At 35.2% G+C, this 139,016-nt stretch overlaps 18 protein-coding genes and 1 non-coding gene across 26 annotated transcripts in view; 9 read left to right on the top strand and 10 right to left on the bottom strand.

Moving 5' to 3' along the window:
- BGAL1 (beta galactosidase 1) overlaps window positions 1-1,196 on the top strand; it is a 6,483-nt gene extending 5,287 nt beyond the window's left edge. The window contains exons 17-19 of the mRNA XM_023671736.2: window positions 43-248; window positions 344-680; window positions 758-1,196. Coding sequence (XP_023527504.2) covers window positions 43-248; window positions 344-680; window positions 758-868 — 654 coding nt within the window. The 3' untranslated portion in view covers window positions 869-1,196. The remainder of the gene's footprint in view (window positions 1-42; window positions 249-343; window positions 681-757) is intronic.
- Window positions 1,197-4,324: 3,128 nt separating this feature from the next.
- LOC111789749 (protein HOTHEAD) lies at window positions 4,325-8,375 on the top strand. Its single transcript, XM_023670430.2, has 6 exons — window positions 4,325-4,526; window positions 4,599-4,980; window positions 5,942-6,252; window positions 6,623-7,008; window positions 7,326-7,894; window positions 8,009-8,375. The coding sequence occupies exons 1-6, from the start codon at window positions 4,430-4,432 to the stop codon at window positions 8,061-8,063; spliced, it is 1,800 nt and encodes a 599-aa protein (XP_023526198.2). The 5' UTR covers window positions 4,325-4,429; the 3' UTR covers window positions 8,064-8,375.
- A 2,207-nt stretch (window positions 8,376-10,582) lies between these two features.
- On the top strand, window positions 10,583-11,706 carry LOC111790854 (NDR1/HIN1-like protein 13). The gene has a single exon (XM_023671956.2). It carries the CDS (start codon window positions 10,655-10,657, stop codon window positions 11,426-11,428), a length of 774 nt encoding a protein of 257 aa, XP_023527724.2. The 5' UTR covers window positions 10,583-10,654; the 3' UTR covers window positions 11,429-11,706.
- Window positions 11,707-16,879: 5,173 nt separating this feature from the next.
- IDD11 (indeterminate(ID)-domain 11) lies at window positions 16,880-19,747 on the bottom strand. 2 transcript variants are annotated; one of them, XM_023670631.2, is made up of 4 exons: window positions 19,608-19,747; window positions 19,124-19,276; window positions 18,638-19,037; window positions 16,880-17,896 (listed from the first exon to the last, which is right to left on the bottom strand). In XM_023670631.2, the coding sequence occupies exons 2-4, from the start codon at window positions 19,272-19,274 to the stop codon at window positions 17,116-17,118; spliced, it is 1,332 nt and encodes a 443-aa protein (XP_023526399.2). In that variant the 5' UTR covers window positions 19,275-19,276; window positions 19,608-19,747; the 3' UTR covers window positions 16,880-17,115. The 2 variants fall into 2 exon arrangements, with proteins under 2 accessions (XP_023526399.2, XP_023526398.2); XM_023670630.2 differs by lacking the exon at window positions 19,608-19,747 and having other exon boundaries at window positions 19,124-19,586.
- Window positions 19,748-28,748: 9,001 nt separating this feature from the next.
- LOC111789766 (Metallo-hydrolase/oxidoreductase superfamily protein) lies at window positions 28,749-33,543 on the bottom strand. Its single transcript, XM_023670449.2, has 12 exons — window positions 33,344-33,543; window positions 32,803-32,927; window positions 31,935-32,047; window positions 31,730-31,771; window positions 31,121-31,176; window positions 30,853-30,929; window positions 30,288-30,407; window positions 29,707-29,783; window positions 29,541-29,604; window positions 29,405-29,455; window positions 29,265-29,313; window positions 28,749-29,142 (listed from the first exon to the last, which is right to left on the bottom strand). The coding sequence occupies exons 1-12, from the start codon at window positions 33,495-33,497 to the stop codon at window positions 29,024-29,026; spliced, it is 1,047 nt and encodes a 348-aa protein (XP_023526217.1). The 5' UTR covers window positions 33,498-33,543; the 3' UTR covers window positions 28,749-29,023.
- Window positions 33,544-35,010: 1,467 nt separating this feature from the next.
- LOC111789681 (glyoxylate/succinic semialdehyde reductase 2, chloroplastic) lies at window positions 35,011-43,321 on the bottom strand. The gene is made up of 12 exons (XM_087122731.1): window positions 43,113-43,321; window positions 41,519-41,591; window positions 41,166-41,231; window positions 37,685-37,760; window positions 36,931-36,986; window positions 36,612-36,696; window positions 36,422-36,482; window positions 36,088-36,140; window positions 35,922-35,992; window positions 35,753-35,825; window positions 35,532-35,636; window positions 35,011-35,454 (listed from the first exon to the last, which is right to left on the bottom strand). Exons 1-12 carry the CDS (start codon window positions 43,156-43,158, stop codon window positions 35,290-35,292), a joined length of 930 nt encoding a protein of 309 aa, XP_086978857.1. The 5' UTR covers window positions 43,159-43,321; the 3' UTR covers window positions 35,011-35,289.
- A 422-nt stretch (window positions 43,322-43,743) lies between these two features.
- LOC111789972 (SMAD/FHA domain-containing protein) lies at window positions 43,744-47,396 on the bottom strand. 5 transcript variants are annotated; one of them, XR_002814431.2, is made up of 4 exons: window positions 46,864-47,396; window positions 45,909-46,435; window positions 44,241-44,305; window positions 43,747-44,162 (listed from the first exon to the last, which is right to left on the bottom strand). XR_002814431.2 is itself a non-coding variant. In XM_023670715.2 (2 exons), the coding sequence occupies exons 1-2, from the start codon at window positions 47,273-47,275 to the stop codon at window positions 45,978-45,980; spliced, it is 870 nt and encodes a 289-aa protein (XP_023526483.2). In that variant the 5' UTR covers window positions 47,276-47,396; the 3' UTR covers window positions 45,747-45,977. The 5 variants fall into 5 exon arrangements, 1 of the variants encoding a protein (XP_023526483.2); XR_015420232.1 differs by having other exon boundaries at window positions 43,744-44,305; XR_015420233.1 differs by lacking the exons at window positions 43,747-44,162; window positions 44,241-44,305 and adding an exon at window positions 44,312-45,425.
- Window positions 47,397-50,988: 3,592 nt separating this feature from the next.
- Window positions 50,989-55,208, top strand: LOC111791874 (uncharacterized). Its single transcript, XM_023673376.2, has 10 exons — window positions 50,989-51,592; window positions 51,809-51,903; window positions 52,228-52,295; window positions 52,387-52,430; window positions 52,564-52,641; window positions 52,732-52,885; window positions 53,674-53,820; window positions 53,997-54,107; window positions 54,302-54,367; window positions 54,745-55,208. The coding sequence occupies exons 1-10, from the start codon at window positions 51,297-51,299 to the stop codon at window positions 54,841-54,843; spliced, it is 1,158 nt and encodes a 385-aa protein (XP_023529144.2). The 5' UTR covers window positions 50,989-51,296; the 3' UTR covers window positions 54,844-55,208.
- A 1,555-nt stretch (window positions 55,209-56,763) lies between these two features.
- LOC111789757 (aminopeptidase M1) lies at window positions 56,764-63,554 on the top strand. Its single transcript, XM_023670437.2, has 19 exons — window positions 56,764-57,137; window positions 57,221-57,366; window positions 57,667-57,769; window positions 58,819-59,005; window positions 59,093-59,186; window positions 59,422-59,575; window positions 59,753-59,857; window positions 59,948-60,064; window positions 60,256-60,369; window positions 60,586-60,768; window positions 60,852-61,143; window positions 61,245-61,366; window positions 61,459-61,556; window positions 61,660-61,837; window positions 61,914-62,028; window positions 62,125-62,192; window positions 62,284-62,361; window positions 62,874-62,948; window positions 63,073-63,554. The coding sequence occupies exons 1-19, from the start codon at window positions 56,892-56,894 to the stop codon at window positions 63,247-63,249; spliced, it is 2,652 nt and encodes an 883-aa protein (XP_023526205.2). The 5' UTR covers window positions 56,764-56,891; the 3' UTR covers window positions 63,250-63,554.
- A 649-nt stretch (window positions 63,555-64,203) lies between these two features.
- Window positions 64,204-65,809, bottom strand: LOC111791412 (uncharacterized). 2 transcript variants are annotated; one of them, XM_087122747.1, is made up of 2 exons: window positions 65,680-65,809; window positions 64,208-65,576 (listed from the first exon to the last, which is right to left on the bottom strand). In XM_087122747.1, exon 2 carries the CDS (start codon window positions 65,399-65,401, stop codon window positions 64,412-64,414), a length of 990 nt encoding a protein of 329 aa, XP_086978873.1. In that variant the 5' UTR covers window positions 65,402-65,576; window positions 65,680-65,809; the 3' UTR covers window positions 64,208-64,411. The 2 variants fall into 2 exon arrangements, with proteins under 2 accessions (XP_023528506.2, XP_086978873.1); XM_023672738.2 differs by having other exon boundaries at window positions 64,204-65,752.
- Window positions 65,810-67,831: 2,022 nt separating this feature from the next.
- On the bottom strand, window positions 67,832-70,782 carry LOC111790944 (protein phosphatase 2C 50). The gene is made up of 4 exons (XM_023672076.2): window positions 69,164-70,782; window positions 68,670-69,020; window positions 68,478-68,583; window positions 67,832-68,398 (listed from the first exon to the last, which is right to left on the bottom strand). Exons 1-4 carry the CDS (start codon window positions 69,920-69,922, stop codon window positions 68,058-68,060), a joined length of 1,557 nt encoding a protein of 518 aa, XP_023527844.2. The 5' UTR covers window positions 69,923-70,782; the 3' UTR covers window positions 67,832-68,057.
- Window positions 70,783-71,795: 1,013 nt separating this feature from the next.
- On the bottom strand, window positions 71,796-79,821 carry LOC111790842 (dihydrolipoyllysine-residue acetyltransferase component 3 of pyruvate dehydrogenase complex, mitochondrial). Of its 2 annotated transcripts, none has more exons than XM_023671934.2 (19): window positions 79,587-79,821; window positions 78,641-78,728; window positions 78,274-78,350; window positions 78,021-78,094; window positions 77,825-77,868; window positions 75,422-75,477; window positions 75,272-75,346; window positions 75,075-75,167; window positions 74,631-74,879; window positions 74,469-74,541; window positions 74,188-74,285; window positions 73,722-73,807; window positions 73,567-73,642; window positions 73,120-73,187; window positions 72,971-73,037; window positions 72,791-72,886; window positions 72,608-72,710; window positions 72,416-72,511; window positions 71,796-72,309 (listed from the first exon to the last, which is right to left on the bottom strand). In XM_023671934.2, exons 1-19 carry the CDS (start codon window positions 79,623-79,625, stop codon window positions 72,239-72,241), a joined length of 1,629 nt encoding a protein of 542 aa, XP_023527702.2. In that variant the 5' UTR covers window positions 79,626-79,821; the 3' UTR covers window positions 71,796-72,238. The 2 variants fall into 2 exon arrangements, with proteins under 2 accessions (XP_023527702.2, XP_023527703.2); XM_023671935.2 differs by having other exon boundaries at window positions 77,825-77,865.
- A 2,661-nt stretch (window positions 79,822-82,482) lies between these two features.
- LOC111791871 (telomere repeat-binding factor 4) lies at window positions 82,483-86,660 on the top strand. The gene is made up of 6 exons (XM_023673373.2): window positions 82,483-82,799; window positions 83,519-83,715; window positions 84,626-84,710; window positions 84,829-84,912; window positions 86,108-86,396; window positions 86,485-86,660. Exons 1-6 carry the CDS (start codon window positions 82,650-82,652, stop codon window positions 86,514-86,516), a joined length of 837 nt encoding a protein of 278 aa, XP_023529141.1. The 5' UTR covers window positions 82,483-82,649; the 3' UTR covers window positions 86,517-86,660.
- A 1,280-nt stretch (window positions 86,661-87,940) lies between these two features.
- On the top strand, window positions 87,941-92,654 carry LOC111790922 (eukaryotic initiation factor 4A-8). The gene is made up of 5 exons (XM_023672051.2): window positions 87,941-88,083; window positions 90,193-90,262; window positions 90,426-90,532; window positions 90,697-91,127; window positions 91,785-92,654. The coding sequence occupies exons 2-5, from the start codon at window positions 90,195-90,197 to the stop codon at window positions 92,418-92,420; spliced, it is 1,242 nt and encodes a 413-aa protein (XP_023527819.1). The 5' UTR covers window positions 87,941-88,083; window positions 90,193-90,194; the 3' UTR covers window positions 92,421-92,654.
- Window positions 89,528-89,636, top strand: LOC111791926 (small nucleolar RNA snoR98). Its single transcript, XR_002814714.1, has one exon. It is a non-coding gene; the product is annotated as a small nucleolar RNA snoR98 (small nucleolar RNA).
- Window positions 92,655-92,969: 315 nt separating the features above from the next.
- On the bottom strand, window positions 92,970-98,038 carry LOC111791184 (casein kinase 1-like protein 2). The gene is made up of 14 exons (XM_023672431.2): window positions 97,601-98,038; window positions 97,465-97,505; window positions 96,309-96,378; window positions 96,074-96,222; window positions 95,887-95,982; window positions 95,728-95,798; window positions 94,799-94,860; window positions 94,587-94,650; window positions 94,429-94,513; window positions 94,199-94,325; window positions 94,036-94,118; window positions 93,882-93,945; window positions 93,646-93,794; window positions 92,970-93,566 (listed from the first exon to the last, which is right to left on the bottom strand). Exons 1-14 carry the CDS (start codon window positions 97,674-97,676, stop codon window positions 93,285-93,287), a joined length of 1,419 nt encoding a protein of 472 aa, XP_023528199.1. The 5' UTR covers window positions 97,677-98,038; the 3' UTR covers window positions 92,970-93,284.
- Window positions 98,039-100,401: 2,363 nt separating this feature from the next.
- Window positions 100,402-103,301, bottom strand: LOC111790019 (EPIDERMAL PATTERNING FACTOR-like protein 6). The gene is made up of 3 exons (XM_087122045.1): window positions 103,130-103,301; window positions 101,140-102,272; window positions 100,402-100,976 (listed from the first exon to the last, which is right to left on the bottom strand). Exons 2-3 carry the CDS (start codon window positions 101,246-101,248, stop codon window positions 100,732-100,734), a joined length of 354 nt encoding a protein of 117 aa, XP_086978171.1. The 5' UTR covers window positions 101,249-102,272; window positions 103,130-103,301; the 3' UTR covers window positions 100,402-100,731.
- Window positions 103,302-113,254: 9,953 nt separating this feature from the next.
- LOC147793283 (uncharacterized) lies at window positions 113,255-114,243 on the bottom strand. Its single transcript, XM_087122193.1, has 2 exons — window positions 113,941-114,243; window positions 113,255-113,683 (listed from the first exon to the last, which is right to left on the bottom strand). Exons 1-2 carry the CDS (start codon window positions 114,241-114,243, stop codon window positions 113,255-113,257), a joined length of 732 nt encoding a protein of 243 aa, XP_086978319.1.
- A 9,438-nt stretch (window positions 114,244-123,681) lies between these two features.
- On the top strand, window positions 123,682-125,339 carry LOC111789875 (transcription factor MYB26-like). The gene is made up of 3 exons (XM_023670588.2): window positions 123,682-123,914; window positions 124,042-124,171; window positions 124,362-125,339. Exons 1-3 carry the CDS (start codon window positions 123,782-123,784, stop codon window positions 125,137-125,139), a joined length of 1,041 nt encoding a protein of 346 aa, XP_023526356.2. The 5' UTR covers window positions 123,682-123,781; the 3' UTR covers window positions 125,140-125,339.
- Window positions 125,340-139,016: the final 13,677 nt, after the last annotated feature.

Here is a 139,016-nt window from a genome sequence, read left to right as displayed (position 1 = left end):
GAACATTCTGTCGCTTACGTATCTCGACGTGTTTTTATTCAGACAACGTTCAACGCTCCTGCTGGAAATTCGCCATTGGCGTTGGATATGAGTAGCATGAGTAAAGGACAGATATGGTTAAACGGTCAAAGCCTTGGACGCTACTGGCCAGCTTACAAGGCATCTGGCTCGTGTGGTTACTGTGATTATACCGGTACATACAATGAGAAGAAATGCTCGAGTAACTGTGGTGAGGCGTCTCAGAAATGGTAAGCAACAAAGTCGAAAACGAACTCAAAAACTCTATATCTGCAGTTCGTTAAACATCGATAAACTAACCGCTCTTTGATCATCGTTTAATTAGGTATCACGTCCCTCGTTCTTGGTTAAACCCGACAGGGAACCTGTTGGTTGTGTTTGAAGAATGGGGCGGAGACCCGAACGGGATACGTCTAGTCAGAAGGGATGTAGATAGTGTATGTGTTGATATCAATGAGTGGCAACCAACACTAGTAAACTGGCAGCTGCAAGCCTCAGGTAAAGTCAACAAGCCCTTAAGGCCTAAAGCTCATCTGTCCTGTGGTCCAGGCCAAAAGATTTCGTCGGTCAAGTTCGCCAGCTTCGGAACACCGGAAGGCGAATGTGGAAGTTTCCGGGAAGGAAGCTGCCACGCTCATCATTCGTATGATGTTTTCCAAAGGGTAAGTAACGTTTTATCTTTTGTATAAACAATGTCGTCTTGTCTACCGATCATATCTAATGTTCGTTGTTCTTGCAGACCTGCGTAGGACAGAACATGTGCACGGTAACAGTAGCACCAGAGATGTTTGGAGGAGATCCATGTCCGAACGTGATGAAGAAACTGTCGGTCGAAGTCGTATGCAGCTGATGGATACATGGAATTGTATACACCAAAAGATAGTGATTCATTTTGGGCGTTCTCCATTGGTGAAGTTGTACAAAATACACGACAGCTGATGGAAGATTGGGAATTTATGTGTAAATAGTTAGGTGATTTTGATTGGTATTCCCACCAATCACACCATATTATTATAGAAAAAAATGGAAGCACATTGAGGTTTTAAGTATTGAATCCATGTGCTTCTGTTCTTTATGTTCTTGAAACAAATGGAAGCCTCTGGCTTCTATTCATGTGTACTCTTATCATTTTATACAAACAATCCATGGCTTCTCTATTAAAACTTTTGTTTATGATAGTATTGAGATTCTCGATGTCGTATCGGTCGAGTTAATTGTTATCATTTTATAAAAAAAAAAGGATGGATCAATCCCGAATACACTTTATTTTTATTAAAAAAAATTTAAAAATTATTATCGTTCATAAATACTTTTAAAAGTTTAAGGATATTTTTGAAACATAATATCTTTCAATCTCAAATGAACACTAAGGTAAAAAAAAATTGTTTTTTTAGCGGAATTAATAATCAAAAGATATTTCAATTTTTTCTTTTAAAAATATTATTTTCCTCAAAATTGATTCTAGTGTGGGCTTACGGCCCAACATAAAACTAACTGTTTCCTCTGGGCCTGTCTTTTGGGCTTGCTAAAAACCGTTTTTTTATTTAAATTTTAATAATAAATAAATATAAATCAATAATAAGTATAGTTTTTTAACTTAAAAAAATAAATAAATAAGTATAATTTTTTGAATTACTTTGTAAGAACAAAAATAATAAAAGAACTTTATTTTTGAGAATATAATTCAATTATTTTAAAATTGTTGTCTATTTAGATTATGAAATTTAAAAATTATTTGATAGATCTCTACAATTTTTTTTTTTTTAAAATTAATTGCTCTATTATATATAATTTAAATGTTATTTTCAATGAAAGCTTAAATTTTCAATTTTGTGTTTGAAAAATCCATAAATTTTAAAATATTTGAAAGTTTAGAGACTAAATTTATAATTTTAAAAGTTTATAGATAAAATAGTCACCGATCTCGAAAGTCAGATACCAAATTTATAAATTAACTTTGAAACGTTGTCGATTCAAATCACTACCTCCCATCCACCCGTTTGATTATAACGCTTATTTTCTTTTTGAAAGCCAACAAATTTCAATCAAATTCAAGAATTAATGAAAAACTATATGGTTATTTGTAATTATAGTGAAGGAAGTGTGTTATTTGTGTCATAATGATTGTAATAAATGTTGGAAAATAAGGTAAAATGAAGAACTTAAAATTGGAAATTAAGCATTGCAAATTAGAGACAAGAATTCAGAAGGGGCAGACCAAGATTTAATGCAAAGCTCACCTTTGTGGAAGAGGGTAGGTATGTTGAATTTACTCATTTTTGGCTCTTTTTTGCTTCTCTTATATTAAATGCATATGGCTGGTTGGTGTGTGCATATGCTACTTACACTTATTATTGATTTCGTAGAGTTCTCGTGCTTTTTTTGCACGTAAAATTCGAGTTTCAAGCTAACCCGAACATAATTTGAGTGGCTATGTATTCGTGTCTGTCTCCATAAATAATCGTTTGAATTTTCTTCTCTCTTAATAATGTATCGACGTCAATATTATTTACAAACCGCGTAAGAAATATTGTAAATGTGAGTGGTTGTTTAGGGACAAAATATAACTCGACTTTTAGGTTGGTTTGTTTTTGTCATAATTTCCTTCATTCTATACTTTATTCAAACAAATTTTTAGGAGATCACCTAAAATTGTTCAGTAAAACAAGTTTAACCATGAAATTCCTATGATTGAGCCACAAAAAAATAGTGTACTTTGTTAGTATAAATAGTAATTTTAAAATTTTTTAAACATTTTTTAATTTCTTTATCCTTGGGATCACTCTGTTCCGAATGTGGTGTTGGTTCATTCATGTACATCTTGTTCACTCGAGTGTCACATAAATCATCAAAAATTTGAATGAACTTATATAAACGGACATACATTAGTGAGAAAAAAAAGAGAGACATCAAGAAAGGGAAAAATGGCATTAATGAGAAACAATAATGCTCATAACAAACGACTCCTAAAATAATGATATACATTATGAATTGATTGCGTAGAGTGAATGGATTTACACAAAGAATTATTGAAATAATTTGATATGATCCGATTTTGCTTTGGTTGGTAGCAACAACACCAATTATGTAGCTATGATCGAGTACTTAAATGGTGAAATTTCTCTATTTATAATCAAATAAATTACAAGGATATGAAAAGAATAATAGATCGAAGATACCTAGGTCGTAATGAAACTAGATATTTGTCTCTAATAAAAGATCAAATATAATATTTTTAGTAAACTATAATACAATACTAAATATGATATCCAGAGCTGGATTTGGGGTACAGAAAAAATGAAAGGGATTTGGGTTGTGATTTGAGTTTGTGAAGTAAATGGTGATAACCATACATGTCAGGTTCCTTTATTGACATGTTTACCAACCTGTAATTCTTAAATGGTGCCCAACAAGGTTGCCAATATTCAGGACACTTCAAACTTATAACCCTTTTCCGCTGTCGATGTAATAGGTGTGGTCTCGAACTTCCCACGTCCAAAACCCTACTTTCTGCTACCTCCAGTAAGGTTCTGGGCCGTGTCTTAGTGAGTTCTAGGGTGCATGATAGAAGCTTCTAGAATCAAAATTTGATTAAGGGTTAGTTTTGATTTTTGGTAAAGAACAGATTCTTGATTAAACGAATATGCAAAAGACCTAGTGTTGTAACAAGAAGCGATGCGACTATTTGAATGATGACCAATAATCTATAAATGTGTTATGTGAGATCCCACATCTGTTGGAAATGGAAAAGAAACATTCCTTATAAGAGTGTAGAAACCTCTTCCTAACAGATATGTTCTAAAACTATGAGGCCGACAACGATACGTAATGGACCAAAGTGGACATCTGTTGGTAATAAGACTTGAGCTGTTACAAATGGTATTAGAGCCAGACATTGAGCGATGTGCCAGCAAAATACTGGCCCTCCAAAGGAGTGGATTGTGAGATTCCACATCGGTTGAAGAGGTGAACGAAGCATTCCTTATTAGAGTGTAGAAACCTCTGCCCAACAGACGCGTTTTAAAATCGTGAGATCACTGACAATACGTAACAGACTAAAATGAACAATATCTACTAGTATTCTAGCACATTCACATGCTAACAAAATTGTCTTGAAAAATACATGAAGCATTTAGGGAAAATACCAAAAAGGTAAAAATAAAATTTAAAAAAAAAAAAAAAACAATAATCGAATGGCTGATGTGGTTGATCAGACGGTGAGGATCTGAGTAGTCATAATCCAGCGTGGCAATCTTTTTTGCCACAAAAATTCCACTTTATATATATATATATACACACATGGGTGATCTAAGGCAAGAGCAAGGCCAACCAGAGGCAGCCACATATAGTGCTTTAAAGGGAGCCCTAAACTTTGGCTTTCTGCAAAAACAAAGAAAACTTCCATCCTCCAATGGCTGTTGTTGGTGCACAGAAACTCCATACTACCATTCCCTTTCTCCTTCTCTCTCTCTTTCTCCTCCTCCTCCTCCTTTCTCCTTCCTCTCAAGGTAAAAACATCTATTTTTTTTTTCTTTCCGAGTTTTGAAACGGATTACCAAGATCACATTTTGAATTTGTAGGGGCAAAATCGTACTCGGAATTCCGATACCCATTTATCAAACGAGCGAGCTCGTTCTCGTCATTGTCGTCATCGACATATTCATCGAGGCACGGGGAGAGCGTTTATGACTATATAATTGTAGGGGGAGGCACAGCCGGGTGTCCCTTGGCAGCCACATTGTCCAAGAAATTCAATGTGCTATTGCTAGAAAGAGGGGGAGTCCCTTTTGCCAATTCAAATGTGTCATTTTTGAGCAACTTTCATATAACTTTAGCTGACATTTCACCCACTTCTGCTTCCCAAGCCTTCATTTCTACTGATGGAGTTCTCAATGCTCGAGCTAGGGTTTTGGGCGGTGGCACTTGCATTAACGCTGGTTTCTATACGAGAGCAAGCTCAAGGTACGCTCTTCAAAACCCGTGTCAGAGTTACCTTATTTAATTTAAACGTTTTTTTAAGATCAACAGTCACTGAAGTGGAAGATTGAAAAACTCTAAATATCTTGTTCGAAAGCATTTATATTAACGTTTATTACTCGGTTTTTAGACCCACCATGGTTACATACTTACTGAACATAAACAAAGAAGTATACAAAGATTTTTCTTTTGTTATCATTTAATAGGGTTAGTTTTTTCCCATAAAGATGGAATGGGGCAAGTGAAAGATTTGAGATATTAATGATGATTAGAGTACAAATAGAGAGTTAATTGGAATTAAGAGAAGATTATTATTGTTATTTAGTGACGTATAGACAAAATAAATGTTGTACTATGATGTCCCATATTGGTTGGGGAGGAGAACAAATCACCCTTTATAAGGTGTGGAAACCTTCCCATAGAAGACTCATTTTAAAGCCTCGAGCGTAAGCACAAAAGGAAAAGCCCAAAGAGAACAATATCTGCTAGCGGTGGATCTAGGACGTTACATGTACCTATTCACATTGTAAAACCGAACAAATGTATTAAGTCTAAAAAATGTACAAATAATAGTGACGATAATGTCACACATTAATAGTAATGACATATAGAGTACATTAAATTCAAAACATTTAAGATTCCATCTTCCCATTTTTAATGTATTAATTAAACGACAGTGTATCTCTCTCCTATTTAATATTTTCTCAAAGTGAGTTAGGTGAACCATTTTGACCTAAATAGATTTCTCTATTATTATTATTTATTCAAATCTCTTCCTTTTATTTATGACGTAATAATCTAAAATATAAATTGTTTTTATTTTTTTTTATTTTTAATGGGCCAGAAGCCCAATCCAGTTGTTAAAGGCCCAACGCTGAGCCCAATAGAAGCCGAATGAGCCCATCCCAACCTGACAATCTCATAAACTTTTATGGTTTGGTTTCAGGTTCATAGAGAAAGTGGGTTGGGACGCGAAGCTTGTGAATGAATCATACCCGTGGATCGAGAACCAGATTGTTCACCGCCCCAAGCTCACGCCATGGCAGAGAGCTTTCAGAGACAGTCTTTTGGATGTTGGCGTCTCGCCTTTCAATGGCTTCACCTATGATCATCTCTATGGCACCAAATTTGGCGGCACCATCTTCGACCGTTTCGGCCGCCGTCACACTGCCGCCGAACTTTTGGCCACTGCTGACCCCCACAAGCTTACTGTCTTGGTTTATGCCACTGTCCTCAATATTGTGTTTGATACTACAGGTATGTTGAGCCGCATTGCACACGAACTGTTTGTCAAAATGCCTGGGAATCCTCTGTTTGATATATTAAGTGTTTGTGGACTCGTTTGCTTTTTAATTAGAAGCTTTGGCCCACAATTTTATATCTATTTAACTCCTACTTGGTTGTGCTAATTGAGTTCTTTGTTCATATACTTCTGATGATAGCTTCTGGTTTGCCATATATTAACAATAGGAACCTTGATCTATATAATTCTGTCTTTCCATGTAGTCTTGGTTAAATTCCAAAAGAAAATGAAGAGTATTGTGTGGCGTTGAAAAGAAACTATGTTTGAAATAGTGAACAAAATAACTTCAAAAGTGAAGTGAATCTGTGTAAATGATTTGTGCAGGAAAGCAACCAAAGGCAGTGGGACTGATCTTTAAGGATGAAAATGGGAATAGACATGAAGCAGTTCTAAGAAACAGGCGGCAGAGTGAGGTTATCTTATCTTCTGGAGCACTTGGGTCACCTCAAATGTTGCTGCTGAGTGGAATTGGGCCAAGAGCAGATCTTGAAAAGTTGAACATATCAGTGGTGCTTGACAATGAGTTTGTTGGGAAAGGCATGGCTGATAATCCTATGAACACTGTTTTTGTTCCCACCAACAGACCCATCAAGAAATCACTTATACAGACTGTTGGGATTACTAAGTTTGGTGTTTACATTGAATCTAGCAGTGGCTTTGGCCAGTCTTCGGATAGCATTCGATGCAACCACGGGATGATGTCGGCTGAAGTAAGCTACCTTTCTTATATTCCTGATTTCATCATTTTATTTTCTAGTCATAGAACCAATCATTCATATATTGACATCTTAATTATCTACAAGTGTTAACAGCCATGATTTGTTACATGTTTCGAAGAACAGAATGCCAAAAGCATAAGGAACTCAGAAAAATAAATGAAATTATTGCAATCTTTTCGAACCGTGTTCTGGGAGACACATGAAACAAGCTATTTAAGTCATGAAATCAATGATATATTGATTACTTAATGAGAAGTTAGTAACTATTCTAGTGGTTTTAGGATGATTTGAATTTGTTATGTAACCAGATTGGGCAACTATCCACCATTCCTCCAAAGCAAAGAACCTGGGAAGCCGCCCAAGCTTACATCAAAACGAAGCGCGATTTACCTCAAGAGGCATTCTGGGGTGGTTTCATTCTCGAAAAGATTGCCGATCCCTTATCGACAGGGCAACTTACCTTGGCTAACACCAATGTTGATGACAACCCAACTGTGACCTTCAACTACTTCAACCATCCATATGATCTTCACCGGTGCGTTGATGGCATTCGCATGGCAGCAAAAGTTGTGCAGTCAAAACACTTCACAGATTTCACAAAAAACACTAGGGAAACCATTGAGAAGTTACTTAATGCGACTGTGAAGGCCAATGTCAATCTCATTCCAAAGCATACCAATGACACCAAGTCTTTAGAGCAGTTTTGCAGAGACACTGTGATCTCAATTTGGCATTACCATGGAGGGTGCCATGTAGGCAAGGTAGTGAGCCCTGATTACAAGGTCCTCGGCGTTTCCCGTCTCCGTGTTGTTGATGGATCAACCTTTAGCGAATCTCCTGGAACCAATCCTCAAGCCACTGTCATGATGATGGGAAGGTAAGGGTAAAAATCAGTTCATTTGCTCATTAGAAATTTAGACTAGAATTCTAAGCAACAAAGTTAGGCATACACATCAAGGATCATGAAATAGTAACTTTACTTATACTGCAGGTACATGGGACTGAAGATTTTGAAGGATAGACTGGGACAGGGAGCTGATCTATAGGCGGCATGTCTGCACTCCGGTATGGCAGATATCGCAATAGGCGTGTGTCGAGTTTCTATTGTGAAAATGTAATTATGTCATCTCATCTTCCTATCTATCTAAGTAGTTAAAATTGTAGGATCTTGGCTTGCTTGGTTTGGGCAATGCGTACAAGGTTTTATCCCATATAAACTTCTAAGCATTCCAAGCCAGCTTCTAGATATGTCATCATTTTTGTTTCATCTTTGAAATCTGATATCTATTAGGACATGCATATTTGGACAATTTTACAACCATTTATATTAGTAGGGTACTATTTTGATCTGAAGAGAATTGTGGATATAGAAAGACTAAGTGATTTTAGAACAAAAAGTCATTCCAGTGAAGACAATCTAAACAGACAAATGCCACACAGAACAAAACCTTGTACAGCCTCTTACAGCTTTCCATGCCTATTTTGCTTACATATGTAAACAATATCTTGTCCAGGTTAGGATTATTGACATCCAAATAGGCCACTTGTTCTTGTCTTTTCAAGGTACCATCTTGCCAAATTTGGCATTATTTTGGTTTGTGCACGCGAAGGCTAGCAAATCTACGAGTCCCAACGAAAAGAATAAAGAGTTTAGAACTCTTAGAAGTAAACCCATAGTGAGCGCTTACTTAAAATTTAGTATGATCGAGGTTTCTTAGCGACTAAATGTAGTGGGTGTTAGAAATTACGAACCTTCACAATTGTATGATATTGTTCAGTGTTAGAAATTACGAACCTTCATAATTGTATGATATTGTTCATTTTGAACGTAAACTCTCGTGACTTTGCTTTTAGTTGCACCAAAAGGTCTTGATCCAATGAAGATGTGCTTATAAACCAATGATTAACCTCTTAACTAGAACAGTAGGGCCAAAGAGTTATCTCTTCTCCCTACCTAAGGTTATATATGCTAAAGCCGTTGTTATCTTTCTCTTGCTTGCTTATATAACGTCTCTTTCTAAAATCTCTCTCTCTCCTCGTTTTCTAAAACCTTATTTTAAAACCGAAGCTAGAGGCTCGATCATACGTCGCTTGGCCGTAGGCGACGCAAGAATAAATTGGCTTAGCTCACTTGTCGTTGGAAAGTGAGTGCCGCACAATCGCTAGTCCGCTGCCTTCGAATGTGCGATTGTGTCAAAGTGTGCATATCCTTTTCTTTTTGAATTGTAGCTAGCAACAATATATTCCAAGTTTATTTTTATTACCATTTTTGAAAATTTTATAATATAATTTATCTTACAGGCTGTACACATCCGTTGAATATTCAAAAAACTCTTGACTTCGGAAAATAAATACAAAAAATATCTTTAATTTAATTGGTTTAGATCTGCAACCATTGGTAGGTATGAATATGTAACTGAAATTCTGAATTTAAGAATATCAAATTTTAATTTTTTAAAAACAAACAAACTCCAATGAATTATTTGACCAATTAAAATAATAATAATAAATAATATTTTTTTAATCTAAAATAATTTATTAATAAATGATGGGTTGGTATATGAATGAAAACAATATGATTAATTTTAATTTATATATATAATTGTGCATTTGGTGTGAAAATCAAAAGGGTAAATCTGGAAATTGAGTTTCAAAGTGTGGCACGTGTCTCGCACGCTCCGGTTAATTAGGGACTGAGATGGTGAGGTGGAGCCATCTATGTTTGGTTGACTTTCACTCTCTACGCGTTTCCTTTCCTTTAATCCAACTCCCAATCTCTCAAATATTTCAATTTTCTTTTCAAAAAATAACCTTATACTATAAATAATTCAAATTACCTAAATGACCCTATCACTTACATAATTTTAAAATTTTCAATTTAGTTTCATAAATTTTAATTTGGTAGGTGCATATCCTCCAATAATCATCCAGTCGTTTTAAGAAACATTTTTTCTTAAAGAAAATTATATAGAAATTTTAGAAAAAAAACATATATATAGTTTTATTTTAAAATTGTTACTAATAATTATAAAAATTATTAGATAATAGCATTATAATTTCAAACCATTTCAAGAAAAAAAAAATCTTCAATTTTAAATTACATTTTTCAATTTCATATAAAACTTAATGCTATTTATTTATTTATTTATTTATTTTAATATTTCAATTTATATTAAACGTTTATACTATATCTTATAATAAAATATTCTACTACATTCAAATATTAAAAGTCAATAGTTATATATATAATATTTAAACATGTACAAATTAACTAAATATGGAGATAAAATATTATTGAATTTAAATCTCATATTATTTTACATTTTTAATTAATTTGAAAGTTTAATGACATAAAAAAAAACCTTGATATTAATTAAAAAGATGGAAAAAATACAGAAAATAAATAAATAAATGGCACAAATGAAACCCAATTAATATGTAAAATTAATTAATTTGTTTTAAGCAGAAATTTGATATTAATTTTTTATTTATCATATTCTCTCTTTTTTTTTTCTCTCTCTCTCTAAAATTGGTTGAAAAGGGCAGAAGACGTCTTTTTAAAAACCCTTCTTTAAAATCCCATTTTGATTTCACTGAAATAAATCCATCATCTCCCAAATTCCCTTCTCCATCCCCAATGACGGACAGAGTCCACCCTAACGCCGCCGCCGCTGCCGCTGCCACTAACGGCGCTCCGGCGGCCAAGACCGCTCCATTTCCAGCCACCAAGTCCCAACTCTACGGCGCTAGCCGTCCTGCTTACCGTCCTCAGCCATACCACCGCCGACGCCGCAGCCGCAGTTGCTGCTGCTCTGTCTGCCTCTGGTTATCCCTAATTCTCATCCTCCTAATCTTCCTCCTCGCCGTTGCCTCCGCCGTCGTTTACCTAATCTACCGCCCTCAGAGGCCGTCCTTCTCCGTCTCCGCTGTGAAACTCTCCCATTTCAACATCACTTCCTCTTCACTCCTCAATTCGAAGTTCGATCTCAACGTCTCCGCCAGAAACCCTAACAAAAAACTCGTGTTCACTTACAATCCGGTCTCGATTTCAATATTCTCCAACGAAATCGATGTCGGCGACGGAGTAATTCCTGGATTTGTGCACAATACGAAGAACACCACTCTGTTGAAGACGTCGATTATCAGCAACCGCCAACAACTCGATAGCTCGTCGGTGAGTACCTTGAAGAGTAGTATGAAGAGCAAGAAAGGCTTGCCGTTACAAATTCAACTCGATACAAAGGTGAAATTAAAGATGGGAGCACTTAAGAGCCCTAAAATCGGAATCAGAGTTTCTTGCGACGGAATCTCGGTAACCGTTCCCACTGGTAAATCTCCGGCCACCGCCTCAACTTCCGGCGCAAAATGTAAGGTCGATCTTAGACTCAAGATCTGGAAATGGACCATCTAAAAACAGAAGAGATGAAAATTTGAAGAACACGAAGAACACAGAAGAAGAAGAAGAAAAAAAAGGTCTCCGGTTTTATTTTATTATCATTACTTTTTTTTTCTTTTGTATTTTTCATTTCCCGAAATTTAATTTTCGCGTTCTCTGATTACATACTTTTTTCGTAACTTTTTTTTTTTTGCTTTTTGTTAAAAAAAATTAGAATATTTTGTAAATGGAATTAAGTCTAATGATTGAGTTGTTTTTTTTATTATCAATAATTATATATATAATTTCAAATATTTTGATTGGAGGCAATTTTAGGACATGTAATTAAAATAATTAATCAAGAAAATAATTATTCTTTGTTGTAAACGTGTGTAAGCTTACCTGTTTTATTTATTTTTTAATTTAAATTACCAATATTACCCTTCCAACCTAGGATAATACTACGATGATTCAAATTTCGATTCAGGTCATTGATATATTACTAGTGCTTCTTAAACAATTTTTTTTAGTATTATTTTGATAATTTGACGATTAATTTGAATAATTTATGAAAACGAGCTAGAGAGAGAAAATTGTAGAGAGAGAGAGAGGGGATTAAGAGGAGGGAAATAGAGTGGACTTAGGTTTCAAAAGGAGAGGTTGAAAGGTCATAATCTAAATTTTGTTGTGTAATGGAATATAATTAAATCAAGAAATTTTGTTATGTATTGAGCTGAGCTGTATGCATAATTTTATTATTATTATTATTATTATTATTATTACTATTAATATGGAATATAACAAAAATACTTTTTAAATATATTATTATTATTCCCTCTATAAACAATTGTGTCGGTGGACTCCCTTTTATTTACTTTTCTTTTTCTTTCTTTTATTGTAATTATTTTCCTTCGTTTTCCCTTTTTGCAATTTCGTCCCTCTCCCACTTTAAATTATACAACAGCCCCCCTACTCCAAAATTATACTACTTGTTGCCCCCATTTTTAGTTGAATCCGACCCGTAACCAACTTTGATTGAGTTTCTAATGCCGTGTATATTAAGATCTGTCGATTCGAATTTTTTGATGTCTACTACACGACCGACCTAAAATAGGGTTACAATCCAATCCAACCAAACTTTTAAGATTATATAAAGATTAAGAATATTTGATTTTGTTACTCGTAAATGTTTGATATTTGAGTTTCATGAAATTTTTAGTTATTACTGTCACTTGTGTGGATAAGTATGATTTTTTTTAAAAAAATAATTTTAAAAAAAGAATCGGACAACCAAATTCAACCTGAAAATGGAGTGGTGGGTTGGATTATGAGGTTTATTTGAGTTGCTTGTGTTACTTATTCAACTGACTCTAAATTTTGAGTTAGTCTAAAAAAAACTTCTCAAATTCAACCCAATTCGACCCGTGTAATTAGGAGTTGCATTCCATCTACTTTAACAACTAAATCCACGTGGACCTAGACACAAAATAAAAAATAAAATATAAATGTGAAAAATTAAGTGTTAAATTTGTAATTTAACGAAATGTGTTTTATGTACTTTCATTTTAATAATGTGGGTCAACAGTATATTTAATAATTATGGGATAAAATTTGGGAATTAGTGTCGAATAATATAATAACCCAACAATTTATTAAGATTATATTAAATAATCATTCATGGTTATACATGAAATAAAATTGAAACTAAAGCCAGGGGCTATTTTTGTAATTCTACCATTAAATTCTAACAAATTATTTTTAATTTCTTTTAAAAAAAATTATATTTTAAATTTTAGAAATAAAAATAATTTCCATTGTATAAAAAAAAGAATGTGGCACATGTGGTATCTGTAACATCCAACATGCTTGCATCATTAGCATTGTTGATTGGATCACATGTATCGGATCTCTCTTTTTATTATTTTCTATATAAAATATATATATATATCTCTAAAAGAGAAGAAAAATCTTCAACTTTCATATAATATAATGTATTAATCATAATATAAATTGAAATTATACAAAATTATCTGATACTTAGAATATGTTTTAACTTTATGTGGAACATAGGAAAATATGCATGCACTCGTGACAGGTTCACTACGAGAAAATTAACAGACAAATGCCCTAATAATTTCCACTACGTACAGTTATAAATTAAAAGCTAGTTCTCTAACTATTCAAACCTCGACAATTGAGTTAGGTTTACGATTAGGGGCGAGTTGACAAATCTATTCATTCTCATATAACCGTATAAAATCACATGCATGAATAAAGTTCAACCAACTTTTAAGGTATTATTATAGACCTTTGCTATTCGTGACAGATTCACTCAAAAGGGAATTAACTGAAAAACTGCATAATAATTCCTATAGAGTACGGTCAAAATGATATGCAATGATTCAACAAGTCGACACACGCAAAAATTCATGATGAATTTATAAAGGGAGCTTAAATATTTCGTAGTCCATTCTAGATCGAATTGCATATGGTCCTCATCTTTTTCCGTTCTTCTTTCTCCACCTCCTTTCTCGTTCTTCCTTTTCCCTTTCCTCTCCTTCCCGGGTAGGCTTCTCTTCGGTGTCGATTTTTCAAAAAATCAGATACGAGGAAGAGGATAGCCGCTTGAATTTGATACACACCCAATTAGAGACATATCATAAGGCATTCATCACTTACTTTACTCAGTTTGGATGGCAGCTTTCAAGGTTATGAGTTGATATCAAATTCAAACACCAAACTGAGATTTGATATCATTTCATGGCGTCCAGAATGTGCAATCTGAGAGAACCTGAAACGAATTGTGCTCATCCAAAGTTTACAAAGTGGGCCTAAACATGTAGGCTGGCCCATCTAAACTCGCATCAAATTCATGGGCCTTAATGTCAATTGGCCCAATTATAAAAATGATTTAGGGTTTGTTGGAAATTATTTTTCAAGTGCTTAAAATCTTTTTTTTTTTTTTTTTTGAGAGCTAAAAAAAATGATTTTAAACACTCGAAAAATAATTGATTGAATATGGTAAATACTCGGCTGCTTTATCGATACGAAACATCGATAATGTAATGAATACGAAAGTGAAGAAACAAAATGATGATCATGTTTACCATTTTGTAAAGTATTTTTTAGTAAGTTTGTACTAAAATCTTCCAAAAGCCATAATTAAAGGTCAAAGCTTTTAGAGAAAGTCAAAAGAAAAAGGGAGAAGTTAAGAATATGATGATTGAAAATAGGGAAAAAAAAAATGATAGAAATTTTAATGATTTATGGACTCCTCTCTTGAGTGCAAAAGTTCCCATAAATGTTTTCATACTAAAAAGATGGATAAGCCTAGTATTCGAGCTCGAGCTAGGGTTTAGACATGTGAAAATCTCTCCTTAACAGACGCGTTTTAAAACCTTGAGACTGATGACGATACGTAACGAGTCAAAGTGGATATTATGTGTTAGAGGTGGGCTTTGACTGTTATAAATGCTATCAGAGTCAAACGAGGATGTTGTGTCTCTAAGGGTGGTGGATTGTGAAATCCCACATCCGTGTGGAAACCTTTGTTGGGACTCCAAGGGGGTGAATTGTGAGATCCCACATCAGGAGAGGGAACGAAACATTACTTATAAGGGTGTAGAAACTTCTCTACAAGAGCTCCAAACAATGCTCACCGCTAGCAAATATTGTCTTGTTTGGGTTTTTCTTTTCGGGCTTCCTTTCAAGGTTTTTAAAACACGTCAGCTAAGGAGAGGTTTTCATACCCTTATAAAAAGTGTTTCGTTCTCCTCCCCAACCGATGTGAGATCTCACATTCTCCCTAACATATGCATTTTAAAATCGTGAGAATGTTACAATATAAGCGAAGAAAAACAAAAAAAAATATAATGAATAAAACGTTCCTCAAAACAACAAGATATTGTTATTTACTTGTAAATCCATGATCTTCACCTTAATTAGCAAACGCTCGAGAAGAACGAAGTGTAAATGACACTCAAATTTGGGAAGTGTGCATACATAATGTGAGGCCCTCACTGTTGTGTCAGCTACTCACAGTATATCCCCACACTCTCACATGGACCAAACAAACACACACCAAAAAGGGACAAATAAATAAATAAATAAAAGTCAGAACATTATGGTAAGTGGCAAACATTTATAACAGAGAATGGTATGTTTGTCTATTCTCATCTTCATCATTTTCTTCAAAACCCAAACCTTTACTGTCTCTTTTCAAACTTTTTATCACTTCGGAACTGGGAAAACATTGAGGGCCCTTTATTCTTCCTCGTTCTTCGTTCATCGTTCATCGTTCATCGTTCAATTATTAATTCAAACGATCCGTCTGTAACTAGTAACTGATGTTTTATCTAAGTAGATCATATTTCTTATGTTTACATGTCATTTCTCTCTAATTAATATTGATTTTTACTGTAACATCAACTTAAACATTTGGGTCGATTGATTATTTAGTATTACCGACTGAATTAAAGTCGAATTAATGTATGATTGAGTGTTGTTTGGTGAACCCTTTTGGAAAAGTGGTTCCTTCACTCCCCACTATATAATACCATTCATTTTTTAAAATTGACCCACTAATTAATTCTTATAATATAATTATTTTACCATAAAGTTTCCTCCAATATATAGGATCCACTTTTTCTTATCATACCCTAATTATCACATTCTTGCATGGCTCTTAATGCTTATCCTTTTATATTTTTTTACATAAATTATTAAAAAAATATCAACTTTTATATTTTTACCGTCAGTCCTACGTTTCAAAAATACTCATAAACATTTAAAAGATACTTATAAACTTTCAAAAGTAACATTAAAAAGTTTGGAGATAATCTATGAGATATCGATAGACGGTTTGAGTCCATTTTCGATGTATAGAGAGACGGTAAGTTGGGATTGGTTCCCATTTGCAGCCACATAAGGTATGAAACAGCATCTCTCTGTTTTGGCTTTTTGGTTAGCCAAAAAGAAGCCTTAACTTATACCCTTCTTTGCCCATCAAGATTCTTTTCATTCATTCAAGAATCCTATGCTTTCATTGTCTCTCCCCTTTATAACTTTATACCTTATCATTTCATATACTAACTATTTTTTTTTCTTCTATTTATTAATCTTTAAACTAGTGGAGTCGGAAAGATTTTAGGTAGTTTATCAGAATTAAAGTCGGTATACCTCAACGATAATTGACATGTATTATCTCTTTTAAGGTCAGAAGTTCATATCCTCTCAGTCCTCCTTCATACTAAAACGTACCAAAATTGATAATTGATCGCTAAGAAATAACAAAAATTGCATACACTTTGCCTAGGGTTTCTCATCTTCCAAAAGGGTTTTTCTTTAACAATGCATACGAAATTAAGAAATCCCAAATATGGGTTTAACTTTAGTTTCGTTTATAATGACATAAGTTTATAGCTAGTAGATATTTTCTTCTTTCGGGCTTTCTCTCAAGGTTTTTAAAACACGTATGCTAGAGAGAGGTTTCTACACCCTTATAAATGGTGTTTCATTCTTCGGGATCTTGAATCCACTAAGAATTATACATTGAAATATGTATATAAACATAAATATAAAAGCATATAGAATATTATGATCCAAAAATTACTAATTCAACAAGTGGTGGTCCTTCACCCTTGTAGCAAAAAAAAAAAAAAAAAAAAAAAAAAAACAAGAATAATTCAAAATTATATTTCATATATAATCTAAAGACAAGTGAGCTAACCTTGCCAGCCAGGTTGGTTATGAAATTGAGTTCGAGGAGTTTGAGGAGCGCCGCCATTGATGCAGTTACTATAACCAACAGCCGCAATATTATTCAAAAACTCAGTGTGAGAAATAGCTCTAAGCCCCAAGAAATCTCTTGTACTCAGCCCTTCATCACTTCTGCCTTTAAAAATCTCATCTTTCTCAAAACCCCCTCCAAATCTCTCTAATTCAAAACAAGCCCCTTCAAAATCATTATAATTATTGGATTTGTTCGTGTGGAGTGGCAGAGCATGAGAAACCCCTACACCTTCACTGCCAGCCATCAAGATCTGATGATGATTGTCACGTGAGGAGGAGGAGGAGGACATGTTACCATTGTTGTTACTATTGCTCATTGTAGCTCCCATTTGAGCTGCTTTTTGAAGAAGTGCTGTGGCTGACATGTGTGGAGAAGGGGAAGAGCTTGGAATTAGATGAAGAGGATTATGAGGGTTCATAATTTGATCATTGTTGATCATGATGAGGCTTTGATGATCTTGTAATGGTGATGATCTTGAGCTGGGACAGCCTAACCATGGGGGAATAGTGAAATTGTTGGTGGTTGGGATTTGTTGGTGCTCTTTTTTGAGAGAGAATGAGTTGATATCTAAGGGATTTTGGAAGTTTAAGTGAGAGATTGATGAAGAAATGGGAAGGTTTTGATTGTTATTTGGGTTTGATGTAGTAATGGCTCTTGCACTTTCCTCTGCCAATGCATCACAAAAAGCTCTGTGGGTGATGAAACTATCCCTCCTGTTCATAAAAAGACCAAGCACACACATGAATATGGTATCAAGCACATATGAATTTGGTATCAAGCACATATGAGTATGGTATCAAGCACATATGAATGTGGTATCAAGCACATAAGAATACCATATGAGTTTGTATCAAGCACATATGAGTGTGGCATCAAGCACATATGAGTATGGTATCAAGCACATATGAGTATGGTATCAAGCACATATGAATGTGGTATCAAGCACATATGAATGTGGTATCAAGCACATATGAATGTGGTATCAAGCACATATGAATATGATATCAATACATTAATAGGTTTTCACACATATCTAAACATAGTAGTTCATCCCATATCAAGCCTAACCTATAAATTTAACCTTTTTGGCCTTACATTTGTATTAGATCAATAATGCTTCATTCATATCGATAAGAATGCTCTTAAATCATTAGGTTAGAGGTCTTTTTAGGAGAACTCAGTTTGAGTTTGTAATTTAACTTATAAATTAAATTTTTTGACCTCAGATTTGCATTAGATAAATAATATTTCATTCATGTCGATAAAAACACTCTTAAATCATTAAATTTGAGGTATTTTTACTAGAACTCGAGCATGAAGAAGGTTGAAGCTTTTTGGGTTCAGATTTGTATTAGATCAATAATATCTCATTCATATCGATAATAACGCACTTAAATCATTAGATTAGATGCATTTTTACGAGAACTCGAGCCTGAATGTGAGTATTTTTGTACCTTGAGAAAAGGGTTCCACAATCACATCTGTACTCTCTAGTGCCACAAGTCTTGGAATGAGCTTTCCAATCCGATTGAACAGCGTACCTCTTAGAACACTTATCACATTTCCATTTCTTCTCGCCATGCTTTCTACAAAAGTGCTTCTTGATTCCTGTCAAGTCCCCAAGAGCCCTCAATGGATCATGATGAACACAGCTTGTTTCTGGACACACATAAACTTTCTTCCTTATAACCTCTTTGTTAGCTCTTTGCTTCAATTTCCATGGCAGATTGTGCCCTCTTTTGTGAAGCTGAAGATTCTGATCTCTCTGAAACCCCTTGCTGCAGATCTCGCATACGAATCGATTTGTCGCCATCAGCGTCTTCGGCGATAAAGCTACCACTTCGGCATCTGGGTCTGTCACCAAATTCAACCAAATTAATTGTTAGATCCATAAATGAAAGAATCAAGGACACAATTAACATAAACAAAAACAAACAAACCTGGATTTCCGGGGAGGTTTCTCTTCTTTTTTGGTGGTGGGGCTGAAAAATACTGGCCGGAATAGTTGGCCGGAAGGTGATCGGAATGGTTGCCGGAGCAGGCACTGGGTTCACCAGAAGCTGAAGTTAAATTGGACATAGTGTCCTCCATAGCTGGTTGTTCAAACAACAAACTTTTTATTATGTAGAAAACAAATTAGAATTGGAAGACGGGGGATCGATCCGAAGAAACGAGCAAAAAAGTCGCCTTTTTTGATCGTTTGTGCTTAATTTGAAGCTTGGGATGAATTTGGCAGTGACCCAAGAGACAATTTTGAAGCTTTTTTTTTTAAGAAAATGTTGATAATATCAATGAAAAATATGAACAAACAAAAACAAAACCCAGAAAGAGGAGAGAGAGAGAGAGAGAGAGAGGAGAGAGAGAAATTGATAGTTTAAAGGACAATAGAGAAAAACAGAAAGAAGCAAAGGAAATGAAGCCTACGGCTGGCTGGCGAAACCCTTGTTCATGTTCCACTTTCTGTCGTCTCCTCTCTTCTTCTTCTTCTTCTTTTTTGGTTGGAAAAAGTTTTAAAATTTTGTTCTCTCGTACCGAGTGTTGGTAGTGAGTCGGGTCGAAGTTGTCTAATTTATGAAATGATCATGAGTTTATAAGTAAGAAATACATCTCTGTTCCTAATGAAGCATGTTGAAAAAACTCAAAACAAAATCATGATAGCTTATCATACTATTGTAGAGATCCGTAATTTCTAACACGTCTATGTTCAAAGTGGACAATATCGTACCATCGTGGAGGTCGGACACACTTCAACTATCCGATACCCTTTTCTTTATTCTTTCTAAAAATGAAAACTTTGGTCTTTCTCTCTCTCTAAAAAAGTGGGTAACTATTGCAAAAGGCTGTCATGGTAAAAAGAGAGTATCATTTTGTATATACCTTAGAGAGAGAGAGAGAGAGAGAGAATTTCATTTGTTTATTATTAATTGTTGTCTCTTTATTATTAGATCCATCATGGGAAATGAGTAAGATCCTTACCCCAACTTTCTCCCCAATTACTGTGCCATCATTCATCCATTCATTATACATCAAAAGCTTTCTTACCGTTTTAACCTCAAACTCATTTTTAACTTTTAATCTAATAATCCAAAATTTTGAAATTAGAAAACAAAAGGTTGCTTAAACCTAAGAACTGGGGTTAGGGATCCCACATGAACGGTTCAAAATCAGTCAGAGAATGTATTTTTTACGACTCCAGAACAACATTTTGGCTTGGGTCTGATATACTCGGTTCGTTCTTTCCTAGTTTCAATTTTTTGGAACATTAGTATGACTACCTTTTAGTTAGTTTAAATTAGTAGGACTAAGTTTAAATTATTTTATGCAAAAGCAAGTGAGTCAATTTCCAGTGTATAATTCTAATTTATGATGGTTGGAGTTCTTATACAGAATTTACTTTTAGAGAGCAACGTTAAGCTAGCATCAAGGAGTCATAGTAGCTTCAGCCTAAGTCAACTAAGTAAGTGGCCTTACTATCGGCTCGGTCAGAAAACTTGTTTTATGTATGACGACATGTGCCTAATGACCATTGCACGTGTCATTTATGATTTATGTTATATGATGATGTCATGATGTTATATGATGACGCGATGACGTTAGATGATGAAGTGATGATGTTATATGATGACGTGATGACGTTAGATGATAATGTGACGATGTTATATGATGATGTGATGAATAAATCTAGTATACAAAGTAAAGACAATTTACAAGTAAGAATGTGGTTAGTCCTTTTGTAGCTAAAAACAAGATTTTTTCGAGTAGAATGAGAATCTCGATAACCTAAACAATAATGCTTTAAAGACTGATTGCAGCATCTATAGTCGTACAGTTAGTCGTTCACGGTGTTACTTTGTTATTTATTTAATAATAATTATAAGTCCATTTTATATTTTCCAATTAAAGTGAAAGGGATAATTCTATAAATAATGGAATTACCGATTACTCACTTTTAATATAGTACTTCTCTACACGTTTCTCCGCATAAACTTACTATGTTGACTCATTAATATACCTCATCGACCAATGTACTAGTGCACGCTCACGATGTAAAAAACCAACAAAAATGAAAGAAACGCGAATAATATTGTGGTGTACGCGCCCATACATAACATGTTGAAGAAGTAACCTATGATCATATGACACACACTATGTGTCACGGTCATGCTTGTCCAGGGCATGTTGCCCATGGCCGCATGCCCATGACAAGCCAAACCCTTGTCATGTCTTTTCATTCTAGTGTTTTTCCTTTTGTAATTCTAGAGCGTATGACACCTCGAGAAAATCATGTCTAGGCCTGCCATAACTAAAATGGCCCAGAATGTACTATAGGGGATATACTAGTCGTCAACTTCTCCCTACCCAAGGTTATATATGCTAAGTCGTTGTTATCTTTCTCTTGCTTGCTTATATAACGTCTCTTTCTAAAATCTCTCTTTCTAAAATCTCTCTCTCTCCTCGTTTTCTAAAACCTTCTTTTAAAACCGAGGCTAGAGGCTCGACCGTTCGTCGCTTGGCCGTAGGCGACGCAAGAACAAATTGGCTTAACTCACTTGTCGCTGGAAAGTGAGTGTCGCACAATCGCTAGTCCGCTGCCTTCGAAAGTGCGATTGTGTCGAGTGGTATCAGAGCTTTGTTAGATCCGTAACGTCATACAGACCGAGATCATGTCGACGACAAAGTCGACACCCAAAGCACAAGCCGACCGGCTTACGCTAATAGAGGAGGAAATGCTGTTCCTCAAAGAAGTCCCTGACACCCTCCGTTTCCTGGAAACACGGGTGACCGAACTGAGTGAGAAAGTCGTCCAAGTCGACGCAATGGGCAACCGCCTGGACGGGTTGCCAATCGCAGAACTATTGTTTCGAGTGACCTCGCTCGAAGAAAGAGTTGCTCCTACGAGCAGCCCAAAACCGTCTGATAGTCTGGATAGCTCTGTCGCACACAAAGAGGGACGTGGCGAAGAGTTCGACGTACTACAAAACACAATGATGAGTTTGTTCAATGGATTGGCTGATGAATTCAGAACAACAGTCGACGACCTCCAAGAAAGGATGGCCGCCATGAGCACTCGAATTAAAGTTACCATGAAAGCCGTGGAAGGTGTCACGGCTGGACAAACTAATGCAGGATCCAATAAACTAAGGTTCCCAGACCCTAGAGCCTTCAAAGGGAATCGGGATGCCAAAGAGTTGGAGAACTTCATCTTTGACGTCGAACAGTACTTCAAAGCCACAACGGCTTGTACCGACGACAAGAAGGTGACTGTAGCTGCGATGTATCTCGTAGACGACGCCAAACTGTGGTGGCGTACGAAGGTGCAAGACATCGAGGATGGATTGTGCACCATCGACTCATGGGAGGACCTCAAGAGAGAGTTGAGGGAACAATTCCTCCCCGAAAACGCAGGACACATAGCAATGGAGAAAATAGTAGCCCTGAAACACACTGGAAACATACGGGACTACGTCAGACAGTTCTCAACCCTGATGCTGGATATCAGGGGCATAGCAGAGAAGGACAAGGTGTTCTTCTTTATAAATGGTCTACAGCCGTGGGCCAAAACAAAGATACATGAGAACAGGGTCCAAACCCTAGCTGCCGCAATGGCCTGCGCCGAGAAGAGCGACACCAGCCCCAAACAATGGGGGCAAACCATACAGACCACCAGGCCATCGAAATGGAAGCCCCAACAGATCGAATGGATGGACGGATAGACCTCCTCAGAACAATCAAGCGGGGACATCTCGAGGGCCTTACCACCAAAAGAACCACCCGACGACGCCTTTGCAATGCATACTGTGTAAAGGTCCCCACAAGGTATCCTACTGTCCTCATCATGCCTCTCTCACTGCACTCCAAGTGTCCATTCAAGAGAGCAATGAGGCAAGGGTCGAGACTTTGCTAGACAAGAAGGAAGATCACGACAACCCCCGAATGGGCGCACTCAAATTCTTGTCAGCCCTCTAACGGAAAGTCGAACCGAAGGAGATAATAGAGAAAGGGCTCATGTTCGTAGATGCCACAATAAACTCTCGACTGAGCAAGAGCACTCTGATAGACTCTGGAGCAACCCACAACTTCATTGCTGATCAAGAAGCCAGAAGATTGGGACTCACCATAGGAAAAGACCCGGGGAAAATGAAAGCTGTCAACTCCGAGGCCTTGCCTATTGTGGGAGTTTCCAAAGAAGTCCCCTTCAAAATAGGGGATTGGACTGGAGAGCTAGACCTTGTCGTGGTTCGCATGGACGACTTCGACGTGGTACTTGGGATGGAGTTCCTCCTAGAACACAAGGTCATCCCAATGCCATTGGCAAAATGCTTGGTGATCACCGACCGTAACCCCACAGTAATACCTGCAAGCATCAAGCAACCAGGTAATCTTCGAATGATCTCGGCCATACAGCTGAAAAGGGGACTCGCACAAGAGGAACCTACATTCATGGTCATACCACTGATAGAAGAGGCAACCACCGAAGAGACTGTCCCAGAGGAAATCAAGGAAGTACTAGACAGCTATACCGACATAATGCCAGAGAGTCTACCACAAACACTACCACCTCGTCGAGGCATTGACCACGAAATCGAACTCCTCCCCGGGGTTAAGCCGCCAGCGAAGAACGCATACCGGATGGCTCCGCCCGAGCTAGCCGAATTGAGGAAACAACTAGACGAGTTGCTGAAGGCGGGATTCATTCGCCCGGCAAAGGCCCCTTATGGAGCCCCCGTACTGTTCCAGAAGAAGAAGGATGGGACGTTGCGTCTGTGCATAGACTATAGAGCCTTAAACAAGGTGACAGTACGCAACAAATATCCTCTGCCGATAATATCCGACTTGTTCGACCAACTTCACGGGGCCAAGTACTTCACGAAGTTGGACTTACGATCAGGATATTATCAAGTACGTATTGCCGAAGGGGACGAACCCAAGACGACGTGCATAACAAGATATGGGGCCTTCGAATTCCTAGTAATGCCCTTTGGCTTGACAAACGCCCCAGCTACGTTCTGCACGTTGATGAACCAAGTTTTCTACGAATACCTGGATCAGTTCGTCATAGTATACCTCGACGACATTGTTGTTTACAGCACAACCCTCGAGGAACACAAAGTGCACTTGAAGCTAGTGTTTGACAAGCTCCAGCAGAACCAGCTGTATGTGAAGAAGGAGAAATGTGCATTCGCACAAACATGCATCAACTTCCTTGGACATGTCGTCAGATGTGGACAAATCAGTATGGATAGCGACAAGATAAAAGCTATCCAAGAATGGAAGGTTCCTACTTCCGTATCTGAGTTGAGGTCCTTCTTAGGACTAGCCAACTACTATAGGCGGTTCGTCGAAGGATTTTCACTACGAGCCGCCCCATTGACAGAGCTGTTGAAGAAAGACCACCCTTGGTCGTGGTCGAATGATTGTCAAATGGCCTTTGAAAATCTGAAAACAACCATGACGAGGGGTCCTGTCCTCGGGTTGGTTGACGTCACAAAGCCATTTGAAGTAGAAACCGATGCTTCCGACTTTGCTCTCGGTGGGGTCCTTATTCAAGAAGGCCACCCCATCGCTTACGAAAGTCGAAAGCTCAACGATGCCGAACGAAGATACACTGTCTCCGAGAAAGAAATGCTGGCTGTAGTCCATTGCCTTCGAGTCTGGAGACAGTATCTCTTAGGATCACAGTTCGTAGTGAAGACGGATAACAGCGCCACTTGCCACTTCTTTGATCAACCAAAATTAACAGCAAAACAAGCCCGGTGGCAGGAGTCGTTGGCTGAATTCGACTTCAAGTTCGAACACAAAGCAGGAAAGAGTAATCAAGCAGCCGACGCGCTGAGTCGGAAGGGCGAACATGCGGCCCTGTGCATGTTAGCCCATATTCACTCAAGTAAGATCGATGGATCGATGCGCGACATCATCAAAGAACATTTACACAAAGACCCATCGGCCAAAGCTGTTGTCGAACTAGCTAAGGCTGGAAAGACACGGCAGTTTTGGGTTGAGGGGGACCTCCTGATAACCAAAGGAAACAGATTGTACGTCCCCAGAACGGGGGAACTGAGGAAGAAGCTCATCCAAGAATGTCATGATACCTTATGGGCCGGACACCCGGGGTGGCAAAGAACATACGCCCTAATAAAGAAGGGGTACTTCTGGCCAAACATGCGAGACGACATCATGCAATACACCAAGACGTGCCTCATCTGCCAACAGGATAAGGTCGAGAAAGCCAAAGTCTCTGGACTCTTGGAACCTCTACCTGTGCCAACAAGACCATGGGAAAGTGTATCTCTAGACTTCATAACACACCTCCCAAAAGTCGGGGAATAGGACGCCATCTTGGTTATTGTAGACCGGTTCTCAAAATATGCGACATTCATCCCCACTCCCAAATTATGCTCGGCGGAACTCACAGCCCAACTGTTTTTCAAACACGTTGTAAAGTTATGGGGCATTCCGTCGAGCATCATCAGTGATAGGGATGCCAGATTCATTGGGACATTCTGGACTGAGTTATTCGCTTTCTTGGGAACAACCTTAAACATCTCCTCGAGTTATCACCCTCAAACCGATGGACAGACAGAACGGTTCAACTGCTTGCTCGAAGAATACTTACGTCACTTCGTCGACGCTCGCCAAAAGAACTGGATACAATTGTTAGATGTCGCCCAATTTTGCTTCAATTGTCAAACAAGCTCGTCTACAGGGAAGAGTCCCTTCGAAATTGTAAGTGGACGACAACCGGCCTTACCCCACATTATTGATCATCCTTATGCAGGAAAAAAACCTCAAGCTCACAACTTTACAAGAGAATGGAAGCAGACGACAGATATAGCCCGGGCATATTTAGAGAAAGCTTCCAAGCATATGAAGAAATGGGCGGACAAGAAGCGTCGCCCCCTTCATTTCCGTGCAGGAGATCAAGTCCTTATCAAGCTGAGACCAGAACAGATCAGATTTCGTAGCCGAAAGAACCAGAGACTAGTTCGTAAATATGAAGGCCCGGTTGAAGTCCTTAAAAAGATTGGGGCTACCTCCTACCGAGTTGCACTACCCGCATGGATGAAAATCCACCCCGTCATTCATGTGAGCAACTTGAAGCCCTATCACCCTGATCTAGACGACGACCAACGAAATGCAACCACAAGACCAAACATCGATCTGAAGCAAAAAGAAATGAAGGAAGTGGAAGAAATCCTAGCCGACAGGGTTAGGAAGATAGGAAGACCTGTACGGACGATTCGTGAGTTCCTCGTCAAATGGAAGAATCTCCCTACAGAGGAAACAAGTTGGGAACGCGCCGAAGATCTGAACTCCGCCGCCACCCACATCGCAAGGTATGAAAGTAGTCGGTTGACAGGGACGTCAACCAATTAGGTGGGGGAGGATGTCACGGTCATGCTTGTCCAGGGCATGTTGCCCATGGCCGCATGCCCATGACAAGCCAAACCCTTGTCATGTCTTTTCATTCTAGTGTTTTTCCTTTTGTAATTCTAGAGCGTATGACACCTCAAGAAAATCATGTCTAGGCCTGCCAGAACTAAAATGGCCCAGAATGTACTATAGGGGATATGACTAGTCGTCAACTTCTCCCTACCCAAGGTTATATATGCTAAGTCGTTGTTATCTTTCTCTTGCTTGCTTATATAACGTCTCTTTCTAAAATCTCTCTTTCTAAAATCTCTCTCTCTCCTCGTTTTCTAAAACCTTCTTTTAGAACCGAGGCTAGAGGCTCGACCGTTCGTCGCTTGGCCGTAGGCGACGCAAGAACAAATTGGCTTAACTCACTTGTCGCTGGAAAGTGAGTGCCGCACAATCGCTAGTCCGCTGCCTTCGAAAGTGCGATTGTGTCACTATGCACGAGGTTCCACGTTAAAAATCATGGTTCAATGATATGATGAACCATAATATCTTCATCGTGATATATATTCCTTTGAAACATACGTATATATTCATGGTGTTTTGCTCATGCATATCATACACAATACATTTGTTGTCTCACGAGACAAACACTAATTTTAATAATTTGAGTAGCGACCGAAACGGACAAACGTAGTTACTTATTTCAAGTTGAAATAGTTTTATGGTCTTAATTATGTTAGAACCAATTTCGAGATAGTCCAAAACGAATAAACCAGTCAACCCAGCCAATCGAAACCAACCCAAACCAAGGAAGCCGATCAAAGTTTTTATTTTATTTTTTCGATTTGTCAATAACAAGGAAGTCTTCTCTATTCTTTATAGGCCAACTGTCTAAGAATTTTCTTTTAAAATACAAAAATTTAAATACATTATGTAATTAAAGATTATAATAATGATTATACTTATGATTATTTTTAATTACACAGAATATAATAATTTAGGTTTAAATGTGAGGGGTAAGGTTTTATTGTTAATTTCTTCTCATATTATTATTATTATTATTATTTCAAGAAATTTCAACCTAAGTTGCTATAAATATAATGTCATGTAATGGAGAATGGAGGTGACGCTTATTTTAATAGTAAAAAAGAAAGGAAGTAGATTGGGCTGTCATGTAATCCAGCATCACCACACGTGAGCATAATATTCCTGTGAATCACAGCCTAATAAAGTTCACGAGCGAGGGTCCCACCCCAACACAATAATTGACCAAAACGTAGGCCCCACAAAAACAGTCCAAAAATCTAAAATAAAAAAATAACAATAAAATTGACATTAAATGAAAATTCTAAATTTACCGCCCTTACCCTTTGAACTATTAATTAATAAAATTTAATACACATTAAATAATAATGTATATGGAACATTTAAGCTTTAATTAAAGATCTTGTGTGACCAAATTATTTAATTTTGAAGAGAAATTGAATTAAGATGAAGATTAATAGATTAATAGAAAGTTCAAAGTTTATTATAAAATTATTGGCACCTACCCTCAATTACTTAATAACTAAAAATAATAAAAGTATATTTTTCGGCTACCTACTCACCATTTATCTATTAATAGAAAATAATTTATATGATCGGATTGTCACGATGTCAAAGGAGGAGGTCCCAAATCCCAATAAGTTCATGAAAAAAAAAAACACCAGCTATTACTTAGATCTATTTTTCAAACCACACCGATATATCGGTAGATAACTAAGAGAGTCATTTCATTTACGGCAAGTCTGTGTGGTTACGGGGGCGGGCACGAACGGTCTGGTGTTCGAGCCAATTGGTCAAACGACAACGACTGAACTTAATAGATTAATATTAGCTGCCTACCTTGAAGAAAATGGGATAATAGAAAGACCGGGAAGCGTACTTTGTTGGAAAGCCCCTTTGATTAAAGAGAGTGTCGTACTGCTCGCCACTCCCTAGTTTAGCTAGCTTAGCAGCTCAAGGGATCCACGTCTCTTCTTGAGATTAGAAGTTCAAATCTCCACCTTTACATCCATGAGACGTGATTCCTCAAGCAAATGGTTTTTTTGGTCAACAAAGTACCAAACATCACTATATGGAGTCATTTTAACGAAAACATATAGACAAAAGTGATTTTGGCACTCTGAAACATGTCCTTATCGTTACGAAAATCGAATCCGACTCTTGTAACCAAACACCAAAAGTTATGAGCCTCAGAAGAGTGAACAAAAGTCATACAAAATTCACCCCAACCAAAGTAATGGTGTTAATATAATGAAAATTACAGAAGAGAAGGGCTAGAAAACCATAAGAAAGTCAGAACAAAGAGGAGGTCATGGGTTTAGAGAATCCTGTATTTGTATGTTATATAGATGAATATCATTTTATTGATATGGTTAAAATTAGTGAAACAATGAATGGGGCAAAATGCAAAATGTAATAAAATGTTAAGATGAAGGTCAGAGGGTTACTGATATTCGAAGCCCATCGTAGCTTAGTTGAGCATCAACACCTTCACTCTCCTTCAGCTTCAACAGATATCCATTTACTTCATCATGATCCATTAAATGCATCATACCTTCATATCAAATAGTTTCAGTTAAGTTCAAACCAGAGACTCTAAATCAACAAAGATAAAAGATTTACAGCAATGAATTCAATCGATAAAAGGAGTAGAATCAAGTAGAATGCAGTTTATACCAGTGAATAAAGTTCTCTTGGGTTGTATTTTCCTTACTTCCTCTAAAGCCTGAAAGAAAAAGAAGAACAACAACAAACTTTGATTCTCTTTCTTTTAGTTTATTATGCTTAGGAAACATAGAATGAATGTGAAGAATTACTCTTGGAAGCCCGAAGTGGGTGGAAGAAGATCGATCGGGGCGTAACGCATCCTGAAAGTGAACCGAATCATAACTATTATTCTCTTCTAGCTTTATGTTTGTTTCTAATGGAAGAAAGAGAGAAAGAGATAGGTACCATTATGAGAATTTCACAATCTTTCAAAAGTGGGTAAGTTTCTTCAGGTATTTCACTAACATCACTGCCCAGAAAAGCAGAAAAGCAGACAAGTATTTGTTAATCCTAAGCTGATTAATGCTTCTGAGATAATTTTGTGATGGAGAAGCCTATTTTCCTTACTTACCTAATGTAACAAACATTCCCAAATCGAAAACCCAACGAACGATAGCCACGACCATGCCAAACTGGTAATGGTGTAACCTGAAACGAGAGAACGAAAATGAGTAAATAGCTATCAGAATGACTTGAGAGTTGCATTTCAGGTCAATAATCATGACTTTCAAAGCTTCGCCAGTTCTCATAACTTAACTTCTGTTCCGTACTGTAATGAACTAATTGAGAAAGTTTAAACAATCCTAAATACAGCTCTAGGACTTGGGAAATCGTACAACATCATAGACCTGTATGCTTTTTTATGAAGATTAAAACAAAACCATAATCATTTTTTCAGATGAACAATCCTACATACAGCTCTAGGATTTGGGAAATCATCCCAAATCAGAAACCTGTGCGGTTTTACTGCCAGGTTCATTAGAAGTGAAATGAAAAACAAAAGATTAATCAGGAATTAAACGAAAATGTTCTGAGGAATTTTCTGCTTTCATTAATTGAACGTTGCATGCAAACAAAGCTGGTGATAAAATTCAATTCCATTAAAGAATTTGGAGGCTTAAAAACAAATCCCTTCAAAATTACAATTCCTACCTTCAAACCGCTGACTACAAAAGGCTCCTCAGGTATGATATTGAACTGCAAGTCTGAAACTGCAGCACCAGGTGCGATCACACTTGTGTCTACCAAATAATAGTGAGTCTTCTTCATCACCTAAAGTAATTCCACTATATATAATTTATCAAATAAAAAAGGGTTAAATTATAATAAATACCCATGAACTTTGCCATTGTTTCAAAAATGTCCTTGTTCTTTCAATAGTTAAACTATTACTCTTGAACTTTCATGAACGTTTCCAAACTAATTTTGGAGTATAAATCCATTAAGGTGGAAATTGGGACATGTGGAGGCGACCGAAAATGGTGTGGCCTTTCAAATTTTCATTCTAGGTCACGTCACATCGTTTTAATTCTCAATTTCTGTAGATATTCTAAAGAATTTCTACTCCAATGGTAGTTTGAAATGTTTATGAAAAATCAAGTGTAATATTGCAACTTTTGAAAGAACAAAAGTATTTTTAAAACAAAGGGCAAAGTTGGAATATTATATAATTTAGCCTTACAAAAAAAAAATTGGAATTAAACTATAAAATTTAAACCTCAAAATCACGTTGAGCCACATAAATTGGAATGGAAGGCTGGACATTGTTTGTCCAATCGCGAAGATCGTCTAGACCTGATAGTAAAAAGGCAAAAAAAAAAAAAAAAAAAAAAAAAAAAAAAAGAAAGAAAGAGCAAGAAACAATGGTCAATGATTAGTTTGAAGTTTATATAGAAATGAAGGAATGAAGTAAAAGAATGTACTCTAGAATTGCAACTTTTATTATAATCTAAAATAAGATTAGATTGCAAGGTGATGCTTGAGACCTCCAATTGCATCAGCATGAGAATGAGTAATAATAACCGCATCAATTGTTCTTATCCTGGCAGAAATGCAACAAGTTTTATGATGAGACAAAAATCATACTAAAACGAGAATGGCATATGATCGTGTTAGAAAGCAACACTATGTCATACTCAACAATATAAACAGGACAACAACTTGAAATGTAGCGTAATTGATTACTGCATTGAAACTATTGAAACAGAATCTGAAATGGCACGCGAAAGAAGGTTTCCTGCCTGGTACCTTCTGCTCGAACGCCCCAAGTGAAAGGAAATGGAATCCTCATTTGGCATATATAGACCACTTCACTTTCCATGTTATAACAGAGGAACGATAAATTTGAACTCATGGACTTACAAGATATATGAGTTTACAGATTGCCCTTTCAAAAATTACAAATAAACATAAAACTAAATTAACTTGGGTTATAACGCTCTTAGCAATAGAAGTGCATCTAGACCCACCTAATCTAGTTTCGTTAACCAAGCATTACGAGCAACCAAGTAGCTACCTAAGTTTACTCTATAGAAAAGGTTGAACTTAAGCAAAAATAATAACAATAATAAATAATTAAATAACCAATTACTGACCCGAATGTTGGAAACCATTGGAGAGCGCTGTGGTAGAAAAACCTGCACGAAAAGTATAGAATTGTCACAACAGCCACCATCCAAATATTGCAACAGCAGATAAACTTTTAACCTAGTTCCCATGATTATAGAAAAAGAATCAGAAAGGCACTAACGTACAGAATAAAGGCTAAGAAATAAAACCATAAGGTAATAATGTACTAACTTCCCAACGTCAATAAGAATGTTACGAGTTCCAGAAGGTCCAGCATATCGAACTAGGATACCAGTATTAAGCCTCCTGTTTTTATTGCCCGGTTCTGCAGCTTTGAAGCATACCTAAAATAAATAAATAAGAAAATCATAAAATGCTGTTAAGGGTTGTTTAGATCATGAGTTAGGCTAATAACTTGAAGTTAAGAAGTCAAGTCTATTGTGACATCCCACATCGTTTGGAGAGTGGAACAAACATTCCTTATAAGGGTGTGGAAACCTCTCCCTAACAGACGCGTTTTAAAACCTTGAAGGGAAAACTCAAAGAGGACAATATTTACTAGTGGTGGATTTGGGCTGTTACAAATGGTATTAGAGCCAGACATCGGGCGGTGTTCCAGGAAGGATGCTGGGCTCCCAAGGGGGGTGGATTGTGAGATCCCACTTTGGTTGGAGAGGGGAATGAAACATTCATTATAAAGGTGTGGAAACTTCTCCCTAACAGACGCATTTTAAAACCTTGAGGGGAAGCCTAGAAGAGAAAACCCAAAGAGGACAACATCTACTAGCGGTGGGTTTAGGATGCACATAGATTTGTTGATGCTACAGTCTACATATACTCACATTACATAAACCTGTACTTATGAAAAGCAACTTTAATACTGTACACCGACTTAAAAAATCATAAACCTATAAACTGAACACAAAGGTCACAGACCCACATTTCTGTAACCTACAATACCTTCCCACTTAAGTCCACGACTAGTAGGTGCCATTAGTTTCATTCTTACGATCGTCTCATTCGGAAGGACTTTAAGCCACTATTAAACAATTGACAATAACCAGCAAGTTCACTTAAGCTCAGAAATTGAATAACCTACCGGACATTTCTTTACAGGATCAGTCAGGCAGCTGACTCGTGGGATTCCTTCGCTGGTACCCGAACCTGTAAATATAATCTCTGATTCATTGGCAGATAACGGCTGTCCAATGTCGCCACCAGAAACTGTAGATACAAAGAAAGAATTACCACACATAATACGCAAACCCACTAATTTCAATTCCACATCAGGCCTAATTTCAATTCTCGCAGTTGATCAACAAAATAGAGTAGGATAGAGTAATCAGGAAAATCTCGTACAATTTTCCTCTTGAAAACTCAGAAACCGATTGTGCCGTACAAGATGAAACTAGAGCAATGTGAAGTAGAAAAGAATCGCAAGTACAGTGAGCCATGCAAAATCCCCCATCCCCAGCTTGACAACTCATGAAATACGAAACAATTGAAGTGGAAAGTAAATAAACTGTCGACACAAACAGCAGAGATAGTGAAGAAAATCGAATCGAAATAGAAAGAGGGCGTAGAGATCATATAGCAGAATCGAATATCCATCAAAGCAAACAGTGAGAAATGTAGCTCACCGGATTGAAGGCGAGGTCGGGCGATTTGTCGAAACGCAGAAAATCCTCTTCTGGTAATCGAAAATGAGGAGATTGGAAGATGAACTCGGGTTGTGAGAGCGGCCAGACAGGCCATAGAAGTGGGTGGAAGAGTCGTACCCACAAACAAAACCATGGGAAAGAGTTCGATTACCAAATCCTTGTAAACGCGGTTTGATTTTGATGGAAATAATGAAAAAGGCACTTTTTTCTGATTTAATCCAAAAGTGCTTCTTCTAATTAATATATAAATAATATTAATATATTGGTTTAAAATATATATTTATAAATAAAAATATGTCACCTCTTTTATTTTATTTCATGCTCAAATTATTTTCATTTTATTTCAATTTTTTATTTTATTTGAAACCGAATAATAAATTTATTATTTGATTACTATGATACAAAAGAATGATATAGAATTAAGGTGGACTATAAGCGATCCAAAGCAAGTTTATCATATTATAGAGCTTGCATATACCAAATCTCCGACCTAGAAGCTCAAAATTTTGCACGTCTAATATCAAATAAGAGGTTGTTTGATGTGATATGTGTTTATTAGAATTGTATTCCATCGGTAAATTAGAATTTGTAATAAATAATATATTATTTATTTACGAGAAAATTACACTTTTGGTGTTAACATTAACATTTTGAATATAGTAATATTTTGGTTCTTACTCTCAATTTAAGTTTTTAATAGGAAACTTATGTGACACCTTTTTCTCTCTCCTCTCTTTTCTCGTCTCTCATTCTTCTCTATCATCATCACTATTGCACGAGGTCTCTTTTATCGACACTCTTTTTTTTTATTATTATTATAGTTTAATATAAGTCCTTTCACTATATATATAATATATATAGTTGTGTCTATGAATAAAATTATTACAAGTAAATCAATTAAGAGTATTATAATTATAAGTTACAAACCTGTTTTATTCCTATAATTATTTCTTATATCTTGAGTAGCACTAATTATCTAATAAATAATTTGCTTATCAATTATAAACTAAGCCTATCTCGAATTAGTAAAAAAGGGGTTCATTGTTCAAATCCAGACAACTATAATCCTATACTAACAAATGACTAGTACTTAAAAGACAACTATTCATTTATTTAATCTTATCTGAAAAATTGAGTGAATTTCATTTGACTTTATGTTATCAATCTCCCTATTTGGTCAAGTCCCCAAAATGAAAAATTGAGTGAATTTCATTTGACTTTATGTTATCAATCTCCCTATTTGGTCAAGTCCCCAAAATGGATAAGTTTATTGAATCGACTATAAAAGCCACAAATCAAAGGTCAAGCGTTCAGAAGTTTATTACCCACATAAGATTAAGATCGAATTATCGTATTAATTAATGAATTTATGAACGAAGATAAAATATCGCGAACGATTTGGATCAAATCATTTATAACATTATAAAGTGAAATGTATCAATAGTATTACCAATACAAGACATCCAACCTTACTCATATACTTCATATTTTTTAGACTATTTTTTTTTTAACATAATCTTCCATATGGTTCAATAATTATCATTAAAAAATTAAATAATTAATTACAAAATTTTACAACAAAAACGAAAATTGTTCGCTCAGAGTTGCAATGACATCTATTTCCATCTTTTGAATTATCATGTGGATTCCAAGGGGAATGAACGATTGGTATTATTAGATTATCTAATTTTGATCCAATCTAACAACATTCCAAAGTTATGAAATAGCACGTGAACCGATTAAGGTAATGTTCTAACTATCTGCTTTACCAGAAATGAACACAACAGCACGCAGAGGTACAAAATTCAAGAGGGAAGTGCTTCCTATTGATATTGCAAATGACCTATAATCCAATATTATTCAAGCTAAACGGCGTGCAACTGTTTCTAATGAGGAGTGAAATGTTGAGAATTTGATTACTCGGTTCATGAATGCTGCTGCATCTTTGATTTCAATGATTCAATGACGGCTGAGAAATCCTGATCACCAAGTCCATGAGATTTCGCTACCTTGTATACCTCATTTGCAGCTGCAGCAATAGGGGTGGGTTGCGAAACGGATTCCGCTAAACCCAGAGCAAGCCTCAAGTCCTGCCAACAGTTGGCCAAGTGAGAATGAAGTTATATACACAAGACTTGTATAGAGTTGCTAGAACTAAAACAATTACCTTCTGTTGATGCTTTAAAGGAAAGGCAGTGGGATAAAGGGATTGAATCATTGATGGCCCCTTGAGTGAATACATTGGTGCACTAATGGCACCCTGTGAAACAACCTGTAATGACGCCAAAAATTTACACTTCAATCTGGGCCAGAATAATTATTCGACTTTTTTCGCAGGCTTAAGCATTGAGAATAAACTATAACACAATTTTGTTCTGGGGGGAATACCTGTACAAGGATGCTTGGGTCAAGTCCTACTTTTTCACTTAGAAGCAATCCTTCGGAGAATGAGGCCATCATGCTACAAATATTTAGAAAATAATTACCAAATTATTGTCAAGATACTAACTCGCAGCAATGCCAAATAGAAATTAGAAGATAAAATATGGGACAGAACCTTCCCATGATCATGTTGACGACAAGCTTCATTGCAGCTCCATTTCCGACTTCCCCAAGATAAAATTTTGACTATATGAAAATAAAATGTACAAACGGAAGAATGAAAGAAAGAAGCAGCAATTTTCACCAAATCAGTAAGTCAAGTAACTTGAATTTCTTACTACCTTGCCCATGATGTCCAGAAGCGGAGCAACTCTTTCATACAGAGCTTTGTCACCTGAAGATGGAACCACTACATTATTATTCTAGTCTTCTTACAGTAGATGAATGAGATACATAGGAGACGGCACAGAAAGAAAGCAGTAGGATAAATGTAATTGATGAATCTACTCTATACAGCTCAACGTTGGAATTTCGATGATAATGCAATAGTCTCCTCGGCACTCGCTACAAACTACTGCAATCTCTTGTATGAAGTTTACGATGTGAATAGAATTTTTCTATAATGAATATGACTCGTGATAATATGTTAATCCCTTTATGATGTAAGTTACTGACCTGCAGTAAGAAATATAAGTTGTCCGTCTTCCGCAGGCTTTTTGGAGCCGGAAACTGGAGCCTAGAAAAAAGTTGCAATTAGTACGTTCAAATGTCAATGATTACAGTATGAACACCGGCAAGCAGTCCTGGAATGCTCATTCTAATTGGTAACTGCTCGTAGTACGCTTGGTTATAAATATTATCCTACCTCCAGAAATAGAGCTCCCGTATCCTTTATACGTGCACTAACCAAATTAGAAGTAGCAGCATCAACTGTTGATACATCCACATACCTGCCAATGGCAATAGGATGCGATAAAATGTCTACACGATGATAAAATAAATCGAAGGACTTCGTGGAAGCATTCAAATGAAGAATTGAAAACTCAACGGAAGTCGGCAGGCTGGAGAAAGATTTAATGAAAAAAACACTGCAATTTGCTTCCGCACTAGATAACAGATGCAAAATTTAGTAAGACAAAGTGAAAAGATGATATTCTAATGTGAAAATGAAAGTACAGTTATACCCTTTTCCTGGGCTCAATCCACTCACAGCTCCATTTTCTCCCACAGCAACATCCAACTGAAAATGGTAGAACAAGTTGTTAAACCTTATTTTTATTTTTTTTTTATTATTATTATAAAAATCGAGCTTTCACCAAGAGAAAATAAAAGAATACAGCGGGCATACAAAAAAACCAACCCAAAAGAAGTCAAGCTAAAGAAGAAGGCTCCGATCAAGCAAGATCAAACCTAACGGATAATCACAAAAGCCCTTGAACATCCACGCCCAAAAGGACGTATACAACATGATTGCTCCCACCTCTAAACACCCTATTATTCCTCTCTCCCCCAAAACTCCAAAATAAGGCACAAATGCCAACCATTTACGAAAAAAACGATCCTTCTTGTTCAAGGGCGGATGAAGCAACAACTCCTCAATCATAGAACTCAAGGTCGAACCACACTGATGCCGAATGCTTGAAAGAAACACTACCAGACAGCCAAAGAATTATTGACTGAAACTGAGATCCTAAACAAGGAGAGGAAATACATCGAGATTCCTGTTAGAATGGGCGGAATCAAAGTAAACTTTCCTCCTTTGAAAAAAAAGTTAAAGACTGAAATAAGCTTCTTAAATTTCTTGAGTTCAACATGGGGTGTAGGATTTCAACTTCATTTGGATGGGAATTCACCCTTTTTCTAAATTTAATACCATCTATGAATTTATTTCCTATCAAGAAAAGAACAAAAAAAAAAAAACAAAAAAAAAATACTCACTGCACTTTCAGGGTCAGCAAGCATGGCAAATGTGACATCACAAGATGCTGCCACCTTCTGAGGAGAAGGCTGATATCTGCATCAGCGGACTTGTTCAATTATAATTGAAGCATCGGAGTAAAATACCAGAATCAAATGAAACTCAAAAGAATCTAGATTTCTAGCACATAATTACGTCAATCAAAATGATTGATTGAAAATAACAATAAAAATAAAAGGAAAAGAAAGGAGTTTCTTAGAGGACTAAGAGTGTAAGAACAGCCACTGTTTTACAGTAACAATTGTATGGGAGAACAATGCAGCACATCAAGGACAAATAACAATTGAAATGCAATTCATTAAAATATCCCATTAATGGACATGACGTATATGGAGTGATTTTTAAATTTGAAGAAAAGCCAACACAGAAGTAATTATGTCAATCTAGTCATTGCCTATCTAGCTGCTATTCAGAACTTCCTCGGACCATTCCTTTATGAACTATCTACTCTAACACTCTCAACGAACCCAGATTCTAAAACGTTTTAGAATGGACTAGACAGTTAACACAAATCGCAATGAATATTCTAGAACATTCAATGTTAATGGATGAGAGATTTTACCTATACATGTTGTTCCAAAGTGACAACAAAATAAAGTTGTAGTTAATGAACTCAATTGCAATATATGCTTCATTAAAGTGGAGTTTCAATTAATCTGGGATATATTATAAATTTTAGGCCGGTCAATTAGGATATTAATTCTTAGATTTAGGGAGCTTTCATTATATTTTTCAATTTTACAATATTGTTTTCAACGTTGTGTAGTTGAGAATAGAGTAGTCTGTAACAGCCAATAGCTAGCATATTCACTCAACAAAGCTTCTTCAAACGGCTTTCCTCTTTTCATCTTCTTGTTTTCTCTGATAGGTTCCCCATATTACAAGTAGCTCTAAAAAATCCTAAAGGAGAAAGTCTCCTCTTCATCTACACAATCTTCTCATGATCCAATTTCAACAACACAAGTCAATTGCCTTTGTAGGTCACTCATTTCCAGAAACAAACATGTTTTAAGTTATAATTAGCTAATAGTCATTATGGTATTGACGACGAGAATTACAATCTTACAATTGACCTTAGGTTATTCTAGGGTTTATTTTCAAGGCTATAAATATTCATTCATGTTATTGCTTTAGAATTCATATTTGTTGTCATGATCTTTCAATAAAATTGAGTCTTCTAAACCGGAAGGTCGTGAGAAACTTACTTTACCTATCTTATATTTAGATTTGCATACTAGGTTCATTCAAATAGTCTTAATAAAGCTATCTTAGTCTTAATAAAGCTATCTTAGGGAGTGATTTGAATCTTAAGTTTAGAAACAAGTTTGCTCTATTTTTGCTTTCCCTCTTACCTGAGATGAAATTGTCTTATAGCATTTATGATCTAGGGTTGGCAAAACTATAAGGATTCTTAAATTCAATTGGTTAGCGTTTCTCATCAAATAAGCCATATTTTTAAAGATAAGTTTAGTTCACATATGGGAAGGAAATCATAAAGTTTGTTTCCTTGGGTGTTTCTGCGCGGGCTCATTATCTAGATACTTTTGTAATTAATTTTTCCTGTTTAATTATAGCAAATTTGAGAACGATTTTATAACACTTCAAGGGTACCAACCAATTGACCGATAGTTTCTAGTTTCAAAGGGATCTGATAGTCTCCCCTTTTCTGTGTTTCACTGGATACTTTGAAACAGTTTCGTTTCCTATTAAAACACATTATTCGAGAACTCATTTCAAATGCATGTCTATTTTTAGTTTAGTATTTCGAAAACTGCTAATCTCTATGGAACAATCAGAGCAATACGGAACGACAGGCATTGTTACTATTTCTCTCATTCATGGAATGTTATGGGTAAATGTAATTTTGTAACTAGGAAAATGTCGGTCTCTTGGAACAAGTAAATATGAGCCGATTATTTCTCCAACATGGTTTACACGAGTTCCAGAAATGAACTTATCTATGAACTTCAAGTTCTTTGTCTCCTTTAAATACAAATCATAGAATATTTTTGGAGATAGGACTTCCAAAAGAGAATAACTTATGAAGCTATGTAATTTAAGACTCGGACAAAATCTGTGGATGGAGGTAAAGAAATGATTTTTAAGATAAGTTGAAACTATCCACATATCTTTTTCTGAAGCTAATTGACCTATTTTTTCAAATTAGTATGATATATTACACTTTTCATTATTAAAACAACAAAAATAAAATTATTTTCGTTTTTATCTATTCCTTCTATTATTCATTAATGGAATCTATTTCTCCTTTTAAAAAATCATTCTCATTTTTATCTGGATTGTGATAAGCTTTTAAAATCTAAGAAATACATAAATAAATAAAACGTAAGTAAAGAAAAAATATATATATTTCCTACTAAAGTAAGTTTTATTAGTTAAAATATCAACAACCACTTACTACGGTTAAATTTGTTAAAATATTAGCAACCATATCATAATATATTTTTGAAAAAGAAATTTAAAAAAAAAAAAAAAAAAAAAAAAGATAAAGATAAACGAAACCTATAATTCTTCAATAAATAGAAAAAGAAGGGAATATTTAGATGGTGGGTTCTCCTCTTCCATTGAGGGCAAAAGAGTTTGGTCGGTTGGAGGACCATTCACAAAACTAACCTACCCATACTCAGATCATATCATGTATTCCGAGGATAAAATTTCTCTGGTCAATTTTCCCGCATAAATCCTAGTGATAAAAAGTACAAAAAAGGAATCCAAATGTTCGTGTCTAGCCGAACTACTACTTGCTATCCAAATCTTCTCAAGGTTATATGAATCACTTGTTCCTTTAAAGTATTCCAATAAAGCTTGGTGGATCGTTTTAGATGTTTCAAAATGAATTCTATGTTTTCTTTCTCAGTTGGAGAAAGTCTTCTGTTTTATCTTTGAGGAGTTTGCTTGAAAAGAAAGCAAGCGTTCTAGTTGAATACCATTACATACTTGTCCTTTTAGAATATTTAATGAGAAATGCAATAGAAGCATATATCCGGTTTGCTGTTTAGATCCTTGCGAGCTTTAGAACTAGAATTCACTTTTGCTTCTCTTTGGAGTTCTAAATAGTTTTCTTTTTAATTATTCTCACACTATCAGAGCTACTGGTACTTTCTTTTCATAATTTCTTTTAGGGGTCTTGGATATCCCATTCACTTCAATGAAATATATGCTTCCTTTCCTTGTTTGCCAGACACAAATACTTTACGAGATTGAGAAATTAATTCTCTGAGTTTCTACCCCCAATTCTCCTTTTCCTTCCCTCTCAAATCCTATTTTCCCAAGCACTAAATAAAATTCTTATCACTGCCCTGTGCTCCAAGAATGTCTAACCACATCACAGATGTATTTTGGAAATCAATTCCTCAAAATACCTCAAATGGTATGCAATTTGTTGGCATAATGGTATTAGGTATGCAGATATCAAGAACTTACTTTGCACCCAAGTTGATAAGAGGATCACATTTGCTCTTGGTCCTATTCCAGACGGTCACATCATATCTACAACAAGCAAAAAGAGACAACATATTAAAAAGATGTATGGGTAGATGATAGCAAGAGAAAACTAACTCAAGTAAATAAAGCATGTGCTATCGGTTTTCTTCAACTCGATTACTCAAAGTTCTTGAGGGAGAAATTCTATAATTTTTAAAACAAAAAAAGGACATGACATTGCGATTATAACTAAATCAACCTATACTATGGAAACGCTTGTTAGTTAATGATACAGATCTAGAAGGGGGATCGAGAGGGGAAAACAAAGGAAAAGGCATCTTCACTAGTCATACCCAGATTTTACAAGATTCTCTGCCATTGGTGAACCCATGATTCCCAGACCTAGGAAACCAACGCGCAGCTTTTCTGCATATACAACAGGTGAGAGAGGTCTGTTAAGTTTGCTAGGTAGTGAATTTTCCAGGAAACAAGAACAAAAACATCTAATGGGAAGACCAGAGCGAAAGTGTGAAACTATAAATCATGCCTCCAAAATTAAGATATCATTGAACTGCTATAATCTTGTTGCGTTCTGGTTTTCAGCGGAAAACAAATCATTTTCATCGTTTTAGTAAAATTTAATTGAATTGCTATGTCCACTCAGCCCAGACTTCTCCAGGACTTCTATAGCTTTATTTGCAAATTGTTTGATACAAATATGAAGATTTGAACATAACTGAAGGTACGTTGAAGCTTTGAAAGAAAATCCCACAAAAAGGATTCAACTAAAAGCTGAAACTCATCTCTCAAAAGTGCAGGGGAAAGGCGTATTCAAATAGTCACGCTCGTCAAAGCATTAGCCTTAAAATCTATCTATTTCGTTAATCGTCAAAGCATTTTTCAAGAATGATCACGAACATGCTTTCACCAAACTTCCAATTTCACCTTCCACAATCTACCGCTCTTATCCTCGTTATTATGCAAACTAAATCCAAAATCAAGCAATTGCAGTTTCCACTTCATAATTATCTCCGGCTATGAGATTTGCTTTGAGCGCACAGTTCAAAGATTGGCACGACGACAGAGACATAGATAAGAACTCCAACTCTGCCATTCACTGCTTAATTTTCAAGGAAAACACGTGAACTATTAATGCTTCCTAATTTGGATGGATTTATTCATAACAAATCTCAACTGATATTAAAGCTGAAAAATGATCTAAGATCGCAACGTAAATGCAGTTCCGCTTAACAGCTACATGTAAGCCGAACTAGCAACAAAAACCTCCAATTACATAATGCGTTTGTTGGTACAGAAAGTAGAAAATTGGCACAACAAGAGAAACGTAGATAAGAACTTCAACAGCTGCCGATCACTACTATATTTCGAAGGACAGAAACGAGAACCATTCCATCGACTCTATCAAACGAGAAAAAAAAAATACACATCAACTCTCAACTAGTATCACAGCTCTACTAAGGCAGAAAAATGATCCTAATTATCTCTACTGCATACTTAACTCAAAATCGCAACTACAAGTAAGAAAATACAGTTCTGACTAACATCAACTACACGTAAACCGAACTAACTACAAGAACTTCCAATAACATTATGTATTTTTTGGTAGAGAATATTAGAAAGATTGGCACAACCAAAGAAACATTGATAAGAACTCCAACAGCTGCCGATCACTATTATATTCCCTAGGCCAAAACGAGAACTATCAACTCTATCTAACAAGGACAAATTTATTCACATTAATTCCCAACCACTATCACAGCTCTACCAAAGCAAAAATCCGATCATAATCATCTCCAACACCGCACACTCAACTCAACAACAAGTAAGAAAATGCAGCTCCAAACTACGTATAATCCGAGCTAACCACAAAAACATCCGATCACATTCTAAAAATTTTCTGGAACAAAATGCAGGTGCAAAAATTACCGGCCGCCGCAGTCGCATCCGGAAGAGAAGAGCCAAGATTTGACATATTGGAGTTCCTGTCTTTTCGCTATGCTACAAGACGAAGATTGTAGGTGACAGAACCGCGCGACTGCGATCAGCGATGCTTCAAACTGTGATTCAGATATTTCCGTGTTGAGGAAATGGACAACTTCACTGACAGAAGGCTGTGAAAAGAGCGCATTTAATTGGCGAGGGAAGCCAGTTGCTGTCATTAAAGGAACTGAGGCGACGTCGTTTAGTGGTTTGGGTTCCTGTTTCTGCGGAGTTCAAACTTTCCGAAGAGACCAACAAAAACCGACGCCCGCGATTGTGACACGTTGCATCCTCGGCTCCACCAATGTACTCTCGTTTGCAACGAAACCAGAGAATGTTGGACCGCCATTGGGCTTTGAAATACGTAGGTACCTTATTTATTTATTGCTTTTTTATATTTAAAAAAAATGTGAAATAACGTTAAAGGTATTTTTAATTTTTTTTTTGTTTTTTTTTTTACTTTTTGTGGTATTATTGAATTTTTTGTAAATTCAATCATTTTTTAAAATAAAATGGAAAGTTCCTAGTATTTTTAATAATTCTATTCAATCTTCAACAACATTAATAGCATGTTAATGTGGAATAATATTAGAAAAATGCTGGCTAATTTGGTATATGACATCGTTCAAGGTGGTAGGCAAAGGAGTCGGAGCGAACAAGCCATGAGATTTGGCTATCTTGTCACAATCGCACTTTTTTTTTTTTTTTAAGCAAACTAGCGATTGTGTGGTACTCATTGTGTCACCTACAACCAAATTACGTATGCTCAAGCTTCTGGCCCTGTTTTGAGAAGAAAATTTTAGAAAACAGGGCAGAGATCGTCAAACGGTCATAAAAGCAATACAACAAGAAAGTAAATAAATGATTTGACATGGCATGGACATACGGCCATAGACAACATGCCCTAGACAAGCATGACTGTGACAAACAGCAACAGCAATAGAAGCGGATTGAGAAATAGATTCTGGCAAAGCCAAAGCAAGCAAGCCTTAGATCCTGCCACAGAAGCCCTGTCTTTAGACAACAACAAAGATTTAATATGAGGTTTTATGTAACAAGAACAAGATTACTAACCTTCTGCTGATGTTTCAAGCTGGGGAAGGCAGTGGGGTGGTGATGATGGCACCCTGAGAAGCTACCTATAATTTCACAATGATCTTTCACGCCCATGATAAGGCCAAAACTTACAGCGCAAGTGATTCACAAGAAGTTGAGCAGTAAAAAGGAATAGAATCATTCTAGTGAAGTTCTGAGAATTTGAATAGCTTTGGACATGGAATGGGATAAAATGTACGTGCTTGGTAATATACCTCCACGAATGATTCAAAGCAGTCAAAAAAGCTTGTCATTCAGAATCTCTAAACAAAAGGCAGTGACTCAATTCAACTCGAGATGATTCTAACTATGATTCAATCAGAAATAGTGAAAAAAGGAATTTTCATGATTCGAAAGACGAAATAATTGCCTAAAGCCTAAAGGTCTATGCCTCAGATGAATTCAAATATGAAATTATGGAAGGCAAACAAGCTATACAAATCATTCTAAACAAACTACAAGATACTACCTGCAACATGGAATTAAGGGTTTTCAATCTCTAAAATGTGCTAGGTTAGATCTCAACAATATTATTAGTTCATGCCTTGTGAACTAATGACCAATATTGAATCTTTTACGTATAAGAATAACTTTTGAGGGTAGTAGTAGCTTAAAATAATCCCGTAGTCGAAGCAAGAGCTTCGATGGCATTAATACAAATGTCAATATAGTGTCTTGGGCTACCATGTTCAGGAAAATGATGATGATTGACTGTAACAGCCCAAACCCACCGCTAGTAGATATTGTCTGCTTTGACCCGTTACGTATCGCCGTCATTTTCACAGTTTTAAAACGCGTCTGCAAGGGAGAGGTTTCCACACTCTCATAAGGAATGGCTTTGTTCCCCTCTCTAACCGATGAATTCACCCCTTTTGGGGCCCAACGTCTTCGCTGGTACACCGCCTGGTGTCTAGCTCTAATACCATTTATAATAGCCCAAGCCCACCACTAACAGATATTGTCCCCTTTAGCCTGTTATGTATCGTCGTCAGCCTCACAGATTTAAAACGCATCTTGCTAGAGAGAGGTTTTCAAATCCTTATAAGGAATGCTTCGTTCCCCTAATGGCACCTGACAAAACTACAGGTATTGCAGGCTCATGCATAAGAGTGATGCAGAGTAAGAGTGATGCAGACTTTCCCTCCATTTCCTAAAGAACTAATGCTAAGAAAGAAATACAAACAACAGTAAGAGACACTATATAAAGGGGAAAACAACAGGACTTCAGATAAATGAGTTTAGGGTTTGGGAATGAAGCCTATAAAGGAGATGAGATGCAATGAGGCTACCACATTAATAACTATCGGATGAATTTGTATACGCCTAATAACTATTAGATATAATTCGAGGTACGTTAATGGTTTCTCTCGCATTCTTCCAACCGTGCAAAACTATCTGTCACAATATGGTGGCCTCCTCGATAACAAGGAGGCCTTCCAATTGTTCGACATAAAAAACAATCCAATCCACCACTGGAAAAGAAACTGAAAATGATTTTCAACCTACAATTTGAAATACGACATAAAATTGATCATTCTTCTATATTTCACAAGATTATGAGGCTAAAAGGGAAGTACAATACAGAGACAAACTTCTATATTTCACAAGATTATGAGGCTAAAAGGGAAGTACAATACAGAGACAAACCTCTCTAGGACAAGCCTATGTTAGCAGCAGCCTGACCAAAGCCATTAGCTTCATCGATCGTCATCAATATCAATCGTCCTCCTCGTCATCCGAAAATTCTTCTTTGTCTTCATCTTCATCCATCAATTCCTCATTATCTACTTCATCATCTACAATAAAACCTCCTAAAGTTTCATCATCTTCATCTTCTTCAACATAGTCTTTACTAGATTTAGCAGCCTTCTTTTGATCCTTGTGAGTTTTATTGCTGTCTTTTGACCTTGTGGAGTATTTGGGTCTTTGAAACTTCTTTGTTTTTGTAATCATTCCCACAGCATCTTCATTCTCATCTGTCCAATCTTCATCGTCATTGTTTGCTCCTTTTTTCCTCTTTCCCCTTACTCTGCTCTTCTGTTTCCTTCCATAATCTTCGTCGTCGTCACTGTCTTTTCTCGGCTCATCCAAAAACCAGTCCCACTTTTTTGCATCACGAATCACTCGATTGCCATAGCATTCGAACTCGTGTCCTTTGGCAAGGAAACCAAATTCTGACACGAAGAACAGTAAGAAAAATCATTGTCATCGATTTAAAATTGGGAACTTCTAAAACAATTCTATCTGTTTTCTTTATAGAATCGCCTATTCTTACTTGTCATCAAAATCCTAAGCGTAATTTGCTAACAATGAGGAAAACTTATGATTTTCATTACTTCCCTGATAGATTTTTGGGAGCAAACTTTGACAGCATTCAAATTCGTGCCACATAACAAAACAAAACAAATTCTGAGAAGGAAACAGTAAGAACAATCAGTATCATCGGTTCACAAATTGGAAATTCTATACAATTTTATCGTTTGTAATTTACTTTCGTTGTCAAAATCCTACGCGAAATTCGCTAACAATCTGGAAATTTGATGATTTCGGTTACTTTCCTCTAAATTATATCGGGAAAATTATATAGGTTTTGGGAGCAAACCTTTGACAGGATCAATGCCAGAAACATCGATATCCTCCGAATCAGAAGAACGCGAACAAATTTTCTCCCCTTCTTCGAATTCACCGATTTTGTTTAATTCGAACCACATCAGTTCCTGCCCGCCCATGCAGAACGATTCGCCAGGCACCATCTCGCCCTTTTCCGAACATCTAAATGTTCTGATTTCGCCATTTTTTCCACTCCGAACCCAAATAGGATTCTTTCCGATAACCTCGAAGGAAACCCTAGGCTCCATGGGAACTCCATTACTGTTCTCTGAGGTTTTAGCTTCGATTAAAATGTGACGACGAGAAACTGTTCGATCTTTGCAAGCAAAACCTGAGCCTCTTCCGAAAATCGTCACTGGCTCTCGTAGAACTAACTTTGAACCCTCTTCGCCAGCTATCTCCATTGATTCAACGCCACTTCGAAGACTTCGGAAGCTGAAATTTCGGTAATATTCTGTTTTTCGGCACCGCCGTTGCCGAGCGATGACTTCGGTTCGAAGCTTCTATTCTTTCCCGACGTGTAGCCCACCGAGCGCTTGGACGACATGTCGTTTGAAAGCTGTGCATCAAAATTTTGATGGAAAAAATAATAATAAAAAAATATATATATAATTTTTACCGACTGCACAATTATCATATTACACTTACAATCCCATTTAACCTTAAATTTAATCAAGTATCGTAATAATTTCACACATAATACAAACTTAGTGATGACATTTAATCAAACATTGTAATTATTATATGAAAACATAATTAAAAAAATAAGGTTCGAACATGTCTGAGGTACATTCATGGTTTATCCTGACATGAATTACTCATGAGATGCACATTCATGGTATATCACAGTGTTTCGTGAGGAAGTGCATGCTTCAGTGGGGTTCATACAAATATAATAACGTAATTAATAACATGTAAATAAGGTCATAGAGTACATGTTATTCACGATTCAAACAACTTCATCTAACCAATCTAGCTCGTAGGCATTTCAACATTAAGTTCACGTACAGTTTCAGGTTCAACTTAATGCACATAAGATGTTTTGGTCGAACGTTCCTACTTTTAACTTCATGCGATTCAATTTTATGATACTTCATCCATTCTAAACTCGTTTATCGCCTATCCATTTAGCCCACATTGATTAATCTTCCTAAAAACAATCATAAACAATACTAAATATTATTAACGGTCTAAAGTTTAGTCATAATAACTTTTTTTTTTTTTTTTTGCTTTAATTATGTAAATGATTCTAGTAGACGGAAGCTACAAAAAAAAAAAAAAAAAACTTTGTGTTAGGAAAACCGAAGTCGACCAAATTTTTTTTTGTTAGTCATGACATTCACTCATTTCAACAATATTAAGTTGCGTGCCAATTTATGTGAAAATTTAAGATTAATTAATGCACAAATTATTTACGATATATTTTATCATTAAAATTTTAATTCTAATTTTAAAATTGGTCGGGAGCTCTTTTACCTTAAAAAATACGGGAGCTCTTTTACCTTAAAAAATAATATAATTATCTCGTTCATTTTTTTAAGCTTTACTCACATGAGTAACAAATTAATTTTTTAGCTTATATATATAAAAAAGTGAAATAATAAAATTTGGAAAATGGATGGTCCATGTTGGGCTTGAGTTGTAACGAAGAAATGGACAACAGCTTGATCTAAACATAAAGTTGATTTTGACTAAATTTTTGGAGAACAAATAATTTTGATTTCAAGCTTTCAAACCTTTTTTTAAAGGTGGTACTCATGTTTGGTGTTGTTTGACGTTATATTTTAATTAACACCAAATCATTTTTTAATATGATATTATATTTGTGGTTTTTATTTCAATTAAAATTTTAATATGATATTTAATTAAATTTAAACTCTGTCTTAATTAATGTATTGTTTCCGATCACTTTAATTACTGTATTGATGATTTTTGTTTATTTTAGTCGTAATTCAATAACTCAAGGTTGCTTGTTAACTTATACCCTACAATTAGATTGAGTTAATATATATATATATATATATATATATATATATATTCGATTTGGGTTGGGTTGGTTAAATGTTTTGAAAACCAAAAATTCAATTTGGCCTGTGAGTTACATTTTTTGGTCGAGTCAACCTAACTAATAAAAAAATAATGTTACAACCCAACCTATCTCTACCATACTTAAAAAAAAAAAATTAAAATGTATTTTATGTAATTTTAGTTATTTAATAATATGATTGCTGATAAGTATAATTTTTTTAAAAAAAAAAAAAAAAACTCAATAACCGGACCTAACCTAACTAAGAGATAGAGGGTTTAATTGAGTTGAGTTGTGAACTCTATTCGAATTGTTCGAGTTGTTGGATAATGAAAGTCTCACGGCTAATTTAGAGAATGGTCATGAGTTTATAATCAAAGAATAGTCTCTCCATTAGTACGAGGCATTTGGGGAAGCACAAATCAAAGCTATGAGAGTTTAGGTTGAAAATGGACAATATCATACAATTGTGGAGAATCGTATTCATCTAACACGGGTCACTAACCTGAAATTTTAGATCGACCCAAAACGTGATTTACTTGTTTGATGTGTTTTTAAATTGAATTTTAATTTTACGTTTTGGACAATAATTTCGAAAGAAGTCCACAAACATTTGGAGGTCAGCTTTTCATGTAAGAAAGTTTAGAAAATTTGACTCTTTTTAATCCCTCTTTATCTTCTATGAATTTAGGTTTAAAAAATAATTATTTAATGTCATAGACCCTATACTATAGTTTTTTGAATACGCAATTGAAGAAATATCGTTGCTTGCTTCTGCAGCGCCATAAATGTTGTAAAGCGATGCAATGCATTAAATTTTGCGAAGAGAATCGGATTTGAAACGTACCGTATCTGACTCTGACTTGGCTTTGTCTGGGGACTCACTACACCATCTTAATTGCACGTTTGTTTGGATCCGGGGAGGTAAGTGTCAACGGAACGGGATAAGTGTATCCCCATTCCCTGTCCGGGCCAAGAATCCCACGTGTAACCCATAAACATAAACAGCTCCACCACGTCAGCATAAGGAATCCACTAAGCAAGCCAACTCATTCATACAATTTCTCTCTCCTCCCCCTTTTTTGAATTTATCATCCTCTTTTGCGTCCAAAAAACCGCCAAAGCTTACAAATTTCAGCGGATGATTAATCTCTTAATTGCCCTTAGTCTCATTTATTTATTTATTTTTTAATTAAACCTCTGATTAATAAAAAAAAAAAAAAAACAATAACCAATAAATTAAATCTAAAAAGATTTTATAAGTTACTGACATTAAATGGAAGATTAAACTTTTGACTCAATAAAAATAACTGGTAGTACCTTAATGAAAAATGATAATAGGACCTAAATTTTTGTTTTAATCCTTGTAATTAAATTTATTGAATAATATGTACAAAAATAAAGAACGGGTATCATTATAAAAGTGACCAAACAAATAAATAACTATTCGTTTTAGTTTTTTTATAATTTTTTTTTAATTTTATATCATGTTAAGGTAGAAATTATAAATAATAACCTTAGGGTTGAAACTGTAATTTATTTACTTAAATTTGTGGATAATTTTAATAATACCTTTGAGTTTAAATTAATTTATATCTAATTATCCTCAAAGATGGAAAACAAGGTACACAAATTAAAATTATTTTAATGAATGTCCATCTAGGTGACGTCATATATATACATAATTGTAAGGGTAATAATGTAAACAAATTTTATATATCAACATAAATGTTATCCATAATTGTGAAGTTGAGCAAATAATTAATAATAATAATAATAATAATACTAAATATAAATAAATAAATAACAAATAAAATTGAGCATAATATACATAATTGTAAGGGTAATAATGTAAACAAATTGTATACATCAACATAAATGTTATCTATAATTGTGAAGTCGAGCAAATAATTAATAATAATAATACTACTAAATATAAATAAATAAATAAATAACAAATAAAATTGACCATATAATTTAAATATAATTCAAAGCTAGATTTTTATTTTATTTTAGCTAATTAAAAAAAAAAACATTTATTATTATTATTATTATTATTTGTTTCCATTATATTACTGTTGTTTCTTCTTCACCATTTTAGATGACATGACGCCACAAAAACCAAACCAGTAAACTTTCCCTCCGTCTCTCGCTACGAATGTAACGGCGTTTGAACCGGACCACCAATCTATCCTCCCTTCTCACCGATTTCACCGTTTTCATTTTCTTCAGCGCTTTATTCTTGCTCTTCCCTTTACTTCTTCTTCTCCTCATTTCCCTCTCATTTTAGGGTTCTGATCTCTGATTCCTTGCAGACAAGCTTCTTCTTCGTCTTCTTCAATCCTTCCCAATCACCATTTCCCCTTATCCTCTTTCTTTTCCCTTCTGAATCTAACTCTATGGCTTCCTCTACTTCTGTCAAGAAGAACTTCATGCCTCCGGGCCTTGTTTCCAATCTTGAAGATGTTCTTCGCAAGAAGGGTGCTGGTGAACGAGGCGAAGAATCTAAGGATGTTAGTGCATCGGTTGAGCCGTCCTCTTCTACTTCTGATGCCAATCTTGAGGATTCTGGAACTCGGAAGCCGATTGTTCTTGTTACTAACAGCGAAGGAATCGAATCTCCCGGCCTTACTTACCTCGTTGAAGGCCTTGTTCGCGAAGGTTCATATAACGTCTATGTCTGCGCTCCGCAATCGTGAGTTTATGTTTTCTCTTTTTTATCCATCTTTTACTGGATTGGATTTTTCTTTTCTGCTTCTTGTGCTCTATTTCAATTTTGTTGCTTGTTATGGAGATTACCATAATGTGTTCTCTATTGCTTTCATCTGTATGTGTGATTCCTCTACTTGGTATCTTCGTCATTGAATATTGATCACTTGTGATTTATATGGTTCGCGAATTTGCGCTGCAGGGACAAATCAGTTTCGAGTCATTCTGTGACTCTTCGAGAAACTGTTGCCGTGAGTTCTGCTGAAATTAACGGTGCCACAGCCTATGAAGTTTCGGGTTTGACTGCTGCTGCGCTTGTCCTTCTGTATTATCTTTTCAACTGTCTTAACCCGTCATGAATACAATCTATTTTGATTAAATTTGGGGTTGTATATTCTCTGATTTCTCCTGTTTGAGTATCAAATTTCCTCCGATCTTTTATTGGTTTAAATTACTTTGTTGTCATAGCTTAATTTACCAGCCAGAGTTTTGATGTTCATTGCGTAACTAGTCTATTTAAAACTTGTTTTCTGTCTGGCTATTGGTTGTACACAAACATGAATCCTTGCCTGCAGGCTGCAAAATTTCAATGCCTAATTACGCTAGGTAACTCTTCCTCAGGAACGCCTGTAGATTGTGTCTCATTAGCAATGTCTGGAGCTCTTTTTTCCTGGTCGAAGCCTCTTCTGGTTAGCATTTATAAATTGTAGCTGTGGGTTTTCTAGATCTAATTTAATTTCCAGTAACATGTCATGAGGATATATTTGGTTTACATTTCAGGTCATTAGTGGAATTAACCGGGGATCGAGCTGTGGTCATCACATGTAAGTTCTGTTTGTTACATGAAGTTGTCAGTGTAGACCGTAATGTTTGTCCTCACTATAATTATCATTTCGTCCTTTATGAATATGATCTGATCCTTTATCCATTGCTAAATTGATTGTTTAAATCTGCCAGGTTTTACTCAGGCCTCGTTGCTGGAGCAAGGGAGGCATTGATTTGTGGTGTCCCATCCATATCAATATCTCTGAATTGGTCAGTTGATTTTCTATTTTCCATATCGAGCTTCACTGATGCTTAGTTATTATCCTTAAGGTAGTTTTTCCTTTAATTATTTCACTTCAGGAAGAAGGATCAAAGCCAAGAAAGTGACTTCAAGGATGCTGCGTCGGTCTGTTTGCCTTTGATAAATGCAGCTATGAGCGATATAGAAAAGGGAAATTTTCCTAAAAGCTGTTCTCTCAACATTGAAATACCTACTTCACCTCTGACGAACAAGGTTTTGCACTTTCTTTTTGCCTTTAAAATTTAAAATTATTCTAATTAACTTGGTGGATAAATGTATTCCAAACATGGTTGTGATTACGAACTTGGGGTGTTATTTCATCTGAATTTTGCTTCTGCCTGAACTTGAATGATTCTCCTTGATTATCTCTAAAATAAGTGATGAATGATCTTTGGAATGCCTAGTGGAGTGTTTTAATCAAAATCAACTATAACTATAACTTGAAGGAAACCTATTCCTTTGTATTATATAGGGAGAATTAACTGAGAATCTGGTAGAACTAGCTTGTTTTCTAGTTAGTAGATAAAGAGTATTTTACTTCCGTTCAAGTTCCTGAATGACGATAGTTGGCATTAGGTTCTAAGTTACCTGCAATTTGTTCTACTTTGTATTAACGCCTGCAATGTTGTTCCTCTTTTACTAGTTTATTATATTTTTCTCAGTATGGTCCTCACCTATTTTAACAGCTTGAAAAGATTATGGCTAATTGGTCACTGCTTCAGTATAGTCAAAATTACAGTTTTAGTCACATGATCCTTTGTATTATCCCAGGGATATCGGTTCTAGAAACATTTTGCCTAATCTTTTCCTTTTCGCCATTTATAATTGTTTTTATTTCTAAAATACTTATGCAGCTTCTGGTTAAAACAAGTAATCTATCTTTTTCTTTTCTTTTTTTCCCTTCAAGAAAAGCAGAGAGTTTGTTTTGCTATCTTTGATTCTCTGTCTCAGGATGTAATTTCCTGCTACTCTTGGTCATAATAGTTGACATTTTTTGACAGGGATTTAAATCAACAAAGCAAAGTCTGTGGAGATCTACTTTAAATTGGCAGGCTGTTACGGCCAACAGGCCTGCAGGACATTATATGTCTAATCAGCAAAGTATTGGTCTTCAGCTTGCACAACTTGGTCGAGATGCTTCTGCTGCTGTAAGTAGCTTGAAATTATGATGCTTCTTCACATTTATGTATTCTTAATTAGTGGAGTTATTGATCTTGTACCATCTTGTCATCTTGTCTTAATAATTTATATTTTGTAAAGGAAGGATCTTTCTGCACTCTGTCTGTTTTTGTTGTTTAGAGTAATAAATTTTATTTTTCATTAGGGAGCAGCTCGCCGTTTGACCACACAACGGCAGAATATAGTGGAAATTGAATCAACTGGAGCAGTGGGAAAATCTGATTCTGGGCGGGTGAAGAAGTTCTTCAGAATGGAGGTATTCACTATAAAATGAAACTTTGGATTCTGCTTGAAGAATGCTTTTAACTTATAGAATTGTGTCCACCTGTTGAAATCAGGTGGATAGGGTCGAAAAAAAAACTCTGGTTGTGCTAGACTCTCTCAGCGACATGATCAAGTGTTGTAATATCATGAGGAATCACTTTTTTATTTTTTATTTTTTACGTGCAGTTTCAGGATAAGGAGCATGATATCAAGGACGATGATCTGGATTTTAGAGCCCTTGAAAATGGATTTGTAAGTTGAATAACCTTCAAACTCAATTCTAGTAATCAATTTACCTTGCCATATTTCTATAGTGCTTAACTATTCCCAAGAGTACCCTTGCACTTGTACGTGGGCCTGAGCCAAAAAGGAACTCTATTTGCTTTAAGTGGATCAGTTATGTAACAACGTGACAACTGACAAAGGAATCGATAACCATCTTGAATTATCTATTTTGTTTTCTTTTTCTTCCCAGTACAACAACCCTTTTTTCTTGTCCTAACGATTTAAAGACATGAATAGAATAAGTTTCTGTTTGATCTTTTTGCCCCCCTCAGAATGCTTTTTCCTTCACTTTTCTTTAGTTTTTCTTTCATATTCTGATAAAACAAATTTCCTTGGATAAACAGGTTGCAGTAACCCCCTTTTCCCTCACCCCCAACATTGATTTGGACGTCCAAACAGCTGCCTCTGATTGGATCACCACTGCACTTCATCAGGCGCAATAAGTCGAGTCTCATTTCGGCGGCAATGATTTGTGTACATCTAGAGTTCGGCTCACTACCCTACATTTTTTTGTTTGTTTGGTTTTGCCTCTTCTTTTGTGGGTTTCGCATTCTGTCAATTGTTTTGCCAATTTAACAAGCTCATTCTGATTACGGCTTTCATTCTCCATTGATATTCCCTGCCCTATCTTTCCCAATATATATATTAGTTTTGGTAGTTTCCTATTGATTCATGTAGTGGTGTAGTAAAAGTGCCACTTGCTTCCTGCTTGCAATCTGTTTGGCATGTTTTATGAAATGCCAGTTTGTAAACTGCAAGTGAAAACTGATGGTCAAGTTTGCAATGGATTGGTTCTGTTTCATCTTAATCTCCTACATCTTGTTCTGCAGTTTCTGAGAATCTCCTTTTCCCCTTTCCTTTTATTGCCTTTACTCCTTTCTCTGCTGTGGCTTGACCTTTACTTCAAACCAGAGAATAATTTGTATGAATCGTTCTTCTCATTCCTCTCTTTTCAATGTTGATGTAAATTTATCCGTGCTTTCGACTAAGTAGGAAGGAATTTACAGGTATTATTGTTGAGGATTTTTGGGAGTGAGTCACACGATAGTTAATTTAGTGGAAGATCATGAATTTATAAGTGAGGAATACTATCTCCATTGACAATTTAGTGGAAGATCATGAATTTACAAGTGAGGAATACTATCTCCATTGACATAAGGTTTCTGGGAAAGCTCAAAGCAAAGCTACGAGACTTTTTGCTCAAAGTAGACAATATCATATCATTATGGAGATCGGTGATTCCTAACCAAAATGTGAATCTAGAGACATTTAACGAAGTGGCTACAATTATTTTTAGAAGTAGTTGAGGAATTACATGAGTTTAATTGATTTTTTTAACATTAGGGTGTAAATTATTATTAAATGGGTGGGCGGCATGTCTTTGATTTTTTTTTTAACATTTATAATTTTTTTTATTTAGTAAAATTTGAGATTTTTTTATGATGTCTATTTTACTTCTTGAACTTAGAAAAAAAAAAAAGAAAAAAAAAAAAGAAGTCTATTATATAGTTTAGGTTGATTGTTGTAAATACAATGTTGCTATGTTAATATATTGGAATTTAGGAAGAAAAATCAATTTTAACTTGCATCAATTTTAACCTAAACTTTCAATTCCATCAAATTACATGTCTTACTATTTCAAACTTTTAAGTATTAAATTATAGAGTAAAATAACAATAAAGTTAAACTTGAAAAAAAATTATTGGATCCAAAATTTTATTTTATAAAAAATATAGTTAAATAGGATGATAGAGATCGAATTTTTTGTTTATGAAAAGAAAAGAAAAGAATGGAGACTTATTGGACGTTCATAAAAGAATTTCTACAAAAAATAAAAAATAAAAAATAAAATAAAAATCTTTGATATTTTTTATTTCAATAATTTAGTGAATTTTGTGATCCCATCTTGTTAGGAAGAACTTTCTTTCCCCTCACATCAAATGGGTCCCGTGATTTCCGATATATATATGTGTCTGTTTATTTAATACTAGGAAAATATGAAATGGACGCCCATTTATCTTTATTCTTTTATATATATATATATATATATAATATATAAATTTATTGTAATATTTTATTATTTTGTGGAAAGTGACCTCAATAATATATATTAATGATATAATTTGTTTATTTGAATTTTTCTTTTGGTAAGCACTTTGTAAACCCTGGGATAAGCCATCATCCCCATAAAAATAAATTTTAAAATTTAAGAATTTTTATGTTCAATATTTTAAAGCATCGCCATCATATACTAAATTAATCTACCAGTGTTTATAAACTTAATTTTTAAAAAAATAAAAAATAAAAAATTCAAAAGAAAATAGTTAATCCAACGAAAAGTAGTGAGGGAAAAGAAAGGAGAGGCAACTGTCAGCAACGGAAAATGGAGGCAAATTTCATTTTCTTTCTCCACTGCCTCACAACTTTTCTTCTCTCACTCACGGAGATACAGACACTGTGTTCTCAGTTCTGAATTTCTCGTTTGAGGATTATGGAGCAGAAGCAGAAGATATTAGCTCAATTCAAAGGCCAATCCAGGCTCCCCAACTTCGCAATTCCAAACCGCTACGATCTTCATCTCAACACCGATCTCTCTGCCTGTTCTTTCTCAGGAATCGTACGGATTACTCTCGCCATTCTCAATGATACCAAGTTCATCGTCTTGAACGCTTTGGAGCTCGACGTTCATGGAGTTTCCTACTCCAACTCCAACTCCAACTCCAAATCCAACGCTCAGGTTATTAAACACTTCGATTTTCTACGCCTTTGTTCTAACTACGCTTCATCTTCTACTTAATTTTAGCAATCATCGATTTGCAGAGTTATAGGCCTTCTCATGTTATTCTGGATGAAGAAGACGAGATACTCGTTTTGGTGTTTGACGATGTGCTTGGCGTTGGGGAAGGAATTTTGGAGATCGAGTTTTCTGCTCCTCTCAACGGGCATCTGAAGGGGTTTTACAAATGGTTTTTTTCCCCCCTCTGTCTTGGATCTGATTTACCTTTTTCTTAATCGTATATTATAATCCTAGAGTTGAAAGAATCATCTGCTGATGCTTGATTTGAGTATACAAGTTCTTTCAGTATATGTATCCTTCAATTATAATTTGTCCTTCGTACCAATTCTATTCTTGGTTCATCACTAGAGTACTCTACTAACTATGGAGTTTGTTAGTTTTAGTTCAAACAATTAGTACTAAAATTAGTTCAAACATGGAAAATGAAGTTAGAGACTAACAGTGCCTTTGTTCTTTTGATCTTTCCCAGCACTTATGTTGATGGAGGTGTGAAGAAGAATATGGCAGTTACTCAGTTTGAAGCAGTGGATGCACGGCGGTGTTTTCCATGTTGGGATGAACCTGCCCTGAAGGTATCTCTATAAATTGGATATGCTGAACTCTATTTGATGGTTTTCTTTTGAATTTCATTTCTTTTCTTTGTTTGAAATTTTAAGCAAGATCCTAGATTTTCATTAACCTAAAGTCACTACCGTCATCCTAATCTATGTTCTTATGCAAAATTAAATATTTAAAACTTCATCTATGTTCTTATGCAAAATTAAATATTTAAAACTTCATCTTAAAACACTGCTATAGACTTACGTGTTCGAAAGCATCTTTAAAACAACATAAAGAAAAAATAAATAAAACAATTAAAATATTAAAGTAAAAGCACTGTATATTAACCTAAGTCTAAGAAAACAAAATACTATTATCCTAGGTACGTGTTATGGTCTTTATTTGCGATGTTGTCGTCAGCCGTATAGGGGTGTCTTGCCTTTACCTGAAATAGAAGTAGCACACGATTTAAGTATTTTAAGAAAATTCAGTAAGTGATCTCACTATCGGAATCAGGGAATGCAAACACATGCAACTCATGATCTAGGGGCCTATCGTTAAAACCATCATAGGGGTGACCTTTGGTACAGACAAAATTGGATGTGTAGTATTTCCCTACATACGACCCACACGTGCGAGTGTGGATCCCCAGACGGTTCGCACCCTCCCTAGAGCCATCATAGTCAAGCTAATTGTTCGTAGCGACGTCCGGAAGTCAAAAGACTCCTGATTGTCATGCGAGGCATGATGATCATCATCATCGTAGTGTACGCGTCCGTACTCGTCATCATAAATGGGGGAAGTAACCGGATATATATGTACACACAAAATGGATGAGGCCCCTATAGTTTTCATCTTTAAATCATCTATATAGCACAACCCTATATACCGTTCACATATTACTATAAGCAACATGCATGTCTTAGCCTTCACACGTTCATCATCATTAACATTAACTAAGGTTGTGTCTTAGAAAAATCATCGTCATGATGCATCGTGGCATTGAATTTCATTTCTTTTCTTTGAATTTTTAAGCAAGGGTATCCTGTCTTTTAATTTTGATATGTCTTACCACGAGCAGGCGAGCTTCAAAATTTCATTAGATATACCAAAAGAGTTGATGGCACTATCCAACATGCCTGTTTTGGATGAAAAGCTCAATGGGGACATTAAGACCGTTTCTTTTGAGGAATCTCCAAATATGTCAACCTATTTGGTGGCTTTTGTGGTTGGTTTGTTTGATTATATTGAAGACACCACGGCAGAAGGTCTATTATGCTTGAGGTTCTATTTTTCCTTGTAACAATCTGAGGTTAGTTCCATTATGTTGTATAAATGTTCATCTATTCGTCCAGGGATAAAGGTTCGTGTATATTGTCCTTTGGGAAAGAGTGAGCAAGGGAGAGTTTCCCTAAATATTGCTGTCAAGGTCCTCGATTATTTTACCAAGTAAGGATTCTACCACCAGACATTGTTTCCTTTCCCTGTCTAGTATATGTTACCATAGTGTTTGATGAATTGACTCAAACAAACTAGTATGAAAGTATATATTCTGCATCATTGGATATCAATATAATTTTTTGTTCTCTACCCCTCCCGGCTCCTTGGTCTGGAACCAACACCCCCCGTTCTACATGACATCTTAGTTTTGAGTGATCTCAGGTTGTAATTATAAAATTATTAGGTACTTCTCAATGAGCTATCCTCTTCCTAAACTGGATATGGTTGCTGTTCCTGAATTTGGTGGTGGGGCTATGGAGAATAATGGTTTGATCGTATATCGTGAAAATTTATTGCTCTATGATGAGTTACATTCAAGTGCTGAAAACAAGCAGATAGTAAGTTTACGGATATCGATATACCCTTTAAGTCTTTTAGCATTCTTCATTGTTTTCATATGAATCTTTCTGAAGTAAGAAAATATTATATTCATCTCACCTATGTAAATCACAAAAAAGGCTTGAACAGTAAGATAAATTGAGTAACATTAAAGCAAATCATCTTGTTCTTATCAGCTCGCTATATGTGTGGCACATGAAGTTGCACACCATTGGTTCGGAAATTTGGTCACTTTGGCCTGGTGGAGTGATTTATGGCTAAACGAGGGCTTTGCTACATGGGTAATTTGAGCTTTCTTCCTACTTACAAACTTATGTTATATAGGAAATATTTATGCATCATCATCCTCATGTATGATATTCAACTTTTAGATAAGCTACATGGCAATTGACACATTGTTTCCTGAGTGGAAAATGTGGACACAATTTCTCCAACAGACTGCTAGAGGCCTAGTTATTGATGCATTGGAAGAATCTCATCCAATTGAAGTGAGTAATAGCTTTGTTGTCCTCATCCATCACATTTAATAGGCTTATTCCCAGTGATTTTTTAGAATGAAATTTGAAACACTTTGACCTAGTGGTAGCTAGCCGGTATTTTCATTGATGAGCTTTTGAGATCTAACTTAGTTCATGGGGAAGTAAAATCGAAAGCAATTTCAAATGAATTGATAATACAGATGGAGATACACCCTGCTCGTTCAATTGATGACAAATTTGATGCTATAAGCTATAAGAAAGGATCTACAATAATTCAGATGTTACAGATATACCTTGGCGATGACAACTTTCAAGTGAGTGATGAGTTCACATCCAATTTATCTTTCGTGAAATGACCAGCTATTTAAATTATTATGAGTATTCTTGAAGGCTTACAATTCTTCATTCTATATATCCGTGGATGTCCGCAATTCAAGATCTTATGTAATCTTAAAGATTTCAGGACCAACTTTTCCTTAATTCATGACTTATACAAGTTTATTCCTTTGATGCGTGATGCTGTGAAACAGAAAGCTTTGAGTGAGTACATAAAGAGATACGCTTGGAAAAATGCGAAAACAGATGATTTATGGGCTGTCATTTCCGAGGAATCTGGTACACAAATAAACTTAATGATGGACACCTGGACGAAACAGATGGGGTATCCTGTTATCTATGTGAAGTCCAGAGATACTACACTGGAATTTGAGCAGGTATTAAAACTGATGAAATTGTTTAGAAGGAAAAGTAGCTTGGATTCTTTAGTGGAAGTTTGACACTGTTCTTCTTTTTGCAGTCACATTTCTTGTTGTCTGGGCAGCATTCTGGTAGCCAATGGATCATTCCAATCACTTTTTCACTTGGTTCATACAACAAACACAAAAACTTCCTTCTGGAAACGAAGTTTCATGTGGTCGATATATCAAAAGATTTTGCTGGAACAATACCAAACACAGGGGATGGAAATTTTTGGATCAAAGTGAACACAAGCCAGAGTGGTTTTTATAGGGTAAAATATGATGATAAGCTTGAATCTGAATTGAGGAAGGCAATAGAAAACAGCTTACTGTCGGATACAGACAAGTTTGGTCAGTGTAAAGAACCCTGCTGCATTTATAAGTCCTACAGTTTTTATTTCTTAAATACTCACTAACTCACAAAGCTATTAAACAATTGAGTTATGTTGCAGGTATCTTAGATGATGCATATGCACTTTGTCAAGCTGGTCATCAATCATTATCATCCGTGCTTTCGTTAATTGATGTGTACAGGAAAGAGGTTGACTACATTGTGACTTCAAGGCTCATTTATGTGAGGAAAAAGGATATGTTTCTTACCTCTAAAATTGCATCTTGCAGGCAACTATGTTCGCTCGCATTGACTTCTCAAGTTTTCTATTTCAGGTCTGTAATGGGATCGTGAACATTGCAACTGAAGCCATTCCTGATTTAGTTTTTGAATTGAAACAGTTTTTCATCAATGTCCTCCACTTCTCTGCCACGTAAGAAATCTCTTGTCAGGGTGCCCAATATTACATTCAAGTTCATCATCAAAACTCTACAAACATATTATTGCATTGCTGACCATGATAATATTTGCTGCAGAAAATTAGGATGGGAGGCAATACCTGGTGAGGGCCATTCAAGTGCTATACTGAGAGGAAAAATTTACGGGGCACTAGTCTCATTTGATGATGGTAAAACTCACGATGAAGCAATGCATCGTTTTCAAGCTTATGTGAGAGATAGAAAGACCACTCTTTTTTCAGCTGACACAAAGAAGGTAACAACCATTGTGTCAAGATTGTCTTCTTCATTTGGAGATCTTTAGCAATTACAAATTTGAGATGTTGTATTAGGCTGTTTATTTGGCTGTCATGAGGAAAGCCACCGTTTCTAGTAGGAATGGATTTGAATCCATGTTACAACTCTACAGAGAAGCTGAAACAGCTGAAGACAAAGAAGAAATTTTGCGTAAGTTTCTTACAATCCTTTAAAAGCTATTGATGGTAAAATTGTTGATAGGAAATATCCTGTGTCATTAGTACTAAAATTCGTGATCCTATACAGGGATTTTAGCTGCTTGTCCAGACCCAGATTTACTTGTGGAAGCACTGGATTTTTTTATTTCAGAGGAGGTATTGCCATCCTTAATTTGTAAGAACCTTTGATAGATACAAAATTCATATTCATAGCTTTTAGAAGTTTCATTTCTCTTGTCATCATTAGGTTCGAGAGCAAGATGTTATCTATGGGCTTTCAGGAATAAGCTTTGAGGGTCGTCACAGGGCATGGGAATGGTTTAAGGTATGCAATTTCTGTTCAGGATTATTGGGAGTGAGTCCCACATTGGTTAATTTAGAGGAAGATCATGAATTTATAAGTGGGGAATACTATCTCCAGTGGTATGAGGCCTTTTGGAGAAACCTAAAGAAAAGCCATGAGAGCTTATGCTTAAAGTGGACAATATCATACTATTGTGCAGAGTCGTGATTTCTAACATGGTATCAGAGCCATGCCCTAAACTTAGCCATGTCAATAGAATCCTCAAATATCGAACAAAGAATTGTGAGCCGGTAGTAAAAAAATGACTAGAGTGTTGAACAAAGGGTGTACTTTGTTCGAGGGCTCCATAGATATATATATATATTTTGTTGATGTCACATGGCACTTGTACCAATTTTTGGTCCCAATGAATTCTCCTCCTCGGCTCAAGCACTTTCATGCTGCGTTATTGCTATTTTCTTCGAATTTCAACAACAAATAACAGATTCTCTTTCTTGAACTTCATATTGATGGATACTTGCTAAAACTTGCAGGAGAACTGGGAGCCCATCTTTAACAAATATGGTCATATTTTGTTAACCAACTTCGTCCGTGACATTATCACTCCGGTAAGCTATTAAACTATTCAGAATAGCGCTTTGTCCAAGTTGAACTTCAAACAATGGTTTCTGCTGTGTAAATTATGATCTCTTGAGACTTTTTGGGCTCACACTTGTATTCTCCTCTTGTCAGTTTTGCAGCAATGAGGAAGCAGACGAAATAGAAGCGTTTTTTGCAACCCACCCACACGAAATGGTTGCTATGGATCTGAAGCAAAGCCTTGAGCAAGTTCGCATCAAAGCGAGGTGGGTTGAATTCATTAGGCAAGATCATTCTCTACCTGACCTCATTAGTAAACTTGCTGCCTAAACTCATCTTGAACTATCTACCCAGTAATCAAATCATACTCATATGAAAAATTCAAACAAAGGACTGAAATAATAGTGAATACTTTCCAAATATACAGTATAGAATTATACACTGAACTTCAAGCTGTGGGAGTATGGAAATGTTGACATGTAAATAGAAATAAAGTAACCGTCAACTTTATAAATCCTGATGTATCCCTGTAGTGATAGTGATAGTTTGATGGACATGCATATAGGTTAAAGTTTCAAATGTATCCTTTTATCTCTTATATTTTCATGATATATATACGAACATATTTTACGATCTATTTTCATGCAATCATGCATCTATAGTTGAGGATTATTAAGAGGAATAGTCCCACATTGGCTAATTAAAAGAAAGATCATGAATTTATAGGTAAGGAACACTATTTCCATTGAAATGAGGCGTTTTGGAAAAACAAAAAACAAAGGCATGAGAGCTTATGCTCAAAGTAGATAATATCATACCATTGTGGAGAGTTGCGATTTCTAACAGTATCAGAATCATGACCTTAACTTAGTCATGTCAATAGAATCCTCAATTGTCGAACAAAGGGTGTTCTTCGAGGACTCCAGAGAAAGATTAAGGGGAGGTTGTTTGAGAGCTCTAGAGAAAGATTGTTGAGAATTAAGGGAAGACTCTATGGTGTACTTCCTTAGAGGGAATGATTGTTGAGAATCATTGAGAGGAGTAATCCCACCTTGGCTAAGGAAGAGAAGGATTTATAAGTTAGGAACACTGAGAATTAAGGGAAGGCTGTATGGTGTACTTCCTTGGAGGGAAGAATTGTTGAGAATCATTGAGAGGAGTAATCCCACGTTGGCTAACGAAGAGAAGGATTTATAAGTAAGGAACATTATCTCCATTAGTACGAAGTGGATTTATAAGGAAGGAACACACTATCTCCATTAGTACAAAGTTTTTTGGGAAAACCAAAAGTAAAGTCATGATAGCTTACGCTCAAAGTGGACAATATAATACTATGGTGAGTCGTGATTCCTAACATCTATCCTCAAGGTTTTCCCTCCCATAATGTTGATTTGGAATTGAAAAATGATGGAAATAATTAGGAAAGAAATTATATATTTAGTCATTAATAAACCTAAGAAATAAAAGAAAAATTGAACTTGGGCCGAGCCACTTACTGTTCTGGGCCCTTACGGCCCAAAATGGATGTCCTCGTCTTCCTCTGCCTCTCCTTCATCGAGTTCATCCTCTCCAATTTCAAACCCGCTCTGAATGTCTCGATGAAGCTATCAGCTTTACTGTTCACATCCGGACTTCCACAAAATCTCGCTCCTTTTCTCTCTGCATCTTCGTTTCTTTTCGATTCCCCCTTCATTAGAATCTGCAATTCCGCCGTCGTCGACGGCGGAGCTAATGCACCTGACGGCGGTTGCTCGACGGTGCTATTCTGGGTTCTCACAGCAATGAGTTTTTGCGGCGAGGATTCTGGTGGAGATGGGAAACCTCTTTTTGTTTCGCCTACTATACTCGAAATTTGATATTGATGAACCGTCACCGGCGGCCCTGGCGCTGGCGGCGGAGATAAATTCCGATTGAAACGATGTTGTGGAGTAACGAATTCTTTGAAATTCTCAACACCCTTTTGCCATTTCTTCATCTTGTTCTTGTTCTTGTTCCTCTTCCTCTTTGTTTCTTTACTCTCTACCTCTCTCTGTTTCTCATTTTTGCTTATTTCAACTTCCATTGCCTGAAAATCCTCTCCGAGCAATTCAGGTTCAAAACCTCCATCCCCTTCATTTATTCTCTCTACCTCCGCTACAACCACCGCACCCGGCGGCGAAGAAAGCTGGGGAGGTGTCACTAATGGAGGAACAGAAATCTGATACAGAGGCGAAAACGAAGGGGAAGTTTCTTCATCATTAACAGAAAATGTAGCTCTAGAATCTCTCTTGGAATCAAACCCTTCTTCAAATTCCTTCAAATTTCGACAATGCTGAAGAGAGTCTGAACTGATACATTGATAATTGGTTATATAACCCCCGCCGGAAAGCCGCCAGTATTCAACTCCAGCGATCTCCGGTGGATAATGGAGAAGAATCTGATCCGTCCGATCTGCGTAGCCATTCCGTTGATTTGGGATCGATGGGTTTGACTTGTAGCTCATCTCTGAATCATTTGAAGTAACAGAAGCTCTGTAAATTTCTTCAGGAACTGTGTTTTCGCCATTGTTTTTGCTGAGAAGCCCACAGGCAATGGCGAAGAGGACCAAAGCCAAACAGAGGAAGTCCACGCTTTTCCATGTTGATTGAGGCTTTAATGAACGAAAACTGAAACTGAAACTGTAAAATGGAGAAATTGAGACAACGAAGATGAAACACAGAGAAATGACGAGAAAGAGAATTGGAAAGGCATCGAAATTAAGGAATTGAAATGGTGTAGTACGGCGGAGGTCGCGGCGGCCGGAAGTTGGTTCCGGCCGAAGTGGCGGCGGTGTGTCCATTTTGGCTTTTGTTTTTTTCCTAATGGGGGAAGAAGTGTTCTTGTGTTGCCACTGTGTGGAGAGAAGGGAGCCATATAAATCATATCCATATTTTATTTATTTATTTATTTATTAGTCACTGTAAATATTCCAATCTCTACCATAATAAATATATTTCAAAGCATTAATAATTTTAAAAATTCAAAAATAAGTTTAAAAGAACTATACTTAAATTGTATTTTTGGGTTAACCATATATTTATTTAAATTAAAATTATTTAAAAAATTTAGAGGATGTAATTTAAATGTGCAAAATATATTTGAAATTAAATAATTGCAATAGTAAAAATTAAATAACTGTTATTTAAAATAATAATTGAAAAAGAATCGGGGTTTAATTTTTATGTTGTTGTGTGAAATAGTGAAGAACTGGAGACAGCACAGCCCATGTTTGGTGGGATATGATTCCAAGCTCACGTGAGAAATGGATTCCCACTGCAAATAATCCTTAATTACTACTAATTTTATTATTAAATTTAGTTTTTTTTTTTTTTTTTTTTTTTTTGTAATTATTTAAATTTATGCCACTGCAAATAATCCTTAGTTACTGCTAATTTTTATTATTACATTTAGTTTTTTTATTTATTTATAATTACTTAAATTTTATTCCAATTTCTTTATGATAATCTTTATCTTTAATATCATATTTATGTTGATAGTGAAATAGTCAAATTCTAAAAATAAAAATAAAAAACATGTTTTTAAAAACTAATTATTCTTTTCAATTTTCAAACTTTGGCCCCAATTTTGAGGGTAATAGATGAAAATTTAAGAGCTATGGACAAAAATATCAAAATAAAAAAATATTAAAAACTCAACTAAGTAGGTAATTTCAGGCCTCCTTCACCCGAGTTTCATATTTGAATGTAAGAGCCAAGCCCACTCGAAAATATTGTCCACTTTGACTAGTTATGTATCATCGTCAGTCTTACGATTTTAAAGCACGTCTACTAAGGAAAAGTTTACACACCTTATAACAAGGAATGTTTCGTTCCCCTCTCTTCAATCGATGTACAATCTTACAATTTATCCCTATCCCCTTGGGGCTAGTGTCCTTTTACCCCTTTGGGGCTAGTGTCCTCACTAGCACACCACTGGCTTACAATTTATCTCTGTCCCCTTGGGGCTAGTGTCCTTTTAGGGGCCAGTGTCCTCACTGGCACACCATTGGCTTTTACCCCTTTGGGGCTAGTGTCCTCACTAGCACACCACTGGCTTACAATTTATCTCTGTCCCCTTGGGGCTGGCTTACAATTTATCTCTGTCCCCTTGGGGCTAGTGTCCTTTTAGGGGCCAGTGTCCTCACTGGCACACCATTGGCTTTTACCCCTTTGGGGCTAGAGGACCTCACTGGCACACCATTGGCTTTTACCCCTTTGGGGCTAGTGTCCTCACTAGCACACCACTGGCTTACAATTTATCTCTGTCCCCTTGGGGCTAGTGTTCTTTTAGGGGCAAGTGTCCTCACTGGCACACCATTGGCTTACAATTTATCTATGTCCCCTTGGGGCTAGTGTCCTTTTACCCCTTTGGAGCCAGTGTCCTCACTGGCACACCACTGGCTTACAATTTAGTGTCCTTTTACCCTTTGGGGCCAGTGTCCTCATTGGCACACCACTCGGTATCTGACTCTAATACTAACAAATGACATGTTTACTAGAGAGACGTTTGTATACCTTTATAAAGAATGTCTCAATTCCCTCTCCACCCGATGTGGGATCTCACATTGAATTTTTTTTTATATATAAGAATTTTTAATTTTTATCTATAATATATTAAGTATATCCATTTTCAAACCGATATTAAAATGAAAATTTAAAAGATGGATTGGTGAGATCGTTCATAATACGTGCATGCTATCATCGTAAACTCGTAAGTAGTAAATGTATCAATATCATATCATGTTAGTCAAATACGTACTACCTCCGCACGTTAAAGCAAATCTAAATTCACAGTTAGCTGGCCAACTCGAGAATAACTCAACTGATTAAAATCATTAATCAAGTCAGTCCGAATCAGTGTAATGAAGAGAGTATATAATATAAGAAGAACCATATTTCCATGAGGAAAGAAACCAAAGAAGCATAGATTAGAACTACTTCATTACAGATGGATGCTGTTTCTTTCTTTCTTTCTTTTCTGCTGAATTTCCATGAGGAAATGTTCTATGATACATACACAGTTTTCTATATTTTCGAACTCATTAGAACGAGTCGTAAACTGCAAAAACGTACCGTACCGTACCGTGTTGCTCGAGGAGCTATGAACTCGAAAGGGTACGTTTAAGATTTGGTCTTGAACTTCCTTTGAGCTTTCAAGTCCACTACAATCACAGAGATATTGTCTTTGCTTCCCTTTTGGAGAGCAAGCATGGAGAGGTAATCTGCAGCAGCTTGTGCAGCTGGGTCAACTCCCGTGCCCCGATTGCCGAGACACGAAGCCGACGCCCCGTGTTTCTTGTGCCAAAGCAGAATCCGCCTCCGAGCTACTTCACACACTTCCTCATTTGTCATCACATCCCACAGTCCGTCGCTCGCTAAAATAAGACACTCGTCTTCTTTCGCTCGAGCAAAGCACATAACTTCCGGATCAGGAATAATCCATGGCTTCAAATATCTATCACCTGTTAGTCAGGAGAATCAGATAATCTAATCTTTCTGTGCACAAGCAAGAGCATAAGCATTGGATCAGAAATAACGTACCAATCGATCTAGACATTGCAAGAACTCCGAACACACGATGTCCGTTCCACTGAATGACCTTGCCTCCAGACGATTCAATCCGAGCATACTCGTCTTCCCGATTTGGCTGTTGAAAAATCACATTTAGAATTCGTTAGTTCATTCAAAAGATATAGAGGTTGCTCTATCATTCTATACGAGATCGAAGCGTACTTTATGATCGACCGATAAAGCCATGGGTTCTTTACCACGGCATAGGACTGCTCTTGAATCACCACAGTTCGCAACAATGATGTGTGATGAACAAACCAACGCAACAACAGCAGTCGAGCCAACAGTTTCCGGGGCAACAGGCTCAAAGCTTGTATCGAAAACATCTCCACCGACCGTTCTACCAACTTTTCCTTCTATTTCATCATCAACTCTAAGAAAGCAATTGTTAAAGGTTCTCTCCCAACCTTGCTGCCAATTCTCTCCATTGCTTCCATTATTTTGATCTTGTTTAAAATCTCTTATCTCTTCAGCTAACGCCACGTGTATCCGCTCCCGACAATAATCAGCAACCTACACAAAAACCTTCCTTTAATTCATAATACGATATCGAATTCGAGAAACACGTCAAAAGTTATATACAGACTATGATACAGACTTGGTTCAAGCAGAGAATTCAAACAAGAACAGCACATTTGCCAAATAGAACAAGGTACCTGAGGGCCCCCATGTCCATCATAAACACCAAAAAAATGGCTGTTGATATGCGTTAAACTTTGACCAATTCCATTCACCAAATCATTTCCTACAAGCATTTTGATAGGAATCTTTGCAAAACAAGGAACAGAAGAAATTGCATCTTCCATTTCTGGTCTTCTACCACAAATCGATACCGACCCCCAAAGCGGAATACAATCACGTTCGAAGACGCTACGAACGCCTTTATGAACACTATCCCCCCCTTTTGATTCGAAAACTACAGCAGGGGCGGTGTGCAGCTCTGACGAGGCAGATACTTCTAAATCCGGGCTTACGGTCGCGACAATAAGTTCATTGGTCGGGATATTCCCTGATTCGACCAAGATGATAGCCTTAGCAACAATATGACCATTACTAACATCTCCAATTTTGACACCACCATTAATACCAAACAATCCATCATCTATCATTTCATCAGGGTAATCCAGAGTAGATAACAATGCATCTTCCTTATCTACACTCAAATTCGTGCCGTTCTTCGGTAACAACCCCCAAAACGTGTTTATACCTTGACCATTGTCCGTTGGGCGCGACACGGTTAAGCCATCAACTATACCATTAAAATCATGGAAGCTACCATTACCAATCGAACCTACCGTGTCGGTCACCAACTTTAGGCGTGCGTATTCGACATGACCAGGACTTTCTGAACTATCAGACTTTGAATTGCCCAAACTAAGTGTCAAAGAAACAGCAGGAGACATCTCTTCCATCATTCTTACAAATCCTACAGATAATTAGCTATCTTCCTAAATCTCTACAACCTCATCATTTGGCAATCAACTACAGAAAAACTAAGCTGCTTTAACACAAATCCACAAATCCACAAAGCTTTTCAATGACAAAGTTCACAATCAAATCACAGATTCTCAACAGAGTAAGCTCAAAAACAAGCAGAAGAAATCAGATTCCAAATCCTAAGATCTATTCAAGAACAGTGGATCTAACCTTGCAATGATTTCGAGAAGGAATTCCATCAAATTCTTCCCTCTCTGATAAGAACTCCCAACTATCAATAATCTTTTCTCCACTATCAGCTCTTATATACACAGAAACATGAGAAAACAAGGATCTCTAACCTTTATCCAATAAAGGAGAACAAAACCCTCGAAGGAGACAGGTGGAGGGATCTAAAATAAAGCGAAATCACAAGAAATCCCCAAAAGGGTTCGCCTCTTTTTCCACATAAAACTTGGGAATTTCATGGATCCAACGCAACCCATCAAAATCCGATCCAAAACAACGAAAACCCACATAGAAATAAACTAAAATCAGAGGTTTAAAGACCCCATTGGCTCAAAAAGGGCAAGAAATTAGGGAAATTAACATAAGAGAGAAGAAGAAGAACAAGAACAAAATGAACACATCTCACCAGATGAACGTTTATGAAAAAAAAAAATGAACTCGGAGCAGAATCCAGACGGCTATGTTTTCATTGAATTAAATTTTATCCCCAAAAGAAAATATATTTTAAATTGGAAAAAAACAAAGGGTCTAAAAATTTGAATGGACACGTATAGAGTTTAGAAGTAATTATGTTGCATCGCTGAAAGCTGTCTGCTACGGAAGAATGCTCGATTCATATCACCGAAGATTATTGAGTCATGGATTTTTCATGAGAAAAGACACGTGTCCAGATGCTTTTCTTTTTTTAAGGGAATAAATAAATAAATAAAATAGAAAAGTCCACTGGGACCAATAATGTGGACGCCATCTGGGCCTGTGAAAAATGAGGACCCTTTGGGTATCTGCCACGTGGTGGGCTTTGCTTTGTCATTCACCAATTTTCCCCAAACGCCTCTCTTTCTTCTCTACTCTCACGTAACAACAAACCTAATGTTTTTGGAAATAATCGGCTCTCCTAAACAATTCTTTTTTAAACTAAACTTAGCCTAAATTTAGTTGAAAATTTTTCATATAAATTTTATATGATATTTGTTTGGATTATTTAGGGAACTTGTAATTTATATTTGATTTTCATCGTTGGGTTGGTATCCAATGACAATAAGAACGCGAACAATATTTGCTAGCAGTAGACTTGATGTTACAAATGATATCAAAGTCAAACACCAGCTGGGATGCCAAAGAGAGCGATGAGCTTCCAAGAGGAATGAATTGTAAGATCATCGGTTGAAGAGGAAAACAAAATATTCATTATAAGGACGCGAAAGTCTCTCTCTAATAGACACATTTTAAGCAAAATATTCATTATAAGGACGAGTAAAATATTCATTATAAGGACGCGAGAGCCTCGCTAGTAGACACATTTTAAAACTTTGAAGCTGATAGCAATAACATAACGGATCAAAACACGGATCAAAACGAACATCTGCAGCTAGGGTGAAGTCTTGAGCTCATTCATGATATGTTTGCAGGTTTCGATGTAAATCCGATTGTGAGTACAAAAAGGAATGTGAGAGAATGAATGGCGTTTTTAGCATTATCTTCTAAAGAAATGGGCACACATTTTAATGGAGCTCCAATGCTAATATGCATTGCATCACCACGCAATCTGTGCTTTTGGGAAGTGAATCTCTGCCATCCCAACTCGCATTTTCATACCTGAAAATCACAAAGCTCATAGCTATATTTAAATCACAAAGCTCATAGCTTTCTATTCTCAGAAATGATCTATTTTGAATGAATTTTAAGTGCTCCTTTTCATCCAGGAAGCAATTCACTGTATATTATCAATCAGCAGATGATGAAACGGACAAAATTTCCTCTTCGTCTATTTCCTTTATTGACCTGAAAACCAGACCAATCGACAAGGAAAATAAATTACAAGCTGCGTTCGTTTGGAAATCCAATTCCTCAACAATCACCACCTTATTCCCTTAGTCTATATATGCAAACTCCAATCTCCTTTGGTTGTGTTGCCAAAAGGAGATCCCAAGGATACTACAACTGAAGCCGAAAATAGAATATATCCAAAAGAAGAGCCGAGATCGCAATCTTCCCTCCGCATGATTGCTTATGTGACAACAGACAATAATTTGTTTGATGAAAATGGATAAGTCAATCAATCAAACCTATAGCAACATTGATTCGGGATTCTCGATGTAGCCCTTGAATGCTTTGAGCCAATCCGCGCCGATTGCCCCTGATCAAACAGAGAAGAACGGAATGTTACACAGCTAACACTTCTCTTTCAAGTCATACACAATCTTAAAAGACTTCAGGTTCAGAATTCTGTAATGATTTTCTACCATCAATAACGCGATGATCACAGCTCAGTGTAACCGACATGAAGGAAGCAAACTTGAATTCTTCCGCGCCTGATCCTGGTATGACCCTCTTCTCCGCTGCGCAAGATTAGATGTGAATGGCGATTAACAATAATAATAATTAAAAAGAAAAAAGCATTGGTTGACATCAAGAATGATGAATGATCTGCGTACCAGATCCAACAGCAAGAATGCCCGACTGCGGCGGGTTGATAATGGCACAAAATTGCTTGATTCCAAATGGACCTCCCAAGTTAGACACGGTAAAAGTGCCTCCCTGCAAAAGGATTAAACTGCTAATTAAAATCCTTAAACCACGCGTAAATCTTGTTCCTGGGTATTCAAACAACATTTCACCTCATAATCTTCTGGCTTTAAACTGTTCTCTCTCGCTCTCTGCGCTAATTTCTTGACCTCTTCAGAAATACTAGATAAACCTTTTTTGTCTGCGTCCTGTAAATAAAACAATTTCACATCTTCTATACAACGGTAATAAAAGCCAACTATTCAACCGCTTTTACAAAGACAACTACTGACCCTGATGACGGGAACGAAAAGTCCATTATCAGTCTGCACTGCGACATTAATGTTCACATTGTGATACCTGGATGAGTGGACGAAGAGAGAAATTTACATCACAATGTGTCAATGAAATAAGCAAATTAGAATAATTCTTATTCACTTACTGTCTAATATAATTGTCCGTCCATGAACTGTTGCATTGAGGTACTTTCCTCAGAGCCAAGGCAGCAGCCTGCAGCAATGTTCTTACAAGGATTAAAATGATTTCTTTTCTAAGAACAAGGGTAGGTTTGGATAGAACGTTTGTAGAATGTTGACAGGACGAAGTAGGTTCCTTCCACAAGGGCTTAAGAAATAAGAACTTTCCAAGCATTCAAAATCACAGGAAAACAACTAAAATACAAAACGCTAATCAAGAACTTCACATCAAACAGAGAGGAAATGAAGCGTCCTGAAAATTTAACATACTGTATTCAGCTTCTTTCAAGCGAAAAAGATATAAAGAATTCAAAAAAAAAAAAAAAAAAGGCAAAGGTCCAAGTCAAATGAGACAAATTAACAACAGAAAACAATTGAACTACACACCCAGCTATATAATTTCTTTAAAATACCTTAATGACAAGGTCATTAACAGATAGCCTCTTTCCACCAGATGCTTCTTGTAATGCATTTAACTGCTTTCTCAAACTACAAAGAGAACAAAAGCTCATTAAATTTATAGCTTTGGGTGATATTTAACTGCAAAAGGTATAGAGAAATGACTTACTCCATGAGCTTGTCAACGCATGTATCAACAGTTAAATAATAATGAGGAATGGTTTGCTTTGAGAATAGTAATCGTGATGCTGTAATCTGTTAAAATTTAGGAAATATTAGCTCTGGGAAAACACGCAACTAGTTGGAATATTTAGGACAGTTTGTCTATCAATCCAATAAATAAGATTCAAATTTGAAAATGGGGATGCCGCTAACAAAACATCTAACAATTACAAGTAACCCGTTTATAGAACATCCTAAGAGTTGAAAGGTGTGGAGACCGGCACTAAGCAAACACAAAATTGCAGAACTTTTGTGTTTCTGGAACAAGTTAGGAAAGAGATCGAGAACATTGATGAAGGCAACGCAGAGTAAGATATCGTCATATTACACTAAAAGCTGCCAGAAAATACCAAGAAATCCTATAATCATGGAGTGTGTGGACTGAGAGGGATGGGGCGAAAGGAGTGGCAGACCTTTCTTATTTGAGTATGTGGCAAATCACTGTAATCCAATGGTGCACCTGCTGCATCCTTGGCTTTTGGGGATGTGGTTGATTCCTTCCCACGCGAAGCTAGAGACATGTAGGATAAAAGATATTATTAGACCATGTTTCAACAAAAGAAGCATATCAATGGGTACAAAAACAACAGAGATATTCACAGTAACAACTCAAATGTAAACAGATAGATAGACAACTACACAAAAACAAATAAAGTTGTTAATGAAACTGGCCAGCATAAAGAAAGTGAATTACCCATGTAATCTTCTATGTCAGCCTTCACAATGCTCCCTTCAGGACCTGTTCCTTTGATACTTGATAGGGGCACCTGCACTCAGTAAATTCGAACTATAGCTAAAAAGAAATCATAAATATAAAGCTCCAAATTTCGATTAAAAAAGATATTCTCAAACTAACATTGTTTTCTTCTGCTAACTTTCTTGCCAGAGGACTAGCAAAAATACGATCTCCAGCTGGAGCAGGAGGACTCTGCTTAACAGTCTTTGACTCAGGTGAACGAACTGGTTCCTCAACTTCTCTCTTGGGTGGGCTAGGGCCAGATGATTCCTTAGCAGCTGCAGCACCAGCATCAGCATTTGATGAAGTGGGTTTATAATCTTTAAACTTTGCTACATCCTCTTCATCTTCAACAGTGATGGCAATTACCTATATAAAAAAAAGGTACTTGTGTAAACCACGTCAAATGCAAAAAATAAAATATCCACACACCTCTATCTTGAGAGAGAGCTTTCAATGACAGTCATTGCCACCACTTTTGACAATGGCGCAACATGGCAATCGATCCTTTTCCCTTGTAAAGGTAAGAGGGAAAGAAAAAATGATGTAAAGCAATATCAATACCTCACCAACTTTAATTTCCTTTTCTCCGTCTCCACGAATTATCTTGGCAAGATAACCATCCTCCATGCATTCCATTTCTACTGTTGCTTTATCCTTCAAGTATGCAGAATCAGAAATTAGAGTGCAATATTCCTACCATCAAAAGGCAGTAAAAAACTACTTTCAACTTCCAACTCCCAAAAGGTATTAGAATATACTGTTTCAACTTCACAAAGCACTTCCCCAGGAGAAATTTTCTCTCCCTCTTTTTTCAACCACCTTGCAATGTTGCCCTGCATATTATAAAAAAACAACTTAGCATTTATTTAACAATAAATTATTCTGGTAGGTTAGTGAGCATAAGCTACCTCTGTCATTGTAGGGGAAAGCGAAGGCATTCCAATCTCTTGATGTGGGGGAAGACCTGAAGCATTTGCATGATTCTAAGTAAAATGCATAGTTAAAGATACTCTTCCACAGGAAGTCAAGTTAACATAATATGAAAATATACTTTTGATTAGTCATATTAGAACAGATTTTAAAACATAGGACCCTAATTCTACAATGCAAAAACTAACATAAGATTTATAGCTAATTTCAGCACAAAATGCAGTTCTATTACTTACAAGGACATAGTCAGAATCGTTTCTAATGGCAAATGGAAATATGCAAACACTGCATACTTCCTTTTTTTTTTTTTTGGCAACAGAAACACTACATGCTTTTTAACAAGTCCAAATCTTGCTGATATGAACTTAAAGAAAGATGTAGGTGTTATTCCCTACATATACATGCAAGTAGGACTTCGAGATGGAGTTAATTTTTTTTTTTTTTAATGAATAATCAAGCTTTCAGTTTGAGTACAACAAGTGAAGTATGAGAATTTGAACCTCTAGTATGAGGAAAGAAGTACATGCTAATTACTGCGAGTTATGCTGACATTGGCTGAATAACCAAACTTTCATTGAGAATGAAAGAAAGAATACAAGTGCACACAAAAAAAGAAGCCCACAAAAAGGAAGAAAAACTACAAAAAGGATAGGCTTACAATCAAGAGATATAAATCCTAACAGATAATTAAAAAGGATCAAACCTCACTCGGAGATCTCTCAAACCCTCAAGAAATTCTATTATTCCTCTCACCTCAAAGACCCTACAAAACAGCACACCCTCCAACATGCCACAAACAATCCTACCCTATTGCAAAAGGGAGGAAAAGGACCCTTGAACATCTCTTTGTAGCCTCAACCTGGCTAAAATTAACTCGAGCTCCTCAAAAAAATCAGTTCCAAACTATGTACACAAAATCACAACCCCAAAGCACATGATCAAGATCCGCAGTCACTGTCCTGCAGAGGACACAACACAACTGCCCCATCAAGTTGGGCACCCTCCTTCAACCCTGCCAAGGTGTCAACCCTTCCATGGAGGACTTGCCAAACAAAAAAACATAACTTTCTTGGAGATTTTCACCTTTCACAATGAAGTATAGATTGGACTACTCAAGAGAGAAGGATAAACTAAACAGAGGAAAAAAGACTTACAAGAATATCCTTCAAACAGACTAGGGTTCTAAACACGAATATCTCTTCTCCTAGGACTACAACGAAACTCCCCAACCATAAAAAGAAAGTTGAAAACGTCCATCATGTCCCTATTGGACAAAGCATGCCAGAGAAGTCAATGAGGGAGAGGACATGAACTAAGATAACACAACAACTAGCAAATGGTCCTCATTGAAGATAATTGGCATGGACAAGGAAATAAAGAGCAGAAGGGTCTATCCCCCCAACCACTTATCCTCCCACAAATAGGTGTTGTTTTTATTCCCAACTAAACAACAGACAAGAAAGAAAAAAGGAAACTCCTCAGCAACACCTTTCCAAGGGTTTCTAGAAGTGCCTTTAAATCCATTAATTGGAGTTGCATTAAATGCATACAAGCCTCAATCATGACAAACTAAAGTCAAACTCAAGTTACATGAAATGAAGTCAAGTCAGATTAAAGTGGAAGTGAAAGTTGCATCGAAAAAACTCAAGTTGGCATTAAATGAACTCAAGTGCATCTCAAATATCTTTTAGTTGCAAATCAAGCATCAATTAATGAGACTACCCTTCGAGCTTCATTATACATGGAAGGTTGCAAAAGGCTTTCCAGGCTTGAATCTCGAATTTATAACCTTATATTGTAATTTTATTTTTAAACCTTTCATTTATGTTTTTTAGGTTGTTTCGAAGTTTATAGGTTGTTATGGAATTTGTGTACTTGGGAATTACAACTCTTAATTGACATCAGATTACTTCTAGGGTGGAGCGTATATCTAGGCTAGCTAATACCTTTGTGATTTAAGATTTTGAAAATGTAAAACATTGGCCTTCTAAGCCTTTTTAAAGCCTAGAGCTAAGTTCATTTACAATTCTATGTAGTTTAGGTTTCATATTTACAATCACTGAAGTGTGACTTGATCAATCTTGCTCGTAGAGTGATTCAAACATTAAACAAGGAACAATCATCCCTGCCTCGAGATATTTGATCATCAAGGTGATTTTGACTTTCATTGGGTTAGTTTTCAAATTAGTTTTGGAGTTTTCTGAGATTAAGTTCTTTGATTATTGTTTATTAAAAAGGCTTTTAGATCCAATTCTCAAGGGTTAGATAACATTTTGGAGATTTCATACATTTTCCATATGTACAAACCATCAATTAAAAAGAATGAAATGAATTATGTATGTCTGCAGAATGGAACGAAAATATAGGACCACACAATGTACCTGAATCAGAGGCAAAACCTCTCTTTGAGTTTGTCAGTGAACTGCTGTGGGGAAAATGGATACATTAGTTACTTCTGACTGTGATCAAAATTCTAGCCCTAGCATCCTAATTCACAAACGAATATGCATGCTGATATATAAATATGTGATTTTATTTGCAAGTGTGTGTGTGCATGCTCTGTGATTAGATACTAACCTAGAAAATGGATTCCCAATACTTGTCGTCATCATCATTGAAAGTCCTCTCTTACATTGGAGAAAGTGTGGTCTCTACAAAAGGAAGACCACAATTCAACACAAACAAGTGACATCAGATGTTGTCGTGAACATGAGAAACATTAACAAGTTAAAGCAGAAAATGGGAAGAAATTACGACAATAACATTTCAATCAGCCAAAAAATATTGATTAATGATTTCATGAACAGGCAAAGTGGTGGTTACAACTCACGTTGTTAAAATTGACAAGGTTCTTAATTGCCCCTTCTTGAGAAGACTGGTAACCACGACCCTTGATCTTACAGATTTCTGTCAAATAACCACCGGTAGCTTCAATAGTCAGCTGCTGGATGCACTCAAGTCGAAAGTTAAAACAGTAAAACATAATCGATTAAATAATCTGTCCCGCTAAACTGACCAAAAAAGAATTGTCGATTCTGACTAATTACAGCAATTAAACCCCAAACGGTAACCAAAGAGTTCTTAAACTTCAGATTTATAACCAATAACATTATGGAGTTCCAAATATGCCCTTGTGAGGAGTTGGTACAAACCACTAACAAAATAACAAACATGTCTCACCATGATCGACTGCTTACCATCTTCTTTAACAATGGAGGACTGCACATCCTCTGAAAACCAGCGAACTGAACTAGCTTGCCGAAGCAACTTTGGAACACTTCTTAACTGCAAGAATAATATGAATGGGTTAGATGTTTGGTTTAACACCAGGGAAAATTGCCTAACCCCTTGTCAGAAGAAACAGCTTCATGAAACTAAATGTGAATCATTGAAAAAAGAAGCATGAAGAGTCAAATACAAATACTGGTATGGGAGATGTATAAAATATTTCCTAATAGTCATATTGACAAGTATAATTTGAACATTGAAATGTAACAAATGATGCATTTAGTTTATGAGCATCCAATGGCCTGTCAGTATGCAATGACCAACCAACAGCCAACCTCTTTCATGGCTTTGTATGATGAACATGATATATTTGTTGACATAATTTGGCAAGAGAGAGACCAATTGTGAGGCTGAGATACCAAATCAGTATATCCAAGTTGAAAACCACTACTATAAATCGGCCCATGCATCAAAAATTACCCGCAAGTCAATGAGCTCATATAAGCAACTGCTCATAATATCAGACAAAGGAAATCCCTCGAGCTAAGACTGAAAACGAAACACACAACACCCCCGCTATCTTGTGTGCGGAACAAGCCCAAGGGGGATCACTAAAATGTTCAATTGCACAACGAACTGCTCAACAGAATATTAAAACCGTCCATAAACAGATATTAGCTTGATTACGGCTTGGAACTGCATAAGATATTGATCTCTTCCCATTCGCCAGAGCAGCTAGACTTTATTAACAACCATAAAACAAAATAAGTATGCTCCAATTTGTTCAACATGCATATGACTCAAATCACAAAGTTTACATCCAGAACGATTCAGAAATTAAATCAATACTCAAATTATAAACAGATGAATCCATAGGTCACATGTAAGGAAGTGATGTGGTATTCGAATTATCACCTTTTTAGAATGGATGATGATTTGCGATGAGTAAGCCATATTGTCTAGTGCAAACTACCCAGAACTGGATCGTCCAAGAACAAATGGAGATCGATCTGCAGCTGAGATGATGAACAGAACGATATAAGAAAATCAAAATTGGAAGAATACGGTGCTTATTAGGGTTCAGTGGCAGATCTCTGACTCCGATTCCATTCAGCTTAATTCACGTTGAGGCATTTGTTTTTCTGCGACCTTTTTTATTTATTTATTTATTTTTTTTATTTTCCTCAGCACGTTAAGTGGCAGCTAAACGTCTGCACGGTTCGATTCACTCCGGTTTTGGCATAAAACCAGAAACCGAATCGAACCCAAGAAAACCGATGATTCTCCGCCTCGGTTCAACCGATTTTGGATTTATATTTCACTTCATAATTTTACCCACCGACAAGGGTGGGGCCGCTGCCACCTGCCGGCCGGAGAGTAAGAGCAAGGAGGGTCTAGCGACATACGGCGTAGGGTGGCTTTGTCTCCGGTAGGTTTTTGGCGGCAGCCGGTGGAGGATAATGCCACCGTCGCCGGCGAAAGGTCGATCGACCGCAGACTGGAGATGAGAGGAGGGTGAGAAGTAAAAAATGGAGGGAATGAGAGGTGGGGCAGACCAGGACCGAACCGATTTCTATTTCAAACGGTCGGTTCGGTTCGGTTCGGTTTATTCAAATCTCAAAGATATTTGGAGCTGACTCGCGGGCTGGGCTTCGGGTGATGGGAAATTGGAGAATTACTTAATTTACATAAAAATATTAAAAACAGTTATAAAAATTAGAAAGAACGTACATAGAAGAATTATAATCCCTTGTTGAGTTTAATTTAGTAAATTTGCCCCTAAAATTAATGTTTCCATAATATATATTTGCAATCGATATTAAATATGTTTGAAATAATTTGTTGCTTTATTCATTACTTATAAAGGACCGGAAGAAATTATTTATAATATAATAATTTTTAAAAAAATAATTATTTTAATGGGAGGTTTAATTTTGTAATGTTTTTATCAAAATAAAAATGTCAACTACATGGTATTATTATTTTTTTAAAAACCATTATTATTTTGAAAAATAAAGTATAAGTTCATTATTTTATTTAATTATTTTCTTAGTATAACAATAATACAACTATTCATATTACTATCTTATTTATCCAACCTTATTTATTTATTATTATTATTATTTTGTAATAAGCTTTATTTTTATTAATATTCTATAAACTTATCTAGATGTCAAATTATTTGTATTTTGATTGTTATCGGAAAATTTATCTATTTTAAAAAATATTATTTAAATGCATTTGGAAGGGAATCTTGGCTTCGGTGAAAATTGTATGTGTGAGCATGTGGATCCCGAGTGCGGCTGCCACTTGGCCATCGGAATAATACTTTTATAAATTGATAAAACTAGGGTTAAGACCTAAAAATGCATGAACCTAATGTCACAATTTAGTGCAACTTATTTTAGTTTGAATTAGTTATGGAATATATGATATTCGTAATCTTTCAGAATATATTAGTTAGGAAATATATCTTAGATATCGTTGAATTTGAATAGTAGTGTATTTTATTTTATTATTAGGATTTAGTTAGTTTATATTTTCTTGGTAAATATTATTTAGTATCTTGTATCCTATTTAAAGGTCGTGGATTGAACATTCGATCCCAATTCTTTTTCTAATTCTTAAATCTGTATTATTTCGTTGAGTAACAATATTTTTATATCTATGCACACCTTTGAGTGGTAGATATTGCGTCACCTAATAAGCTTTTTATGGGTACTTTGTGGTGGGTCTCCAACACACTTTTCAATTGTAGTTTTGTTTGGATGAGAGTAAAGGGCTGTATAAGTAAGACGAATGTTAGCCAGATTGAGGGGCACAACCTTCTTAATGTTGTTTACATTGTGGGGCTTATCAAAGCCCTACTAGAAAAATCTAAGAATAGTGTTCATGCGGTATGATGAGAATGTGAATAGGGAATTGACGTTGCTGTTGCATCTTGAGGGCCTACTAGCCACGGGTCTATGATGACAATGACGATGTTGAAATGGACTAATAGACATATAAACAAGAAACCTTATAACTCCGGGAATGACACCACGTGAATTGACAACCTAGATAGAGCGAAGAAAGAGAACTTATGGCTTCTATCCACGAGCCTAAGTTGAGATTAGGTGAGCCAAGTAAACTTATGGTATAGCGTATGAAATGCTGGCAGCTCAGGAACGAACTCCTAAGCATGAATTAGACACCAAAACAAACGAACTAATAACATAAGACTTAAGAGGAATTAAGAACTACAAGACTAAAGGAAGTGGTCGAGGTGACAATATGCACGAGACTATAGGAGTCGAGATAGATTCAAGTCTTTTGATTTTTGACTTTCCTTGTGTTTCGTGTATATATTTTGAGTTTGTAAATTTACGTTTTTGTCGTATTTAGTTCAAAATTGCACAAATTTGAATTGATTTTAGAATTAATGCATGTACATTTTAATTATTTTTAATTATTGTGTATTTTTTAAAAATATTTTCATATAATGACCGTGACTCGATTGTTTTGAAACGCGAATCGTTACAGTTTAGTTGTGAACCCCCTCTCAAAATTTTCGACTAGTGCAACTAACTACCATAGATCTCACTACACTATTGTTGCTTCGAAAAAGTTTTCCTTATTTTCTTTATTATGACTTCAAACAAGTTTGAAGAGACGAAGATAAATAAATATTATAATAAATGTACGTTACAACTTTAATCCAAAATTTTTATTTGGAGAGACGATAAACTTAAATAATATATTTGAATATCTAATAAACCAATTTTGGAGTTTAAAATTTGGGGCGGCCCATTGCGATGAAATTCAAAGGTCACGACAAAAAGAAACAAACGAAAAATTGAAGAAAAACAAGAAGAGGCCGAAGAACGACAGCCTGCTGCTGTCTTCTACTTGTTCATCTTCTTCAAAGATTTAAGCCGCAACGAAGGCGAACTCTTCTACACGAAGTGACCTTCTGAGAAGCCAAAACGGCGAATCAGAATGGGAAACCAGAAGTTAAAGTGGACATCGGAGGAGGAAGAGGCACTTTTGGCAGGCGTGAATAAGCACGGTCCCGGAAAGTGGAAGAACATTCTTAAAGATCCTGAGTTTGCTCCGTCTCTCACTCATCGCTCTAACATTGACCTCAAGGTCCTCATTCAATTACCTATTCCTTTCAATTCCTTATATGCGTGTTTTTTTCTTTTTTCGCATTTGGTTGACCTGTTTGTATTGATATTTAGGGTTTTAGTTATAAACTCAGAGGCCGAACTGAAATATTGCGGGATTTTTGTTTGAAGTTACGGATTGATTTCTTTAGAATCCAATAGGCTTGGTTTGCTTACAATCTGTATAGCTCTACGCAGTTGGTTGAGTGTTTTAACATGGAAGAAATTGGTTTTGTTCTTCAATGATTTTCTACGTTAATTTATGGACTAAATTGTACTTTATAGTTTTCCCTAAGATTTTCGTTTGACCAACTGATTAATGTAAGAAGAAGAGTCCAGAAAGTGGAATTAGAGGGAGGAAAGAGTTTGATTTTGTATATAAATATTAAATATCGTTAATATGATGGCGCGTTTTTAGGCTTTCTTCAATGGAAGCCATGAACTTGGATAAACTGTATAAGATCTTCTTCGAGTCTGTTCCTAGATGCATCTTTGAGATTGTTTATGTTCCAGCATTACTAGAACACAACGATGACATGCTTTAATTTGCCTCAAATTCAAGGTTTTAATATGTAAATCCTTTGATTAAAAATCTTATATTTTTTCTGTTAACTTTGAAATATTGTGTTTGCGAAACAGCATGACTGTTTAGCTACCAATGTCTGCAACTATTTATCTCCATCGTGTTGCTTATGTACATAGGACAAATGGCGTAATTTGAGTGTCAGTACTGCTTCACAAGGCTCAAAAGAGAAGTCTAGGGCTCCTAAAGCAAAAGCTATCGTTGCTGCTATTTCTAACCACCAAAACTCTGCTCCTGCTAAGTTTAATGCATCTGCTGATACTGCAGGGGACGATACACCAAACAACAGCACACAAGATGGAAAAAATGTCCCAAGGTCTGTCTCTCTAACCGTTTAGGTACTTTTACATTTGCATCATAGAAGTCATCTGTTTAGTACTGTTATTATTACTTTCTTGGACTGTACAGGGGAGGGGGGAGAGTGTTTATAAATCCAACCTTTCATTATATAAGCTTCCCCTTCCCCTTCCCCTCCCTCCACTCACCACCGCTTACCCCACCCCAAGTGACAAACGAAGGAGAGATGAAAGAGTAGTTTTTAAAGAGGTTGTTGGAAAATGGAATACCTGATGAAATATTTTTACATAGAAATGGAATAGCACCCTAAATCATATTAATCTTATAGGATTTTATTCGTCAACAAAATATTATAGCAGTTCATCTTATTTGCTATATCATAAATCACGATTGGGCTTTTGGAATGTTGTTTTTCTTTAGCATATACTATTATTGTGTGGCGTCTAGAGAATTCTCCCTGTTTAAAGAGTATAGGAAGACATATGGTTTACATCATTATTATAGAATTGTTGATTCTCTTTCCATTGCTTATAATGAACTACCAGCTGATATTCAATCCACCCCAACCCCCCCCCCCCCCCCCCGCAACCCACCAGTACCACCAAAGAATATGCAAATAATAAAATGAAATCTATGTTATGAGGAGATGTTCTAACTTCTAAACAACGTGAAAAGGAAGTGATCAATACAAATATGCCAATTTATGGTCCTAAGTATTCTAGTGGAGTGTTACGACGTTTCTTACACATGAGAAAATTCACCTATTACTTCTGTAATTGAAAGAAACAAATTTCATTTGATCAACCTCAAGGGAAATTTTGGTCACCAGAGAATATCACAGAAGGGGTGTTGTGATTTACCTTCTTTTCATTTTCATTTATTATTTCATTGAGGTCTCGTCATTGGTCTTATAACGACCTGTTGATCAGGTATTATACAATGATTTTTGAAGCCCTTTCAACCATAAAAGATTCAAATGGATGTGACATAGGTACAATTGTTAACTTTATTAAGGTAAGATGACAGTATCTTTTCTTTTTTTTCTTTTCTTTCTTTTCTTTTTTTAACTTTATTCATTAGCATGAATGCTCATATTACATGCTACGTCAATAGTTGATTTCACATGGTGCAGCAAAGGCACGAGGTGCCACAAAACTTTAGAAGGCAATTAAGCTCAAAGTTGAGGAGGCTTGTTTCACAAGGAAAGCTCGAAAAGGTGAATGTTCTTTTCATTTTCTTATCGAATCAGTTCTGAAGGCAATTTGTTTGTATGCTGATATTTTATATGGTTTACTAAGTTAGGAAGTTTGACTCTTAGACATGCTTCTCTTACAAGTTCATCTATATCCCCTTTCCCCCACCAAATGCAAACCTATGTATGGTTATGGGAAAAACTAAGATGTTTCATGGTACATTTTGAAGGAAAAAAAAAAAAAAAAAAAACAGAAAAATTATACTTTTGGTTATAAATTTTCAAACTCGACATTTTAACTCTTAATATTTGAGTTTAGTAGCATTTTGGTCCTGGTCAGAATTCTTTTACCATAGTGAATGAAAACTTATGTGACTTTTAAAAAAAAAATTAAATAGTATGTTTTTTTTTTCCTTCTTTTCTCTTCTCTTTCTCCCATCTTCTTTCTTCCTCTTCCCATCCTTCTCCCTACCCAATCCATAGCCATTATCGCCCCCACCCATTGCCTCTTTCTTTCTTTTTTTTCTTTTTTTTTGTTAAATCCTCATCTTTTCTTATTTCTTCTTTCTTCTTTCTTTTCCCTTTCTCCTCCTTTATTCCCTTCCCATTTTTAATGTTTTAAAAAAATCTCATTTCAAATCTGGAATGGGAGAGTTTCTAGCACCTCCCTCATTTTATATCAAAGATGGGATTTAGATTTTTTGTTTAAAAAATGAACGTGGGTTGTGGAGAAAGGAGGGGAAAGAGAAAGAAGGAAAAAAGGACAAAAAAGAAGGAAAAAAAAAAAAAAAAAAGTAAGAGGCGGTGACAATGGCTATGGCTATTAATATTTTTATTAAAAAGTATTATTTCAAACTCGTGTACACCCTTTGACTAAGGTGTGCACAAACTGGCTCGACACTAAAAATTATTAAAAAGACAATATAGATACCTAGCCAATTTCAATTTTATATTTGTTTTTTCATCATAATATTTGTGGGTGTCAGCTTGCCTATACCTTGACTATTCTTACTAGACAATTGCTTGACTTTACAATAGTAACTCATAGGATATTATACCCAATTTAACAATATGTTAGCTGGTATTTATACTACTGAGAGATGGAGGAGTTTTATCCTGCCAAGGGATTGTCATTGTGAACAGTTTTGTTGGAGTTTAAAGATTTGTTTGAATCTTTTATGCATCTGGGTTCTTTTGTTTTCTCTCTGCCACACTACAGGTTCAGAATTGCTACCAGGTAAAGAAAGACAATTCATTGGCAGTTAATACTCCTACTCCCAAACAAAAAGATGTCAGGCAACGGATATCACAATATACCATGGGAGGGGGGATGCCATCAGGGGGGGACACGTTGGAAGACGCGGCGAAAGCGGCGGCCTACAAAGTTGCTGATGCAGAGAACAAATCTTTCTTAGCTGCAGAAGCTGTCAAGGAAGCAGAGAGAATTGCAAAGATGGCAGAAGATACAGATTCAATGCTACAGATTATAAAAGAGATATATGAAAAATGTAAGTGAACTGTTCATTTCTCATGAAAAGTTCTAAAGCTTTTGAGTTTCTAAAAAAAAACCTCCATTTTCTGTGTGTAATGTCACAGGTTCCCGTGGTGAAAGTATTCTCCTGGCTTAGGATCATTTGTAAGTTTAATGGCCAATCCTTTGATGTTCTTTGAATCCGCATGTAAATTCTTCAAATCCTGTGGAATTGTTCTTGTTATGGATGAATCAAATTAATTTATAGGTAGATATACAAATATTTGTCTAGTTGTTCAAATGAGCTTGTCTTTCCTTTCCTAAGAAGAGATTAAGGGCATATCTGGTTCATTTTTTTTCCTTTTTTTTTTTATTTACAAAAACAGGTTTAAAAATGGAACAAGAAATTGGAAACAACCATGATTTGCTGCATTTTGAGCAAATTAAGAAATTTGGTGACATTTTTGGCCAATTTCAACCACTGTTACTTCGATTTTGCATGATTTATCAACTCTTTTTGCTGATGTGAAGCTGCTGGACCTTTAAACTTTGGTTAATTTTTTTAATCTCCAAGTCTGTGATATATGATGATTTTTTTTTTTTTTTTTTTTTTTTTTTTTTTTTTTTTTTTTTTTTTTTTTTTTTTGCATATTAAAGACCAATTTTGTAGAGTAACATTAGTATGCATTTAACGAAACATGTATAATTTTTTTCGGTATTTTTAGAGTTTAGTTTGAAATACTTCAAATCTTAGTTCGTTTCACGATATATTTTACACAAGGTTTTAAATTTTTTTTTATAAAGTTAATAAAATTGGAAAGTATATTTTAAAAAATAGTTTAATAAAAGGTTCGAACATTGTGAAATGAACTATGCTTTTATCGTACAAGTATTATTAAAAAATTTCATTAATTTTGGTAGATGTGACAAGTGAAAGGAGGAAAAAGCAAAATAATAACATATACATTACATACAAAGCAAAATGTACATAGTTTTTGTAATTTTAGTTTAATTATATTAAAAATAAAATACATTCTATATGTTATTTTTTTAGAAAGAATCAAGTTAAAAATAAAATTATATGTTTTTATGTTATTTTAATATAACTAAGTTCAAAATCAATATCATTAAATGTTTTATTTACTATAATTAATTTAAATTAAATATTATTAATTTTATTTTAATAAATTCAAAATAAAATACAAACTATTTTTGTTTTGAAAATTAATATGTTAAAGTAGAATCAAATTAGTTATTGGTAAGTGGTGTAAAATATTATATATAGATAAAAGAAAATAATAGTTTTATTTAAATAAAGATAATGTAATTAATAAATAAAAAAATTAAGAGAGAGAAGGAGAGATGACGCAAAAATATTCCAGAATGAATTATAAGGCATGCACACGTTCAGTCACGCGCAAACCACGTGACTAATCATTAATTTACGTATTCCATTCTATTCCATCATTGTAGGGGCAATTAAAGTAATAAAATGGTAAAAGCAAGGGTAAAAATGTAATTTCACACGCATATTTGGAGCAGAATCCGAAAGGCCAGAGGGCCGCCTTAGAAAACCTAAACGCCCTCCCATTATAACTTCAGTCCTTAAGCATCAGCCTCCGTTTCAACTCCACGGCGCAGATCCGAGGAGTTTTTGGATCTCTCGCTATCTTCAAACGCTTTCCATTCTTCTTCCAATCCATCGTCGTCTCACTGATCTACAGGTTTCTCTCTACCCTTTTCATATAGTCCTTGTTGATATTGATCGTTTGATCCATGGCGAACGCTCTGTTTATACTTTTATTAATCTTACTGGTGTCCTCTTGGTTGGATTGAGTGAGTTTTTACATTGTTGTAATCTCTGAAATCCATTTGTGTGGGATCTGATATCCACTTTTACGCTATTTGTCGACCTTTTTTGTTATTGTTTTTTTTTACTTGATCGTTGTTCCTCCGTGTGTGTTTTTTGTTTTAGAATCTGCGGTTTCTGAGCTATTAATAGGTTTTAGATGATGATTATGGCGTTTGTTTTTTTAGAAAGTGCGTTAAGATTATATAATCATTTGGACAACTTGCGCTGGAGTGTAGAAACTTGACCAAATCTTTATTAGATAAGCATGAAGTTCTATTTCAAAATTGATTAAGGAGTAACCTATGCATTGTGAGGTCTCTTCATCCTCATCCTTGCGATGTTGGATCCTCGACATTTCAGGTTGGTGCCTTTTTGAGTTCACTATTTTTTGGGTTGGATCCTTTTTTGGACCAAATACCAGTTTGGGCTTTCTGATCCGTATTAGATAAATTTGAGGTTCCATCTTAAAATCAATCACAATTAGACGACCATGTATCTTATAAGGATTTGTGAGGTCTCTCCAGCTTTTCCTCTAATGCCTCTCTCGGAGGTGGATGACGGGTATGCGGCAGTATCAGAGGATATCTTTTTTTTTCTCTGTGGTACTTCTGTAATAATAATTTGTTGGATTGCTCGTATGTCACATCTCCGCTGCTCTGTAAATTGATTTGTTGTTTCATCTTGATGACGTGTCTACGCGAAGTATCCAATGAGTGTTTCCCCCTCAGTTCTCTTCTCATCTCTTTTTTCTTTATCCTCTGATTCTAGTCCAAGCGGAAATTTTCCTTACTTTCTTAATGGTCGTCCAATATTCATGAAGTTTAGGGAGCGGTGAAGTGGCTTCTGATGCCGGAAGGTTTTTCTGATACATCAGTTAGCTATCTTCGTTTTGTTTGAACGCCTCCCAAAAAGATGAAGAACAGAACTTTAATGCTTGCACTCTTCTTTGTCTGGCGTGCAAGTTTGGCTTTTCTGTTACATTTCTCTTCCAACTTTTACCTCCCGTTTCGGGTCAAGAAATTTAAACTCTTTGTATTGTTCGGAATCACAAAGTTTTGAAATAAATGTGCCCAAAATTTTGTGTTTTGATCATTTGATGGTGTAGCTAAAAAGGGAAATAAAATAATAACTTGACTAAGGCGAAGTATCCGATGAGTGTTTCCCCCTCAGTTCTCTTCTCATCTCTTTTTTCTTTATCCTCTGATTCTAGTCCAAGCGGAGATTTTCCTTACTATCTTAATGGTCCACCAATAATTCATTGAGTTTAGGGAGCAGTGAAGTGGCTTCTGATGCCGGAATATTTTTCTGATACATCAGTTAGTTATCTTCGTTTTGTATAAACACCTCCCAAAAAGATGAAGACAGAACTTTAATGCTTGCACTCTTCTTTGTCTGGGGTGCAAGTTTGGCTTTTCTGTTACATTTTCTCTTCCAACTTTTTCCTTCCGTTTTGGGTCAAGAAATTTAAATTCTTTGTATTGTTTGGATCCAGAAAGTTTTGAAATGAATGTGCCTAAAGTTTTGTGTTTTGATCATTTGATGGTAGCTAAAATGGGAAATAAAATAGAAACTTCACTAAGCTAGGCGGTTAGTATTGATTTATTAACAGAAAATTAAAATATGAGTGTTATATAATCGTACAAACCATTATTTCTTCTCACATGGTAACAAATAACGTGCTTTATTTGTAATCTGTAATGAATTTGAAAGCCCTCAAGATCAGGAAGAGCCGAACTAGGGGTTGATATCATTGGAAATTCCATGGAATTATTAACCTTGTGTACACTTTTCAGCTAAACTTGTTTTTATTTTTATTTTTGAGATGTGATATGCTTAAATTCTGCGCCGTCTTCTTTTACGTTGTTCACGTTTTCATTTGGTATTGTGAAATTAAAGGTGGTGTGTGCTTCTTTGTTTTAGATGTCTTTAAAAGTTTTATGACCACAAACTACCACATGTTTTGCATTATGTCTGCATACAGATATGGCTGGTTTGGCTCCCGAAGGATCTCAATTTGACGCCCGTCAGTATGACACCAAAATGAATGAGTTGTAAGTTTTCTGTTTGAACTTTCCCAAACGTCCTAGACATCCTAGACAATTTCTGTATGTGATATTATTAAGCTTCGTTGCATTTTATTATCTATATGATTTTTTTTGGTACCTCCTAATTCTAGTTTCCCTATCATTTGTTCTTATCACTTGGTCAATGTAGACTTTCATCGGATGGACAGGATTTCTTCACCTCATACGATGAAGTTTATGATAGCTTTGATTCTATGGGCTTGCAAGAAAACCTCCTCAGAGGCATTTATGCCTATGGTTGGTATCTAGTACTCTTTATTTTCTCCTTAAGTTGTTTGTTGTTTTCTTCATTATATTGTTTAATAATTAAATGAAATGTATAGTTTTTAAGTTTACACTTTTTGTTGCTTCCGCTGGTTTGTAACTATATTGTTTGTAATTTCAATCTCATTTTTTTTAAGGTTTTGAGAAGCCATCTGCAATTCAGCAAAGGGGTATTGTTCCTTTTTGCAAAGGGCTTGATGTGATCCAACAAGCACAGTCTGGAACAGGGAAGACTGCAACCTTTTGCTCTGGCATTTTGCAGCAACTTGATTATGGTCTTGTGCAATGCCAGGCTTTGGTCCTGGCACCCACTAGGGAGCTTGCTCAACAGATTGAGAAGGTTATGCGAGCCCTTGGTGATTATCTTGGTGTAAAGGTTCATGCTTGTGTTGGTGGGACAAGTGTACGTGAGGACCAACGCATTCTTCAAGCTGGTGTTCATGTTGTTGTTGGTACTCCTGGTCGTGTGTTTGATATGTTGCGTAGACAATCACTTCGTCCAGACTACATTAAGATGTTTGTGTTGGATGAAGCTGATGAAATGCTTTCTCGTGGATTTAAGGATCAGGTTTGTCATTTTACTTTCATGTCTGTCATCCTGCATGCGTCAAAACTTTGTTCTGTTTATTTACACATTGTTTTTAATATTTCTTCTCTCCACTCTTTACAATGGGAACACATTGTTAACTGGACTGTGGTATAAATTTAGTTTAGCTTTTTGCAAGTCTATTCAATCATTTTCTGGCTTTAAATTTTTATGGTACAGGCTTTTGTTTTCCATTTCTGAAGTATTTGTTTTGTATTTTTTCATTAAGATTCTATTTAGTGCTTATGAATTTTCATCCTGACAGTGTGCTTGATCAGTTGTCAACAATGGACATGTTGGGTTCTGTTTGAGTTCTCTTAGTTGTGATAATTTCTCAAAGTTCTCTTAGTTGTGTCGTAATTTCTCAAAGATGTAAATAATGACGTAGGATACTATGTTCTTCAATTTTTTCTGAGAATTATTGATGATGAAGTGGTGTAGCTGTTCACTTGTTTTGCTTTGATATGGTGTGCTATGATTTATCGATTGTAAGTTGTTACTTCATCATTCTTCGATGTATAGAATCCTTATCCATAACTCACTGATTTACTTTTTTCTCATTGCATTTGAACTTATCACGATTACGAGCTGTGTGGTTTCAATCTTCTAACTCTCCTCATATGTATTTCCCAATTGTAGATTTATGACATTTTCCAGCTGCTACCATCCAAGATTCAGGTTGGTGTCTTCTCTGCTACAATGCCACCTGAAGCCCTTGAGATCACCAGGAAGTTCATGAACAAGCCTGTTAGGATTCTTGTAAAGCGTGACGAGCTCACCTTGGAAGGTATCAAGCAGTTCTATGTCAATGTTGACAAGGAAGACTGGAAGCTTGAGACACTCTGTGATCTTTACGAGACTTTGGCCATCACCCAGAGTGTCATTTTTGTGAATACTCGTCGTAAAGTTGATTGGCTCACTGATAAGATGCGAAGCCGTGACCACACAGTATCTGCTACCCATGGTGACATGGACCAGAACACCCGTGACATTATTATGCGTGAGTTCCGTTCGGGTTCATCTAGAGTTCTCATAACCACTGATCTATTGGCCCGTGGTATTGATGTCCAACAGGTTTCTCTTGTTATTAACTTTGATCTGCCGACGCAACCCGAGAATTACCTTCATCGTATAGGAAGAAGTGGACGTTTTGGAAGAAAGGGTGTTGCCATCAACTTCGTAACTACGGATGATGAAAGAATGCTGTTCGACATTCAGAAGTTCTATAATGTCTTAATTGAAGAACTGCCAGCAAATGTTGCTGATCTCCTGTGAGGACGGAAATACTGTGGTAGACGACGAGGCGTGGTTTTCTCCTCTCCGAAGCACTCAACCAAGCTTTTTCTCCTCATATCTTTTTGCTCTACTGTTTAGTGTTTAAATTAAATATTCTTGAACCTTTTTGTGACCTCGGAAATGGTGTGCCCACAAATTGCCTTCTGGTCAAATATGTGCCTCCTTTTTTGTTGAGGTTTCTTTTTTTTTTTTTTTTTTTTTTTTTTTTTTTTTCATGTTATAAAAACTTGTCTTTACCGAATTATTGGCTAGTTTTTTCTTTTATTTGGGGTGTGGGAAGGGACAATTTTTGATGTCTCAGCAAGCTGCCATAGTCTTCCTGTGTTAAACGAACGTTATTCATCGTTTGATCTTCGAGACTTGTGTTAAAATATAGGATCTTGTAATCGTCAGCACTGACAGTGTCATCCTACATTATCCTACTTCACATAACTCATAAATATGTCTACTTTAATAGCGACGATGCTGTATTGTAATTTTGTGGTTGATTTACCAAGCACAAGATCGAAGTAAAATAGCTGCAGAAAAGAAGGAAAAGAAATATTGTCATCAAAATGATAAATAAGCATACAAGATCCGATAGTCATTACAATAGGTAAGGAAACACTAATTACAGATTTTGTTCATCTGAATTTCAATAAAAGAAACGCCGAAGACAAATGGTAAAAAGAGAACAAGTTTCGTTGAGCCACATGGGTAATTAATCTCCTCTTCCTAGAATTTTTGTGATAGTAAATGTTCGTTCCCAAGTTGCTGGTGCTGCTTTCACTAAATCACAAACGAAAGCATAACAAACCCCCAAACCGTATTTACAACAGATGGATAGCGAGCGAGTGTTAGCCGCTAATGTTGTACCTTCTCATCTTTACTAAAATGGAGGCTTTCGATACCCCTAAGAGTAGACTCGAAGTTTCTGATGCCTGAAACGTTTCGGTTTTGATCAGCTGGTAGGACAGGAGAATGCCTTTGCGCACTAGAATTTTTGTGTATAGCTCCTAAACTTGGATCTGGAACTGGAGGGCGAGATGGATCGGCTTCACATCCAAGGAGGCCTAACTCTTGGTTGCTCGTGATGGCAGCTCGTCTTGACGATCCACTTGAACGTAAAATATTGGAATTTGGTAGCTGGATGGATAGGATTATAACAAGTTTTAAACAAATGAAAAGAACACCATAACAAAGCTTGTAATCATTAAGTACTCACTATGGGTTCCTTAGCAACTGCGGGATCATTCATGGCCGGAGGCTTTTGTTTTGACAAATTTGCAGTGCCTGTAACTGGACCAGAGTTTCTCCTTCGCAAGGGGTCCGTTGTTACCCAACCACTCGCTGGCGGTCTACCTTCCTCCCCACCTTCAAGATACTTTATCGTTCAGATATTCAACCAGCAAGATATAATGATACATGGAACTCAAGAAAAACCAAAATAACAGAACTAACCACCAGGGTGCCTATCAGCATTTGCTACACCCATAGGGATTCCAGAACTTGGTCCAGCACCACCCTGAAATTTTAAATTTTACATGGATTAAGGATAGATAACTAATATAGCTACACAAAGAAAGGTCGATGTCGTATGCATTCCGAAACTTACGAAGGCACGAGCAGGTGGGGCACTTATTTGAGATTGTTGGTACTTCAGAATGGTCCAATCAAACACATAATCAAACTGAAAACCTGAAAAATCATACCTTTATTTAAGTTAAAACAGTATAGCGACAAACTATAAAATAACAAATGAATTATAAAATTCAAACCTTCACGAACAAAAAGGTCGCGGAAGAGTTTTTTAAGATAAGAATAGTCTGGCTTATCTTCAAATCTTAACGATCGACAATAATGGAAGTATGAAGCAAATTCAGTAGGGTATCCACGACATAGCGCCTAAGGAAGAACAATATGTCAATATAATCTTAATTAGATTTCATAATATTTGACAATAGTATCATTAGCAAGAAATGCCACCCAAAGACCTGGATAATCTAACCTCTATAGAAGTGGAGACTTTCTTTTCACTAATCTTTTCATACTTTTGTTTCTTCGTTCCAGCTTTAAGTCCCTGCCAAGGAAGACTGTAAAGATGACAGGTTACCACTCCACATTACACAATAAAAGAATCGCAGACGATAAAACAAAAGTATTTACCTCCCCCTTAAAAAATACATAAGAACAAATCCAAGTGATTCTAAATCGTCCCTGCGGCTTTGTTCTGCACAATAGGAAAGAAATTTACGGAAGCAGAAAAAACCAGACCGAACAACAATTCTTCCATTTTTCTTCAGTTCACAATGCATGCTCTATTACGTGTGTATTGGGGGAAGGAGTGAGCTAATATACGGAAAGGGGAAAAGACATACCAATGCCAAGATGGGTATTCATGCTTGCATATCTTGCTGTTCCTGTCAGATTCTTGTTTTCTCTGAAAATTGTCAGCAGGTTACATTTGTCAAACTAATAGCAATTATTACCATGATCAACCAATAAAAGCCAAGTGTTTTTTTTTTTTTTTTTTAAATAAATACATTCGTGGTATTGTTACCAGCCCTCCTACACCAGGAGACATGGGATAACTTTTTATACACATCCAACTTGAAGGGTCAAAAAAAGGACCTTGGCCTACAATTTAACTCAAAGCCCCAGATCCTAACAGACCCAGAAAACGGAAAGTGCAACAGTGGGGTAAACCGCAGAATCATTTTTCCCCCTCTTCTGAATGGGAATTAGTATATCTGCTTCTCATGGAATATTATGATAACCAAGAGATGACAATTTCAAAAGGAGACAACAAAGACTGCAACTTTGACTCCGTACCCCTTATCGTGGAAGTAAATCCTCAATACTTTGAGCAAACAAATAAATGGGCAATCTTACACTTTACCCTAGGATAATAGAAAGGCAATATTCTAATAAACTTTAGAAAACAGGTTTTAAGAAATTTCTTAAATGAATGTCCAGAGTGAAGTAAAAGCCAGGCATGGTGTCAAAGCATCTTAAGCGTTAATACAGACCCAGTATAAGTTGTACAAAAATTAACAATTAATTCACTGATAAGGAAGCGTTAGTTAATCAAGAAAGAAGTAGGCGCATTAGATTTTAACATTAAAACCATATATTATATAACTCATATCCTGTCAACAAAATTCATACAACAAGAAAACACTGTCCAAAACCAGCAACAATGAATACTTTATCTGAGCTCTTCATAAAACACAGTTTAAATATATCCACTATGAAACAGCACCAACATGAGTTAAACGATAACAATCCTTAATTATAAACAACTAACCTGTAAGGAATGTGCTGATGAGTTGATGTGTCTCTATACTTTTTAGCCAAACCAAAATCAATGGCGTAGACCTATGGCAACATGGATACAGCACATTGGATGAAAAGAATAAAATAGAACACGAATGCGAAATCTTACAACAAATTAAAAAATTGAAACCTGATTTGCACGTCTGCCTAAGCCCATAAGAAAATTATCTGGTTTGATATCCCGATGCAGAAAGGATTTGGAATGGACGAACTCCACCCGATTGATCTAAAATACGACAAAGATATCAAAGAGCATTCATAAAAAAGAACATGAAGTAGACATAGAGGTGGGTGAACTCAATCAATTAAATGGTTACCATCTGATCTGCAAGCATAAGAACCGTCTTGAGAGACAATTTTCTGCTGCAGAAGTTAAATAGATCTTCAAGGCTAGGACCCAACAAATCAATCACAAGAACATTATAGTCTCCCTCGACACCGAACCACCTCACATTTGGAATTCCAGCTGTCCAAATTGGGAAGAGTTTGCAAGCATGAATAATAAGGTGTGCAACTTGTAAATAAGACAATGTTGAGAGTAACGTTTATTACTTCCTCCTTGTAGTATTTTATATAGCTTTGATTCATAGAGCAGTTGCGGATGTTTTGTCTTCACATTTTCCTGGAAAGAGGAATATCTCAGGACATGCAAATATTGTTTGTTATTGTAAAAGACTATGCAATAAGAAACAACAATCAACTGCGTTGATAGAATCATGAAGTCCATACAACAAAAAGAGAAAGTTGCAACTAATTTCAAGCTTCCAGCCAACGGCTAACGAAGTCACAGAGCAATAATTTAAGCCCATCTTATCATAGAAAAGTTATTCTGCACTAAACTTAAATGCTGAAAAATAATAAAATAAACGAGTATCTGATCCATGACAGGTGCAATTCTTAAGTTTCTTGACCATATTTTTCTATCCATAAATCCATCATATTCCTACATTTACAAATTTAACAATTGATATTACTGTGAGTAAGCTTGGGAGGACATATTTAGCTCTAACTTGGTGTCAAAATTCTCGCCTTTTTCGTTCATATGACTAATCTTCCACATGGCCAATTGGAGTTCTTCGTAATTCCTATGGCAAGGCCCTTATGTAACTTCATATTATCAATAAGCTTGGGAGAACTATAGATGTTGAACTCATAGGGCCATACCAAGTACTTGTGTAGTTGTGTTATCATCAACCTTTTGCATGAGAACCGAGAACACTGATTATTGATGATTAACACCACCTCATTAAGTCATTATGAAGATTCTAACAGAAACCAACTCAACGGGGAGACCCATTCTACACAGATGCCTAACCAAACGAATTTTCTTGAAGTTTTCAGACGTCTTCCGACTGCACCAAAACCATGTCAAGATTTTTTAGCTTTAGACAAATCAAACTCTTAACAACCCCCTTCAGGAAGCCCTACTTTCCAGCCACTGTTACTTACGGTATCGATTGAAACTAAGGTATTAATTTATGTCCTGATCAAATTTTATGAGCACCAAATCAAATGTTTTTAACACGTAAACTAATCAAGTCAAACATACATACATGACTATTTCAAAGGGGGGAAAAAGGGAAGAAGAAGAAATTAATGACAGGACAGAATGATGAGGTCAAAAAATATAGAGGGCAGATTGTCAGGCATCTCAATAAATTTTCAATGACAGCCGCAGAAACAGACTAATTCCACAAAATTCACTCACAAGCTTAATTGCAACTTCTTCATTCGTCTGAATATTAGTACCTGAAATTGAGGAAAACAAATAATAACAAAATCAAATTAAAAAGGCGACAAACGATAACGCATAAAAAGCAGAACAACTCCAATAAAAAGCAAACCGAGATAGATCTCTCCGAACGATCCGCTCCCAATCTTCCGACCGAGTTTAAATTTGTTTCCAACTCGAGGCTCCATTATGCAAAGCACGCAGAATCAACAAACAAGAAATAGAAAAAACTCCAAGCCGCAAAATCACGATGAAAAGGACAGACACACCGTCACGGCCTTGGATTGACAACTAGGAGGCCAGACAGATGATCATGAAGAAGAAGAAAAAAATCGGCCGCCGAATGAAATGTCAGAACGAGAGACGAAACAGATGCAGGAATTCAGAAACCGAATCGTTTTTCATCCTACAAAATTGAAGGCTGTTGATAACAATAGAAGAAGAACACGAAGAACACCGAATTACACACAGAAAACTCCATTGTTTCGCTTTCTCGTTCTCTCTCTCTAGCTTTGATCCAATCGAAGCGGAAATAGCAAATTGTTTTACAGTTACAATCCTTTATTAAAAGAAAATACCTTTTTCTTTTCTTTTTCCATTATTTATTTATTTATTTTTGGTTTCGGATTCTTCGCTACAGAACGACGTCGTTGAACGCAAAACGGAGGCCCTAAAGCGCTTAATCCAAACGCTGAATTCTCTGCACTGTCACGTAACGATTTGACAAACAAGGATCTAATTAAATTTATATTCCATAATTAAAAAATATTATTTTTAGTAATTTCTTTTCACTAATTTAAAATTAATTCCTTTTTTTTTTAACCTCTAAAATTTACCTTTTTTTTTTTTTAATTAGTGTTTAGTTTAGTTTCTAAATTTTGGAGATAATTTCTAATTTTTAAAAACATTCATAAAAACAAAATACAAATGAATTTAAAGTTTGAAAAATGATTTTATATAAATTTTTTAATAATAATTAAAATAATTTAATTATCCTTCAATCTGCCTTTTAGTGAAAATGATATTTATTCTTTGTGGAAGAATAAACGTTTTTTCAAATAATGGAATAATAAATGATTGGAAAATATAAATATTTTAATAATGGAAATAAATTATTTTCAGCTTTTGAATGAGAGACTAAAATTTTAATTCATCAAATTTAACCATTTACGATATTATTAAATTAATTACTACTTCAAGTCACGTTGCCTATAGTCGGACAGCGTGAATACAAACCTCGGGTCTCGAAGAAAGCGAGGGAGAGAGGTTTTGAAAAAAGAGTTTTGAGAGCAAGAAAGAGAAAGAGATTGGTGTTATATTATAGCATGCAAGCAAAAAGGCAACAACAATAGACTTAAACAGTATATAACTATTCCTTCCTCCGAGTAGGGATAATCTAACAACTAGTCGCATTCCCCTATAGTACATTTTGAGGCATTTCATGTCTACCAGATGTAGCCATGACATCGTCGAAACGTCATACTCTTAAAGAAAACAAGAAAGAAATAATACAACATGAAAACGGTAAAAGAAAGCAATAAAGTAGTACAAAGCAAAGGTTTCGGCATGTCACGAGCATGCGGCCATGGGTGACATGCCTTGGACAAGTATGACCGTGACACTGAGCCTCTAAGAATGGTGGATTGTGAGATCCCACATCACAAATCAGTTGGAGAAGGAAACCTCCAATAAGCGTGGATTATAAGATCCTATATGGGTTAGGAGAGGAACGAAATATTACTTACAAGAGTATGAAATTTTTTTTCTCATAAATGTGTTATAAAATCCTAGTTGACGTTAGTACGTAACGGACTAAAACAAATAATATCAGTTTTATATGCTATTTTTTTTTGTTTTATTTCATTACCCATAAAATTATCTTAATATTATATAATTAAGTCCTTTGCAAAAATAGAATTTTATTTTTTAAAAAAGAGTATTGAAATTTCATTTAGGGACCCATTATAGATAAGAACAATAATAGAGAATTATTTTTTTTCACCACTTTTATTTTGGTTGAATTTCTCATATGCTTGCCACGTGTAAATTTCTCACTGTTAAATTCCCAACTCTAAGATATATATATATATATATATATATATATATATATATATATATATATATATATATATATATATATTTATAAAAATATTGGTGGGTATTCTAACATGATGTTGGTCGGTGACATCGATATAAAGCATTAATTAATATTTTTATTTCAAATTGAGTATAATTTAATGATTAAGATGGACGGTTCAATCTCCTATTTCGTCATTGAACAAAATAAAATGATATTTTTATTACGGCTTTGAAAATTGGAAGAAACTAAATAAAATATCATTAATGTGAATATAACAGTTAAGTTGAGTATAAATGTGACACTTGAATAAATGAGGAGTACATAAATGAATCGAAACGACGTTTGAAATATGACTTGGAAAAATTTAAAATAATTAGAAGACACTACATTTATCAACAATGTGCACACTTTATTTGGTGACTCAATTATAGGAACTCTAAAATTAAGTATATTTTGTTTGAAGCAATTTTATGTCGGTGATCTGGCTGAAAATTTTCATACAACCAAAAATTCTTAAAAACAAACGTTTACATTTTTTGTTTTATGTTTTTGTAAATTATAAGTTATTAAAAGCACAATTGGGTTTTATGCAAAATTAAGTTTAAAAAAATTATTATTATTATCTTTTTTTCTTTTTATTACCAATATTTCAAGTTTTTAAGATAGTGCAAGGATATATATAAAAATTAGAAAATATTTTAAAATATTTTTGAAAACGAGTGATTTATAACAAAAATACAAAAATTAATAGGAGAAACGTTCTTTCGAATTAAGAAATCATTAAATCATTGAACGAGGCCTCTTAGAGAGCACAAAGCAAAACCATGAGAGACTATACTCAAAGTAAATAATATTATACCAGTGTGAAGATCCGTGTTCTTAATATGGTATCAGAATTATGCCCTAAACCTTCAAATGTCAAACAAAGTGTGTACTTTGTTCAAAGACTCCAAAAAGGAATCGAACCTCGATTAAGGAGAGGCTGTTCAAGGGTTCCATAAGCCTCCGGCGAGGATGGTTGAGTAACACTAAACCTCGAAGATATTCAAAATTGAAGTTTGAATGAAGTTTGTTTATATAGGAAGTAAATTAAAAAGAAAATTGAAGGAAAAGGGAGGTTATTCTAATACTTATTAATTTTCTCTCTCAGGTTTAGAATCAAATCAAGGGCTGTAAAAGGAAGGGCCACACTTGCATTTCCATCCCTCAGGCTCATAGTTAGTGTATTGGATCCCCACATGGCTGCGCCTGTTGTTGGTAGGCACTTGAATGGCTTCACATGGTGTGCAACCATAGCATTTGTGCTCACAGCTCGGCGGACTCGACCCTATTTTCCTCATCCCTCTATAAACTTCTCCCTCTTTTACTACACCTTCTTCAACAGCCTTCACAGAATCAACATTGAAACCTGGAAGCAGCAACAAGCAAGCAATTTGAGTTAAAAGAAGAAGATGTAACGGTTCACGCCCACTGCTAACAGATATTGGACTTTCTCTTAAGGTTTTTAAAATACGTCTGCTACCGAGAGGTTTGGTTGAACAACCAAAAAGAGGAAAGGAAGTTGTAAGAACCTTGTTGTTTATGAGGAAGGAGAGCAAAAGTTGTGGTTGCTGCAGAAACCCAACAAGCTAATTGCAGAGTCAATATAAAACAACAACAACAACAGTATGTTCCTTTCATGTCTTCTTCTTCTAAAGCTTAAATGATAATAATGATGATTATGGTGGGATTGAGATGATAAATGGGTAAAAATGGGAAATGATTTGGGTTATAAGAAGAAGGTAGAAGAAAATTAGGCCTCTCAAGCGGCTTCACATTTCCCCATACCCAAACTCAGATCCTTTCTCTCTCTCTCTCTCCCTCTTGGCGTCTATCTTAGGACTGGCAGAGAGATTTGGGGTTATAAACAAGTAATGTATCCTTATCAAAGAGTTATGCAGGGAAGCCTAGCCAAGCTAAGCGAAATTTTTTTTATATAGAGGGTTGGAAATCTCTCTTTGACAAACTTGTTTTAAAAATCTTAAAAGGAGAATCTTAGAAGAAAAAGCCTAAAGAGAACAATATTTACTAGCAGTAGGTTGGTTTGAATCCTTACAACAAACTTATCAAAGACAATTGAGAGATCCCACATCAGTTGGGGGTAGAACAAAAACATTCATTATAAAGGGGTGGAAACTTCTCCTTTTAAAAACTTTGAGGAAAAGTCTAAAAAGGAAAATACAAATAAAACAATATCTACGAGTGGTGGACTTGGGCCGTTACAACTTATTGAAGATAACTAAGAGATCCCACATAGAGAATATCTACTGACGGTAACCAACAAGAATGCAAGAAATGAGGTGTTGAAATGGCCTTTACTTCTTTTTTTTGTTTTTTTTTTTTTTGGGTTTTGTGGCCTTTCCAATACAATCCAGGCTCTCTCTTTCACTCACTGCCAAAGCAGTCTAGTAAATGAACCAATACAGTGATCAATGCCATAACAGCCACCCCCACCCTTTCTTTCTAGGCTCTGACATGGCAGCAGAAGCAATGTAAATATTCACAAGAAAAAATGAAAAACTAGCAGCTACCAAGACTGCAGGGCCTTTATTTCACTCTGATAGTTTTATTCCTATTTAAAGAAGAAAAGATCGAGTGACAGAGGGCTGTATATTCAAAACAAGGAAATTGGTATCAATGTCTGAGGTTCTCAACACATTCAGCCCTACACAAAACTTCATTGAGTTAGTTAATAATTTAAATAAGCTACTTCAAATGGGGGCAACCCCCTTTTACAAATCAAATCAGTAGTTTGAGAACAAGAACGTAATAGATGGCAATCAAGAGCCGTTGGTGTGTGGAGGGTGTCCCAATTAATTTTGCTTTACAGTCCCAATCGCAAGCAATAAATGAAGTTAGATTTAATCCACACAAAAACTATCACATCCAAATTTGTCTGTTTCCCCTCAGTCACGGCCACGTTCTCCCTTCATATCAAACTTACATGGCACATGTTCTTTCTTCTTACCCACCATTCATGACAGCAATTCTTAACACCCCAAATGAAAGTTTAATAGTTTCTTGACTCTACCGGGAGAAGTGTGATAGAATTGTCTTCTTTGAGAGGGGAAAAAAATATTTCTTATAACGGTGTGGAAACCTCTTCTTATAAACGTGTTCTAAAACCGTGAAGCTGACGAAGATGCAGTAACGGGCAAATGCAGACAATCTTTACTAACGATAGATTTAGATTGGACGGTTTATGATAATAGACTTAAACAGTCACACAGGCAAATCATCAAACACCTGGCAGGCACTAATTAGTGGTCTCTCAGTCTGCAGACCCAAGATTGAAGATACCAATTCTTAACACCCCAAATGAAAGTATAATGATATCAAAGTTAAAACCTCGGAAGCAAGCAAACGATCCATTTAATAACTGTTCCTAGGTTTCAACATTGAATCATACAAAGAAAGGGGCAGTGAATCAGTGTTGAAGCGGCTGAATGAGAGGATTTAGTGAAAAAAAGAAAAGAAGCGAGACAAATAAAATGGATTAAAATGGAGAAGTAGAGAAGGTACTTTAAGCATCGAATGCATCCATTGCATGTTTTGAAGTAAGCTCTGTTCTGTGCAATATCTTCTGGGGATTTCTCATCGACATCTGCGAGATTCGAGTGATTTGATTATTCGATCTGCTACATTTTCTTTCACTCTTCTTCTTCTCCTCCTACTTTTTGACTTTTTTTTCTCTAGTCCAATTTTGTCAGGGGCTATTTAGTCATTTACTCTGAATTAATATAACTTTTAAAATAATAAAGACGTTTTATTCATATCCATCAATCATGCAAGTCGATATTGTGATTGGACCAAGGCCCATTGTTAGTCATTATAGTAACTGGGCTGAGGCCCATATAGGAGTACATGATGACACGCACCGCAGGCCCATTGTTAGTCATTACAGTAACTGGGCTGAGGCCCATAGAGGAGTAATGATGACACGCACCGCAGGCCCATTGTTAGTCATTACAGTAACTGGGCTGAGGCCCATAGAGGAGTACATGATGACACGTCCGCAGGCCCCTTGTTAGTCATTACAGTAACTGGGCTGAGGCCCATAGAGGAGTACATGATGACACGCACCGCTGGCCCATTGTTAGTCATTATAGTAATTGGGCTTAGGCCCATAGAGGAGTACATGATGACACGTCCGCAGGCCCCTTGTTAGTCATTACAGTAACTGGGCTGAGGCCCATAGAGAAGTACATGATGACACGCACCGCAGGCCCATTGTTAGTCATTATAGTAATTGGGCTTAGGCCCATAGAGGAGTACATGATGACACGCACCGCAGGCCCATTGTTAGTCATTATAGTAACTGGGCTGAGGCCCATAGAGGAGTTACATAATGACACGCACCGCAGGCCCGTGAAGTTCTTACTTGAAATCCGTTTTTTTTTTCTTTATGAGGATTAAAAATATAATATTAATAAATATTATTTTTTAATTTAAAATGGAAAATTAATTAATTAATAGATAAAAGGCAAATTGATCATTTAGCGAAAATAATTGCACAATGATTTTGTACTCATTATATTTACCATCTACCTATTTTTCTCTTAATTACTTGGCATAAAAAAACACAAATGAAAAATATTTTACTAAGAATTTACCCCGCTCTTTATTTCAATAAAATTCTAGCGGTTCATAAATTGATATATATTTTTTAGGTCAACCTGACCAATCCGACCGACTCGAAAATAGGATTACAACACAATTCAACCTCTACTTGTAAGATTATTATGAAGATTGAGAATATTTGACATTTATAATTGATGTTAGTGATGCATCGTGAGTAGTGAATATTTGATAGTTGAGTTTGATGAACATTTATTTATTAATGTAATATGTATTTAAGACAAGTAGGTTTTTTTTTTTTTTTTATTTAAAGAATCCCTTGACAATTCAACCCAACCTGAAAATTGAGGGTTAGGTTGTGTTGTGAACTCTATTCGATTTGCTCGGGTCACCCACCTAACTCAACACATATATATATTCCTTATGAATATCCTTATCTTGAAATAGGAGATTTTTCAACTTTTTATATTTTTAACTTTTAAGCTTTTGGAGGGTTGAAATTGGATGGATTATGACTCATCATAGAACTCACTTATTTTCTTGAATAAAGGGATTTTGACTTTAAGAAATCCCAAAAAAACAAACATTTTTGACAACCAAACTTACTTATATATAATTTTGTATGTAATACCAAAAAAATGCCTTAATCTCTCTCTTCCCTTTACTTCACCATATATAGGAAAAGATTCCTTCCATTGTTCATCTTTGTTTTTGCATACAAAGTAAGTGGCAACAACAATTTAAGAATTTAAGAATGTATCTCTCGACTGACTCGAATCGTATCTCTCGACTGACTCGAATCGTTCAAGCAATGGAAGGACATTGTAAGACACGAGTCCCTTACTTTTTTTTTTTTTTTTTAACAATGTAAGACAATCTATATTTTTTTAAATTCCAATATTTGAGTTATTATAGAAAGATTCGTGTTAGAGTGAGCCAAGTATGAGTCACGATTGAGGAACTGCTGGCATGGGCGATGCACGTGGAAGGGTATTGCTGGATGTCACGGTCATGCTCGTTCAAGGCGTGTTGTCCATGGCTGCATGCCCATGCCAAGCCAAACCAAGTGCGATTGTGACATTGGGCACTTGAGGTGGTGCTCGAGTGATGGGTCAGCGTGCGGGTTTTGGTTCAAATGTATGTCACCTTGTGTTGTGGGTGTTAGATGAACACGACTCTCCACAATAGTATGATATTGTCCCCTTTGAGCATAAGCTCTTGTGGCTTTTCTTTGGGCTTCCCCAAAAGGCCTCATACTAATGAAGATAGTATTATTTGATTATAAACCCACGATCATTCCCTAAATTAGCCGATACACCTCCTCTCGAACAAAGTACACCTCCCCTTAATCGAGACTCCACTCCTTTTCTTTTGGAGTCTTAGTCATTTTTTACTATGCCTTCGAGGCTCACAATACTTTTGTTTGATATTTGAGGATTCACCAAGTTGGGCCAATCGACTGGAACAGTGACTTTGGGTTGTGGACAAAACTGGGTTGCAGATACCTAATGTGCTGATAGATTCTTGATCCTAGTTCAAGCCCAACCCGAGGTTGACCCGCAAATCTTCTTCTTAATCCATAAATTTTTATTTATTTGAAGTCAATCCAACCTAGCCCAACTCCAATAAGTTGTTAACCCATCTCAAACCATATGGATTGGGTTGAGTTGTCTTGATCGAATTCTTTAAGTCACCAAATTTTTTAAACATCTTAACGTGAGATATAAAATTAGAATATTTATTATCGTAAACCGTATACATCAATTACGGGTGTGAGATATGAATTTTATAATAGGAAGGAATTGGGGGAAGAAATTTTGCTTATAAGTGAAGGGAAAAGGTGTTTTATTGTGAAGGAAAGGGAGATACGAAGGGGAAAGAAAGGATTGTAAAATGGATTGAGTTGCACATGCTTGCATTTAATACAAAACCAACTCTTTTGCTTTATTTGTTAAGCAATCAAAGGACAATTGGTGAGGAATCAAATTATATCTTCTTTCTTTTTAATTTTTTTAATTTTTTTCTTTTAAACATTAGATACGTTTCGAATATTAACGTATTATAACTACTAAACTATGTTCATATTTGCAAAGACGTTTTTTTTCTAATTCAATATAACACTCGATGGATTGAAAGTTCGAACTTTCGATATTATGCTCATTTTGAAAATAAAAAATCCGTAGTTATGAATTTATGTAACAACATAAGCCTACTGCTAGTCGATATTGTCCTCCTTCAGCTTTCCCTCAATGTTTTTAAAACGCGTCTGCTAGGGAGAAGCTTTCACACCCTTATAAAGAATGCTTCGTACTCCTCCCCAATCGATGTTGGATCTCCCAATCCACTCCCTTCGGAGTTCAGTGTTCTCGTTGGCACTCGTTCTCCTCTCCAATCAATGTGGGATCTCACAATCTACCTCCCTTTGGGGCCCAGCGTCCTCGCTGACACTCATTCTCTTGTGGGATCTCACAATCACCTCCCTTCGGGGCCCAGCGTCCTTGCTGGCACTCGTTATACTCTCTAATCGATGTGGGACCTCACAATCTAGTCCATTCGGGTCCAGCGTCCTCGCTAGCACACTGCTCGATGTCTAGATCTGATACCATTATGTATTGACCATTTTGGCCCATTATGTATTGCCCTCAGTCTCAAGTTTTTAAAACGCGTATGATAGGGAGAGGTTTCGACACATTTATAAAGAATGTTCGTTCCCCTCTCCAACCAATGTGGGATCTCACCATCCACCCCCTTCAGGGCCCAGCGTCCTCTCTGATACTCGTTCTTCTCTCCTATCGATATGGGATCTCACAATTTCATTCTTTGAACTTATCACATAATTTTACCAAATGTCCGTAACGTACGTGGCCTCGATAATGTCCCCATGAGTATGTTCCTTGGTTTCATGGGAATAACCTAACGAAAGAAACATTGTAATGTTTACTCAAATAATAATAATAATTCCGTTAAGAATGAGAATAAAATCAGGTATCCCGAACATTCATAAAATTTGAGAACTTTTGATAGCATCATGATTTGTTGCCTTTGTTGAGGATGTGTTTCCTTTAATACATTCCCATGCACTCCATATTCTCTACTTATTCCCCTTTTTATTCTTCTTCTTATTATTATTCCCTTTTCATATTCTCTCTCAACATTTCCACATCTTTACTCCATTCTTCCATACAATCCCTCTATTTAAGTTATCACCTCCATCGATTTGACCAACCAACCTACCCAATCACACTCAAAATATAATAAACTTATTATCTTAAATTATTTTCGTTGTATAGCATCAAAATTAAAATTTTCTATTGAAAACATTTTTGACACAATTAAAATCTTAATGATCTATTATACGTTCTAAGATTGAGTGATCTACTAAATGCAAAATTAAATATTTTGTATTCTATTAAACTATTCTTAAACGACTAAATTTATAATTTAACTTTTAGTAAATATGAATAATAGTTAACACTTTCTTTTAATCAATATATAAAAAAATGGAAGAGAATATTGAAAATTGATACTATATGCACTTCACCTACATTTTTCTTCTTTTAATAATAATTTTAGCATTTTGCATTGGTTTCTATAAACAATTTCTTCGTGGGAATCTTTAAGATAACGTTTGAATTCTAAATTTAAAAAACTAAAACAAAATCGTGAAACTATATAAATATTTATGATAAGTGGAGATAATGTTTATAAAACTTAATGTAGCACTGATTTTAGGATAATTAAGTGATGTTGGTTCTAGGAATAGGCTTTTAAGTTCAATTCTCTGAATGGATGTTGCTATGTATTGATGATTTAAAACATGTTTAGATTTCACAAGATTTGTAATGCGAGGATCGGTTGCAAGTTCATGAAAAGAGGTTCGTATTCTACTTAACACTTATATTTGCATAAAAAATATTATGCTAATGAAGGTTACATGTTTCAGTCAAATGTCTTAGAACATAGTTAAACGATGTATTGTTATGACTATAGAGATAGAAAAGGATCTACCCACGTTGAGTAAGTTTTTCAAATGAAAATTTAGAAGCATGGTAGACACTATATATATCGAAAATGGTAGCGTCAAAGGAAAATTACATCACAACGAAATACATAGATATGATGTTAAAATTAGTTGTATGAACATCAAAATGGTGATTTGGGTTTACCATAAGCTAAGTTCGAGAACGATCACATATGTGACAATTATAAGGTAATTTAAAACTATTGAGCTATGGTTTAGATGGGGGATTACGATCATGTTCAAGGTTTATACGTGTTTATAGAGATGAAATACGGTATGAGATTTTCAGGATATGTCTTTAAAGTTATGAGCCATGAGATTGAGTAGGGCAGTCATTCATGATCACTAAAACATAGACATTATTTTCAAACAACTTATATGTTTTTTAATAGTATAGTGTGACCAACTTTCTCTACTCTCTTGTTGGAGATGATTATTCACTATGGTTATAGACAAATTGTTCAAGTAAAGCCTTCGAGTTTTATAGGTAAAGAGGTCAATGTTTGGACCTGTTAGAAAAGTTTAGAGGATGTGACTTGGAGGTCCAAGTAATATATGAAATCGTTTAAACTATTTATGTAACGAGTTTAGATTTCTACTTATCTAGAGTCGCTACTGTCATCATTGTGCTGAAATAAGCATTTAAACTTTATCATAAAACATAAATATTCATCTTAAAATACTGTCATGGACTTACATGTTCGAAAACATCTTTAAGACGACACAATAAAAGACTAAATAAAAATAAATAAAAATACACATTAAAAACACCCTATTCTAGCCTAATTCGAGTAAAATAAAAGCATCTATCATATACATGTGTCATGGTCTCGAATTGTGATGCTTTCGTCAGCCGTACGGGGATGCCTTGCCTTCACCTGAAATAAAAGTAGCATGTGGCTTGAGTATTTTAAGAAATATATTATATCATAAACATATCAATTTATCACATATATCGTACCATAACGTATATCATATTATTATCGTATCATATTATTATCATATATATATATTCGTCATTCACATATCATATCATAAGCATATCATTTCGTAAACACTTCATAGTCGTATCGTTCTATATGCATATCCTAGCTATATCGTTTTCCAAACTTGTCATAGCCTTATCGTTCTTATACATATCATAGTTGTATCATTTTATAAACATATCTTAGTCATATCGTTTCCCAAACATATCATAACCATATTGTTTCATGAACGTATCCTACTCATATCTTTTCATGAATGTATCTTAGTCATATTGTTGCATGAACATATCCTAACCATATCGTTTTATCAATCTACCATAATCATATCGTTTTCTATACATAACCTAACCATATCGTTTTATCAATCTATCATAATCATATCTTTTTCTATACATAACCTAACCATATCGTTTTATCAATCTATCATAATCATATCTTTTTCTATACATAACCTAACCATATCGTTCCATGAACATATCCTAGTCATATCGTTTCATGAACATATCCTAGCCATATCGTTTCATGAACGTATCCTAGCCATATCGTTTCATGAACGTATCCTACCCATATCGTTTCATGAACGTATCCTACCCATATCGTTTTATCAATCTATCATAATCATATCATTTTCTATATATAACCTAACCATCTTGTTTCATGAACATATTTTAGTCATGTCGTTACATTACGTTTATCGCATCCTTCTTATATCCTATCTCAAACATATGATCTAACCATCATACCATATGAGTTACCATCCATAAACATATCATAACATATACATATCATATCATAGTCATATAGTTTCATAAAAAATTTACATATATCAAATATATGACACGTGCAGAACCATGAGGCATGTGCCAACACACAACATCAAATTCTAACCATGTCGATAGTAAAGCTACTTATTGGTTGGCCTTAGACGACGTTCTATCCTATTTTTGAGATTGGCTTGACTTGTCCCTTAAAGTTTGTAAGGACCTATCCGAAGGTATTCTACTATAATAAGAGCTTTAGGAGAAGTATAGAAGGGAAGGGAAGAACTAAAAAACATTGTAGTGACAAATCATTGATTACCCCACTTTCAAATCAAGTTGAGAAAGAGGTTACTATTTTTAATTATTTTTACCCTTACTTTAATTTTCTTGCCTCTATACATCACTGTATAGATGCTTTTAATAACATATGCGGAATTTAAATAAAACGTTTATATGAAACTATGGACTTACACATCACTATATGAATGCTTATAATAACATATGCAAAATTTAAATAAAACGTTTATATAAAGTCATGGACTTACCCATTTATTTTAAAACAAGAAAGTAGAAATAACATAGTAAAATGAAATAAACCACCTATTAGCTACTAAGTGAAACTCAATGCATACTACTGCCCTATAGACTTCCATGACCATTTCACCACTCATCCTCATCCGTGTAGGAGTGTTTTTCCTTTACTTGAAAAATATAAGAGTAGCACGTGGTTTGAGTATTTTAAGAAATACTCAGTAAGTCACCCCACTTTTGGGGGTTAGTAATGTAACTGACCGCCTCTCACGATCCGAAGCTGCTCAATCTACTGACGGTGTCCTGACCTAAGTTATTGTCTATCCAAATTAGTTTTAACACCTTAGTCTTATCACGTTGTCACTATGTACGCTCAAAAGGGCCTCGAGCTAACATGGAACAACTTATGCAATTAAACAAACATACATGCTCAACGAAAAGATAACGTTGCTCAACAGAAAGATAACGTCTATCATCACCTGCAGCACAAATTTTATAAAATTTCCTTCATCCTCTCTTGCATAGTAGAAATCAAAATATTCAACATGTAAATTGTATTCTCAATCTAGAGGCAATTCTATAATTTCTACCTGAAGTATATTTAACCATATATCAAATTTTTTCGGTATAAACCCTAATCATGCAGAATTTATCTACCTAGAGTTAGTTTTGTTAGCATGCATGCTTGTCCAAACGATCCCTACAAGTATTGCTCGAGGGGAATCCAAATGGTTACTTACATGGTTGACGTGTGCCTTCCGACTTGATTTTCTATAGGAGTGCCCAAAATGATGAAATTCCTTTTATGGGACCTAATTCACATAAAAATAAGGTGAGTATTGAAAAACTAGACGACGAAAAAAAAAAAAAAAAAAACTAGCAAACAAAGGAACATAGGGCACTCACGCATGCTACATGCGTGGGGAATGGGTCATATGTGCGTCCCATAGGCAGGAGGATTCACAACCGCAGGCAAAGCGGGAGGATGCGCAAATAGTGCCTTCTCGGGCTTGATTTCCTATAAGAGGTATGTCCAAAAATTTTGAAATCCCATATGGTGGGATCTAATTCACATAAAAATAGGATAAGTATCAAAATCGAGATTAAAAACTAGCAAATGGAGGCCGAATATAGAAAAGTAGGGCACTCACGCACTACATGAGCAGGGAAGGAGTCTTATATGCATTTTTTTTTTGTTAGGTTTTGACAGAAGGATAACTAAGCCAGAAGTCTAAACAATTGAAGTTTGAAGCGATATATTATTAAATACTGAACTTAGCTTAAATAGAAACTAATCCCCATCCAACAAATCTTGGAAACAAATTTTGAAAAATATTCAAACTAAATACCTAAAACTACTTTAACTATTTTGATCTTATTCTTCCTTGTCAAGAATTAGTTCAAAGTCAGAAAAACTGTACCCAACAAGTTTTTCACCCATCTTTCAAAATGCTTCTAATTTTAGAGGCTTTGTCAAGAATTAGTTCAAGTTATTTTAGGTACCACAAATAATAAATTAACAGTTCATTCTTCTGTAAGATCTCTGAGAAAGTGAAATCTTACTCTTATGGGTTTAGAACTTTCATGTAGAACTAGATTTTTGGATAGCTTAATAGTTGAACTATTATCACACATTAGCTTGGTTCCTTCTATTTGAGAGCGACCAATCTTTTTGAGTATCCTTCTCATCCAAATAGCTTGACATGCGCAGGTACTAGCAGCAACAAATTCAGCTTTTATGGTTGATAAGGTGACTATAGGCTGCTTACGAGAAGACCAAGCTATTGCTCCTCCACTCATCATAAACACATAGCCTGAAGTACTCTTGCTATCTTCCATGTTTCCGGCATAGTCATTATCAGTAAATCCAATTAAATCACTAACTCATCTCTTTCTATAAAATACACCATAATCTATCGTACCTTTCAAGTACCTTACAACCCGTTTAGCTGCTGCAAAATGTTGTTGTGTTGGACATGCCCTAAAACGACTAATCAAACTTACAACAAACATGAGATCAAGACGAGTAGGTGTGAGATACATCAGACTTCCCACTATTTGTTTATACAAAGTTACATCTACTTTTGCACCATTTTCATCTTTGCCAATTTTCAATTCTAGAACAATGGGATTACAAACAAACTTGTAATTCTCTGTACCAAATCGATTTAAAACTTCAGCATCATACTTTCTTTGACATATAAAAAATAATTCTTCATCTGACCTAAGTCAGTCATATCAAAATTTTTCTTCATGGAACGTTTAAACTCCTCCAATAATTCTTCATCATCTCCAGTAAATAAAAGATAATAAACATAAATGCTTACCATAAGAATTTTACCTCCATTCTTCTTGATGAAGAATGTTTTCTCCCTAGAACTGCTTTTGAATCCTTCCTTGATAAAGTAGGATTCTATTCGACTAAACTAGGTTCTTGGTGCCTGTTTTAATCCGTAGAAAGCCTTTCGGAGTTTGTACACCATCTCCTCACTTCCCTTTTTCTTATAGCCTTTTGGTTTTTCAACAAAAATATTTTCTTTTAACTCAGTCATATAAAAAAGCTGATTTGACATCTAACTACAGAGTTTCTAACCTTTTTGGGCGGCAAAAGCAATGATTATTCTCACGGTATCCATTCTGGCCACAGGTGCGTACACTTCCGTATAATTAATTCCATGCTCTTGGTTGTAGCCTTTTACAACCAATCTTGCTTTGTATTTATCAACTACTCCAGGCTCATTTAGCTTGGTTTTATAAATCCATTCCACTCCTATTTCTTTGCTCGAGCCGGTAGAACCACCAAATTCCATGTTTGATTTTTTTCAATGGATTTGATTTTTTCATCCATAGCCAATCTCCATTTTGAGCTTTTGACAACTTCTTCAAAATTCACAGGATCTGAAATCATCATTTCTTCATCCTCTTCAGATAAGCCTTCACCGGAATTATAATCTGCTAACCATACAGGTGGATGTCGATTTCTCCCCTCCCTTATTGTCAAATCTGGTGCAACAGTTACTGGAAAATTGTTTTCAGCAACTGGTTCAATTGTTTCAGCAACTGGTTCAGTCGTTTCTTCCGTGAGTTCCCCTTCTTCGTTTTCAACAACTGGTTCAATTGTTTCAGCAACTGGTTTAGTCGTTTCCTCTGTGATTTCTCCTCCTTCGGCTATGTTCTTATCAATTTTAATACTTTTCCCCTAGTCCAATTTTGTTTCACCTTCAAAAAATTTCCAATCCCATTCACGATCTTCCTCGAAAGCTATATTACAACTTACTATAATTTTATTTGTAGTTGGATGACACATTCTATAGCCTTTGGATTCGCTGCTGACTCCAAATAAAACACATGTTACACTTTTATCTTCGAGTTTGCTTCTCTTGTTATTTGGAATCTTCTCTTGTTATTTGGAATATGGACATGTCCCACAGATCCAAAAACTCTGAAATAATCTACGGATGGTTTCACTCCGCTCCAAGCCTCTTCTGGTGTCATGTCTTTTACTGCAAGAGTGGGTGATCGATTCAAAAGGTGAATTGTCCACCTCACTGCTTCAGGCCAGAAATTTTTAGGCACTTTATTCTCTGTCAGCATAGCTCTTACCAAGTTCATCACAGTGCGATTTTTGTGTTCGGCCACTCCATTTTGCTGTGGGGTATAGGCGAATTGTCTCTTCACTCCATGCTGTTTGCAAAAATCGTTGAATTTTGCAGTGTTGAATTCTTTGCCTCTATCTATCCTTAAACATTTTATAGGCATTCCAATTTCTTTTTCCACTATTGTTTTGAAACTTCTGATTTTTGTACTTGAAGTTAAAATAACTTCATGCCTTCCTTGAAAAATATTTATGATTTTTCTACAAGAAAATAACTTCATAACTTCATGCCTTTCTGATTTTTCTAAAGCACAATAAGTACTTCTTTTGGCCACTTGAAGCGGGTGAAATTAGACCACATAGATCTGCATGAACAAGACCCAATTTTTCCGTTGCTCTCTATTTACCTATTTTTGGAAATGGAGTCCGATGTTGCCTGCCTTTCATACATGCCTCCCAGGTGGTGTTTGGAGCTACAATTTGCGGCATGCCTTTCACCATGTTTTTGTATTTCAAGGTGCACAAGCCTTTGTAGTTGAGATGACCATAACGATGGTGCCAAAGTGTTGACTGATCTGTATTTGAAACTTGGAGACATCTTCCTTCATTTGTTGTGGTAGATGGTTTACTATGCAAAATAAACGGCCGATTTGCGCTCATAATTGACTCTGCTATTTTTCATTTTTGTGGATGATAAATGCTACATACACCATCTTTAAATAGCACTGCTGCTCCTTTCTCTAGTAGTTGTCCAATGCTCAGGAGATTATTTTTGAGTGAAGGTACCCAATACACGTTACTAATAGTACAACGATCCCTATGCAAAGTTAATTTCACTGCACCCTTTCCCATAACTTACATACTTGTATTATTTCCAAGTTTGACAATGTGGAAAAATGTTTGTCTAAGCTTGAAAACATACCTTCATTTGTTTGAGCAACCAGAATCTAAGAATCAAGCATCACTCCTTTTTGCTTCATGTTTTTCCATATGAGCTATTAACAATATTTCATCCTCTTTGCTTCATGTCTTTCCATATGAGCTATTAACAATATTTCATCCTCTTCTTCCCGCTCTGCATAATTCAATTCCTTATTCATCTTTGAACATTCATGTTGAAAATGACATAAGTCATGACACCTATAACATTCAACGGTTGCTTTGTTGAAAGTTGATCTTCCTCTTCCGCGTCCTCTGCCCTGTAAGTTCCTCTTCCTCTGTTACTTATTGCAGTTCGTCCTTTGACTTTTAGAACTTTCTCCTCTCCATTAATGCTGGATCTTCGAAATTTTTGTTCATGCACCACTAATGAACTTTGTAATTCATCAATGGACATGTTATCAGTATCTTTGGATTCCTCAATAGATACTACAACCTAAGTAAATTTTTTAGTCAGGGTATGGATACTACAACCTAAATAAATTTTTTAGTCAGGGTATGGATACTACAACCTAAGTAAAGTTTTTAGTCAGGGTATGGATACTACAACCTAAGTAAAGTTTTTAGTCAGGGTATGGATACTAATTTTTTAGTCAGGGTATGGATACTACAACCTAAGTAATTTTTTAGTCAGGGTATGGATACTACAACCTAAGTAAATTTTTTAGTCAGGGTATGGATACTACAACCTAAGTAATTTTTTAGTCAGGGTATGGATACTACAACCTAAGTAAATTTTTTAGTCAGGGTATGGATACTACAACCTAAGTAAATTTTTTAGTCTGGATACTACAACCTAAGTAAATTTTTTAGTCAGGGTATGGATACTACAACCTAAGTAAATTTTTTAGTCAGGGTATGGATACTACAACCTAAGTAAATTTTTTAGTCAGGGTATGGATACTACAACCTAAGTAAATTTTTTAGTCAGGGTATGGATACTACAACCTAAGTAAATTTTTTAGTCAGGGTATGGATACTACAACCTAAGTAAATTTTTTAGTCAGGGTATGGATACTACAACCTAAGTAAATTTTTTAGTCAGGGTATGGATACTAAATTTTTTAGTCAGGGTATGCATACTACAACCTAAGTAAATTTTTTAGTTAGGGTATGGATACTACAACCTAAGTAAATTTTTTAGTCAGGGTATGGATACTACAACCTAAGTAAATTTTTTAGTCAGGGTATGGATACTAAATTTTTTAGTCAGGGTATGCATACTACAACCTAAGTAAATTTTTTAGTTAGGGTATGCATACTACAACCTAAGTAAATTTTTTAGTCAGGGTATGCATACTTTTTTCTACAATTTTCTTGTCTGGCATATCTTTTCCATTGCTTCTTATCTTGTTGGAGATTATCACTTTTGCAAAATAATCTGTGATACTTTCATCCTTTTTCATCTTTAGGATCTCAAATTCTCTCCTTCATGCATTAATAAGAGATTTCTTCACTTTTTGGTTTCCTCCAAATTTTCGCTTCATTGAGTCCCAAACAATCTTGGTTGTGCGATGATCCAAGATTTGTTTAAACACAGTATGATAAATTGCCTGGAAGAGGTAATGCTTTACTTGGTGATCTTTGAGTCTAACATCATCAAGGTGGCCCTTTCGTGACTCGGTCAGCATTGTTCCTTCCTCTGATTCTAAGAAACCAATCTCCACCACATTCCATAGACCCTTATCTCTGAGCAAATTTTTCATCAAGTGAGGGATCTTCGCTAAAGTTTTGTCTTCACTCATACTCTCTCTATTTGAGGTTTTGACAGAAGAATAACTAATCCAAAAACATAAACAATTGAAGTTTGGAGTGATATACTATTGCTCAACTTGTCTCTTATAGCTTCCCAAATAACCATAAATAGAAACTAACCATCTGTAAAATATTCAAACTAAATACCTAAAAATACTCTAACTAATCTTACCTAATCAAATTCTTCCAACAGGAAGGATGAGTAATTGCGGGTCAAAGTTGGTCGAATTGCTAGTTTGGATTGGGTCATGTTTTTGGGTTAGGGTTGTGCTCATGGGTCGTGTGTTGTTCTTCAAGTAGGATATGGTCGAACCAGGTTGACCTGTATGCTTGTCGTCTCCAAGAGCCGAATGTGATTCATTGTGGCTTAGGTTGACCTGTATACGTGTCGCTTACCAACCCCATTGCGTTCCACTGTCTGCAGCTTGACAAGTGTTGTTGTGTTTCTCAACCTATTTTCTTAACAATTTTGTAAATTATTTTTTAGATCTTGGATCAACTTGGTTTCTTAACTAAAGTTATAGAGTTTTAATTCACAAATATGTTTCTTAAATATTTTTACTTTACCCCAAAACGAAATAAGGGTGTTCATAGTTAGCATAAAGTCATGCTTACAGTTCTTGGCCGAGCTTCCAAATCCCTTATTAAAGTCCAGATTTCGTATGAGTTTGTTCACGAAATTTGTGCGGATTCTCTCGCATATCATCATATTGAAAACTCAAGCCCTAACTCTCAAAGAATCCAACTGATCTACGAAAAAAATCAAGATGGAATATCCAAAAATCATACCTTACATAATTCTCGACTCTTAACAAAAAGAAGATGATTCAACAACCCAAATCTTCCTTCCATGATCAATCTAAAGTTTTAATCATTCAAGTGGATCAAAATTGTCTCCTCTAGTAAATAAGACACAGAAATTACTATCTCAAAAGTTGATGTTCGATTTTCACTCTACAATTATTGAACTAAAAAAGAGAGAATATATCTGTTGAGAGCATCTCTCGAAAAGTTGGAAAAAACTTATGAGAATCGTCGAGTAAAGGATACAAAATCAAGGGTTTTCCATTGACACTTTGGTCAACGACCCTTTTTTGCTCACTTCATTTACAAGAAAAAGGGAAACATTTTTCAAAACTTGGGTCCTACGTAATATTCTTTTTGATTATATACAAATATATTTAAATAAATAAATAAATAAATGTTAAAATTATTTGACGTCATTCATTTGGATTTCTCCATACCTTATCAAAAAAGTTATATTTAGATATTTAATCTCTTGCGTCATACAAATTTGTCCAATATTATGTGCAGCTGTCGTTTTGAAAATGACTCGTTCATTTAAATAATTTACCTCACCATTTCAACCAATTTGAATATAACAAAATAATTTAAAATAAATAATTGTTTATGACTCGATATCTTGGCTCTTATACCACTTATAACAACTCAAACCCACAAATAGCAGATATTGTATGCTTTGTCCCATTACATCTCGCCGTCAGTTTTACACTTTTTAAAATGCGTATGTTAGGGGAGGTTTCCACCCCCTTATAAACAATGTTTGGTTCACTTCTTCAACTGATATGAAATCACTCAATAAAGATGTGAAAACCTCTCTCTAGCAAATATGTTTTAAAAGCATAAGGGTGAGAGTGACACTTAATTTCCTGTCTGTGGGGTTAAATTATAAAAAGCAAAATAAGTCAAAGGAAAATAATAAATAATTTATAATTTTTTAAATAATTAGATGGGGACCAAATCCCTGTCTCTGCTGCACCTAATTTTTCGAAATTAACACTATCTCGTACAATTTGAAAGTGATTTGTATTTTGAGGAATTATTGTGTATGAACAAACAAAGAACATAAAGAAAATATTATTTGCATTAATTATTTGAATGAACAGTCGAAGTATAAAATTAAATTTTGTTGTCTTTATTCAGATCATTAAATGTGAACATAATCAAGTTTAATATAGTACTCTAGTATTAAATATTATTCCTTAGTCATCTTCATTCTTTTGTCACAGTATACGGATAGTTTTGATATATTTTTAACCTAATTTATAAATAGGTTTGAATCTATTACGAAAAATAGTGGTAATTTGATAAATTCATGCAATAACCCATACTAAAAGTTCATATTCGGATTCAAAATTCGATACATGAATGAATCAATCTCACATATGAATGAGAGTAGTCCTGAAAATAAAATGACTAAAAAAGACGTAAAATAATTGAAAGTTAATAGGTTCAGTCATATGAATTTTATAGTTAAGCGTGCTCGAGTTAGAGTAGTATTATGTCAGGTGACCTTTTAGAAATTTTCTTAAAATATATATGAATGAGGATAAAACATGCTCGTGATAGTCTTTATTCTTATAAGTGAGGAGTAAGTAATTTGACCATGTCGTGGGAGATTCAAGGAGTGTCAGAGTCATCGAGTGCCAAATTCAAATTTCGAATTGTGATATGAATCTTAGGCATAGATCGTTACGGTTCATATTAAATGTATTAATTTAACAATTTTTTTAGTTAGTAAAAAGATTCAAATAATCGAAAGTAAATGTCTTGTCCATTTGAGTTAAGATCCGATCGATATTTAATGATAGAATGTTAATTTCAACAAATAAGATAAATTGTATCGATAAATAAGTGGTTGAATCATTAATGAACGCCATACAAATTTAAAAAAAAAAATTATTGGGAGAGCATATGACATAAATGTATCTTTCAAATGTTCACCAAATATTGAAGCAAGCACTTGGTGAAGATGGTGAAATGCTATTCCTTATTTGATGATATGATGGTGAGATGACATTGGACATAGCTTCACAAAAATGTGTGCTAGGTTTTCGTCTTGTATTAGTCCTTTGGTGACTAATCGAGTATCTTTTTCTCTCTTTCTCTCGTTTTTTGAATTCAAAGACACGTAGAATGGAGATTTAGACTTCAATTCTGATCTTTTAATCGAAAGTACATGTAGATACATGTAGATAAATTGTCAATTTTAGCCTGTTACGTATCATCGTCATTCTCACAGTTTTAAAATACGTCTACTATGGAGAGGGTCTAGCCTTATCTCGACTCGTGCCTCGTACCGTCCAGTGACTGACTTTGAAACCATTTGTAACAACTCAAGTCTACCATGAGCAGATTGTTCGCTTTGGCCCATTACGTATCGCCGTCAGCCTGTTTTAAAACGCATCTACTATGGAGAAGGTCTAGCCTTACTCCGACCCGTGCCTTGCACCGTCTGTTACTAACTTTGATACCATTTGTAACAACCTAAGTTCACTGCTAGTAAATATTGTCCGCTTTGACCCCTTACGTATCTCCGTCAATCTCACGATTTTAAAACGCGCTTCCTAGAGAGAGATTTCCACACCCTGAGAAAGAATGTTTCGTTCACCTCTCCTACCGACATGAGATCTCACATCAAATGAGTATCAAATAAAATGTAGTAAAGGTAGGTGTGGTTCGGTCTAAACACGAAATTATATTTGAAAAATAAAAGAGAGAGAATAAAATAAAATTGTATTATGATGTGAGAGGATTTAGAAAGGAAATGGTTTTGATTTTTGTGTAAAGACATGTTGAGAATTTGATATATTTGATCATATAAGCAAAGAGCAGGACATGATATTGACACTTGTGGAAGAAAACCATGCAAACCTTATCACCTTTATAGAAAAAATAAGAGTACAATAATTCATAACTCCACTATGCTCCTATTAACCTTTTTTGAAACACCCTTTTTACTCTAACTCTCTGGTTTTGGATTCCTATGGGAAAAAATTTGGAAACAGTAAAAAAATGGGTCTCATATGTAAAAAGTTAATATGGGTAAAATTTGATTTTACATCATTTCATTATCTATATACTTATTATACTAATTTTAGGGCTTAATTGGGAGATTTCGAAGAATTTCAAAGGAAAAAGGCTCTAATATTGAGTATGAGAGAGTATTTTATATTATAGTTCGACTCTGAAAATGATTAATTTATGTTATGGTATTATGAATTGGAATAAACATAGGTATAAGACATTATTATGTAGAGTTTAGGACCTACTTATAGGGTTTGGGCTATAAATGGAATAAGTAAACTATAATATTGTTTAAAGCCTAAATCACATGTGAAGAGATTACATATTAAAGCTTAAAGAGTAAAATGTGATAGGTTTTGTTTGTGCTTCAACCATAACATGAAAGGTCATTCTTTGTGTTTGTAATGATTCTACTAGCTCATGCTTTTATAAAAGTTGTAAGATTATTCTTTACATATGTACGAAATGATTTTATTAGGGTTGTGTTCGGAAGATTTGTAAGGCCACTTCTTGAATATATATATATAAATGATTCTACTAGGGTCGTGTCCTAATGGTTTGTAAGATCCTTCTCAAGTAGAGACCTTTTTCTTTGGATACAACTTCAGAGAGTTCGATAACGCAGGATTCTTCCAACCCATTAATATTAGAGGAAAAACGGAGCCTAAAGAACCTTGTTCGGAAGGGGCCCTCCTATTTTATACTGGCTGAAAATTTGTTTGCAATCATCACGATAGGGATATTTTGACGTTTTTGAAAGATACTGCCATAGTTGAGTCCAATCTGCACTCTTCCCATCTGATACCTTCAAAATCGTGTTGGAATAAACAATACCTTCCTCGGTTGCGCAAGACATTCCCAAGAACTCGCTAGGCTCATGAGATTCTTCTCCTTGCATGCATGTGAAATGATTATGCTAGGGTCGTGTTCTAAGAGTTGCAAGATCACTCCTTGCATGTATATGATGTGATTATTGTAGGATCATGTCTAACGAAATCGAGATCATTCCTTATTTTTATATGATGATTAAAATAGGATCCTTACCCTAACAACATGAACCCAAATATAGGATTAAGCCGAGAGGAGCTAATCACGTGAACCCTAATATAAAGATAAGCTAGAAATCTAAATATACAGATAAGCTCATTATCGAATATGAACCCATCTATAGGATAAAGTTTAGAAGAGCTAACGATGTGAACCCTAATAAGAAAGATAATTTCACGATTATAAGTCGTGAAATATTTTAACTTAAGCTAGTAAGCTACTTAATAGTATTTTTATACTCATTCTGCATGTGATACCTACTTTTGTATGGTTACCGACAATGACGTACTGAAGTTTCGAGACTATAGGGCAACAATCATGTGCTCGTTTTGTGTTTCGTGTTTGATTAGAGGGATCCCAAGTTGTGTTTTAAAAAAAAAAATGAAAATCGAGTAAAAAAAAGTGAGATACTAATAGTAGTTATGTCAATTAATGGCAATAACCAAAATTGTTGGTTGGATCATTTTTATGATACATTTTTGCTTGCTTATCCATATTTCTCTCCCCTCTTTTTTGCTTGCTTTTTTTTCTAAATAAATTTACCCATTTTCATAATTCACCTTTATTTTTTATTTTTTATTTTTTATTTTTTATTTTGGGATGCAAATCTAATTTTTATACCAAAAAAAAAAAAAAAAAAAAAACCATAATTATTAATTAATTAAGTAGGCCCATTTGTGTGCAATTCTATAGGGATTTGTCCCTTTTCTTTAAAAAAATAAAAAAATAAAAGAGATTGTGCCAAATTATTGGGAGGAAAAGTTTAATATTAATTATAGAATTGGAAACTTTGGCAATAATTATATTGGTTGGCCACCAATTTATACGAAGCTTAATTTTCAAATTTTTTGAAATATTGATTTATTTATTTATTTTATTGTTTCTTTTTTAACAATAATTCCTTCTTAAAGAATAAATATTTTAATTCACAACAATTTCAAAAATTAAAAAGTTTCTAAAACTACTTTTTATATTGGTTGTCCTAAGCCGTTGGATCTTGATCTTACATGATGATGATCATAATCAGACAACATATCGCTTTCCAATGGTAGAGAACATAGTATAAAGAGCACAAATTTGATTTTGGTAGAGCTTGTTGTTAATAAATAATTAATATAAAAAAATATTCTTAGGGAAAGGGAAAGAAGTTAGGAAGGACCACCCCGGAAGCACGAGTGCCACATCACCACGTGTGGCCAACGTATTTCATTCGTCTCTAGTAGGTTCTACGATAATACTAGAAATTTTCTAATACTTGTACAATGTATTCTTCTTTTCTAGCTTTGTTTAATAAGGTTCAGAGTGGGAGGTCGAGTCATGAATCTTTGATATGATAATTTGTGTATTATCTGTTGAATTATATACATAGATGCACCAATACTTTTATTTTCACGTTTTTTTAGTAATAACAATTGTAGAAGTAAAAGGTCGAGGCTATTGATCTTCAGATGATAATGTGTCATACACACTCAATTATACTCGGTTTGACTATCTTTTTTTTCTGTAACAACACAAACCCAACGCTAACAAATATTGTCTTTTTTTGACTTTCTTTTTCGAGCTCTCCCTCAAGGTTTTTAAAAACGCATCTACTAAGGAGAGGTTTCCACACCCATAATGTTTTGTTCTCCTCCCCAATCGATGTGAGATCTCACAATCCACCCCCTTTGGGGCCTAGCGTCCTTGTTGGCACACCGCCTCATATCCACTGTCGATTGAGGCTTAGCCTCCTTGCATACACATCGCCCGGTGTCTAGTTTTAATATGTTTTAAAACCCTGAAATGAAAAGTCCAAAATAGACAATATTTAATAGCAGTGGGCTTAGGCGTTACATTTTTTCATTTAGATATTCACCCATTGAGCCTATACTCCTTAAAGTTTAGGTAAAATGGTATAGAATATTTTTTCATACTTGGGTAGTACTAGAAAATTTTGGTAGACACGAAAAGGAGAGGTTGTAGGGCATTTGGCATGAGCCCTAAGCGGCCCACAACCGTACAGCTTCCCCTACATTAAATTCATTACCCCTTTCCCTTCCCTTCACACTACCATAATGTCATTCACTCTCTCTTTCTTTTTTCATTTCTTCTTCTCTCTCTAAAGCATAACCCTCTAAGAGAGAGAGAGAGGATATGGGGCACCATTCTTGCTGTAACAAACAGAAAGTGAAGAGAGGGCTTTGGTCACCCGAGGAAGACGAGAAGCTTGTCAATTACATTTCTACTTACGGCCATGGCTGTTGGAGCTCTGTCCCTAAGCTTGCTGGTAATTACCTTCTCTTTTCCCCCTCACAATTATTACTAAACTCGAAAGCTTAACTCCGGAGTTGAGTTTCCATAAATTTCAATCATATTGTTTCATCCTTCAAATAATTTTTCGGTATGTTTTGTAGGCTTACAACGATGCGGAAAAAGTTGCAGGCTTCGATGGATAAATTATCTAAGACCCGACCTTAAACGTGGGAGCTTCTCCCCCCAAGAAGCTGCCCTCATTGTTCAACTTCATAGCATTCTTGGCAACAGGTGTCTTTCTTTTTTTTACTCTCTAATTTCTCTTCCGGTCAAATTGATTATCTTCGTGCATATAAGGATACTAAATTACCGAAAATGTTGCACCGACCTATATATAGAGAGAAAAAAAGATATCAACTTTGATTCTAAACCCGAGTCTCGAAACTTTCTAAACCTCTTTTTGCTTTTGGGTTTCTTTCAGATGGGCTCAGATAGCAAAGCAACTACCGGGAAGAACGGACAATGAAGTGAAGAATTTTTGGAATTCGAACATAAAAAAGAAGCTGATCTCTCATGAGGTTTCAGCTTTGACCACCTTTTCTGGCCATCTCCAAAACCCTAATGTTTCCATTAATAATGAGGGCTTCTTTATTCTCAATGCAAACCCTAATTTGATTCTGACCACCTCAGCCCATCAAGATCAGCCATGTCTTCCAACTTCAACTCTACAAGCTGGTTATGATCTCATTGATTATAAGCTTCAACAATTTTCCAATCTCAATCCAAATGCCAATTTGGTTCATTTGCTGCCTTCATTTTCCCCCTCAACAAACCTTTTACCTCATAACCCTCTGTCGTGGCAGTCATTGGGCGGATACCGTTCCCAATCGCTCGACTCCGATCAACTAATGGTTGCAAGCGGAGAGTTTGTCACTCCAATGACTACACTACCTCAATACGTCGATGGTTCGATTTTGCATCCCGCAAAATTATGCGAAGTTGGTGAGGAAAATATTTGCTCATCAGTTCCACAAATTTCAGCTCCTTCGCAAGATCTTGACCCATTTACCAAATTATCAAGCTTTCCAAATGGTTATTACCCACAAGATCAATGCTTGGCAGCCAATCAAATGGCAATGGAGCAAATTGACATGATAATGTCGTCGATTTTGCAGATCCCGTCGTGCTCGTCGTCGTCGGCATTGTTGGGTCTATCGGAATTATCGAGCAATCTAGTTTCGTCAAGCTGGGGAGTGTAGGATACATAGGTACGTCATAGTATATGTATGAGTATGTGTGTAGGTAAGTAATAATTTCAAAAAATGCAATTGTTTTGGTTTGATATGTATGTTTGAGAAGGTAAGAGGTAGTCCATAGGGAAAGAACCTAAAAGTTGCTAGTTCAGGTTGTTTACTAAGTAATGCTTGATCAAGTACTATAAATACATTGCCTTGTTTCACATGCTTCCTTCAAATTCCTCAAATGTATTTCCTCTATACTATCTTATGGTTCCTACATTCCTCACCATATCCTATATTTGTAGCCTAAGTATAATGAAAACACCCCCCCTACAAACAAAGGACATTATCAAAATTGACCTTAAAAATGTCGGGAAGCTCTTAATTAATGGTTGTTCTAGCTCGGTTATGTTAATTAAATATGGGGTAAAGTTTTTTCTTGCTTCGAGTTAAAGAAAAAAACAGTTTAGCGTACTATTTGGTATCTTATCTCCTTATCCACTTAACTATAAAATTATTTAATTAAAATTAAAAAAAAAAAAAAGTTAAACATGAAGATTAGAGGATAAAAGGAAAATTTTAGAAATTTAGAAGCTAAAAACTAAATTTATAATTCATAAAAATATATTAATGGAATATAGATTTGTAGTAAATGCATTAAAAATAGTGAAATAGAAAAATAGAAAATGAAAAGGGCAGGCATCAGAAATATATTGAAGAGAAGCAAAAATAGAAAAGATAGAATTTGATGCGGTTTAAACTGAAAGGAGGCATTTTCCATTGCATACAATTTTAACTCAAAAAGGATCTTATTCTTTATTATTATAGACTCGTTCATGCATGTAACTACCTTATCCTGACCGTAAAAATAAGAGTAGTACTTGACTTGAGTATTTTAAGGAATACTAAGTGATCCCACTATTGGATCACGAAATACATAAATGACATTGAACTCTGCTTTCCAGTAAAGTTGGATGCATACTTTTTCTCTACACACGACTCAAGTACGTGCACATGAATCCACCAAGCAGATGTATATGTACCCCTGGATTTGCCCTTGTAATAGCCCAAACCTAAATAAAGAAATAAAGAATAAAAATAATTATAAAAAATAGTTAAATTATAATAATAAAAAAATAAAATTAATTAATTAATTAATTAAAAAAAAATAAAAAAAATAAAAAAATAAACCTTTCCCCATCTCTCCGCTAACCTCTCATCCCTTCCCACAATTATCTCTCCTCTGCCCATCTACGCTGCAAAAAAGAAACAAAAAACCTGACAAAAAAAAAAAAGAGAGAAAGAAACAGAAAACAACCATCGTCAGATTTGAGAAGAAGTATTTGAACAGATTGCAGATTTAGAGATTTTTGTTAGTTATTACGGTAAAATTCTATCTCAGAACTAATATAATTTGAGCTGGCAGATCCATAAATCTGTAAGATAGTAGCCAAATTAAAATTGACCAATATATCGGTTTACAGAATGAAAATAAATATAGAATTAGAGTAATATCTTATTTACAGATGATGTTTACAAAACTGAGAATCTATTTACAGAATGGGAATGAAAATAATTACCATGAGGGAGGAGGGAAGATTGAGGGAAGATTTGTTAAACAGAATTTAAAAATATAACAGGAGATATCAGAGGGCATGAAATTAAATTCGGTGTAACAGTAAATATCAGAATTTTAACAAGGTAAATTAGAGAAATAATTGTATAGAGTTCAAACTTGAAACTGATGTCCTGAACTCATATAGGTTGACTCGGATTTCAAAGGACGGAATCGAACTTTCATTAAAGATATATTTGTGACAACGACTTAAGCTAGCCAGGTAAGTGACCTTACTATCGGCGTGGTTATATTTGATGTTGACACGTGCCCTGTGGTTCTGCACGTGTCATATATATTGATATGTGTGAATTGTCTGTGGATTGATATGCTTCCTATATGTTATGTTATGTTATAATATGTGGTTTGTATGATAATAATTATGGTACGATGTGCTCAAGGATAGGTTTGAGATAGGGTACGAGAAGGATGCATAAAACGAAATGTAACGATAGGAGTGAGATACGTTCATGAAACGTTAGAGTTAGGTTACATACCGGAGTGCTATGGATAGGAGAGATTGATGAAGGAATACGGTTAGCTTATGGGTAGAAAGGGATAGGTTTGTGATAGATTGATAGAACGATAGCATTAGGGTACATTCTTGTGACGATATGACTAAGGTACGTCACGTAATGATATGTCGGTGATAGGTATAAGAACGTTAAGACTGTGGTAAGTTAGAAAATGATATGACTATGAAGTGTTTGCGTTATTGACTCGGTTATGATATGATACATTGTATGCTAGATTATTGTGCTTAAGTACGAAATCATGTGAACGTGAATGTATGTTATTTATGCTGCTTAGTTGATGTGATATGAATGCATGTGACGATGTGTGGCCCTTATACGATTATGGCTTGTTGTATGAGTATTGAAATGTGATTGAATGAATTGTATGACATGAAATACGGTAAATTGCATGGTACATAACCCCGCTAGGAATATGTATGATATGTAACGAAATGAGAATGAGAATGACATGTAAGCATGAAAACGTGACACGGGGTTATGTTCATTAAATGATGACTGTAGGACTAGTGGGACCTCATGCATATTGTGTGATCATGCATTTGGGGGGATACCCCTATCCCATCACGAGGGTACGGACGCGTACATCCAAATGGCAGGACAACGATCGTTATGCCCTGCATAGCGCTGCCGTGACGGTTTTAGTTTTAACAGGTCCCGGTGGGCCCCCAGAGCATGCCCACCGCCTAGGGATAGTGGCCCAGCGGTGTGCGAACTAGCTGGTGAGCTCATACTCGCATGTATGGGCTGCGTGTAGAGTATATGGTACACGTCCACGATTACCTGTTAGGATTACACCGTAGGGAAAATGAAACGAAACGAAACGAAAAAGAAACGAAAAGAAACGAAACGAAACGAAAAATAGGTCCCATCATTTCATTGCATGTGATTGTTGCATCTAACCCCAACAGTGGGGTCACTTACTGATTATTTCTTTAAATACTCAGGCCATGTGCTACTACATTTTTCAGGTTAAGGCAAGGCATTCCTGTAGGGCTGCCGACGGCATCGCAACTCGAGATCATGGCACATGCATATGATAGTGGTATTTATTTTCTTAGACTTAGGATAGAATAGGATGTTTTAAACTTAAACGCTTATTTATTTTATTTCGGGTCTTTTGTTGTGTCGTTCTAAAGATGTTTTCGAAACACGTAAGTCCATGGCTGTGTTTTTAAGTTAAAGGTTATGTTTTATGGAATTTAAATGAAGTCTTCCGCATTCAATGTTTATGGTATGTATACAGTAGCGACCTTAAATTAAGTAGAAAATAATCATATCGTTTCAGCCCTTCAACTACTGCACACTCACACTATCGAATACAGAGGGAAAGGAGCCTGATAGTATTATGGTGTACACATTACCGTATTATAACATCATGACAAATATAAATGTCGTATAGTATGCATCTGTATTAATCATAACGGAGAAGTATCCCTATGTGTATGACACCTAAAAATGCATGAGGTCCCCTTAACTTCATATCATATAATATGCAGATCGTACATTCGTGTTTCATAAACATTTTCATGGATACATTCTTGGCATAACAATACCTTACAATCTCGAAAACAATAATGTTAACATGGTGTGCATGACATATCATAGCATAACAAAAGTCATAATATATCATCACGTAGTCATAATATAATAAGTCATAACATTATATAACATCGAGAGTCATAAAATACAGCACATGGAAGGAGCACAAAGCAGTAATTAATGGACAAATTGAGATCATGCAAGAGCTTATCAACGCAAGACCACAATATGTTTGGATGAAGCTCAACCAATATCGAACTATTTTAAATTTTGTGTAGAAAATAACCATTTGAAAGGGATAAAGTTGTTTATTAAAATATTTATGAATTATGATGAAGAACTAAACACAGGCTTTGGCAAGGGCTAAACTTCATGCCGAGGTTGCTCGAAGTGAAGAATCTCGAGCAAAGTCAAACTTACAAAGGAGAATGTGAGTCAATAGCTTGACTTAGTAAAAATAGTTATTAACTTAAACACGCTTAGAAAAATGGTTAGAGATTTGTTTAAGATAATTATTAGTAGTACCCAATTGTGGTGCAAGTTCACATAGTTGTTTTTAACTTATTAAGAAAGTTAAGGAAATTTGTCGATTCTTTCTCACAACTCCTTAGAGATACTCGTTAGAGGTATGTTCTATTCACAGCCATAAAAGAGTTTAAAAGTATAAGTGCCTAACGTTCTTAGTACAACTAAACTATCCCCTCAAATTGTTCTTTATACTTCACTTTTTTTTTTTTTTTTTTTTTTTTTTTTTTTTTTTTTTTTTTTTTATACTTGTCCAATACATGTTGTTTATAGCTGCATGTCTATTACATGCCAAACCCCTCATGTCCTGCTACTTAGCCGCTTTCATGATGTATAGTTTCTTATTATATTTTCTAGGAGTATAGATGTTTCGACAAAATTATGTTTATACTGTTAGACTTGAAATGCCTTAAAATGTACTAGAGGTAGATGTGATGAGTCGTCAAATTTAAGTTGTATTGTCTTTCTTGCTTGCTAGCTTATAACATTGGTTTCATCATTGCTTTTAGCTTTACTTCCAAACTCTCTTTCTAAAATCACTCTGTTTCCATCTTCTAAATCTTTCCTCTCGAAGCAAGATTAGAAGCTTGGATATAATCATCTATTAAAATAAAAATAATGTATAAGAAATGAGATAGTTCTATTGGTAAAGGAAGTTTAAAAATATTTGGGTAAAAATATTGATAGAATAAGAGTAATGATAGGAGACACTTATTTTGTTGAATGGATGGATTTTGAGAAAGGAGATTTTGACTTTAAGAAAAAGCCCAAAAAAACAAACATTTTGGACTATCAAACTTATATATAATTTTGTATGTAAACCAAAAAAAGTGCCTTAATCTCTCTCTTCCCTTTACTTCACCATATATAGAAAAAGATTCCTTCCCATTGTTCATCCTTGTTTTTGCGTACAACAATTTAAGAATTATAGAGAGACATTATTCCTCGTGAGGACACCATTACTTATTAATATAATAATTGTTCATGGGTCTATTTTAGTTCATTAGTCTTGTTTTTCGCATGGCGTATGCTCGTACGGCAATCAATCATCGATTCTTACTTTTCAATAAGCATTTTAATTTCTGGCATAAATTCAATAGAAAAAGTATGTATTAACTTTTGATTTTAAGTGCCTAATACTCAAATAAACTTTATAAAGAAGTAATGTTAAATATATATATATATATATAGAAGCTTCGGAACTTGACAAGATCTATCTATAAGAGCTCAAAAGACAGAAATATGAAAAAAAAAACAAAAATAACACTTTTTTTTTATTGATGGGACATGATGTGATGAAATGAAATAAGAAAATATATACCATCCTAAAACTTTGATTTATGAAATTTTAGGAATTTGATCCAACAACCTTGTTGAATAACACGATTTTTAGACTTGAATTATGAAAGAACCCTAAAAATGAATTATCTTGATAATTAAGATCAACCGTAAAAAAAACTTGTTTCTAAACTTCTGATTCAATTTATATGCAAGATAGCTTAATTAAAGCTACTTGAATGACTATTTATAACTTCGAAATAAACTTTAGTTGTTAATTGAAAAGCTGTAACTCTCACGTCCATCAATGCCATAATAACTACAACTTAAAATTTTGAAAATAATTCTTTAAAATTAAAAAATATAATAAAACCTTCAAAAGTAAAATATTTGATTATTTGCCATAATTTTTGTCTTATTGGATTCGTAGTTAAAAGTTCACAACTTTTGAAGAATAATCAAATTGAGACATGTACCAGAAGAATGAGTTTAGAACAAAAGTAAAATAGGATGAAAAAATTGTAGTAGGAAGCATGCAAGGAAGGAGATGAATATGCACGTGACGTACGTATGGTGTGGTGTGCACGTGGGTCAGTCCCATTTTTGTCTATCTAACCTTAGTTTATCCATTTTTCGATATGATTTATTGAATATGAACTTTAGAAAAGAGGTAGAAAAATGTTGTTTAAATTATCCTAAGATAAATTCAAGTTGGAATTACTGTCGTATTAAAGAATAATTAAGCTTCAATTATACAGATCCTTAAATCACAAATATTAAAACCTTTCAAATCAAGATGATTTCATTCTAAATGATTAAAACTCTTAGAAACTCGATCTACAAGCCTTACTTTAAAATAAGATCCTTAGATCTAAAATGTCGAAAAAATTTAAAAGGATATGAAATCGCCTGTAAAATTAAAATTTAGATTATTTTATTGTAAAATTTATTTGAGATTCAAATCACTTACCCAATAATTTATATCATGTAATGATTATAAGCAATTTAAACTACCAAAAGTTAAAAAAAAAAAAAAAAAAAAAAAAAAAAAAAAAAAAAACTTAACTCTAAGTTACAAAGACAACTTATATATAACTTTAATAGTGTGACCTTTCAGGAGTCATTTCAATAGTTTAACTTCCTAGTTTAAAAACATAATTAGTGTTAGGTAAGTCTAACCTAAAAAGCAAACAAAAATTTTAAAACTTAAAATACATTAATAGAATACCATACCTCTCGATTTTAATCATTCGTCCAAGAATAATGTAACCAACAAAAAAAAAAAAAAAAAAATTAAAGCCCACTTGAAATAACTTGAATCCACGGTTACATAAATGAAATTTGATGCTTATTTAATTTGACATTAATTGCCATTTCAATATATTTTTTAACAATTTGAACCACATTTTTTTTCACATTTTTTTTCACATGTTCCTTGAAGATCGTATTATAGGATTGAGATGACTTAATTTATATCAATAATAATAATAAGAAGAATAAAAAGGGGAATACGTAGAGAATATGGAGTGCATGGGAATGCATAAAAGGAAACGCATCCTCAACAAAGGCAAGAAATCAAGATGCTATCAAAAGCTCTCAAATTTTATGAATGTTCGAGATACTTGATTTTATTCTCATTCTTAACAGAATTATTATTTGAGTAAACATTACAATGTTTGCTTCGTTAGGTTATTTTCATGAAACTAAGGAACATATTCGTGGGGACATTACTGAGACCACGTATGTTACGGATATTTGGTGAAATTATGTGATAAGTTCAACGAACGAAATTCTTACGTACATGTTTTTGTTGTCAAAATGAGCATAGCTCAGCTGGTTATAATATATTTCTTCGATTAATAGGTCGAAGATTCACATTTCGATCCATCAAATGTTGTACTGAATTAAAAAAAACATGTTATTGTTTGAAACGTTGTCCATACCTAACGTTTAAAAGAAAAAAATAAAAAAGAAAGAAGTTATAATTTGATTCCATACCAATTGTCCTTTGATCGCTTAACAAATAAAGCAAAGGAGTTGGTTTTGTATTAAATGCAAGCATGTGCAACTCAATCCATTTTACAATCCTTTCTTTTCATTCTTCCCCTTCGTATCTCCCTTTCCTTCACAATAAAACACAAAATTCTTCCCCTAATTCATATATCATACTTATAATTGACCTATAGGTTAACAACGTCAAATATTTAAATTTTATATCCCATATAAAGGATGTGATTTGAAGAACTCGATCAACACAATCCAACCCAATTCAACTCATATAGTTTGAGTTGGACTATCAATAGTAAGATTGAGTTGAGTTCAAATAAATTAAACTTTTGATGGTTGATTTCCATTAGTCAGTTTGAGCTTGAGAAGCTTCAGATCCAGTAGGCTCGTAAAACTCACTCGGATAAGCAGTATTATTGAACCAGACAAAACAACAAGCAATAAAATCAAAAACAGATAAAGCACCTAAACTATAAGACAAGTAAGCTTTTTCAGACCATACAAATGCGTGGCGAGCCCATGCAAACGGTTTAGTTAAGATATGTCAAATTCCACCAGGTATACAAATGGAACCTAACCATACATACCCTCCAACTATATCTTCCAATTCGTCGACACTAACCATCCATCCTTTTGACTTTATTTTCAATTCTAAAAAGTATTATACAATTATATATACATGGTGTAAATAAATGTCATTTTTCAAAATTCATATAGAAATTGAGTTACGAAGTTTTACTAAAAATAAAAATTTAAACAAATGACTTACCATATTTGGATTTATATTCAGATGGTTAAAGAGTTACTTTGAGTTAAAAAATTATGAACAAATAACAATAATGTTGCTATCCAATCCAACCTAATCCTACTCACGAACACTCATATATCCACATTGTCGTATGAAACAACCTGCGTGCACAACATTTTTTTTTTTAATATAATTTATTTTTTAAAACGATTTCGCTAAACAATTTGATTCGTTACGATTTTTTCTCGATTGGTTTAATTTGAATAGATTTTATGATTTTGGTTGGTTGAGAGTATAGTTGTGACCAAGGCATATGTCTTTTTTTTTTAATTATTATTTTGAGAACATTACATCACAAAAAAGCTAGAGATTCCTAAGCCACGAGGGTTTGTTAAGGTTGACCTTACACTCTAATTTGAGATATATTCAAATTTACTTCAGAAATTTATTAATTAATTTATGTCATATAAAAGAACCAAGAAATGGAGTGAGCTTCAATCAATAAGGTGGATTCATTTGTTTCGTTTGTTCTTTTTTATTTATTACAACCCTTAAGCAATCTCGATTGGAAATGAGAAGATGTGCATGAAATTCCTTTTAGGTTTGTCTAAAGTAGTCGAATGTTACCCGTCATTCGAGTAATGGTGAGTAGTTCCACTTACAGATTTACACGTTACTTCATATAAGTAACCCCACTATTGGGGTTGGAAAATACCAACACATGCGGTATAATGAGACTTATCTTTTTAAAATCAACATGACATGACCTTACGTAACTTGTCAGTTCGGGCAGAGTTGAATGCGTAATACTTCCCTACACATGGCAACATATGAGCGCATGGACCTACCAAGCGGGCTTGTGTATCCCCTAGGTCTGGCTCGTCGGGCTAGAATTTGCTAACAGGATGTCAAACACTGTAGAGGAAAAGAGCCTACATAACATCATGGCGAACATAAATGATGTCAGATCGTGCCTGTACTAATCATAACAGAGAAGTGTCCTAATGCATACGATACACAAAAATTTATAAGGTCCCTATAGCTTAAAAATCATGGCATAAATTTATGATGCAAGTTAAACTTCCATTCATTTATAACATCATGAATCTGCGAATCATGCATACATAATTCTTGTCTAATTTTTCGTACATGACATAGCTTACATGGCGTGGTGTATGAAGACTTAGGCATCATAAATTATCAACATTATAACATAATTCTACAACATGACAGAGTACTCTATAGCATAGCTTATAAAAATGACGTAACACCGCATAGCATAATGTGGTAGAACACAGTAGATTATAGTACAACATAATATAGGACAACATAACAATCATAATTATGACACATGTAGAGGCCACTGGACATGTGTTATCATACGTTATACAGTTCGTCCAACCAAACTAATAGTAAAGCCACTTACTTGGTTGGCCTAAGCCAAAGTGTCTACGCTCTCTTGATACTAGCTTAAAGCTGCTTCTTGGTGTATGGAGGTTTATGCATCATAAATTATCAACATCATAACATAATTCTACAACATGACATAGTTATTCTATAACATAGCTTATAAACATGACATAACACCATATGACATAACATGCTAGAACACAGCTGGGCATAGTACAACATAATATAGCATAACATAACAATCATAATTATGACACTTGCAAGGGCCACAAGCATGTGTCATCATACATCATACATTTTGTCCAAACAAACCAACGGTAGTGCCACTTAATTGGTTGGCCCAAGCCGAAATCACTGCGCTCTCATGATACTAGCTTAAAGCTACGCTCTCTTAATACTAGCTTAAAACTGCTTCTTGATATCTAATTCTACCCATGAAGTACTAAAATTATAATTTAGAATTCTTTTAGGGAAGAAATTGACTCATTTAATTGCATAAAATAATCTAAACTTAGTTCCAATTAAATTAGTTAAAAAAAAAATTGCCATACTACACCATAGGAAGTTTCAAAAATGTCTCTCGAAGAGTAGAAAATGGTTGAAAATGGTCCAAGCATATCAGACATAAGCTGGATCAATCGAGAACCTGAGCTGGAGTCATCATAAAATATATTCTTCAAATGGCTCCGAACCACCCAAGTGGAGTGAAATGAAGTAATTGTTGTGACTTAATAAGACAATAGATCTCTTATTTATACTAAAGCCTAACTCTCCATTTTCTCAAGTTAAGTAACTAGGGACAACCTTCTTTTTTTTCTTTTTATTATTATTATTATTATTATTATTTTGTTGGTACATCATATCCATCCAAAAGAAATTTCCATCCTTTAATGTACCTTAAGCTTGGAATAACTCAAGTCCTCGTCTATAATCTATAACATGTGTTGGGTTAGTCAAGTATTTGCGAGATATTCTGATGTGGAATACGTTATGCCACCATGAAGAGGGATTATGGTAGAGCTAATATGTATGTCACCAACTGATTCAATCCAAAGTGTCAAAAGGTCCGATGAAGTATAGGCTCAACTTGTCCTTTTTGTTTGAACTTCAAGATGCCTTTCATTATAGACACCTTCAAGAATACGTTGTCACCTACCTCAAGCTCCAAGTTTTTACGCCTTACGTTGACATAACTCTTATGCCTACTCTAAATTGTGCATATTCTTACCTCGATCTTTTAAACGACCTTTGTTTTTTGCTTGAACATCATGTAGATAAAAACATGAATGAAATAAAATATTCAATGAAGGGAAAAGTTCATTAAATCAAAAAGTCTAGAGACCACATCAATTCCTAGAATTAAGAGTTTAGTTACTCATGGTCACTAATACAAAACCTAAACGGCATAGAAAACATCTATAACATAAACTACATAAAAAAATTTGTAGAAATCGGAATAGGGTCTTCTCTTCTCCAAAAAGTCTCTTCAAAATCGAGTGCTAGGAGTAGTGTCTCAACGATCTCTCAATAACACAAATTTTTTTATGTTTGCATTCATGTTTTTCCATCAAAAGTTCTACCATTGAGACATAGTGCCTCCAATCTCATGATTTGTTTGGTGTGTCTCAAGTGTTGAGACATTGTTGACCGTGTCTCAAGTTTATTAGCTTCAACACCTCTTCTTTTGATTTGAAACGATACGTGAAAATCACTACAAGGGGAATAAGATTCGAATTATCTTATTGATCAAATATCTTAAGGCAAGAACATTTTTTGAGATTAATCACTCCACAAAAAAGATTGATCATGTCTAACTTGAATGATTCTTGTTGATTAATATCTCAACGCAAGAACACTTGTTTGAGATTCGAATCAGTCCACAAGCAAGATTTGTCGAACTTGAATGACTCTACATGCAACCTAAACTACATAGAATTGCAAAGAAACTTAGTCGTTGACTAAAGAAAGCACAAATGCTTTTTTTTACTACATTTCCCATGTCTACTTACAAATACAACATACATGGCTTTATATAGCCTCAAAATGAAACTATTGAAGGCATTCCAAGAGGTGTAGCATTTATACTTTATGATTAACCTTGATGTAAATGTAACCTAAAGTAAATAAAATGTCTTAAAATATATTAATGAAATACAATAACTCTAAATAACTCTAAATTGTAATCCACCCAAAATTTATAACAATGAATCTTCATTCTCTTCAATGTGACATGAATTAAAATATCTTTTGATAATTTTAACATTTCCTTTACATCTTCATTGAAATATATTTTATATGATTGATGTCTCTTGGTTCATATCATCAAAGCTCTAAATCATGCTCATTTAACTCTTTACTTCCACCTAATACTCTTTGTACAAAATGCTCGAGGTATGTACTTAAATAGAAGTAATCTTGTGAAATCAACTAATTAAACTATAAAACAAGCAAAAAAAAAAAAAAAAAAAAAAAAAATCTAACTTGCCATCTTAAAAATTGATGATTCGATTTCTCGGTTGAGAACATCTCTCAAAAAGTTGGAGAAAGTTGGAGAAAACTTGTGAGAATCGTGTGATAAAAGATACAAAATCAAGGGTTTTCCATTGACACTTCGGTCGACCCTTTTTTGCTCACTTCATTTACAAGAAAAAGGGAAACATTTTTCAAAACTTGGGTCCTACGTAATATTCTTTTTGATTATCTACAAATATATTTAAATAAATAAATAAATGTTAAAATTATTTGACATATCATTCATTCGGATTTCTCCATACCTTATCAAAAAAAGTTATATTCACTTCATCAAATCTTGCGTCATACAAATTTGTCCAATATTATGTGCAGCTGTCGTTTTGAAAATGACTCATTCATTTAAATAATTTAGAGAATCACCATTCCAACCAATTTGAATATAACATAATAATTTAATATAAAAAATTGTTTATGATGTAGGATCTCAATTTAACTCCTTCGAAGTTTATCCAGCATTCTTGTTGGCACACTGCTCGATATCTTGGCTCTTATACCACTTATAACAACTCAAACCCACCAATAGCAGATATTGTATGCTTTGTTCCATTACATCTCGCCGTCAGTTTCACACTTTTTAAAATGCGTCTGTTAGGGGAGGTTTTTACACTCTTATAAAGAATGTTTTGTTCCCTTCTTCAACTGATATGAGATCACTCAATAAATATGTGAAAACCTCTCCCTAGCAAATATGTTTTAAAAGGTTAAGGGTGAGAGTGATGTTAGGATTGCACAACACACACGCTCGATCTAGATGATCACAAAGAAAAGGATAGAGAGAATTGCAAGGAGAACTCTGGCTAAAAAGATTTTTTATTGATGACTTCAGGCATGTACAACAAGAGGTACAGAGAATAGAAAGTACATTTCAAAGCTTTACTGGACGGGATATATATATGGTTCAGTGTACTAAATATAGCTTTACCAGATTTAACCATCTACTATATATAGCTATGTACCATATATAGCTTTACTGGATATAGCTTTACCGGATATAGCTTTACCGGATATAGCTTCACCATATATGGCTTTACCAAGTATAGCTTTACCGGATATAGCCATTGACCAAGCTATAAATACAGGGAGCAGACTCCATAACTCAACAATTCTCCCACTTGGAGACTGATCCTACACCATACCAATTAGGGCTTTGCATAGCTTTAATTTTCCAACATCAACACATTTTGTCAACGTGTCTGCTGGATTCTTTGCACCCTCTATCTTCTCCAAACACATATCGCCTTCTTCCACTAACCTGCGAGTGAAATGGTACCGTCTTCTAATGTGTTTTGTCCTTGAATGATAGACTGGGTTTTTCACCCACTGTATGGCACTCTGACTATCTGTATAAAGGATCTTCTTGCACTGCTTCCGGCCTAATTCTTCTAGATAGTCTGTCATCCATATCATCTTCTTTCCAGCTTCAGCTATGGCCACGTACTCAGCTTCAGTAGATGAAAGAGCAACGCATTTCTGAAGCTTGGACATCCAACTCACTGCTGTTCCATCTATAGTGTAGATATACCCAGATGTGCTCTTGGTGGAGTCTACATCTCCACTCAGATCAGCATCCAAAAAACCTTGCAGAACTACTTTGCCATTGCCATAACAAAGTGTAGTATTGGATGTACCTCTCAGATATCTCAGAAGCCACTTCACAGCTTCCCAATGTTCCTTCCCTGGATTTGCCATGTACTTGCTAACAACTCCC

The sequence above is a fragment of the Cucurbita pepo genome, chromosome 3, assembly GCF_057944985.1.
Source record: "Cucurbita pepo subsp. pepo isolate OVF chromosome 3, ASM5794498v1, whole genome shotgun sequence".
Lineage (NCBI taxonomy): Eukaryota > Viridiplantae > Streptophyta > Magnoliopsida > Cucurbitales > Cucurbitaceae > Cucurbita > Cucurbita pepo.
Note: the sequence above shows the minus strand (reverse complement) of the source record. Positions and strands in the feature narration are given on the sequence as shown.

Bases quoted from the DNA above. Each gene is read 5' to 3' on its own strand.
- LOC111789749 (XM_023670430.2), top strand. From the start codon at position 4,430: ATGGCTGTTGTTGGTGCACAGAAACTCCATACTACCATTCCCTTTCTC. The intron at 4,981-5,941 runs GTACGCTCTTCA...GTTTGGTTTCAG, and splicing joins TATACGAGAGCAAGCTCAAG to GTTCATAGAGAAAGTGGGTT. The intron at 7,895-8,008 runs GTAAGGGTAAAA...CTTATACTGCAG, and splicing joins ACTGTCATGATGATGGGAAG to GTACATGGGACTGAAGATTT.
- LOC111790854 (XM_023671956.2), top strand. From the start codon at position 10,655: ATGACGGACAGAGTCCACCCTAACGCCGCCGCCGCTGCCGCTGCCACT.
- IDD11 (XM_023670631.2), bottom strand. From the start codon at position 19,274: ATGGAGGACACTATGTCCAATTTAACTTCAGCTTCTGGTGAACCCAGT. The intron at 19,038-19,123 runs GTTTGTTTGTTT...ATTTGGTGACAG, and splicing joins AAACCTCCCCGGAAATCCAG to ACCCAGATGCCGAAGTGGTA. The intron at 17,897-18,637 runs GTACAAAAATAC...TTTTATGAACAG, and splicing joins TGTGGAACCCTTTTCTCAAG to GAGGGATAGTTTCATCACCC.
- LOC111789766 (XM_023670449.2), bottom strand. From the start codon at position 33,497: ATGGTTTTGTTTGTGGGTACGACTCTTCCACCCACTTCTATGGCCTGT. The intron at 31,772-31,934 runs GTTAGTACATTA...CTTTTCGTGCAG, and splicing joins ATTCTTATTGACGTTGGGAA to GTTTTTCTACCACAGCGCTC. The intron at 29,314-29,404 runs GTAATTCTTCAC...TTTTTCTTTCAG, and splicing joins CCCACTTCGGGCTTCCAAGA to GCTTTAGAGGAAGTAAGGAA.
- LOC111789681 (XM_087122731.1), bottom strand. From the start codon at position 43,158: ATGTCAAATCTTGGCTCTTCTCTTCCGGATGCGACTGCGGCGGCCG. The intron at 36,697-36,930 runs GTATAACTGTAC...TGCCATTGGCAG, and splicing joins GGATTGAGCCCAGGAAAAGG to GTATGTGGATGTATCAACAG. The intron at 36,141-36,421 runs GTCAGTAACTTA...TTCCATCTTCAG, and splicing joins ACTTATATTTCTTACTGCAG to GTGACAAAGCTCTGTATGAA.
- LOC111789972 (XM_023670715.2), bottom strand. From the start codon at position 47,275: ATGGAGATAGCTGGCGAAGAGGGTTCAAAGTTAGTTCTACGAGAGCCA. The intron at 46,436-46,863 runs GTTTGCTCCCAA...TCTTCGTGTCAG, and splicing joins TGGCATTGATCCTGTCAAAG to AATTTGGTTTCCTTGCCAAA.
- LOC111791874 (XM_023673376.2), top strand. From the start codon at position 51,297: ATGGCTTCCTCTACTTCTGTCAAGAAGAACTTCATGCCTCCGGGCCTT. The intron at 52,296-52,386 runs GTTAGCATTTAT...TTTACATTTCAG, and splicing joins CCTGGTCGAAGCCTCTTCTG to GTCATTAGTGGAATTAACCG. The intron at 54,108-54,301 runs GTATTCACTATA...TTTTACGTGCAG, and splicing joins AGAAGTTCTTCAGAATGGAG to TTTCAGGATAAGGAGCATGA.
- LOC111789757 (XM_023670437.2), top strand. From the start codon at position 56,892: ATGGAGCAGAAGCAGAAGATATTAGCTCAATTCAAAGGCCAATCCAGG. The intron at 57,367-57,666 runs GTTTTTTTCCCC...GATCTTTCCCAG, and splicing joins CTGAAGGGGTTTTACAAATG to CACTTATGTTGATGGAGGTG. The intron at 62,949-63,072 runs GTAAGCTATTAA...TCCTCTTGTCAG, and splicing joins TCCGTGACATTATCACTCCG to TTTTGCAGCAATGAGGAAGC.
- LOC111791412 (XM_023672738.2), bottom strand. From the start codon at position 65,737: ATGGACACACCGCCGCCACTTCGGCCGGAACCAACTTCCGGCCGCCGC.
- LOC111790944 (XM_023672076.2), bottom strand. From the start codon at position 69,922: ATGATGGAAGAGATGTCTCCTGCTGTTTCTTTGACACTTAGTTTGGGC. The intron at 69,021-69,163 runs GTACCTTGTTCT...GTTTTTGTGTAG, and splicing joins ATGGACATGGGGGCCCTCAG to GTTGCTGATTATTGTCGGGA. The intron at 68,399-68,477 runs GTACGTTATTTC...CCTGACTAACAG, and splicing joins TGCAATGTCTAGATCGATTG to GTGATAGATATTTGAAGCCA.
- LOC111790842 (XM_023671934.2), bottom strand. From the start codon at position 79,625: ATGGCTTACTCATCGCAAATCATCATCCATTCTAAAAAG. The intron at 74,880-75,074 runs GTATTGATATTG...TTTTTTATATAG, and splicing joins AGGAAATTAAAGTTGGTGAG to GTAATTGCCATCACTGTTGA. The intron at 73,808-74,187 runs GTCTGCCACTCC...AAATTTTAACAG, and splicing joins CACATACTCAAATAAGAAAG to ATTACAGCATCACGATTACT.
- LOC111791871 (XM_023673373.2), top strand. From the start codon at position 82,650: ATGGGAAACCAGAAGTTAAAGTGGACATCGGAGGAGGAAGAGGCACTT. The intron at 82,800-83,518 runs GTCCTCATTCAA...TTATGTACATAG, and splicing joins GCTCTAACATTGACCTCAAG to GACAAATGGCGTAATTTGAG. The intron at 84,711-84,828 runs GTAAGATGACAG...CACATGGTGCAG, and splicing joins CAATTGTTAACTTTATTAAG to CAAAGGCACGAGGTGCCACA.
- LOC111790922 (XM_023672051.2), top strand. From the start codon at position 90,195: ATGGCTGGTTTGGCTCCCGAAGGATCTCAATTTGACGCCCGTCAGTAT. The intron at 90,263-90,425 runs GTAAGTTTTCTG...TGGTCAATGTAG, and splicing joins GACACCAAAATGAATGAGTT to ACTTTCATCGGATGGACAGG. The intron at 91,128-91,784 runs GTTTGTCATTTT...TCCCAATTGTAG, and splicing joins CTCGTGGATTTAAGGATCAG to ATTTATGACATTTTCCAGCT.
- LOC111791184 (XM_023672431.2), bottom strand. From the start codon at position 97,676: ATGGAGCCTCGAGTTGGAAACAAATTTAAACTCGGTCGGAAGATTGGG. The intron at 94,861-95,727 runs GTTAGTTGTTTA...GACAATTTTCAG, and splicing joins CATCAGCACATTCCTTACAG to AGAAAACAAGAATCTGACAG. The intron at 94,514-94,586 runs GTAAATACTTTT...TCATCTTTACAG, and splicing joins ATGTATTTTTTAAGGGGGAG to TCTTCCTTGGCAGGGACTTA.
- LOC111790019 (XM_087122045.1), bottom strand. From the start codon at position 101,248: ATGAAAGGAACATACTGTTGTTGTTGTTGTTTTATATTGACTCTGCAA. The intron at 100,977-101,139 runs GTTCTTACAACT...TGCTGCTTCCAG, and splicing joins CCTTCCTCATAAACAACAAG to GTTTCAATGTTGATTCTGTG.
- LOC147793283 (XM_087122193.1), bottom strand. From the start codon at position 114,243: ATGCCTATAAAATGTTTAAGGATAGATAGAGGCAAAGAATTCAACACT. The intron at 113,684-113,940 runs GTAGATTATTTC...AAATTGGACTAG, and splicing joins GGAGCGGAGTGAAACCATCC to GGGAAAAGTATTAAAATTGA.
- LOC111789875 (XM_023670588.2), top strand. From the start codon at position 123,782: ATGGGGCACCATTCTTGCTGTAACAAACAGAAAGTGAAGAGAGGGCTT. The intron at 123,915-124,041 runs GTAATTACCTTC...TATGTTTTGTAG, and splicing joins CTCTGTCCCTAAGCTTGCTG to GCTTACAACGATGCGGAAAA. The intron at 124,172-124,361 runs GTGTCTTTCTTT...GGTTTCTTTCAG, and splicing joins CATAGCATTCTTGGCAACAG to ATGGGCTCAGATAGCAAAGC.